Here is a 121,013-nt window from a genome sequence, read left to right on the forward strand (position 1 = left end):
TATTTTGAAATCTGAGATTCTGTAAAAACTACAGAAGTTTTAGGCTCGATTTTTCTCTTTGAATTCTAAGGATACTTATCAAATTATTTTTTAAATACAAAAGCTCTTGGATTTTTTAGAGAATCTTCAAATTGCTTAGATCTTAAGAATCTTCGAATTCTTGAATCTTTAATTTTTTCATTTATTTTTTTAATTTTCTGCCTTTCTTCTTGGTTTCTTGACTTCCGGATTTTTTAATGTATGAAGTTCTTTTTTAATGGATAAAAAATGTAAGGTCTCAATTGGTAAAAGAAACTCATCTTTTACATCTGAAGAGTTTATTTTGAAATTCGAGATTCTGTAAAAACTACAGAAGTTTTAGGATCGATTTTTCTCTTCGAATTCTAGGGATACTTGTCAAATTATTTTTTAAACATACAAAAGCTCTTGGATTTTTTAGAGAATCTTTAAATTGCTTAGATTTTAAGAATCTTCGAATTTTTGGATCTTTAATTTTTTCATTTTTTTTTTAATTTTCTGCCTTTCTTCTTGATTTTTTGGATTCCGGATTTTTTAATGTATGAAGTTCTTTTTTAATGTATGAAGAATGTAAGATCTCAATTGGTAAAAGAAACTCACCTTTTACATCAAAAGAGTTTATTTTGAAATTCGAGATTCTGTAAAAACTACAAAAGTTTTAGGATCGATTTTTCTCTTCGAATTCTAGGGATACTTGTCAAATTATTTTTTAAACACACAAAAGCTCTTGGATTTTTTAGAGAATCTTCAAATTGCTTAGGTTTTAGATTTTAAGAATCTTCGAATTCTTGGATCTTTAATTTTTTCATTTTTTTTTTAATTTTCTGCCTTTCTTCTTGGCTTTTTGGATTCCGGATTTTTTAATGTATGAAGTTCGCAGAGGATCGATGATAAAATAAATCCTCTAATCTTAGAAATTATAATTTTTTAAATTATTAAGAGCTCTTGGCATCCCAATTTTTGAATTTCTTGTTATTTATAATTTTTTCGAATTACATGGATTCGATTCTCGGAGCTGGAGTCGGCCATCGTAAGAAGCATTATTTTCGACCGACATTTTACGAATCGCCTCATCGTCTGCGTGAAGAGTTCAGTGCTCCGTGAACGACTCGGAATAAGAATAAGCCGAATCTCTTTATTGATTTACCTGGAAACCAAATCGATATCCGTACGAGGCACAGGCGCTCACTTCGTTACGAATCGGACAAACTTTCCTCGAATCGCACCATTGAGTTTGTCGCCCGTTTGGCCGACCTGCCAAATTCCTCGGTCTCCCGAGGACGATTTTCGCGAGGGGAGAAAAATTGCGGTTTCGCGAGAGAAGATGTGATCTTACAAGAATTCTCCTATAGTGAAAGAAAAAAAAATTATTAAAAATTGTCCTTGTTAAATCAGTAACATTTATTTTAACGACAAATGAGTCGCTAATGCAATTCTCATCAACTCGAAAACTTTCCGTCAATCTACAAAGTACGCGAAGATACTTTCAAGTGTAATTTTATGTGAATCGACCAAGATATGTGAAATCGATTTTCATCGAATTTAAAAAAGTAAAAGCTTTTGCTAAAAAAATTAACTGTGTCAGATTTCAAGAATGAATAAGGAAGACGATCTGGAAGATGAGAAGTTGGAGGAACTCGGAGGTCCTCGAGATACGAAGGAAAGAAAATTTGCCGCCTATCGCAAGTATCTTATGAAGCATATGAAGCTGTTTCCGGAATTATATCGAAGCGACGTCTCGATCCATCCCAGCTACACCGATTTAAAAGTCTTGCCTTAGTAAGAGTTAATTTATTGAGCCGATTAAAATTCAAATTTATTAAATAAGACACATTACAGAGAATTAAATACAGTTATATCGACATAAAAAATGTGATGACTTTCGTTTTATTAAATCAAGAAGATAAAATTGCAAAATTTTTTACCGAGATCTTAGAAGAGCTGCTTCTTTTTTTATGGAATCTGCTTAATTTTACGACGTGTATAATTGACAATTAATCGTATTTCGTTATTTTTAAAGTCACGTGGTCTGCAGACATCGTGTGCAAAGGATCAGGCGGCAGATTTCTCGGCAACTGAATCGTGAGATCGCGCACTTTGCCATGATCCAGATGTTCGCTCTCGACGGTGTGAGAATCGATCGCGTCTTCAGCGTCGGTATGTCGCCAAAGATGTTGATCGTACCGGATCCGATGACGGAAAAGGAGAGGCGTCGACTAAACGAGCTTGTTCGAAATATCTAACAGACTCCTTTGTATACAATTTCAGCGAAAATAAATTGTCTTATACGTTCTCAAGTATTGTTCTCAATTATTACCTCTTACTGCTTCTTGAAATTTAAAAATAAATATCAATTTATTCGAACTATATCATTATGTCACTAATTCTTTAATTATTTTTGCAATTATGATTGGTGAAAATTTTAACTATCTTTTTAATTTTATATTAATTTTTAATTTATCAAATTATATAAATTCATAAGAAATATATAATTCATAATCTAATCTAATCTATCAATTTATATAAAATTTATGTATGTGTATATATATATATATATATATATACATATATATAAGTAATAATATAAAGTAATATATATAAGTAATATATAATTATAAAATATAAAATTATAAAAATTATATAAGATTTAAAAATCTAAAATTAAATCTAGAATTAAAAAAAGTAATTTTAGTAACTGTTTTTATTTTCTGAGCTTATTGTTAAATGTTAGAAAACCATTAAATAATTTTGTTTTAGTTTGCGGATAAAATAATTGTTTAATTATTGTTTCATTCGCATTAAAAATTTTGAAAGGGACGTTGGCGGTTAATGGAAAAGTTCGAGAAACAAAAGAAAGAACTTAATTTGACATCTGTCAAGTTGAAAAGACTCCAATGATCGAGCAAAGTTTCTTGCAATGTTCCGAAATACTTATCAGGGCGGGCTTTTATCCATCTTGTACAGCTGCGGTTCATCTCCTCTGGAATTATGGGACATGCATGTTAGCTTTTTTATTAATTCGTCTAAAATTTGAACGAAAAATATTATTAAAAAATATATTTACAGCTTTCTAATTATATATATACTGTATATATGCCATAATTTTTAAAATACTCGTGTTACATGTGTGCAAAAAACACTTTATTTTTATAAATAATATACATATATAATTAACATATATTTATAGGTTTGCATTAAATATTTTTTCAGGTGAAAAATGGATACATACGAAGAATCACAGACGAGGAAATAAAATCGTTGGCGTTAGAAATAGCCGGCACTAATGTAGCCACAACCTACATTTATTGTCCACCAGATCCGAAGAAGGCGTTGGGTATCAAGCTGCCTTTCCTTGTCATTATCATCAAGAATATGAAGAAATATTTCACATTCGAGATAACAGTAAAAAAAAGCCCGTGTGAATACATAATTATTAAACAAGGCTTCCAATTTTCTTTCTCAAACAAGAGGTTTCCCATTCTTTTTCGCAAACCTCTCCACAAGCACAAGAACCTTTTCATTCCACGTTTAAATAAGAATTCCCATTTTTTTCAACAAAAATACAACGCTTCTGTGCAATTTTCTTTTTAAATAAAACTTTGTATTTTCTTTCTTAAATAAGATCCTTTCTACTTTGTTTCTACTTTATTTTAGTAATTAATTAAATTTTGTTATTTAATTATTCTTCCTCGAATATGTAAATAATAATTTATGCGTAAATAGATATTGGACGATAAGGATATACACAGGAGATTCCGCGTGAGCAATTTCCAGAGCACAACACGCGTCCGTCCATTTTGCACGTCCATGCCCATCGGGCTTTCAGGAGGATGGAATCAGATTCAATTTAATCTGTGTGACTTCACACGACGAGCCTACGGCACGAATTACATCGAGACCACTAGAATGCAGATCCATGCTAATTGCAGGATCAGACGAGTTTATTTCGCTGATAGGTAAGAAATTAAAACACATATCGTTTGATCTTTTATCAATGATTAACTTTAATACACGATCAATTAATTTTGTAATTAATCAATGATTAAATTTATAGCATAGAAATTTAATGATTAACGAATTGTAATTTAATTTGATTTATCTTTTAATTAATTCAAGATCTCTCAGCGGATACATTTGATCAAACTTGGTATCATAAGAAGTATTTATGTGAAAAATTAAGCTAATAATAAAAAGAAAATTAAAAAATTAACTTAAATTAATATAATTTTGTATAAAATAATTATTAATTAAATATAATTATAAAATTATTAATTAAATTAAAAATAAAATTATTAATTAAATATAATATAAAAAAAATTTTATAAAATAATTATTAATTAAATATATAAAGTAATTTTATCTACAATATACAACTTTCTACAATATACAATTTTCTTTGGCAAGCAATGGTTCTTTTATATTTTTTTCAAAAGAAAAATTAAATGAATCATAAATGTTCCCTTTAGACTTTATTCCGAGGATGAGATAGCGGAGGATTTCAAACTCTTTTTCCCGATACATCGTAAAAAATGTGTTAGAGAAGAAAGAGTACCAGAGAAACCTAGGGTACCACCTATCATCACGAAGGAACCGATTATCGAAACGGAAGTGAAAGTGGAGGAAATGATTGAATCACCAATAATTCCAGAAGAACCTTTAATTAAAGATTTAATCGAGGAAGCAGTACCTGAAAAGATTGAAGAGATAATTACAGAAGAAGTCGAAAAAGTAATGAAAAGAGATAAAGAGGAAGGAGAAGAGGAAGAAGAAATAGAAAAAGAAAAAGAAGAAGAGGTAGAAGAAGAGGAAGCTGAAGTGAAAGAGGAAGCTGAAATTAAAGAAGAAGCTGAAATTAAAAAAGAGGAAGCTGAAATTTTTGATGAAGAGAAACAAACTGAATTAACAGATGCTATTTACGAAGATGAAGATGAGGAAAGAGCTATAGATACATCGAGATTGGAACAAGATTACATGGGAGACGAGATGGAAGATTAAAAGAGAAATATATATACGATTATACAATAAATATTTGTCTTGTATAATTTTATTTTATATTGCTTAGACTTTATAAATTCTTTTCTTTTTATATCGTTTTAACAAGGATTATAACTATTGTAAAGACTTGTATGGTTCACGGATTGTTGCAAAATTTCAAATTATAAAAAAAAAAATAAGTCCGAGAATAAACTAATTGTTAAACGGAAAATTATTTGAAATCGAGAGATTACGGTACGTCGTAGTCATCATCCTCTCGCTTCCTTTTCAACGTTTCGTCAGTTTCCATCTTCACGGTTGGCAACGTTTGAGCGGAGCTGATTTGTATCTTCGGTTTTGTTACTTGTGTCTTCACCGTCGCGGTGCTGGTCGTTGCTGCAGAAATATTTATATTAATGCAAACACAAACATGTCTAAATTAAATTAATTTTAGATGTAATTAAGTTTAATTCCACAAAGATAGAATATATTAAATTTGATTTCTCAAGAATGAACAATATGTGGAGTTTATCGTGTGAATATTCTTATAATTATGCACACATTTCATAAGAAATTTTATTTTGTATTAAAATCTTACTTGCTGGAGTTCTAAAGGATACACGGAACGGTATGGAGGAATGGGACTGTAATAAGCGGAAAGAAGCTTGGATCCCAAAAAGAAAAATGGATATTTTAAAAGATATATTTACATTAAATAAATAAATTAACTATCTAATTGATACATCAATAAAAAATAAAACAAAAGAGAAGAAAAAACAAGGAATAATTATTGTAATTAATAACATTATAATTATTAATCATTATAAATTACATAATATATACATTACCTGTTGAAAATTTCAAAACTGGCTTTGGTATAGAAATACTTTGCGTTCTAGCGACAGTAGCAAGTGTGCCAGGTCTTTTAACGATTGATACCCCAGTTTTGTTTCCCTCCACTTTTGGCCTCGATTGTCCACCAGACTGATTATTGCCAACCAATGAATGCGCAGGTTTTTGAACAACCTTTTTTGTCGCATTTTTGAGTCTGTAATTGGTTCCGTTTAAGCAATATCGATCCGGTGGTAATCTGAGGCCGTTATTTGGCTTGACAAACGGTAACGGAATGTTGTTTTTGGCGCGTGCCACCTCCAGCAATACATCTCTGGGTGGTGGATTCGTAAACGAACGCTCTAGCTGCATCTTAACTGCTAATCTGACATCATCCAAGTCGATAAACTTCTTCTTGGCATGATTCGCATATATTCTGCTATCATCCAATATGCACGTAACATATCCTGTCAAAAAATTATCATTCATTTATTAAATTTAAAGATTCTTAGAATAAAGGAAAAAAAGAAGAAACAATAAAATGAAAAAAATAATAAGATATTCTAGTGCAGTGAGCTTGTATCATATCAAAATAGCGAATCATGTGAAAATAATAAAACTAAAATAATAAGATATTGAAATATAAATATTAAAATAATGGCGAGAAATGAATAAAAATCGTTATCATAGAGTAAAAAAACTTACGATATGTAAATTCCAACAATTGATTGATCACTTTAGGCTCGTAATCCGTTATTCCCATATCCTTCATGATTGACATGATGACTTGAGCATCTTTGGGAATATGTTTAATGTGGCTCATGGTTTTCGCTTTCTCTGACATATTTTTCTTCACCAAGTCGGAATAATTTTTCTTCAAGATCTGTCGTAGATGTCATAAACAGAACATTGCATTTTTTGTATCGGAGAGAAGTTTCAGGGGTTATAAACGCGTTTTACAACCATAAACATAGACACAGAGATGCTTCGCTCAGCTGCCTGAAAGCGCTGCATAACGTGAACATGAACTACGAAGCCAAATCAACAAACGTTTTCAGTGGGTAACACACAATTTCGGGTTGTGTTCCATGCTACGTGCACGAAATGTCTGTGTGGTCTCTCTTTCTCTATCTATTAAGTATAAATAGTTATTACAATATATTACCCGATATTATATATTAATTATATATTAATATTATTATTATTATATATTAATATTATTATATATATTATTATATATTTAATATATTAATATAATTATATATTAATCACACATCATCCATCACTACCATCGCCACCGCCATTACTACGTAATTTAATATAGTTTTTACCACAAAGATTCATCATTGAAAACAAATTATAACAAAAAATATTCTAGTTTATTTTTAAACATTAAATACTATAATAAATATTAAAATTAAAATAAAAACGGCTCAATAATAATAATAATAATTAAAAATTAATTAAAAAATTGACAAGTAAGAGCCAGTAAAAGGCGCGGTAATGGGAGGATAAGAAAAAAATCTTCCTCTTTTTTTTAATCATTAATATATTAATATATTAATATTTCAAATATATATATTAATATGGTAAATATGGAGAAGAGGTACAACCTTCATATTTATCCTTGAGTGAATTCTAAGACGATTTTTCCTTTGGCAAAATTTTGCCCGAAGCTTAATTTTTAAATTATAAGGGAAAATAGTTAATTAATTACGGAACGTGAATCGATATAGGCGATTACGTGAGGCGCTCGCCGGGATCAGCTGATTGCTATACGCCTATACGTGATGAGTATAGCAATCAGTGTGTGTGTGTGTGTGTGTGTGTGTGTGTGTGTGTGTGTGTGAGAAAGAGAATGTGCATGTGTATACACACATGCACGTTAATTCTCTCTCTCTCCCCCCTTTCTCGCTCTCTCTCCCTCCGTCATTTCTCACTCACTTATTCTTATCTTGTAGAAATTCTTCATACTACTGATAAATAATTGTTACACGTTGATAACAATGAGACGTTTCCCTTATACATACACTCTGACACACCGTGTTAGACGAAAGCGAAGTTTTTTCTTTGCTTCGTTTTCTCTTATAATTTAAAAACTAAGCTCCGGGTAAAATTTTGCTAAAGGAAAAATCGTCTTAGAATTCACTCAAAAATTCGATATTTTAAAGATAAATGTTTGTTTAGAATCACCCTACATATACAAGGTGAGTTAAAAGTATGTTAATTTGACCTTTACAATGTTATTGTTCTTTACAAAAGATGTTTTACATATCCTCCATCATTTTTAACACATGTCTGAGCACGACGTGACTGGCGCATTCGTTCGAAAACATCAGGATTTTCACGGGGATTATCTCGAAAGCATTTTGAACACGTGATTCATAGATCCTCTTTATTATTAATTGGTGTTTGATAAATGACATTCTTCAAATAACTCCACAGATAAAAATAGTGAAGTCAGGTCCGATGATCTATGTCCATTCTATAATAAAGCATTTGCGTCCATATGTTCATATTTATTCTTCTTTTTGTATCCAGAAACACGCTCACAAATTTTTAAAATATACTTTTGACTCACCTTGTACGTATATCGTCAATAGTATACTATATCAAGTAAAATATTTCGGCAATAAATTAATAATAACATAGATTGTTCTTTGCAATATAATGTGCTAATGTTTATGTGCTTCGACTCTGTTATCATTTGCGCGATGATGAGGAAAGTAATAGTACGAGACACTACCTTAAATTCTTTTTTTTAACGCAATCGCGACTATAGGAAAATTATTTGCTACGATAATATGAATAATGAGAAATTAATTTTTATAAATAATATGTAACATATACAGGGTGTTCTAAAAAGGTATGTCAAAAATTTAAGGAGATATTTCTCACACCTAAAGGATGAAAAAATGTTATATAGACATAGGTGCGGAAATGCTTATTTCAGAAATTATGTTAAAAATACTGTTAGCTGTATTACTTACACAAGGAAAAATTTAGGATTAATTATTGTAGACGACAATCGTTTAATTAGGCTTATTTACATTTGGTTTTAATGTGACCTTGAGTATGTTACAATAAATGTTGAAAATGTTCACCATTTTCCTGAATACAAGCAGTGACACGTCGATGCATCGATTCACGGACATGTTCAAAAATGCCACCAGTGCGTGATATTCAAGATCTTCGTGACCGTATCACTGCAGGTTGCGAGACAATCCGCTGTACGCCAGGCATTTTTGAACGTGTCCGTGAATCGATGCGTCGACGTGTCACTGCTTGTATTCAGGAAAATGGTGAATATTTTCAAAATTTATTGTAATATACTCAAGGTCACATTAAAACCAAATGTAAATAAAACTGTGTAAAGAAAACACATAATTGTTTCGAAAGAAGAATGTAATTTGCAATTAACGATTACATTTTTTTTCTTAAAAATAACTATGTGTTTTCTTTACACCAATTGATTCCTCTCATTATTTTGTACATAAAAGTATTAAGGTGAGGTAATCGAAAAATGAATATTTTACGGTTTATGTAAAATTAAGACACGATTTCAAGCCTCATAACTCGGAAAGTACTTAATGAAAACTAACTTAATTATAGTTTTTTGGAAGACTCTCGAGATGAGCTACAAGAATATGCAAAAGCATATAGGGTGTCCCGCTTAAAAAGTTGGAGATGACCTTCACGTGACCTTCAGGTAACTCTTCAAGGTCAAACTAATGGCACCATCTTATGTTCTCTTCCCCTCGAAACCGTATCTGGCAATCTGAATATTCCTATTATTATCGATTTATTTATTCGTCGCGAATTTTAAATCGCGATTTATTTTGTAATTTAATTGTTGATTTACATCAAAGTTTGTTCTATTTTTTCACATTTTGAATATTTCCTTTGATGACCTCTACTAATCTCTACTTCAATAAAAAAGAAATAAATAAATACTACTAATCATTTATATATATATATATATATATATATATATATATATATATATATATATATATACATATATATATCGGCATTTTTTATTGATAGAATGATGAAATTATTTGGTGCACGTCCAATATAAGTTTCATTTGATAGATATAAAAATGTTCTAAAAATTTTATATATATTAGGAGTATAACTAACAAGTTCCCGCCCCTCATAATTAGATGGCTCCAGCTGCAAATGTAGTGAAGTTAAGCATTTGTCAATAAAATTGAGTGCGCAAAAATTCATTTTTTGTGAAAGAGATATTTTTTAAATTTGAGTTAATTTTCGATTTAAAATGGAACATGATAAGTTGTTTTTTCGACATGCACTTCTTTACTACTTTAATTTAAATAAAACTTATGTTCATAAACAATACGGACCACAAAATGTTTGTCAAAATATTTTCGCGTATCATCATTTGTGTGATAATAATTATGCCACGCGCGTGTCTATTTATCGTTTCGATTATCATATTATAATGATTACGCGTATCGGGCAATCTGAATATTCCGATTATTATCGATTTATTTATTCATCGCGTTCTCTCGCGAATTTTAAATCGCGATTTATATTGTAAATAAATTATTGATTGACATCAAAGTTTGTACTATTTTTTCGCATTTTGAATATTTTTTTGATAACTTCTACTAATCTCTACTCTAATAATATTACTAATTATTTATATATATATATGTCTATATGTCTATATGTCTATATGTATTTATATACAGGGTAGACCATTTTAATCAATACACGCGAATATCTCAAAAACACTGCATTAAATCGAAAAATGCTTCAGATATAAGTTATATGGCTTGAAGGGGGACATAAGATGATATGATCCCATTGGTTTGACCTTGGGTGGCGTTGTCAAGGTCAGGGCAAGTTCACTTTGGATTTTTTAAATGGAACTCCCTATGTTTTAATACATATTCTTGTAGCTCATCTCGAGAGCTTTCCAAAACACTATAATTAAGTTAGTTTTCATTAAATATTTTCCGAGTCATAAGGCTTGAAATCGTTTCTTAATTTTACATAAACCGTAAAATATCTTGTAAAATATTGTTTCTTCGATTATCTTACCTTAATACTTTTATTTACAAAATAATGAGAGGAATCAATTGGTGTAAAGAAAACACATAATTGTTTCGAAAGAAGAATGTAATTTGCAATTAACGATTACATTTTTTTTCTTAAAAATAACTATGTGTTTTCTTTACACCAATTGATTCCTCTCATTATTTTGTACATAAAAGTATTAAGGTAAGATAATCGAAAAATGAATATTTTACAAGATATTTTACGGTTTATGTAAAATTAAGAAATTATTTCAAGCCTCATAACTCGGAAAGTACTTAATGAAAACTAACTTAATTATAGTGTTTTGGAAAGCTCTCGAGATGAGCTACAAGAATATGTAATAAAAAATAGGGAGTTCCGTTTAAAAAATCCAATGTGACCTTCCCCTGACCTTGACAACGCCACCCAAGGTTAAACCAATGGTACCCTCTTATGTCCTCTTTCGAGCTATATAACTTATGTCTGAAACATTTTTCGATTTAATGCAGTGTTTCTGAGATATTCGCGTGTATTGATTAATATGGTCTACCCTGTATATGTATATATATATATATATATATATATGTTATAACAATATATATATATATTATTAGGGAAATATTTTATTATATTTTTTTTATTTCTTATATAAAAAAAAATAGAAATAAATTAAGATTTTTAATAAGTATTATTGTTTCAGCTTTTCTATATTATATTGGTACAATTAATCCTTTGCTATAATAAAAATCGTTAATATATCAAATTTTAGTAAAGCAGCAAAAAACCTATGTTACTTCGACAAATATACATTATTTGAAATTTAAACCATATTTTGGATTGAATTAATTAAAGAGTCATCTTTGCTATATAATGTTATTTTATTTTCAGTTATAATCATTATTTTATAGAGCTTTGAAACTTGGTTATTGTAACACAGAAGACTAGTTGTCCATGTATCTCGGATGTAGATTTGCTGAGCTATCAAAATTTTTAGCTGTTTTTTTTTCCGTGTATTTTTCTTATATTATATTACATAGTAAAAAAATTTAATGTCGTGCGTTTTATAATATTCTAGTATATATAAAAAAATATATGTAAGACATAAATTTATATTTTATGTTGTTCATTTTTCACGCTAGTTTGAATAAAATTTCTTTCATCCAAATAACGAACACACTTAAAATGTAATAATGTTACAATAATATTAATAAAATAATATTACAATGTAATAAAAATATAAAACAATATTGCAATTGTACTACTGTATTTACTTTGATCTAATTAAATTCACGATTCTCCGAATTTCTTTCATCCAAATAACGAACACACTTAAAATGTAATAATGTTACAATAATATTAATAAAATAATATTACAATGTAATAAAAATATAAAACAATATTGCAATTGTACTACTGTATTTACTTTGATCTAATTAAATTCACGATTCTCCGATAATGTTGCGAGGAACTTTGCATTTACATATGATATATTGATTTAAATATGAAATGTACAATTTATATTGCATAATTCTACCTTGAAAAATGAAAAGGCAAACTTAAGGTCAGTACGTATAATGTATATATGTGGTGTCTGATAATAACCATATCACGTCTGATCTACAGGTAGAGTAGTTTTGGACAGAACAGGAATAATTTCCGTACGATTAAACATTGGGGTTAATAATCAAACAATCAATACTCAATTAATAATTAAATTTAATTATGTATTGTTTAGGAATTCCGTAACATCTCTTGGAATATTTTTTTTCGTCGCGCATCTATTCTCGCATGAGTTTTTGTTAATTAATTTTTTATTAATTATTTTAAAAATCGCATAAAACGGTAAAGAACTTCCTTATTTGATTTAAACCACTCTCTATCTGCATACGAAGGGTGATATGATTATCAGACCTGTATGTGTCCAAATAGATCTATCTTTTACATTAAATGCTTTTAAGTTTTTATATTTTTATTTGAAAATAATAAAAGAATGAATAAATTTAATTTTTCAAATATTTTTCTTAGAAATAATAAAAAAAAATAAAATGTAAAAAATATCCCTTTTAAAACTGTATAGCTACTAGAAATATTAAATATGTAATAAAATTTTTATCAAAAATATTATTTAAATAATAATTCAATATTTAATGTAGAATTCAATATTTAATTCAATATTTAATGTAGAAAATTAATTTTGACTGCTGCGAATTTCAAAAGGGTGTTTTACTTTTTACAATCATTTTTTAAAATTCTAATATTATTTATAGATATGTTTATATATTTTTTGATACTTTATATTTTAAAACTGTACATATGAATTTGAATAAAAAATTTGGTATTTGAATATATTTTCTAAAAATCGCAAATTAGTACATCGCAATAATTGCATTAATATGTTTTCATACCGCGTTTAAAACACTAACGTATTTTAAACCATATGCATATTTCTACTTTGTGCATCCGTTGAACTTTGTGATATAATGCGCATGTGGGGTTCATTTTAATTGCTGATTACAATCTACACGTTTTCCGGTCAAATGATTAGGATTATGAAGCTTATATATAGAATGGTTATCACACAGTGATTCACATCTGATTTAATAGTAAGACACATTTTGCTTTATGATATGAGGTAGCCATTGTGATAGTCAGTTTCATAAAGTTGTGTTTTTATTAGAGCCACCGCGCGTTGCTAGTGTCATAAAAAAATTTTTTAAATTTTTGAATGTGGTGAGTACAAATTCTTCTTGCTCTTTTCTGTATATATATATATATATATATATATATATATATATATATATATATACATATATTCTTTTTCAATTTTTGAGTAAATTATTTCAAAGATTATTTCGTATGCTAATTGTAAATTTCATTCTCCGTCTTTCTAATTATACATATATAATTCTGAAATAAAATTCTAATGTCTTTTATCAGATTTTTATTAAAATTTGTAGAAAATGAATAATGATAAACGGTTCAATCCATATGTCAGTGTTGATGCGGAGGAAGAAATAGTTATCTCTGGTATCGCTGGACAATTTCCTTATTCTGATAATATGAAAGAATTTCAGGACAATCTTTTCAGTAAAAGGGATCTTGGTTCGAAGGATCATCAACGCTGGACCGACTGTAATAATATTTTTTCTCTATCTCGGGAAAACGTCTCCACATAATATATAATAAATAAAATAAATGAAATAAATTAAAGTATATATGAAATATATCGATCTATGTTTTTATTTTCATGTAAATTTCTATTTCTATATACAAAAATAAAGAATAATATAAAAAATAATTAAAATTTTTACATAAAAAATAAGCAAAATTAAAATAATTAAGGAAAAATGATCTATATAATATATATATATATATGTATATGATATTCTTACCCAGGAAAAAAGTTTACATATACATCTAATTATATAAAATGATATATAAAATATACTTATATATATATAAGTATATTTTATGTATCATTTTATATAATTAGATGTATATGTAAACTTTTTTCCTGGGTAAGAATATCATTATTCTTCCCAGCAAACACCAAGTAACAGTTATATAACTCTTATATGTTAAATAACAATTATATTGTTGAGTGGGAAATTATAACTAACAATTATATGACTGTTACTTGGTGTTTGCTGGGTTTATATTTAAAAAGATAATACTTATATCTCTCGTAAAACATATATTAATCATACTAAGGAATTTACAATATCTATATATGCGGTTTACTTATAAATATGAACATTAAAATTGACAATTAATATTCTATGTGCAATTTACTTACATAAATCATTTTTATTATAACATATTGGAAAGTTTCTTGCTGTTTGATGTTAAAATAAAAAATAATTGAAAGATGTCGTCTATTCTTAAAAATATCTGGCTCATGTTTAAGAATGCAGTTATTATCGATTGATTATGATTTAAATATATGTTATTTTCACGTAAATCGTTTTAAATTTTGACAGATATCTATCAAATGCCTCCTCGAATAGGAAAAATAAACAATATAGAAAAATTTGATGCAGAATTTTTTAATATATCGGTCGTAGAAGCTCATACGCTCGATCCTGGAATTAGAATGTTGCTCGAAAACACCTATGCAGCAATTATTGACGCAGGTGTCAATCCCGCAGAACTGCAGGGAACAAGGACGGGAGTTGTCACAGCAGTGACAATTTGTGATTCATATGGCGATGTAGTATACGAAAAGCCTCATGTATGTTAATAATTTTACTATTCCAAACTCATATATGTCAACAATTTAACTTAATTCGATTCAAAATCGATAAGAAAAACATGTATGAACGTATTAATATGTATATACAAGGATATTGTAAAAAAATATTTTTAATATAAAAACTGTATCGTAATTAGGTTGCTGGATTACCCATACTTGGTTACAATAAAAATATGTTGGCAAATAAAATTTCTTACTGGCTCAACGTTACTGGACCATCATATAACATTGATACCGCATGTAGCTCGAGTCATTTCGCTATGGTAGAAGCTTACAATTTGATTCGATCTGGAATTTGCGACGCCGCTATTGTCGCTAGTTTCAATTTGTGCGTTCATCCTTTTATAACTCAACAATTTTATTTCCTGGGTATGTGAAAAATAATATTATTATGTTCAAAGATGTATTCGAGATTGTTAAATGGTATAACTTATTTAATGATGCATAATATAATTAAAACAATATTTGATTTAATAGTTTCTCTTTTCAAAATATACCAATATATCTGATTCGCTTATTTTATATATTTATCGAAGTTTCCAAATATTTGATATATTAATTAAGAAACTGGAAATAAAAGAGTAAATTATATTTTTTATAATCAATCGAAATAAATTATCGATATTATTTTAGGAGTTTTATCTGGCGATGGCTACTGTAAACCTTATGATGAAGAAGGTACCGGTTACATGCGTAGTGATGCGGCTACAGCAATATACTTGCAAAAAGCAAAGGATGCAAGAAGAATCTATGCGACTTTTATTTATGGTAAAACCAACTGCGATGGTTTCAAAGAAGAAGGAATTACTTTTCCATCATTAGATAAACAAAAAATATTAATGAAAGAATTTTACAAAGAATGTAACGTTTCGCCTCTTGAGCTATCTTACTTAGAAGCTCATGCAACTGGCACTGTAGCTGGCGATCCCGTGGAGCTTCAAGCAATCGACGAAGCTTTATGCATCGAAAGAGATTTTCCTCTATTAATGGGTTCAGTAAAATCGAATATTGGACATTCTGAAGCCGCTAGCGGTCATTGCCAAATTGCAAAGGTAAGATTTACAACAAAGGTTTACAAAATAGAGTTAATACATCTATGTTATCTAGTGCTATACAGGGTGTTCCATTTTAACTTTGTCATCGAAATATCTCGTAAAGTCTAAAAGATACGAAAAAATGTTTCAGACAAAAGTTGTATAGTTTCGAGGGAAATATAAGATGGTGCCATTAGTTTGACCTTGAAGAGTTACCTGAAGGTCACGTGAGGGTCACCTCCAACTTTTTAAGTGGGACACCCTATATGCTTTTGCATATTCTTGTAGCTCATCTCGAGAGCTTTCCAAAAAACTATAATTAAGTTAGTTTTCATTAAGTACTTTCCGAGTTATGAGGCTTGAAATTTTACAAGATATTTTACGGTTTATGTAAAATTAAGAAACGATTTCAAGCCTCATAACTCGGAAAGTACTTAATGAAAACTAACTTAATTATAGTTTTTTGGAAAGCTCTCGAGATGAGCTACAAGAATATGCAAAAGCATATAGGGTGTCCCACTTAAAAAGTTGGAGGTGACCCTCACGTGACCTTCAGGTAACTCTTGTACATAAAAGTATTAAGGTAAGATAATCGAAAAATGAATATTTTACAAGATATTTAACGATTTATGTAAAATTAAGAAATGATTTCAAGAGTCATAACTCGGAAAGTACTTAATGAAAACTAACATAATTATAATGTTTTGGAAAGCTCTCGAGATGAGCTACAAGAATATGTAAAAGCATATAGGGTGTTCCATTTAAAAAGTTGGAAGTGACCTTCACGTGACCTTCAGGTGACTCTTCAAGCACAAACTAATGGCACCATCTTATATTTCCATTGAAACCATACATCTTTTGTCTGAATCATTTTTTCGTATCTTTTAGACTTTACGAGATATTTCGATGGCAAAGTTAAAATGGAACACCCTGTATATAAACTTATGTATTTTTTTTATTTATCGGTCATTTTTTATTAATAATTAATATTTTAATTAATTAATATAATATTTTATTATTAATTATTATTTATTAATTACTTATTATAATTATTATTTATTAATTATTAATTATAATTATTATTTATTATAATTGAAGACTAAGATATTTTTATCTATATGCATTATAACAAATATATTTATCTTGTAAAGGTTTTAATTGCGATGGAAACTGGTATAATCCCTCCTACTATACATTTTAAACATCCACGAAAGAATATGACTGCTATCATTGAAGGAAGAGTAAAAATAGTCACTGAACCGACAGAATGGAAGGGTGGCTACGTTGGTATTAATTCCTTCGGATTTGGTGGTGCTAATGGCCATTTATTATTGAAATCAAATCCGAAAATTAAAGTCAATGAAACAAATAATAATTTACCTAAGCTTGTAGTTATATCTGGACGTACTAAAGATGCAGTTAAAATCATGTTAGATGACGTAAGTATATACTACTATTAAATAATTTAACGGGAAGGATAAAAAAATATATTAATACGAAGTAAAAATGATTTAAAAGTTTGTTTATATAAAGAATTTAAAAAATCATTATTATGAAAATTATATTATATCTAATTAAAGTATATTGATCCTATTAAAATATTAATTTTAATAATGACATCTAGATATAAAAGTTATAGAGATAAATTTAAATTGGTTTTAGTCAATAAAAACGAAAAAAAGAGTAGAATATTATATGCACAGGTCTAAGACATATTAAAATTGATTGTTCTCGAAACGTATCTGTTAATATATCTATTTGGATAAAGTGACTAAATAATATCCAACATGGCAACGAAATAAATTATAGAATATTTTAAAAGCATTCAGATTTTTCAAAATCAAATGTATAAAACATTTGCTTATCTAACAATAAATTTCTAATTATAATTAATTTTAAAGAAGAATAATCTATTAAAATGTTATAAGATAATTATACTTTTACAATTATATTAAAGATATATTATAATTAATATATCTTTATAGATACAGAGTCGGTCAGTAGATGCAGAATATGTATCTCTCCTACATCGTATTCATAGCGGCAATATAAAAGATCATCCTTACAGAGGATACATAATTGCTGGATCCAAAATAAATGATAATGCAATAATTAAAAGGAGATGCAATTTATATACGAAAAGACCGATTTGCTTCATATTTTCTGGAATTGGATCTCAGTATTTTAATATGGGCAAGTAAATCAAATATATTGTAATGTAATAATTATTATTAAGATGTTTCTTTACAATTAACGTTTAACGATTTTTAAATTATACATATATATTCTTATATACAATAAAATTAACAATTATAATATTTCCATTTGTAAATTTTTATTAAATGATTGCTTAAGTTAGATTTAGATGTAAAAAGTCTATCCTTTCATACGAACTAAACTAAAATATAATGATACTATAGAAAGCGTGTGCAAAACAAAGATAAGCGATTTCTAGAGATTATGTATGTTTTTTCATTTATGTATGTTTAGATTAATTATGTAAAAATATTACATTACTTAAAATAATTTATCGACAACGAATGTAATATAATTATATCCTTTTAAATATTGATACATATATAGGTCGAGCTTTAATGGAATTTCCAGTATTCGCTAAAGCAATCCAAAAATGCGATACTGTTTTGAAACCTTATGATATATTTGTCACAGATATTCTAATAAATAAAGACAAATATATTTTCGATAACGTAGTCAACTTATTTGTAGGTCTTATTGGATTACAGGTATGAATAAAAATATATCGTCTATACAGGGTGATTCTAAATAGCTTTATGCTTTTGCAAAAACATAATCTTGACCGAATTCTAAGACGATTTTTCCTTTGGCAAAATTTCATCCGAAGCTTAGTTTTTGAATTATTAAAGGAAGTAGTTAACGTATGACGGGTCGAATATAAGAGGCAGGCAAGGGTGGCGCGATTCACCGTCAGACGTGGGTGCTTACGCGGGGCGCCTGCTGCGATCAGCTGGTCGCTATACACATACAGACACACATGCGAACACATACATTCTCTCTCTGTCTGCTGTCTGTCTGTCTGTCTGTCTCTCTCTCTCTCTCTCTCTCTCTCTCTCTCTCTCTCTCTCTCTCTCTCTCTCTCTCTCTCTCTCATTCGCTCACTCACCTGTAATTTTTTTTTTTTTTTTACGAGAGAGGGGAAAATGCATTTTATGCATACCCACCGATCGATCCAGTGAGTTATGTGGGACTCGAGTACCAAGTCGAATTACCAACTCGGTACTCCCTACCCCCTCTCTTTTCATGAATTTCCTTTGACACACTGTCCCTCTGACTTCCCGAGGTCTGTTTTCACATAACGTCAAAAAATAGTTATTATTACCTTGTTCGATGACTTTTGATGTATTGCTGTAATTGCTTGAAGGAGAAATGAATTTTCTGATAGATCGTACGTTCTCAAATTTAACGTAGATATCACGTTGCAAAAGACAAGAAATCCACACTAAATTATTAACTGAAAGTTTTTCTTCTTTCATGAACTGTATTCTTTTATAAACTTTAACGTAATCACATTTATTTACTCACTCGATGAGACGAGAAATTTACTAATGACTCTATCACTAATCACTATTAATCACTGTCGAATAATAACTGTTGGCGATTAAAAATCACTCGATGAAAGAAACACGCGCGGACACGTTACTACACGACGCGACGACGCGACAATGCGACGATAATTAGGGCCTGAGCAGAATGGCTGCCTCATAATTTTAAGACTATGTTTTATGCCTTAGGTCTTTGTCTTAGGTAACGCACAATACTGTGTGTTATGTCTCGAGTCTTATGTATACGTGAACGTTTGTAAGAAATAAACGTTCGCGTATACATAAGACTCGAGACATAACACACAGTATTGTGCGTTACCTAAGACAAAGACTTAAGGCATAAAACATAGTCTTAAAATTATAAGGCAGCCATTCTGCTCAGGCCCTTACTCGGCGACTGCAAGCAGTTTTTTGTCATGGTAGGTTGCGGTAGGTTAAGGTACTACTGGCGCAATCGAACGCGATCATGTGTTCGATTGAAGAATGCGGTAAACATAATAAACATTTAACATATTAATATTATTATTATCATGAATGTGTGTGATATCCATACATCGTATGATATCTATTTAAAAATTAATTAGATTAAATAAGTGTTTTTAAAATATTTATTACTTTTACTATTATCATATAAAATATTAATATTAAATATTTATTTAAGATAATAGTAAAAGTAATAAATATTTTAAAAATACTTATTAATCTAATTAATTTTTAAATAGATATCATACGATGTATGGATATCACACACATTCATGATAATAATAATATTAATATGTTAAATGTTTATTATGTTTACCGCATTCTTCAATCGAACACATGATCGCGTTCGATAGCGCCAGTAGTACTTTAACCTACCGCAACCTACCATGACAAAAAACTGCTTGCAGTCGCCGGGTAATTATCGTCGCATTGTCGCGTCGTCGCGTCGTGTAGTAACGTGTCCGCGCGTGTTTCTTTCATCGAGTGATTTTTAATCGCCAACAGTTATTATTCGACAGTGATTAATAGTGATTAGTGATAGAGTCATTAGTAAATTTCTCGTCTCATCGAGTGAGTAAATAAATGTGATTACGTTAAAGTTTATAAAAGAATACAGTTCATGAAAGAAGAAAAACTTTCAGTTAATAATTTAGTGTGGATTTCTTGTCTTTTGCAACGTGATATCTACGTTAAATTTGAGAACGTATGATCTATCGGAAAATTCATTTCTCCTTCAAGCAATTACAGCAATACATCAAAAGTCATCGAACAAGGTAATAATAACTATTTTTTGACGTTATGTGAAAACAGATCTCGGGAAGTCAGAGGGACAGTGTGTCAAAGGAAATTCGTGAAAAGAGAGGGGGTAGGGAGTACCGAGTTGGTAATTCGACTTGGTACTCGAGTCCCACATAACTCACTGGATCGACCGGTGGGTATGCATAAAATACATTTTTCCCTCTCTCGTAAAAAAAAAAAAAAAATTACAGGTGAGTGAGCGAATAAGAGAGAGAGAGAGAGAGAGAGAGAGAGAGAGAGAGAGAGAGAGAGAGAGAGAGAGAGAGAGAGAGAGAGAGAGAGAGAGAGAGAGAGAGACAGACAGACAGACAGACAGACAGACAGACAGACAGACAGACAGACAGACAGAGAGAGAATGTATGTGTTCGCATGTGTGTCTGTATGTGTATAGTGACCAGCTGATCGCAGCAGGCGCCCCGCGTAAGCACCCGCGTCTGACGGTGAATCGCGCCATCCTTGCCTGCCTCTTGTATTCGACCCGTCATACGTTAACTACTTCCTTTAATAATTCAAAAACTAAGCTTCGGATGAAATTTTGCCAAAGGAAAAATCGTCTTAGAATTCGGTCAAGATTATGTTTTTGCAAAAGCATAAAGTTATTTAGAATCACCCTGTATATTGCGGAATTTTTTTGTATTATCTAATGAAGCATCGTACCTTTAAAGATCAGTATTTTATAAAAAACTCAAAATTCTTGTAAAAAAATTGAAGTTGAAAACAGCCTTTTATATGTTACATAATTGTATGCAGAAAGTTAAATTTGTAATATTTTTTTATAATATTATTTTATTTAAAAGAAAAATAGAAAGTGTTGAAATATATAACAAAAATTACGTATATTACGTATATAGATCGGAATAGTTGATCTCTTAATTAGTATTGGTATCATTCCTGATGTTATAATGGGTCATTCCATTGGCGAATTGGTTTGTGGATATGCCGATGGATGCTTGACGGCCGAAGAAACTATCTTGTTGGCTTATTATGTCGGTTTAGCATTTCTTAAGTCAAAAATAATAAGTGGCTTGATGGCTGAAATTAATTTAGATTTTAAAACTATGAAGAATATGTGTCCATCGGATATCGATGTAGCTTGTTATAATAGTTCGTATAATTATATTGTGAGTGGACCAACAAGGTCTATGAGAGCATTCCTCGCTAAACTACAGGTTTGAAAACACTTAAAAAGTACAAATAATATATCTATGTTTATAATTATGTTGAATTAAATAAATGATTTTATTTAAACAAAATTTCTTTCTGTATAGAATGACAATATTTCTGTACGAGAAATTTCCTGTGGACATGTACCTTTTCATAGTCGTTACGTCGAGCCTGCGAGAGTTAAACTTTTGGAATACTTGAATCAGATATTGCCACAGAAAGTCTCTCCGAGCTCAAAGTGGTTGAACATGTTGAATGAATCTTACGAATGGTTCAGTACATCTCGAAATATCTCGTATCTAGCAAAATATTATACAAATAATCTGTTAGCCCCGGTAGTATTTTCAGAAGCTGTGCGTTTTATTCCAAATGATGCGGTGACGATTGAGATAGCGCCGCACGACATTCTACAATACGTTCTTAATAATTCGTTAAAGGCAACTGTAACAAATGTTGCGTTATACAAATTCTCTCACAAACCTAATGTTGAAATATTTTTACACGGAATTGGAAAACTTTATAATGCAGGATTACAGCTGCAAATCGCAAATTTATATCCGGAAGTTAAATTTCCTGTGAGTCGTAGTACACCTATGATTTCTCATCTTATAAGGTAAATTTTGCTTAATGTAACATAAGATTCTTCAACGTTATGTTTACTACAGCAGAATTTAAAAAAACGGAAAATTAAATTGCATTATTTTTAACGACGTTAAACACTAATAAGGCTAATGTTTTATATATTGTTAAATTAATAACACGTTTTACAGATGGGATCATTCCGAAGATTGGTATATATACCATTATTTCGGACAAAGAAAACTTAACATTGGGGAAATAATTGTTAACATTAATTTATTAGATGAAGAATTTATATATATGACTGGACATGTCATTAATAGAAAATATTTATTACCGGCTACAGGATATCTTTTCCTTATATGGCAAATGATCGGCTCGTTAAGAAAGCAAAATCATCTCGATATACCAATTGTATTTGAAGACGTCAATTTCCTACGTTCTACAGTTCTGTCAAAGCAAAATCCAGTCGATTTAACTTTTATGATCCAAAAAGGTAACTTGTATAATTAAAATAATTTTGTGATCTAGACATATAAAAAGATAAAAGTATTTTAAAACATAAAATATGAATAAACGAAAAAATTCAGTTAAAAAAAATTTAGAAAAGATTTGTATCTAATAAACAAATTATTAACAGTTTACCAATAAAGTAACAGTAGATATGAGCAAAAATTACAGTATATTGGTTAAGCTTGTATTCTGCTGAGAAAGTAAACATAATCAAGAAATCTTAGTGTCAATTTACAGTAACAAATATATTGTTAATTTTGTTGATTTGATTGATTTTCATACATCTTATTTTTATTTTTACTTTTGCTATTTTAATTAATGTATTGCTAAAATCTATGCTCGAAAGATTGCAATTTAAAGATATCATAGCTAAGTTAATTTTCTGTAATTCATTAAAACTATTGATTATCTAAAATATCTAAGTTTCTGACGCAAATGCATATCAGATCTATCGCGTATTTGACCATTAATAATGCTATGGGAACACTTTCGTTAAAATTAAAATTTATTTTCATTTATTTAACTTGCAAATTGCATACAATGATTGGTATTTCCTTTCCACGATTGAAGGCCGGCTGGAATTTAAAAACTTTCGTTAAAAACATCCTCTCGTTATGAAACATAGCTTATAGAATCTCGTTATAAAACATGGAATAGAATTTCCGTTTGTAAATTAAATACTTATACAAGAAATTGATAATTATATTCTTATAGGTAGTTGCAAATTCAAAATAATCGAAGGGGACAGTTCTGTCGTCACTGGAACAGTACGAATTCCAGTTAATATTGAAGACGAGAAAATATGTAGCACATTTGTTGATCGAAATGACAATGATAAAGAGGAGATGAATATAAAAGATATTTACAAAGAGTTGAAACTTCGTGGTTATCAATATACCGGCGAATTTCGTGGATTAAGAAGCGCGTCAATCACAGGAAAGAATGGTCATATTGCCTGGACTGACAATTGGGTAACATTTATGGACAATATGTTGCAGATGATGATTTTAGGGCAGAATTTGAAAAGCCTTTTTGTACCAACAAGAATTCGCAAAGCGGTAATCGATCCAAAATCTCACATAAAATGTATTGAAAAACTTTCAAATAAAGAAAACCGTAAGTTTACAGTATTATAAATGTAATTACATACATATTTAATCGAATATTATCTTTCGAAAAATATATATTTGATATGCTATTGTCTTTATATCCGCAGAAGTCCTTATACAAAATTATAAACACTTAGATGTTTTGATATCTGGAGGAATAGAAATACACGGCCTCGTAGCTACAGCTATATCTCGTCGACAAAATGTAGTCAACTCCGTTTTTGAAGAGTATAAGTTTGTTGCTCATCGAGATCTAAATGTGATACCTTTGCAAGATGCAATAAGAATGTCGGTGCAGGTTGCACTTGAGTGCTACAACATGATAAACGTAAAAATCATCGAATTTATCGAAAATAGCGATCAAGTGATGCCGGAGAATTTAAGTTCTTTACATGTTTATAAAATTTTAGACGACTTACCACAAATTAGTTACAATATCAAAATAGTAGCGATCAACGAAAGATTCAAAGATATCTCCTTGCCCGACAATATTTCTAGGATAGAATTTGATAAACTGACAAAAAATGAAAATTGTTTGATGATCATAGGTTTCGGAATTTTAACAAAAAATAGAAACGATTTATACGAACAATTGTTGTCTGTCATAATGCCAAAGGGATTTCTTCTGACATTGGAAGAGTTAGATACTATTTACGATTACTCATGTCTGGACAAATATGGATTAAAAGTAATTTTGGAAAAACGCACCAACGATAAGACAATTATATTATTAAGAAAAATACAAGATTTTAAGACGAATCAACAGATTGTGCATGTAAACAATTACGAATTTTCGTGGGTAAATAAGATTAAATCATTCATGAACGTGGAAAATGACAACACAAATACGAGGATTATAATCGTCGCAGAAGGGGACTTTGAATGCGGTCTACTCGGCCTTGTCAATTGTTTGCGAAAAGAACCGGGTGGTGAAATAATTAGAAGTGTATTTATTCAAGATGGAGATGCGCCTGCTTTTTCATTGCAAGAATCGTTATACATGAGGCAGCTACAACTGGATTTACCCATCAATGTTATACGTTCCGGCATTTGGGGATCCTACAGACATTTTCCATTACCATTACTAGAACCAAAACTCGTAGAGAGTGCTTACGTTTCTCAAATGGTACGATTTCAAGAAGATTCGGTATTTAGGAAAATTGAAATAATAATAATTTGTGATACTTTCCCTCATAAATTAAGTAATAGTTTTTCTTACTGTAACTTTAAAAGGCTTAAAATAACTTGTTATTTATTTATTTTATTTATATTTAGGTGCGAGGTGATCTGAGTACTCTTTGTTGGATGCAAAGTATGATATCTTTCATCAACAATGATGAAGAAAATCTTGTAAGAGTAGTCTATGCATCTATCAATTTTAGAGATGTCATGATAGCTAGCGGTAGACTCACCATCGAATCTATTACAACCGAACGAAATAATAATTCTTTAATTGGAATGGAATTTGTTGGTTTTAATAAAACTGGGCAAAGAATAATGGGATTGTGTTCAACGGGGTAAGTGAATATTGGGTAGTGATAGAAACTTGATAGAATCTTAATATGTGTGTGAATATATTCTTAGAAAAATGTGTGAATATATTCTTTAAAATAATTCTAATAATAAACCAAAAATAAAGATCTAAAAGTAAACGATATAAAATACATTTCTTATATTTAAATTAGAAACGTTTTTGATGAAAGAAATGAAAAAATTGCTATATTTTATATATAATTTATAATATTTCTAAATGATTTTCTAAGTTATATTATTTTCAGAGGAATGACAAATATTCGCATAATTGATAAATATCTTTATTGGACCATACCCGACAAATGGACGATGGAAGACGCTGCGACGGTTCCTTGTGTATATAGCACGTGTTATTACGCTTTGTATTTAAGCGGCAAAATGAAAAAAGACGATAAAGTGTTGATTCACTCTGGTACGGGAGGTATTGGTCAAGCTGCCATTTATCTTGCCCTTTACGAGGGTTGCGAAGTATTTACGACGGTTGGAAGTATCGAGAAACGAGACTTTATAAGAGAAACGTTTCCCTCTATTCCCGAGGATCACATTGGAAATTCTCGTGATACGAGTTTCGAAAAAATGATTATTCAGGGAACGAGAGGTCGCGGAGTGGATATCGTATTGAATTCTTTAGCTGAAGAGAAACTGCAAGCATCCGTTCGTTGCTTAGCAAAGGGTGGTCGTTTTCTCGAGATTGGAAAGTTTGATATGGTCTCCAATAGTCCTTTAGAAATATTTGCATTTTCAAAAGGCATTAGTTTTCATGGCATATTATTGGATAAGTTATTTTCTGCAGAACCAGAGCGTAAGGCAATAATGTGGAATAAATTAAAAGAAGGCTTAAAGAATGGCGCCATCAAACCGTTATGCAGAAGAGTCTTTGAAAAGGATGAAATAGAAACTGCTTTTAGATATATGGCTGCTGGAAAGCATATTGGAAAGGTATGATCATTTTTAATGCACGTACAATAGAGAAAATATAATTAAAATTGAAATATTAAATTCTCAAAAAAATGCATACAGTCTTTGTTTTCATTGTATTATCTTTAATATTAGAGTTATTTAATATAAATAAAAATCACTCTTGTTTCCTGTTTATATTTTGAAACGCAAACATTTCTATGCTAAGAATATTTCTGTCTATTTTCCTTAATTAAAACTTAATATTGAACGTAAGTTGTGATGCAAACATTTTCACTTTAAATATTTTTATCAAGAGATTTTAAAATTAAACAGCTTTTTTTGGTGTATTCTATCTTCTTAACTATGTTGTAATATGTAAAAGTTATCCATTGTGCTTCTTTCCTTTTTACGTTCATTTGGAAAAACTCTCCTTCTTTTAAAGGTTTTTTTATCGATTCTTTTAAATTTTTTCTATTTTTTTATTGTACAATTACATTTTATTTGACAATTTATTTATTCTCAGGTTTTTATCTGTAATCTTCATTTTTTCTAATAGCTTGTCGTCTTTTATATGTTCTTCTTATTTCCTTTTCCTGATAGTTCAAAATATAATATAATGTTATTTGCAGATAATGATAAAAGTTCAAAAAGAAGATGAACTGGATGCACCTATACTTGCGTATCCCCGGTACTACTGCCTGGAACACAAATGTTATATCGTTATAGGTGGTTTGGGTGGTTTCGGTCTAGAATTAACCGATTGGTTAATCTTACGTGGCGCAAAAAATCTAGTATTGATTTCGCGAAGTGGAATAAAAAACGGTTATCAGCGATCAAAAATAACATTATGGCAATCTTACGGTGTGAATGTTCAAATCGTTACAGCTGCTGATACATCGAAATACGAAGACTGTAAATCTATATTGCAATTTGCCGAAGAACAAGGTCCCGTGGATGCTATATTCAATCTCGCAGTTGTGTTGAAAGATGACATATTTAAGAATCAGTCCCCACAAACATTTGAAGATTCCTTTATATCAAAGGCATGGACGACGAAAAGGATGGACGAATTATCCAGAACAATTTGTCCCCAGCTCCGACATTTTGTCGTTTTTTCTTCCGTTTCATGCGGAAGAGGTAACGCAGGCCAAACAAATTACGGAATGGCAAATTCCGTAATGGAAAGAATTTGTGAAAGAAGAATGAAAGAAGGTTTACATGGTTTGGCTATACAGTGGGGCGCGATTGGTGACGTTGGACTTGTCGCAGATATGCAAGAAGACGACGAAGAACTTGTTATTGGTGGTACATTGCAACAAGAAATATCCTCCTGCTTGGACACATTAGAAGCGTTCTTGCTACAAAATCGATCAATCGTAAGCAGCATGGTTGTTGCTGAGAAAAAAAAAGGTTCTGACGAAGCAACGAATCCATTTGAAGTGGTTGTAAACATTATTGGTAAATTCATTAAGTATATATTATGTAAAAGATTCTTATACAAAATAAATTTTTATTGCAAAAATATAAATTTTAATAATTCTTATATTGCAGTTTCAAGATTAGGTAAGATCTGATTAAGATCATGTAAATATTTAATTCTTTCTCTAATTTTTAAAATAGGATTGAAGAATCCAAACATGGCGGCGCCAAACGTGTCACTGACTGAACTAGGCGTGGATTCAATGATAGTAGTAGAGATTAAACAGACATTGGAGAAGAAATTCGATATTTCATTGACAGCACAAGATATTCGAAATCTCACTTTTGCAAAACTTAGAAAATTGACAAATACACCTGAACAAGAAAAGATGTATCGAAAAGATGACACCGAAGCTAATGCAAATGATTTGGACGGTTTAAACATGTTGACTCGAAAGCTTAACGATTCAGACTTGAGTCCAGACATTTATGTAAAACTCGCTACAGAGAGGAAAGTTGCTGGGAGTGAAATATTCCTTATACCAGGAATCGACGGGTGTGCAAGTGTATATAAACTGATAGGATCGAAAATTAAATCTTCGGCGATATGTTTGCAACATGGTATACTTAATATGCCGGATGTTACTGGTTCAGTAATGAAATCAGCAGCATATTTTCTGCCTGTACGAAATTATACTATAATCTGTTTGAAATCATTATTTAAATTGTTATGCACTTAATTTGATTATATATACGCATACGCGCCATTTTTACGTACAGTTTCCTACTTATTTGCTTATTTTTCTAGCACATATTGGAGAACATACAAAGTCGAAAAGAATTTCTAATTGTTGGTTATTCATTTGGATCTTTAATTGCCATCGAATTAGCGAGATTATTAGAAGCTAAGAATTTCTCCGGACGTTTAATACTAATAGATGGAGCTCCTGATCAAATAAAATTGTTGCTTAACAAATTTCTTTATTATACTACAGAACAAGAGCTACAAAATAGCATTTTACTTAATTTAATAAACATATATCTTGACCCTAATAATAAAATGGTTAGACAATTATTAAAAATATATATGTAGTTAATTATTAAATATATATATATATATATATATATATATATATATATAGTTAATAGGATAGTATATAATTAATATAATGAGAGGAAAAATTATGAAAAAATAATTTGTTAGAATGTATGCTTTAAAATTATAAAATAAGCTAAATGTTTTATTATATTATTTTATTATATTATTTTATATAATCTAAAAGGTTTTTTAACGTAAAAGGTTTTTTAACGTAAAGTTTCTTTAACGTAATTTAGATTATATGAAATAACATTACATAATATATAAGAATATTACTTTACCTCAGTTTAAAATGCAGATTGTCATTTTGTTGTACTGATACAATATTATTATTTACAGCTTGCATTAGAACTAAATAAATGCAATACGTGGGAAGAGAAATTAGAATTAGTTTCTGCTCGCTTTTCCAAGGATATCAGTGGATTAACTGTTGAAAATCAGAAACTTTTATATTCGACGATTTACGATCATATAATCGCTATACAAGATTATAATATAACATCATTGCCACGTCTTAAATCATCTATAACCTTATTAAAACCCACACTTGCGCCTATCATTGATATTGAAGAAGACTTTGGTCTACATAAGGTAAATTTGATTAGAGCGTAATATTTTTTTTCATTTTTAAGATTATTTTTATAAATAAAAAATATTTTTAGATTACCGAAAGTGCAGTACAAATACATTACGTGGAAGGTACTCATATCACAATAATGAACAATGACGAAGTAGTGTCACTTATTAACGAAGCATTGTAAATTATAAAAATATGAATAAGAAGAGAGAACTGTACGCGTTTTCTCTACAATGATTCTATTCCAACAATAAAAGGAAATAAAGATAAACTTGAACCAATAACAAACAATAATATTGCTATTTGAATGTCTCCATTCCATATGTTAAGATTTAGCTAATTTTATTATTTAATTTGCACTTTATTATTTAACCTGTCACTACTCAAAATGCGGTTAAATTACACATGTCATTAATATCTTAGAGCGTCGCCAACGCAATCTTCTGTCGACAGAGAAACTATACGTTTTCTCTTTTTGTGTTGTGTAGATGTGCGTTGATGACGGTGATGATAAGGAAATATGAATATTTCTTAAATGAAAATTTCCATATTTGGTCTTTGCATTATGATATCTTCATTTACAGATCACTCAGAATAAAAATGAAGATACATTTTTCATACGAATCAAACTTGCTCTATCGATTCAGCTTAATAAGATTTCGATCCATTCAGCCGTTGTTAAGATTTGATAATCTGATGACTCTCAATCCGATTCGCGTATAGATACACGGAGTGCCTCGCTAATCCTTCGTATGGCGCGAGACATATAAAAATATAATGATATAAAAATAAGATAAAATAAGATAAATAAAAATGTAAATAAATATACGGAGTGCCTCGCTAATCCTTCGCATGAACTTGACGCGGGGCATATAAAAATATGACGATATAAATCGTTAAAATAAGATAAATAAATATAATTAATAATATAAATTAATAATCTGAATAAATATAATATAAATAAAACTTAAAAAGTTTTATATTTTAATTTTATAACTAACATTTTATAATATAAATTATAAAATTAAAATATAAAACTTTTTAAGTTTTATTTATATTATATTTATTTATATTATTAATTTATATTATTAATTATATTTATTTATCTTATTTTAACGATTTATATCATCATATTTTTATATGCCTCGCGTCAAGTTCATGCGAAGGATTAGCGAGGCACTCCGTATATTTATGCGCGAGTCGGATTGAGAATCATCAGATTATCGAATCTTATAACGGCTGAACGGATCGAATTCTTAAGCTTAATCGATAGAGCGAGTTTGAATTGTATAAAGACAAAAATAAAGAAAGTATCTTTATTTTTGTTCTGCATGATCTATAAACGGAGATATCATGATGCAAAATCGAAATATGGAAATTTTCATTTAAGAAACATCTTTATCATCACTGTCATCAACGCACATCTACACAACACAAAAAGAGAAAGCGTGCAGTTTCTCTCTCGACAGAAGATTGCGTTAGCGACGCTCTGCGATATTAATGACATATGACATTAGTTACATGTGTAATTTAACCAGAGTTGGGAACGTTACTTCAAAAAAGTAACGCGTTACCGTTACTCGTTACTAATTTTGCAAAGTAACTCGTTACCGTTACCGTTACTAAGAAAGTAACGATTCGTTACTTTTTCGTTACTTTTTATAATATAAAATTGAAATTAATTTATTTTAAAATACAATTATTATTTTATAGTATTTATTATAATTGATTTTAAAATATAATTATTACTTTTATATATTCGATAATTATAAATTATTCCATCATTGATGTTCCTCATATTTAATTTTTCATTTATTGTAATTTGGAAATTTTAGATTTATGAATACAGAGAAAAACATCATGCATGTATCAAACGACGCGGTAGCGTCGCGACGCCAAGTACATAAAAAACTGATAAAAAATTGGATCCTAGCATTGAGAGTCACTGTTCTCGATGCGGCGCTACCAAGTAGCTTATCCGGAATTTTACGTTAAATGACGTCACATAAACTTTCGATTGAAATATTTCAGAAACTAAAGCCGTAATTAAAAATCTAACGGCATTTTTCTCATATAATGTGAATACAAGCTTTCGATTGTGACCAGTTTGAATAAAATCGGTGCAGTCAATCCCGAGAAATGATAATCGCATGTCAGAATTGTGACATTTTTCATTTTCCATCATAAGGTTCAGACTCATGAACGATCTTCGCACGCACACATTCAAAGCGATTTTGTCCCTCAAGCTGCGTTCATAACGCCCATATATGATTATTCGCTTTAGTGTGCAAAAATGCTTTAAGAAACAAAACCATTTATGTACATGTGTGTGCATACGTGTGATATGTGTATATGTGTGTGTATACGTGTGAGAGATTAATTTATCGCATAACAATTTTCAAAAACCTCTTGGGGGTAAAATCTAATCCATCTCGAAAACGGTATCACAAAAATATAAAAACTGTGCCGTTAGATAAGACTTCTAAGGAGACTAATTTATCGTATTATAACAATATTCAAAAACCACCCCTTGGAAGTGAACTCTAATATATAGAAAATGAAACCTTGTAAAAATACGCAACTTACCCTTAGTAAAGATTTTTAAAAATGCGTATATATTTTTTGCAGAAATAATATAAATTTTTACAAAAAGGTGGTGATATCCCTCTAGAAACAACCTTATAACGGTAAAATAAAGTACGTCAAGTATATAAAAAAATATATTTAAAAAATCTAACAAATCTATATTTTCTGTAGAAATAAAATAATGAGAGGAATCAATTGGTGTAAAGAAAACACATAGTTGTTTTTAAGAAAAAATATGGAATTGTTAATTGCAAATTACATATTTTTTCTTCAAAACAACTATGTGTTTTCTTTACACCAGTTGATTCGTCTTATTATTTTGTACGTATAAGTATTAAGGTAAGATAATCGAAAAATGAATATTTTACAAGATATTTTACGGTTTATGTAAAATTAAGAAATTATTTCAAGCCTCATAACTCAAAAAGTACTTAACGAAAAGGTACTTAATTATAGTATTTTGGAAAGCTCTTGAGATAAGCTACAAGAATATGCAATGACAAATAGTAGGTTCCATTTAAGAAATTGAAGGTGACCTTCATGTGACCTTCAAATAACTCTTCAAGGTCAAACCAATGATACCATCTTATGGCCCCCTCGAAACCAAACAACTTTTGTCTGAAACATTTTTCTCTCCCGGGCTTGGTTTTCGAGTTATTCTCCATTAAAGGTTAAAATGGTCCACCCTGTATATATAGAAAGAGAGAGAGAGAGAGAGAGAAAGAGAGAGGACGAAAAAACTTATTTATTTTAAAAATTTATTTAATATATACGTACAAGCGTTTTATAGCACTCGTATTATCGGTATTTCGTGCCTATTAGTACGGAACAGAACCAGAAATTGAAATTGTGCATATTACCCTTTGCGAACATTCGTGGATTTTGGCGTTTGTTCAACACTCTTGCCTCACAGATGTCGCTAAGGTCGCTGGAGATCTGTCAAGAGGCTGAACGTATCTACAAGTTCAAACAAATTCGCGGCGCTATCTCTTTGTACTTTGTGTGTCTCCGTTCTCCAGGAAATTCACTGTCTTTACTGTCAATCGTCAATCGTTCGATGAAATTCGGCAAGATGAATATCACCTCAGCAGGTAGGTCGTCAAATAATCTTCCACCGCCTCAAGTACATTCTTTATCGATCGTCCGAGGATTTTATTACGTTCGCGCGTAATTTTCATGCGATGATTTGCAAATCACGCGAGACTTAACCTTGAAGGCATTTTCGGATAACTTCGGAGCATCCATTTCTAAAAGTCAAGGAAACGAAGAGACGAATTTTACAGGATTTTATCAGATAATAAATGAAAATTTATCGTTCATTTTATTTATTACTTTATCACATTTATGTCATTTATATTATTCGTGTAATTTTCGTTGTAATTTTGTCACCTTCTATGACGATATAATGTGACAAAATTTGTCATTTTATTTGTAATTTTGTCACATAATCTAACAATATAATGTGACCAAGGCTGAAAGATCGGGAAAACGCTCTGGATGCTTTGAAGCGTTTGATTGACCAATTAAGACAAAAGGAGTAAAGATTTTTTTAACCTGAGGGGTCAATCAAACGCTTCAATGCATTCAGATTGTAGCCCAAATATATAATTTTCTTTATATGTCACATTATATGTGACGATAATAACTTCAACATAAGTACAATTATAATTTTTGCAGCTGGCATAATTTCCTTGTTGGAGGAGCCGATGCCTGAACTGAAAGTGTTTGCTTTGAAGAAACTGAACATGATAGTAGATGAATTCTGGCCCGAGATTTCTGAGGCTATCGAAAAGATGTACGTAGAAAGCAAACAAATTTATCTTTATGATATATTTATAATATATATTCTCATTTTGATCCTATTATTGCTTGTCTGAATACGATGTTGTTTTATATTGTTTTTATAGTGAAATCCTGCATGAGGATAAATCGTTCCAGCAACATGAATTGGCTGCTCTGGTCGCCAGCAAGGTGTATTATCATCTGGGTAGTTTTGAGGATTCGCTGACTTATGCTCTTGGAGCAGGAGAGCTGTTTGATGTCAATGCTCGAAACGAATATGTTGACACTACTATTGGTATGGCAGAATTATAATTATTGTCAACGTTTAAATCTTAAGTGTTGTTTTTAAATCAATCTTTTTAACTTAATCTTTCAGCCAAGTGTATCGATTATTATACGCAGCAACGTGTCTTGGAAGCAGAAGGAAAACTTCCGCCAGGAAGCAAGGGCATTGATCCTAGACTGGAGGGAATAGTAAATCGAATGTTCCAACGTTGTCTCGATGACAATCAATATCGTCAGGCCTTGGGTCTTGCCCTGGAAACACGCAGGATGGATATATTTGAAGCAGCTATCATGCAATCTGTGAGTATTAGTTTCACTGGTACTTTATAATTATTGTATATATAATTTAATATGAATTATTGATCCATATTGATCTCGTGTACTAAATACTCTTTTAAATAAATTTAAAAATTAAAAAACAAAATTTATATTAATACAAGAACACAAAATTCTCTTTCTTTTTAGGACGACGTGAGTGGGATGCTATCGTACGCTTTCCAAGTAGCCATGAGTCTTATTCAGAACCGTGGATTTCGTAATACTCTACTCCGTTGCTTGGTCAGCCTCTACCGGAACCTAGGCACCCCTGACTATGTCAATATGTGCCAGTGTCTCATTTTTCTGGACGATCCGTTGGCCGTAGCTGAACTTCTGGATCGACTGAGCAAGGGTTCACAAGACTGCGTGCTGATGGCTTATCAGATCGCCTTTGATCTGTACGAATCTGCGACCCAACAGTTTCTTGGTCGTGTCTTGCAAGCTTTGCGAGCTACCGCGCCTATTCCGGGCGCGCTTCTGGTTAAGCCGATAGTTAAACCAGCTGCCGCTACCACTGCCGCTAAGACAACCGAAGACAGCACAGAAACTACAAACATGGAGACCAATGAAGGAACTACAGCTCCCAATACAGAAGAAAAGGCTCAGCGCAGCGTCGAGAGCTTGGTATTATTATATTAATTATTTAATAAAATTATTATTAACTAAATTATTATGTTGTAGATATTAGCTAAGTTATAGAATCTTAATCATAGTGTTAATTATAGATTATGTTGTTTAGTGTACTTTACTTTTTATTTTATAATTATACATATTATATATATTGATAATATTATATGATGTTATTATTGATTATTAATATATATATAATGAGAAAAAAAATATTTTTTAATATCTTATGACATTTTTCTTTAGAATGCAGAGGAGAGGGAGCAGCAGGAGCGCGTGGATGCTTTATCGAGTATTTTGGGCGGTGAAGTATCCATTGATTTGCATCTGCAGTTCCTAATTCGCAGCAATCATACCGATATGCTGATTCTGAAGAATACCAAGGATGCGATACGAGTTTCAATTTGTCATACTGCTACTGTAATCGCGAACGCTTTTATGCATTCTGGGACGACTAGCGATCAATTTTTAAGGTATATATTTATTTTGAAGACTTAAATCTGAAATTTAGAAACTTTTTCTTTTTTAATATTTTAATTTTTTATTTGTCAGATTTTTTTAATTTTAAAACAAAAAATATGAAGAAACTGAAATGTGTTGGAGTTTTTAATTTTCTGAAAATTTTATTTATTTAAATTTTTTAATTTTGAAAAAGTAAAATATAAAAAAATAGTTTTTAATTTTCAAAATATTTTTTATTTTTCAGAGATAACCTAGAGTGGTTAGCACGAGCCACTAATTGGGCGAAACTGACTGCAACGGCTTCTCTGGGAGTGATTCATCGGGGACACGAGCAAGAAGCTTTAGCTCTCATGCAATCTTACTTGCCAAGAGATTCCGGTGCTGCTGGTGCTGGATACTCAGAAGGCGGTGGTTTATACGCTTTGGGACTTATACATGCTAATCATGGGGCTGCAATCACGGACTATCTTTTGGGTCAATTAAAAGATGCTCAAAATGAAGTAAGTTCATATAAAATATTCTTCTCTTAATAATTTTATCTTGAAATAGATTTCTTTAGTTACATGTTAAATTTAAATATGTTTATTATAATTTTTGTTGTTTTATTAAATAATTAAAAAATGTATCTGCATAAAACTTAATATAGCAGTTCGATGTAGCCTTATCTTGTAAAATTTATTTGCTAGATGGTTCGTCACGGTGGCTGCCTCGGCCTTGGATTAGCCGCGATGGGCTCGCATAGACAGGATGTTTATGAGCAACTGAAATTCAATTTGTATCAAGATGATGCTGTGACCGGCGAAGCGGCCGGTATTGCTATGGGCATGGTCATGCTAGGATCCAAATCTACACAGGCTATTGAAGACATGGTCGCAGTAAGTTTAATACATATTTTACATATTTTACATCTCTCGTTTTATTTCAGCTATTAAAAAAATAGTAGATACGAGATATACGCTCTTATGAAAGGCAAAGATGAAAGAAATAAAAGTTGGCGCATTAAAAGATCGAAAATAGATCCTCTTTTTCTTCGGTTTTAGATCGTGTTATCTTATGTAAAGAAAGATTTTAAAGTCCAAAAAAATGTTCTTGCTATTGATAAATTAATTAAATAATTTGGAGAAAATGCAGGGTAAATCATAGTATATTTAGAAAGTATTTTGAAAAACTATATTTAATACGATAGAAATATTTACAAAAAAATATAGAAATTGTGCATAACTATAGCACAACAGTATTAATTATCATCCGAATGCGATTGGCTTACTCTGGCCATTTCTAAAATATATATTCGATGAAAATAAAATAGAACCGATAATGCATCATTAATTATCATCTTTAATCGACGGAAGAAAATCTATGGGGGATGTCTATCAATTTTAAATACTAATAATTTTAATAATAAAAAATAAAATTATATAATTCATTTAAACAAAGTAGAGATAGATAATAATACAGAAATAAGGCAAAAGGAAGAAAAACAACATCTTGTAAAGCATATATCACGTCTTGTAAAACATATATCCTACATATAAAGCATACATCATGTATGTTGAAGAATGAAAAGACTTTGTATTTGCTTCGGATCGAGGGATGGTTTGTCTATGAATATACTTCCGGTGCGGAAATCTTGCTTTATGATAGATTCGACAGTAATATAGGAAAGCTCTCATGTAAAATGTGCATCCAATCACCGTATCGCCTGCAAATTGCAGATTAATTAGTCTATCGAGTAATGAACGAAGCATCTTTTATTGAATAATAAACCGAATTTTCGGGGTCGGCGAATCTTATTAATCGATCCATCTTATCGAAACGTATCCTGTTGTTCTTCACCGTCTTTGGGACAAAATTCGAAAGTGTTGATCGTCGCTTTTATGTTTACAAAACTCGTCGTACAAATGTATATCACTTGCATCAGATTTGCATTTGATTTATTCACCTTTTGCCCTGGTTCTCCAGACTCGAACGCAAGACTTACGCTCTGAAGATCTAAAACTGTGAATTGGAAATATCTACCTTAGCCTCTCTCTAGTTGATTAAGAATTTGGAAAGTAAAAAAAATTTAATTTATAAATTTAAGAGGTTTTTAAAGGCTTGAAAAGAAAACTTGAAAAAAAATAAAAAGAAAAAAGAAAGTATAGTAATATATATATATTATTATATATTATTATATATATTATTACTTCCTTTTTCTTTTTTTTTTCAAGTTTTCAAGCCTTTAAAAAAACTTAAATTTATAAATTAGATTTTTACTTTATATATAGGGTGTCCCAGACTTAACGAATCAGCCGTTAATGGTAGATTCTTGAGATCATTTGGAAATGAAAATCTTAATACCAAAATGTTGAGGAAAATGTAGTTTCGGCGCTACAAAAGATTAAAGATTACCAGTCGGCGCGTTACGTTCTCCTATGCTCAGGGACATAGCCCATCAAGGAGCCCGCGTACAGCGCGATAATATCGATATCGATAGAGGAATGAATATAAAATAAAAAATAGAATTCTGCAGTGAGCGCGATTGTGTTTTCCATGCGACAGTAGTTACTAGTTTGGACATTTTTATGAAGTCTTCCTCAACATTTCGTTAAGTCTGGGACACCCTGTATATAAAGGTTATATAGTATAATCCTTAAAATATATGTTATCGATTCGAGAAATCAAGAATCCTGAAATTCGACTATTATTAACAAAGATTCTACCGTTTTGGATTTGTAAGCAAGAAAAGAAAATGTTAAATGCCTTTTGTGGGATTTACCTCGGCCATTTCGTTGATCGTGAAACGAGCACCCAGATCGTCGTGCGCTCCTAAAGAATATCCGACTATCGTGGTCTTGTCAGGATCCAGGCCTGCTTTATTTTCGAGAAAATCTATCAGGAAAGCCACGTGTTGACACGAATGACACGCTATTCGCGGCTTTACAATACCAGAGAGATCCGACCACGTCCCGTCAGTCGATCAGAATGACATTATAATCTACAACGCTGATATAAGCTAAGGATATTAATGGACATTAATGAACGAGCAGAAATTTAATCGTCGAGATTCAAGGCCCTAAAATAATCCGTGGAAATCAGAAATTTGAAAATTTAAATTAAATTTGAATTATCCAGTTAGAGAATCTAAAAGATCTTTGGAAATTAAAAATAAAAGAAGGAGAAATTATATAAAAATTATACATTAAGGATTTTAGAAAGTAAAAAAATTTAAGAATTTTAAAGGAAAAAAAGGAAGTATAAGGATTATATAATATTGATTCTCGAGAATCCAAAGACTTGACGGTTTATGAAGATTCTATCGTCTCGAATTTGTAAACAAGGATCTCCTTCTCAACCTTTGCAATCTTCTCGCCATCCATGAGTAATCAATCGAGTGGAATGATCAAAATTTCAAGAACTGTTCTTCATACTATCTAAATCGTCGATAAATATAGGCCTATGAGCTTGCCATGATTTGATTTAATTATGTGTCTATAATTAGTTAATTAAATCTATTATCTTTGTATAATATATAGGAAACTTTTCTTTAATTTTACATTTTTATATAAAGTTATAAATGGCTGTGTTGATTGCTCTGATATCTGAATGTTAATTTAAATATATCGACGAGGCATTTCGGGAAGAGCTTGCTTTTTCATGAAGAATTTCATCGAACTATGTATGGTAGATTTAGATCTGTGTTAATCGATTATTTCCGCTAGCAATTAAGTGCTCAGATAAGATTGATTTTTTTTTATTCAATTAAGTAGTTCTTTCAAGAATGCGTTAATTCACTATCTCAATTAGGTTTATCTAAATTATGTATTAATGATTAGCTTTATATATTTTTACATTTGTTTTCACTCTTGTATTCTTTATTTTCTTTTTATTTTTTTTCTCTCTTTATAATATTTATCACTCTTTTCTCGTATTTTCTTTTTTTTTATTATTTTTTTGTAATGTTTTTTATTATTTTATGTAAAGGGATTTTCTCATAAATAAATTTATCTCTATTTATATTATTTATCTATATACATAAATGTACTTTTGGATCATTTTTCGGATTATTTCTAAAAAAAAATATATGTAATTTAATCTTCTTAAAATTATCAATCATACGCGATATTCTTCTTGTGCCAATATTTGGGACATATATGTCGAGGGCACAAATAGAAGCTAGTGTTTTGAACTGATTCGTAAATGTCATCAAATTCTGCCTATGTCAATTCGGGTTTGCTTGTATCGACTACGTACACGACATCTCATCATCGTTGACAGAAGTCGCGTAGTTTGCATTCGCCGCGAGGGATGTCAATAGAGAAAGATACACTGTCACATCGATCACCGAAATTTTCTCGCAAAATGGAATTAAATATGTTGTATGCAGAGACGTACGCGAAATTCAAGAATAATTTTTTTTTATTAAAATTGCGAAAAAATCAAATAATATAAATATATTTTTTTTTTTCACGAAAGAGAACATAATCGAAAAGTAATATTCCTTTTTCATGAATATGCGATTGCCAGCCGAAGAATAATTTTTTCACGAATATGCAACTGCGAAATCCGAGAATAATTGTTTTTTACGTACGTAACGCGATTGTCGGCAAAGCAAACATCTTCGTAATAGATTGCATGTTGAAAATTCTGCTCTTAGTTTCCCGAATCTTTCTTTTATAGTCTGTTGATAGACATAGTTTAATTGTGTGATCGATAAATTTATGATATGACCCAATAAGTCAATCGCACGTGAATCGAAAAGACAGATTAATTTAAAAAAAAGATGAAAGAAAACGATTATGATCGAACATTCTTTTTTTTAGAATTATTACGATTTGTCGACAATCCTGATATAGTATATACAATAATATAAATACACAAAGTTATTGATCTGAAAAGTAATTACAAGTGCTTTAATGATAAAACGATATTTGCTCCTGTCAGAGTGATAGTGATGATGAAATACTGATAATGTAGTTGTGTATGTGAAGAGAACGAAAATATCGGATGAGTCATTTCAGTAACGTGAACAGACTTGAGAATGCTTGTAGGAAAATTTATTTTTTTTTTATCGCAGAATATTTGCAGGAGTGATAGTTATAAGACGATAACGTCTATCCGAGTGCGAACGGTGATGATGTGCGGGTTTTCAGAGTGTACTTTCCTCTCGCGCTGAAAATAATACAAACAATGAAATTAACGTCTCGGTCAATTTGCGTGAAGGAAAACGCGAAAGTTTCCGCGGCATTCGATATTTCTCAGCACAACATTTGAAAAAGAAAATATAAAAATGGGGAGGAAAGAGAAAAGAAAAACCGATGCAATAAGAAACAAATGTTCATTCTATTGAAGGAGAAAAAGAAGAAAAAGAAAACACATTTTTTGCTTAATAAAATAAAATAGGAGAAATTTAAATTAGGACTAGTGATTTACTTCGAAGACTTTGATATTCGAACTTTGAAGTTTCAAAGATTCAAAGTTTCGGTATTAAAATTTTTAAAGATCAAAATTTCACAGTTTCGAAGCTTCGAAGCTTCTTGGAAATTATTTATCTCGTGATAAATACATATTTATAAAATTATATGATAAAATCTGAAATGTCCGAAATTTTAAATTGTAACAACAATTTAAAATGTTGCAATTATGTTACTAAATTGAAAAATGTGTCTAAAAATTTTAATACTTAAATTTTAATTTTTAATAATTTTTTAATAATTTAATTTAATAATTTAATTTAATAATTCAATTCAATTTATTTTTTATATAATTTTTTGTACATTAATATCTTATAATATTTTGTATATTAATATTTTATAATATTTTTTTATTTATTTTAATTTTACATTTTATTGACTTCAATTTAACATTTTCTCATTTATTTTAATTCACTTTTATTTACAATATTTTCAACATTTCTTATGAATTTGTAAAAATATATTTTTTGAACTTTAAAAGTTTGAAGTTAACTTCTAGATTCAAAGCTTCGAAGCTGTCAAAAGTAACAACCCTAATTTGAATAGTAGCTTTTGCCATTGGAATGACACCTTTGTTTTTTATTTCACGAATTTTTTTATCGTACACAAATTATATTTTTTTTTACTAAATTAAATTATACTTACTTTGAATCGAAGTTTGGCCCGCCCATGAATACGTCACCGGCGCGGAAACCTGTTGGGTTCTTGACGGACTCGGCGTAATACAGGTAGGCTCTCGCATGCGCGCACGCGGGTACTGAAAATTAATTTAGCGCGTTAACTAATGAGCCAACAAGCGATATTGACTTGGGCGTCGAGGAGGCTATCGAGCCATATTTACTGAGCTTGCTGCATCCCGGTTGCAGGATACCGCCGTTCGGATAAAAATCGGAGTCACCGAGCGGGTTTTCGAGACCGATCGCACTCGTGTGGATCACCTGCACCAGATCCGCATCCGTGATGTCCACCCTTTCGCCTGGTCCTTTGGAGGTGAACGCGGGTTTCGCGGGATCTAGAGCTGCAAATCGACAATCCCTCTCATCTCTCAAATTAATTTTAAAAGATTAAAAAAAGAGAGTCCCGAGTTTCTTTTTTCCTTCAAAATTTGAGTTTGATCTTGGGAGAAAAATTTCCAACGTATCTTCTTCATTTTTTTTTATTAAAGAAATATGAGAAAATTCTCTTGATCGGTTATTATTTATTCTTCAAGTTCGAGTTTTGATTCTCTTCGTTATATTTTTTCCGCAACAAATACTTGGATTTACCCATCAATTCAGCGACTTTGCTGTTGGCGCCACGAGCTGCGAGACCGACGATGTGCCCACCCAAAGAATGTCCTACCAGTCTGAGTCTGGAGGTATCCAGACCCGCCTCCTTCTCCAGGAAATTTACCAATTTAGTCAGATGTCCCGCCACGAACGGTATGCTTCTCGCGACTTTCCAGTACCAGAGACTGCTAGCCGCTTTTTGCCAGTCAACCAGGATGACGTTGTAATCGTTGGCGCTGAGATAAGCTGGGATATTAAACAGAGAGAATGGTAGCGAAATAGAAATTAGTCTCGCCGAGATTCGGGGCGCTAAAAGAATCCATGGAATTTAGAAATTTAAATTTGAAAACGTTAGAAGAATTCAAAGACTCGGGAAATTAAGATGAAAAGGAGAAGGAGGAGAATAAGAAGTACGTATTAAAGATTCAGAGAGTTAAAAGAAATTAAATTTAAGGAGTTTAGAAATTCAGGAATATTTAAAGATAAAGTAAAGAAAAAAAAGAAAGAGATAAGAATTATATTAAGAAATCAGAGAGGCAAAAAGATCCAGGCAATTAAGATGAATTATGATTCTACCATCTCGAATCAAGGTGCTAGAGGATCCAGACGATATATTTGCCCGCCATCCATGAACGTAGATGCTAGTGGGATGTTCAGGATTCCAAAAACTATTATCCACGCTTTCCTTATCGTTGACAATTAACTGCTGTCCATTTTTCGGGTTGTTTCTAAATAAGAGATAAAGGTGATAATTTTTATTTTACCAGAGAATATTTCGAACAAATTTTTTAATTTTTTTTATATTTACCGTGTGAATAAAAAGAAGAAGGTCTCGAGAGCGGATTCCTCGATCTCGGCGAGTTCCACCGCCGTAGGTACAGGTTCGCTTTCATCGATCATGTACGATGTTCCATGGTCGTCGGCGAAAAGCGTGTAATTCCCATCCGTCGCGAGGGTCGCTAATAAAGTAGGATACACTGCAAGGAAAAGCCTCAATCTCTGTTTAAGATGATTTTTCGACATAAAATTAAACACAGATTTATGATAAAAAAAAATATATATTTTTTTAAAGCAATACATATTTGTGGTGAAAAAAAATTTATCCTTAAATGAAGTTAAAATTTTGTAAATTTTTTATAAAATTTTATATTTAATAGAATTTTTATATTTAATAAAATTTTTAATTTTAAATAATAATTATTAATAATAATTTTATATTTAATAAAATTTTTAATAAGAAATTTTTTTATTTAATAAAATTTTTAATAAAATTTTATATTTGTTAATATTTATTTTATATTTAATAAAATTTATTTTATATTTTATGGAAGTTATAAATTTTTAATAAAAAATTTATAGTTTTATTATATATATTTATAATTTTTATTATAAATTTTTAACAAAAATTATAAATTTTTTTTCCACCACAAATATGCCGTTTTACGAGGTAAGAGATTAACATCTCTTTTTAGTACATAAATATTTAGTAAATAAACAATATATTGGAAGATAAGCTTCTCTTAGAAATACGCTTAAATAAGTGTTGAAAAAAATAATATTTTTTCCTCCTCTACGAATATGCAACCGCGAAATCAGGGAACAATGTTCGTTTTACGCACACAATGCAATCGCCGGGAAAGCCATAATCTTCGCGATAATTTCTTTATAACTTCTTGAAGATTTTAACTTTTAACGTGTTTCCTGACGTTTCTTTTATAGTCTGTTATCGAGAAGAGACAACAAGATCGATACAGACAGAATGCGATCGATAAGCTGTCAATGATATCAATTAAATAGGCGTAATTAATTTGTGTGCCAATCCAATTTAAACAAGATTAATCGATTGTGCCATTTTATCATGACAGTTGAACTTATTTATTTTATTTATCAAATGTTAATTTATGTCGATAAGTCTGATATTACATAATAAAAACTCATTTATCTTTATCTCATATATTTGATTAAGTAATTTTTCAAGTGTTTCAATCCCGCTTTTCAAGGTTTTATTATTATAATGTAGATTAGTTTCGATTAGAGCTGGTAATTTAATTCGAAAATTCAAAGCTTTGAAGATTATATTAATAAATATATATTTATAAAATTATATGACAAAATCTGAATAAAATATTGCAATCACGTTGCTGAATTGAACAATATGTCTAAAATTTTCGATTTTCAAGTTTTTAATTTATTTTTTAAATAAATTATTAATAATTTATTATTATATAAATTATTATAAATTATTAATAATTTATTAATATATTAATTATTATAAATTATTTTTAATAATTTATTTTTTAAATAATTTTTTATGTATATATATTAATTAATTTTCACTTTTATTTACAATACTTTCAACATTTCCTACATGAAAAAATTTCCAAGAATATATTTTTCGAAGCTTGGAATTTTTTCGAAATTTCTTCAAAGTTGTCAAAAGTAACAGCTCTAGTTTCGATATCACGTACACTGAAAATACTTTTCTCTATAATTTTATTGTAGTTTATTGTAGGTAAAATTTTTTACACAGAGTTAGAAAGAGAAAGAGGGAGAAAAAAGTTACTTTTAGAAACTTTCTTCATAGCCACAGTTCTCAAGTGTGTCTGAAAGAAGACTGGTACGATTCGGTTACTTCTTTCTCGCCCTCTATTCATTAATTCGCCAATTTATTTCTCGTCGGATGTCCGGGGAAACAACGGTCGCGTTTTCTTTTTTTTGCGTCGATGTTTCCTCGAGGAAAGCAATTTCGCGCGCGGGCTGGAACAAACTTTCGTCGTCGCAAGCAGCAACCGCATCAGCATCAGCAGCAGGTCGATGCTAAACGAATCATAACTTGCCACTAGTCGGTCGGCTTAATCCAATTACCCATTACGGGTTCTCCATAATGTGTCCCGGCGGCTGCGATTAAGTAACGCACGAGCACATCTCGATCTCACCTGCAAAAAGCGGCATTGAACACGGCCCTGTTAAAAGAGATGATTCGGCGAAACAGAATTTTCTGAAAATCACACTGATTTATTCAGAGATGGAAAAGTTTCCCTCTCGCGAGAGAGAGAGAGAGAGAGAGAGAGAGAGAGAGAGAGAGAGAGAGAGAGAGAGAGAGAGAAATAAAGAAAAGAAAAACATTAATTTATTTTATTACACTGTACTTTACATGTACATCGCGTCGCGGTTCTTTATCCGGGGATTTTTACAGAGCGACGTGTAAGATCTCAATTTGAATAATTGGATAGACGCTTGGTTTAAACGAGGCGCCTTTCGCTCTCCGAGGATTTTTGTCGCGCGCCCGTTAATTAGAAAATTTAATCATTTGTTTAATATTTAAAGCGCGGCGTTAATTTGCAATGTTTATGCATGTAACCGCTCTAATGTTTCGCCTCTATCGCGAAAATGTAAGGTATTTTATTACATCAGCGTCAAAAGGACGGTCTCCTGTTTCGCGCATCGATTTTAGATCCTTTTACGAGGCTTTCTTCTGCTTTCCCCAGTACGCCCAAGAGACGCAGCACGAGAAGATCCTGCGCGGCCTGGCAGTCGGCATCGCCTTCACGATGTACGGTCGCCTGGAGGAAGCCGATCCCCTGGTGACATCCTTGTGCGCCGACAAGGATCCGATCCTGCGCAGGAGCGGCATGTATACCTTGGCGATGGCCTACTGCGGCACAGGAAACAACCAGGCCATCCGCAAACTCTTGCATGTTGCCGTAAGTTGTTGATCCGAAATGTACACCCCCAAATGTAGATACAGTATTCCTATCGATGTCACTTCGAATTGACATTTTATACTCGAGAATCTTTCATTTTTTTTACATACGAGTGTTTGAAAAATCCCGGATCGGTAAAATATCTTGAAAACGAGACATTTTAGAAAAAAATGTTTCGTACAAAAGTTGTTGGGTTTCAATAAATGCATCAATATGAACATATAATATGAATATATAAACGCATCTTATTTGTCCTTGAGCGTAACTATGGAGGAGCTCTCAAGGTCAACTTTAAAATTTTAAATGGAAACCTCCAATTTTTATTCAATATTCTTATAGCTTATCTTGAGAGCTTTCCAAAACACTATAATAAAGTATTTTTTCATTGAGTACTTTTCGAGTTGTTTTTAAGAAAAAATATGTAATTTGCAATTAACAATTACATATTTTTTTATAAAAACAACTATGTTGTTTCTTTACACCAATTGATTCCTCTCATTATTTTGTACATAAAAGTATTAAGGTAAGATAATCGAAAAATGAATATCTTATTAGATATTTTATGGTTTATAAAGTAAAATTAAGAAATTATTTCAAGCCTCATAACTCGAAAAGTACCCAATGAAAAAATACTTTATTATAGTGTTTTGGAAAGCTCTCGAGATAAGCGATAAGAATATTGAATAAAAATTGGAGGTTTCCGTTTAAAATTTTAAAGTTGACCTTGAGAGCTCCTTCATGGTTACGCTCAAGGTCAAGTAAGTTTTGCTATTTGATGCATTTGTTGAAACCCAACAACTTTTGTATAAAACATTTTTTTTCTAAAATGTCTCATTTTCAAGATATTTTACCGATCCGGGACTTTTCTAACATATTGCATAGTTCTTTTCGATTTTTCTTCTATCGTTCTCTTGGTTTTATTTTGTTACGACTTTAGTGTCCTATAAATGGATTTTTTTTCCTTATTTTATACATAAGTGCTAAATAATATTCAAAATAATATTTTAAATTTTAAGATTTAGAAGTAAAACGTGTATTTTTAAAAGCTAAATTAATAAGAAATTAAAATTTGCAGTAGCTTATTTGTATAAAATAAAGGTTTTGATCCTTCTGATCTTTTTTTACGTATCGATTTAATCTGTGCGAGACACGGATGACTTTATATCGGTCTCAGAGAACAAGAGGTAGATTATATAATTTTCTCGCTGGATTATTATAATTTTTATTCCGTTTTATTCCAATAGGTCTCTGATGTTAACGATGACGTTCGTCGAGCCGCGGTTACTGGCTTGGGCTTCCTGCTATTCCGGTGAGTACCTTTGTAATGTTATCCAATTCCACAAAGTGAATTCAACGAAACCGAAGAATGCGGAAATTCCGCGCATTTGTGGACTCGCGGTTTTGGATCCTTTCAAAGCCGCGATTCCGCTAGATTCCGACTGAAATCATATTTAAGTGTATTCCAATCATAACTTGTCCAAAGCTCGAAGGTAATCTACCAAGATTACTACGACCCTCTCTGTGTGTGTGTGTTTTTTTTTTAAATAGAAGGGAAAGAGAGAAACATTAATCTTTCTTTAAATAACACCGATATCGAAGCGGACGATATCGAAAAAATATATTATAAAAAAAAGAATTACTCAATTGGATACGAATTCATCGGCGCGTTTCGTGCGCAAAGAATTAGAAATTTTTTTGCAATGTTGATTGAATATTGAGCAGGGAAAAAAATCAATTTATTGGATTATTAATTTATTACGAGCGCGTTCAACGCGCGAAGAATTCAAAATATTTATCCTACTGTAATAACATGGACTGAATATCAATTTATCGTATATATATTGTATGCGTGCTAATTCATTACCTTAAAATAATATCGAGGGAGTGGCTCTTATCCTTTTTAACAGAAGAGGAAAAAAGACAACATTAATTCTTCTTTAAATAAAATTGAAAAGAAAGGAATTACGAATGTTTAAATATTAATTTATCGGTACGAGAAATCCAAACCATTGATTCTTAATTCTTCTTTTTAATAACATCGATCAAGCATTAATCGGGACAAAAGAACCAGTCGATCGAGTAGTAATTTATCGGCACGTTATTATATTAAAACAAGTAACAATCAAGCTCTCGATGCATTATCGCGAAATACGTGTCAAGTGGACTCGAAAAATTTTTCGGCGAGAATGCAATTTGCACTAATGTACAATGGGTCATTTATTCTCGCCAGTTTATCGCGATAGATCGCAGATATTTTGGGATCGCGCGACGATAAAATGCGATAAACACGCGAGTAAATGAATGAAAAATAAATGAATGAGAATGCCACCTTATTTCGATTAGAAAGAGAGAGAAATTAGATATTATTATTTGCACGCAACTTCTGACAATTAAATTCCGTGATAATGATCTATTAGTAAATTATTTCGTCACCTGACACGTGTCCATAATTGCCGGACACATTTTAAAATTATTAAGCAACTTGGAAACAAATGACACATTCTTTCGATTTATATTTTAGATATTTTTTTGTAAGAAAATTTTTAAATAATTTTTTAAAAATAATTTTGTCAATTTTATATTTATATTTATTTATTAATTATATTTTATATTTATTTATTAGAAAAATATAATATATAATTTTGTTTTTTATTTTATGATTTTATTTTTAGTAGAACTTTTTGAATTATATTTTAGGAAAAAGAAATAATAGATACTTGAACATTTTTGTGGAAAAACAATTGATCTAAAAATATTTATTTTTTTGGAACATTCCATGATTTTCTTGGATATTAATTGTCAATTATATTTCAAGAATGCTCTTTTGAACTTAAAGGAGAATGTGATACAAGAAAATTTTTAAACAATTTTTTTGAATAATTTTGTCAATTTTTTTCGGAAGCATTCTATTTTTAATTTAATTAATTTTATTTTATATTTATTTATTTATTTATATTATTTATATTATTTATATTATTTATATTATTTATTTATATATATTTTATATTTAGTTATTAGAAAAATATAATATATAATTTTATTTTTGATTTTTTGATTTTATTTTCAGTAGAACTTTTTGAATTATATTTTAGGAAAGAAAAACTTAGATACTTGAACATTTTTGTGAAAAAATAATTGATCTAAAAATATTCATTTCATTTTTTTTGGAGCATTCTATGCTTTCCTTGGATATTAGTTGTCAATTATATTTCAAGAATGCTCTTTTGAACTTAACGGAGGACGTGTATATCGTAGCTTGACAAAGTACGAAAATGAGAGATAAACGAACAAGTTTAAACAGTTGTCGGCGGTTGGCGGCTGATTTGCAATTGTTAACATGAGACAATAAATGCGAGGATATCGCGACGCGAGCGTAAATTTGCCTTTTGCATAGCCATTTCCAGCCACAACCCACTCGCAACTGTTTAAACCTGGTTATTCTGCGACTCGAAACGAATTTCGCTTCATCACTTTCGCTCTGCTTTTGTTTTTCTTTCGCGGGAAAATATTTACCCTTCCAAATGTCGAAGTCCCTGCGAAAAGAAGAGTTTTTCGGAAGAATCGAAAATTCATTTTCGAGAGTCGAGCTGGATTCAGTTATTTCTACCAACGAGTTTCGAGAGAACAAAAGGAAGAGAGGTTGTAAACGTATTTGCAAATTTTTAGTCCTTCAGATTTCGCGGGTCAAAGGATAGGTATAAAGGATGCCCCGTATTTCCGTCGACGTAAAATCAAGGGAACAGGAAGCGAGCGAGGGAATCCATGTGCATGAAGGATCGCGAGATGTGCGGGAATCTGGGACACCGTGTATATAGATCATGCTCATTCGACTCTGTTTGCTTTATTCGCGTGCAGCTTTCCATATTAATTTTGAATGACGCGTTGCATTTTTTTTTCTTTCTCTCCCTCGCTTCTCTCTCTCTCCTTTTTTTTCGCTTTATCGCTCTCTTTTTTTTTATTTGCGTTTTTCACTTGTCCTTCTTTTTCAAGATTCTCCCCATTACCCTTTCTGTCGCTTCGTACCGATGAATAGAGGTCGACCTATTGAATAAGTTATGCAATACTGCAAACTGCACCACGCGCCATTTCTTTGCATTCAAATTGCAATTTCAGAATGGCCGAAATTTCGTAAGTAAACACAAACTTGAATGCGAGATTGTAGTTATTCTCTGGCTAACTTGAAACGTTTATAATCTCCTTTGTTCCTTACCATGAATAAGTAAATCTATGTGTGATGTTACTAAATGAAATGTGATGTTACTATAAATATTTGTGTGTCGCGTTACTATTAAAAATATAATCTTACAGAAAAGAGGATTGACGTTGAAATAAAATATGTGAAAAATTTTTAATATAAATTTCATGTAAATTGAATTAAACAATATTTATTAATTATTGTTTGAATTCTTTTGTATAAATTTTTATTTCGAATTTAATTCAATTTTTTGAAATTAAATTTATATTTTATAAGGAATTGATTTTCTCTCAAATTATAAAGCTTATATTTAACTATTAAAAATATAGTTTTACAGAAAAGAGGATTGATATTGATATAAAATATAGTTTTACAGAAAAGAGGATTGATATTGATATAAAATATGTGAAAAATTTAATAAATTTAATGTAAATTGAATTAAGGAATATTTATTAATTATTGTTTGAATTCTTTTGTATACATTTTTATTTCGAATTTAATTCAATTTTTTGAAATTAAATTTATATTTTATAAGGAATTAATTTTCTCTCAAATTATAAAGCTTATATTTAACTATTAAAAATATAGTTTTACAGAAAAGAGGATTGATATTGATATAAAATATGTGAAAAATTTAATAAATTTAATGTAAATTGAATTAAGGAATATTTATTAATTATTGTTTGAATTCTTTTGTATACATTTTTATTTCGAATTTAATTCAATTTTTTGAAATTAAATTTATATTTTATAAGGAATTGATTTTCTCTCAAAGCTTATGATAATCGATAATAATATAGGAAATATTACAAATTTTCTCTGTTTTATATTATTATTATTTCTATTTATTTATTAAAATTTATTCTAATAAATAAATTATTATTTTATAAGTTTTATTAATTATTTTATAAATTATTTTTAATAGTAACGCAAATTTTGAACTATAACTGAGATTAAAATTTATTTAAAAAGTTGTCAAATCTAATCATTTAATAAAAATTATATTTATCGAATTTTTTAAAATTTGATTTAAATTCTGACTTTATGACTTTTATTTTGTATTAAGCTATTTTGAAGTTAATTTAAGCGTCAAATTAATTTTCATTGAGATTTGAAAAGATTCAACGTCACCTTTCGGTCTCGCCACTTTTTTAAATCGATCAGGAATAATCCTTACTCACCTCGTATATCTCTAGACGTCACGTCGCCTCGCGTTACAGGACTTGCAGTTTTATGAAACGAGAAAAATAAAAATTCGGGGTGAAAATATCTCCGTCCCACGAGGGTGCGATATTCCGTCGGCGATAGTCGATGAAAGTCCAAGGAGCATCCCGGGATGCGACAGGTCGTGAAACACAATCGAGTGGCCGAATAAGAGAGAGAGTGAACTATCTTGCGAAAAGTTGTCTTCATGTGTGAAAAATCGACTTTGATAGGAAAGTTTGCACTAAGATATTTTTGTCATTGCAACGTATCGTTTTCTTTTTCTGGTTGATAGAAACCGCCGGGAGGATAATTCAACTCAATTCCTTTTCAATTTTCCGCGGGACCTCACTTCCTTATTGGTCCACTCGGTATATTGTCGGGGAAAAAGAAACCACCCACGTGATATTCTTCGCGCGTATGTCGCTCCTGCTGGTCCTGTTGTTCCACGATAACTATTCCTGGCCTCAGAAAGGACGTAGGATTGTATTTCTACTTTTCTATCTCCCCGCGAACGATTCTTCATTCATTTTGGTCTCATCTCGTGGGTTCTCTCGGAGAGAGACTCGTCGGGGGATATTTTGTAATTTTTAATGCCGAAAGAAATGTACTCTGTGAGACAAGTATATTGTAACGTCTGATCAAAATTCTTTGAAATATTAAACGCCGAGATCTTATTTTATCCCATGTTAGGCAAGAGAAAAGAGAACGAGACAAGCTTTTGTTGGAAAGAAAGACGCGAATTCTTATCTGTTTTTTTTTTATCTGACAAGAAGGAAATGAGATTTCTCTTTAACCGGTGGAGGAACATTTTTACGGATATTTGAGAGTTTGTTTCGAATTATAATGTGACAAGACAATTCGAGAACGGGAGCTCTTTCCTTTTCAAGTGCGATGACCGACATTTCGACAGATATTTGCCAGCGAATTGGGTCGGCCTTATCTTTTATCTATTCAGCCGGGACTCGACTTGGTGATAATCGATCGATAAGAGAGCTGGGGGCCCTTAATTGGAATACCAAGTCGATTCGCGGCTTCTCCTCTGAATAAATCATGAAAGAAGAAATAAAGAAGAAGCATTCTTTCCCGGAAAAAAATTGTTATTTGATCGCGCAATCACAGAGTTTCGCACGATTGCTTTCAGGATCAGAGATTATGCAAATGTGAGAGTGATACAGAGGGAGAAATCATATTTAACGGCGCCAGTCGATATTTATTTGCCGTTTAATAATTTATCGCGAAATCGAGAGAAGTGCTCGATTTTTAATTCACAAAGCTATTCAATTAACTTGGAATAAATGTAGACCCAATTTAGGATTTTAATCAACAAACGAACCTTTATCCGTGAGATTTTGCGTCGCGTAACAAAGAAGAAGGTACAAGACGGGGGGAAGAATCGATAGTTTTCATCTTCCCAGATCAACGAACTGAAAGCTCGACTTTATTTCATGTTGCAACTCTTTGATGAGTCCATTCTGCTCCCTTCAGGGTCGGAAACTCCGATATAAGCGAAGCTTACATCAACTTATTTCTAAATATTACTTTAAGTCGGTGTTCTCCCTGTCTCTTCTCAAGTTGCTCGCAAGAAAAGTTTATAAAGACCTGATACTTTTTTTTTTCTCTACATTTCGCGAGTTTCAAGATGCCATCATACTTTGTGTGATGAGAAGCTTTCTTCGGAGAGAGATCCGTCCCTGCTTCTCGTTTCTTCGCGGGATCCTCATTTCATTCTCGCGGTCCATCCTTTCTAATTAATGTCCGGACAATACGCGGCCTGGCGGTTTTCATTATTCAAATTTCAGGTCACGTGTTTTACTACCTCTCTTTTTTTTCCACGTTCAATCTCTCCAGCCCTTTGAATATCCTGTTCTATTTTCCTCGCCAATTCATCCTGCATGTTTCGTTGACCTTTAAAATGCAGTCACCTTTGATCTCGCAAACGTGACTACCGGACTGTGATTATCTATTCTTTTTTTTGCCAGTAAGTTTGATTTATTTCGGGTCGTATTTTTTTATTGTAAAAAAAAACGCACGAGAGGAATAAATCAAATTAGCCTCTTCATCTGTTAAAATAATTTATATATAAATAATATTCACGCGAATGAAAAAGCAATTTTCATCTCCTCGCACATTCGTCAGAGTTTATTTATATTATTATAATTAGATGTAGGAGGAGAGAAGGGGATTAATATTTTCAGAGAATTTTATTTTTCGCGCGAATCTTTTTATAGATGCACAACCTTTTTTTTTATAACGCTTAAATAAAAGGAGATTAAAAAGAGCGTGTTTAGGGATTACCGTGGAATTTATGACGTGTTTCACGTTCAGAAAAGATACTTTCGAGTGATTCACACAATCGCTTCGAGTCTGGCGATTAATATCGCGAGGGACGAATTTGCCTCGTGCATTTCGCAATTATTGGATTATCCGTAATGCTCCCCCCCTTTTCCCCTTCTTTCCATCGAACATTTGTAATCATCGTCGTTGAATAATGGCCGATTAATCATCGGTTTTATCGCGTTGACCGACGTTTTTCTTCAAGAGGAGGGAACGTGAAATATTACGAAATATCGATTGCGCGATGACGGGAATAACACTGGATCAATTGTGATTGTTATCACGTCTTGTAAACAATATAACGCGATTGCACTCATATATATGTGCAATTACTGGATTAGCAATATACAGGGTGTCCCAGACTTAACGAATCAGCCGTTAATGGTAGATTCCTGAGATCATTTGGAAACGAAAACCTTAATACCAAAATGTTGAGGAAGCTGTAGTTTCGGCGCTACAAAAGATTAAATATTACCAATCGGCGCGTTACGTTCTTCTGTGCTCAGGGACAGAGCGCATCAAGCCCGCATAGAGTGCGATAATATCGATATCGATAGAGGGATCAATATAAAATAAAAAATAAGATTCTGCAGTGAGCGCGATTGTGTCTTCGATGCGACAGTAGTCAGTAGTTTGAACATTTTTATGAAGTCTTCTTCAACATTTTGGTATCAGAATTTTCGTCTCCAAATGATCTCAGAAGTCTGCTATTAACGGCTGATTCATTAAGTCTGGGACACCCTGTATAGAGCTCCGACATTAAAATTACCAACTATTGTAAATAATATCCCAGATGGGAGTTCTCTCTTTCTCTCTTTCGTGTATTTTGTAGCATTTATTTTGTATATTGTATATATTTTAACGCGAAACATATTAATCACAATTGTTAAATTGATTGAGTACAGGTGTTGAAATTATATTAATTATCAAGTAATCTGTTAGTCGTGTCGCGTGTACATTTAATTTAATAATTACAATCGTTAAATAAACAATATCAGGGTATCGTGATTATTAATTATAATGGAATTCTCTATTGGACCGTGTGTGCGTTTCGGCTGATTCTTTTCGGGAACGCGTCGCGTTACCGCCAAAACATTAATTACGACCGTTGAGCAAAGAGTAACGGCGTGTATTATTGTGTAATTAGTAATTACTAATGCATCCTTCGTTTCGCGCATTATTTCAAGTACGGGGATTATATACAACGGTGGCTACGAGCGGGGTAAGCGATGCGCGCATCGATGGGCGGACGCACAACGAGCGATTTCGGACAAAGCAAGTCCGTAATTGAACGTGCAATCGTGGCCAATTAACGCGCGATTCCCGGAATTCGCAATGTAATCGTTAACGCGGTTATGGCAATGGCCGATGTCTGCAATTGATCGCTATTTATCCGTCCGAATGCGTACGCTATTTATTGATCGCGGGACACACAAGTTGTGTGTTGTCGTTGCCCGCACATCAGCTCCAACCTTACGCACCCCATCTCCCTCACCCCCTTTTAAATTCCTCCTCTTCGACGGCCAGATACACACGTCATGTTTCTGCTCTCATGTATCATATGTTGAGCATGACGTTCTAATTTGACGCTCTTCTTACAAATGTATTAAAGTCAAATATAGGAAGTTTAATGGAGAAATTATCGAAACGATTAAATGGCCTCATTTCGCGCGAATTTGATTGTGTAAACGATAATCACTAAATGATTGACCGTAGGAGATAAATTTTGATTTTTGTTCGATTGAGTTGAATCTCCGAGTTGAGTTTGCTTGGAGCAATCGAAGAGATGTGTCGAAGGTCGAGATATACCAGAATGGAATTTAAACTAAATCGAGAGAAATAAATATTGCAGACTTCATATTTCTCGTTTAAAAATTGTCGATAGTGAAATCGCGGGCAAAAAAATTTAATTTCACGACGATTGATGTCTTTTATTACTACGGAAAATTATTGGCTGCACAGAGAGACTAAGCTGGCGAACGTCCCCGGCCGTCTAATAAAACCGGGGAAGCCTGGAAAATATTTTTCTTCGACTTTCCGGGACTCATCGACCGATTAAATTCCAGCATTCAAACAAATGGACTAGGAATCAATTGTCAATAAAGATTTCTGTACAGAGTTCCTTATTAAATCTTAATTAGGAAGCAGATTAAAAAATATAATTTAATACAAAACTGGAAAATTACAAAAATTGTATGAAAAAAAGTTTAAAATATTTATTATTAAATTATAAGAACAATTATCGAAAAGGATAATAATAATAACAACAACAATAATAATAATAATAACAATAATAATAGTAATAATAATAATATAACAATATAATAATAATAATAATAATAATAATAATAATAGTAATAAATAATAAATAATAATACATAATAATAATATAATAAAGCCTAATAAAAAATAAAATCTACAGTATTATGCTAAATATATTTTACATTGTGAGTTAAACAAATAAATAATGTGCAAATTCAGGTCAATTTTATAAAATGATAAGATTTCCCTTGCAAGGATCGTCGTTTTCCCGTGAGGATTACGAAAGGACGTGAGGTCGAGTGGGCAGGATTCGCCGGGAATTAGGGTAATAAGCAGCGACGAGAACCTGAAGGAAAGTGTGTTACCTGTGATCCATTAATCTCGGTTTTAATCAGCGTCCTAATCGCAACTGTATGTAAATTAATTTCGGGAGAACTAGGAATGCGAAGAGGAGATCTAGGAATGCGAAGAGGAGATCTAGGAATACGTGAGTGGATTCGGGAACGAGCTCTTGAAGAGCCTTCGATCTGGACAACGCGAGAATGAAAGAAACAGAAAAATGTATAGAAAGGAGGAACAAGAAAGAGACGTAAGAAATTTCAAGAAAAATTTATGCACGAAAAAAGGAGGGGAAATTAATTGATCGAAAGAGAAAAAAAAGGGGACGATTATTCTGAGGAATTAAGTTTATTGATTACTTGTAGAGACATTAGAACTTTCAGAGACGAAGAGAGGGAGAGAGATTATTATTCAGGAAAATAATGGAAAGAAACGAAATAGGATCGGTCGTTGCATGAATTAATATCTTCGTGCGACATTTAAATCCCACGAAGGAGATTAGCGAATCCGCGAAATCCCCGATAATCCTCGCTTAGAGTCACCGAAGACCCAGTGTCCGATTTTAATATTTCTCAACCGGAATTAATTCGCACGCGCTTCTTCCCTTTACCGCGAATTAATTCGCGGGCAATAATCGGCTAATTAACGGGACATTAGTTTCGTCTAATTACAAATCGATAATCACTCCCGCATCATTACTATTGTATCGTCTAATTTCTTGTATATATTTTATATTTTATAGCCAATTCTTATTTATTTTCTTATTTATTTTATTAATTTCCCTAATTTATTGTTATGCATCTCCTTCTTATTCCTTCCTTCTATATATTTTATTTATACCATAGCCAATTATTATTTATTTTCTTATTTATTTTATTAATTTTCTTTATTTTATTAATTTTATTAATTTATTTTCTCTTATTTATTTTCTTATTTATTTTATTTTATTAATTTTATTAATTTATTTTCTCTTATTTATTTTATTAATTAAGAAATTAATTACTTATATACAGTTTATTTAAATAAAGCATTTTGATAGAACTCTTCCTTAAAACACGAGATTTGACAATATTTATTACTACTGCGTTCATTTTTACTTACAATTTCTGTCCGAGAAGCACAAATTATCAGATGAAAATTCAAGAGAAATTAATGTTTGATTCGAAATTGATAATTAATGAATAATAAAGTAGATTATACACGCAAAACTAAGTCCGTTGGAGAGAATCGATGCTAATGTCGCTCGAATAATGTTTCTTATCCGTTATGTCGCGAAGTTTATTCATGTCTATGCAAGTGCCGCGGTAATGACTTTTTTTATGGAATGCACGCGAGCGAGTTTTATGTCGCGGGGGCGGTTAATAAAAATTGCGCGAGAATCTTGCGAGACAGTTAATGGCTCTCGGCGGAGATGTTACGCGAAAATCGAAACAGGTCCGTAATTAGATCGACGTTTTCGAAAATCAGGCCAGCAAATGTAATCGAGCGAATATTATCGGGAAGACTCCGCGTCGCAGAGAGAGCGCGGTAATGAACGCCGCGTTTCTCATTAACGTTTCATCAATAGTACTTTAAAATTTCACGAAAATTGTGTTTACATCGCAAAATAAATTAGCGTGGGAATAATTATGGATTTAATTAAACACGCGATAATGGAATAATAATTCCCACACGCAACATCTCCCGTTGTATTTTTCGCCTTAAATAAATTAATAACCTATTATTATGTTATTATTATCAATAAATTATTAGCAGTTAATTTAATTCTCAAGTAAATGGCCCTAAAATTTTCTCACAATTGAAAATATACGTCCGTTTTCTTAAATACAGGTGGAAGGAGAAAGAGAGAGAGAGAGAGAGAGAGAGAGAGAGAGAGAGAGAGAGAGAGAGAGAGAAAGAGAGAGATTTATATTTCTTTGATGGGGTGGGAATTCTGGGAGATTTCGAACTTCTCTCTCGAGGAAATTTTTTTTGATTCATATTTCCCTTTAATAGAGACACTCGTGTCCTCGTCTTCGAGAGTTTTACGTCCACTAAACTTGGGATATTCCCATATAGCACAGATTATTGTTGTTACATTGCAGCAATATTGCAGCAATATTGCAGCAACATCACAATATTACCGCAATATTGCTGCAATGTAACAACACAGCAACATTGCAATATTGTTGCAATATTGCAGCAACAGCGCAATATTGCTGCAATGTAACAACACAGCAACATTGCAATATTGCAGCAACATCGCAATATTGTCGCAATATTGCTGCAATGTAACAACACAGCAACATTGCAATATTGCCGCAATATTGCTGCAATGTAACAACAATGGTCCGTGCTGTATGGGTTATTGCGTTTAGAGAATGACTGGCTGAGAAATCTGCAAAATAGGATTTAGTAACTTTTCCCGGGAGACTTCCGGGCGCTGGGGTTTGTTACATTTATTTTCGCCGCCGCTGCACCTCGGCTACCATAAATAATGCGCTTTAATACGTCGTATTTTAACGCGGATCCGCTCGTTAATTAAAATGAGTTTATCGTGCGCGAGAGAGCGTCGGGAAAACATTTTCCGTTCTTCCCTCATCCCTCTCTTTACCTTTCCCTTCGCTTCGCGCATCTCATCCCCTACTTCCTTCCACCTTCGGCTCCCTCTAAGTTTGCCGCCTCATTTTCTTACGGCAGATTAACGAGTACGAAGGCAGTTATGTCACTGTCCGCGATGCTAAGTTATTACAGTTTCTCCCCGCAGCTGCAGTTGCGAGCATCAGTTTGCGTCTCTTACGTGTAATTTCAACTGATTCGAAGGAGGAAAGAGGAATCGCCGCGATTTATGTCTCGAGGCTTTTAACGTTTAATTCGATATCGACTCAATTTCGAAGCCGCTTTGAGAGAAAAGCTCTGCTTTAAATCCCCCGGGGCCTCTTTGACCGTGTTAAAAAGGCCGGCGAATCCAATTTATCCGCTTATCCGTCGATTTTTATGATAAGGGAAACGAGACACTCTCAACAATCAATTGGTCGATTTCATGCAACAAATCGATTCAATCCCTTCAACTCCGCTCGGCGATTATAATTGCCCCATATATCGTGCGTGTCACATGTGTACACATGTGTCTGATGCGTCGCGGTCTGCGAAACGTGTTTCGCAGGCCAGGTGCATCGGGATGCACCGAGATGCGTGCAACCGCAAAACGCAAAACGTCACACTTGCATATCTCTGTGTCTCTCTCTCGAAATTCCGAGATAAAGATCGGCCTTGGTATTCTTTTCGAGAGACTGCTCGGACTCTCTTGTGTCTATCTAGTGTCTATCGAGAATTTAATTAACGTCAAATCGAACGTTCGGCTCTTGCTCTTTGTACTATCTCCCATGTGCTCGACTTGTCTTGTTCGCTGTTTGCGAAACACTCGACGCGTTTCTCTGTTATTCGAACTGGGCTTTTTGATCGGCGTGATATCAGTTCTCTTTCTCTTCGATTCTTCATCTGATGTTGATCTGCGAGAAATTTTATTTATTTATTTATGTTTACTGGAAACGGGAAAAAAATTCCTTTGGTAATAAGATTAGCACAAGCAGGAACAGCGTTTGCAAAAAAAAAAAAAAATTATCAGAAAGAAATAATTTTAATCGACTTTTCCTTATGTTATTAATTATATTTTTTTCGCTTGAATTTTTGTCGATATATTATTTCGCTCATCGATGTTGGAGAGCACTCAATTATGCAATCTTATAACAATTAACTAAATTTCTCGCTCTCGATCCACTATTTCTTCATGATCGATTTCTACCGGAAATAAGTGGGAGCTTCGAGTGCCGTTTAAGGGTTAATGGGGAATTCAGCCCACAGGGGCTTGCGACGATTAGTCTTTCCCGTCGTCGGGAGACGCAGACTAATTGTACAGATTGCCAATTTCGCGGTGGATCTTGCTTCAAGTAAGTGCTCGCTGGAGAAATGGCGGCGATGTAGCAAAGTGTAACGTATGAATAATATCGGAAGGTTACATCTCGCGTACTAAGCACGAGGCGAATGCTAAACGTCGTACTTTTTTCGAGTTTGAATGCAGGGATTATTTATTTATCTCTCCATTTTACATTTACGTGCGAAGTCACTAGGGGTGGATTTTTCCATCTCATTTTTATTTTGCGTCATGTCAAGTTGACTCAGCGAACACCAAATAACAGTTACATAACTGTTATGTAACAGTTACATAACATGTAACAGTTATATTGTTGAGTGGAAAATTACAACTAACAATTATATAAATGTTACTTGATGTTTGCTGGGGAGTCAAGCCGAATTATTATCTTACTTTATTTATTTAAGATTTTTTTTCTCAATTTTATTTAGGTCACCTCGATTTGAATTTTTAACATTAACGAGATCTTGATAATTAAGTTTCTGGAGTTGCATCTTTAGGACGAATGCATCGCGAGTCTTATCGAAGGGCGTAACTTGTGCCGCGCGTTAACGAGTGAGCATAATTAATGTCGTTCCGGCTGCAGACAACATCAGATAGTGAAGATCTCGTCGAGTTTCCAAAGTCCAGATATCGCGAGGTCAATTAATCTCGATCGATTTCGGCTGGGCTCGTTCCCGGCGACAACGATATTCCACATGGCATTAACAAGTGGCTTGACGTTCCGATTTAATAATAATTATCGAGAGATTTAACTCATCCGACAAAAAATTATCTCTCGTGTTGAAAATATTTGACTTCAAAATTATTAATCCAAATTAAAATAAATAAAGAGAGAAGCGAATTTAAAAAAAAAATAAATATTAGGATATTTTACACGCGCTCGTGTTTTATGTTAAAAATTCCCTTCGCGGCGCGAAATATCATTCGACAATATTGTTACAAATCACCAATTTGATTCGAGAACGATCATTGGAATCGTGACGTTGCGTCGGTCTTTTCCGGGGAGGGGGAGGGGGGGAGGGGACAACAATTGACCCGGCGAAATTCAGTCGTCTCGTTGGCGGACTCTCGTTTAAACTGGTCCCGTGTCGGGGTCAACGTCGGGACAGGCCGCGAACAACGGATGGAAAACTAAATAATTAGCGCGACGACGATGAACGGTCGGTCGATCGGACGATTAACGCGGCGGCGATGTACACAATTGATTTTCTGATTGGGCGGCCGGGAGGAGGGGCAGAGGACAGAGGCGGAGGGGGGGAGGGGGTCCGATGAGGGGGGCTCACCCTCGTCATTGTTGTGTATTGGTGTATCCGTCATCCGTATCCGTATTCACTGGTTCACCACCTGTGTCGGTTCGATACGAAACACGTGTTTCGCGTCTGCGCAAATTCGATCCGCGCGATCGGCTTTTTATTTTTGCGAACCAAGATTGTTTCGTTAGGGTAGATTTTCGCTTGACATTTACCTTCCAACGTCGAGAGACGTCGCACGACTAAAAGTAAAGACACCAATTCGTCATTTTTGGATCACCTGTAGTCTTTTAAAAAGCGTCAAATGAAAACCTACACTTAAGATTGCTTGCAGAAACGCCAGATATCGCCTCGAGACATTCAATCGCAAAGATATATTCGGGATTGCGGTGAAACTCCGCATGTCAATACATACATTGCAGTTGAAATCAGAAACTACAATTATAAAAAATGAAATCTAAAATTAATTAAAATATAAAATATAAATATAAAATACAAAATTCCGTAGGAAGGAAGATAATATAAAAAAATATAGTTTAAAAAAAATTGCACATAGTCTAAAATATATTCTCGCTCTAGAAATTCTGGATTTTCTCCTGGAGATTTTTAAGATTTTGTCGCTCAACAAAACAGGAGGTAGTCAGACGCTATAGTCACGTTTCTGTTGAAATAATTGGAGGATGGTGAGAAGAAGCTTGTCGTATCTCTTTAATTATTGCGCGGCGAGTTTACATGCCAGGAACAACAGAAGGATTTTCCTTTCGCCTTTTTATCTCCGGGATATTTTTCACCCTCGTATACATCGATAAACGCTATAATAACGTCATTAACGGGTTCCTTTCCATATATCACTCTTTCTTCTCTTATTTCGATAATCGGAAATATTTCTTCATCTCTTGACACATTATTATTTTCACATGAGCACCATTTCTTTCATTTGTGATAACAGCTTATATATATTTACACACGCACACAGACATACGCACACCCACGCACATATATCCTACGCTTTTAATCGTAATTATTATAATTAAATGCACGCTGTTCCGTTTTTTTTTTCTTTCTTTTTACATACAAACTCCTCGATATTCCGTGCGGGATTTAATTAGGGAAACTCAATCGAGAATTTAATTAGTCGGCGATAGTTTGTCGAGTGATTTTGTGGTTACACGAAGCGTGCTTGGAGGTACTAGGTTACAGGTTTCCTTATTAGACTACTAGTCAGATTGTTCGCTCGCGTTTCGAGTTCTCGCGCGATTAGGCTATCAGATATTCAGATCCCTCTAGATGCACATAAAATGCTCGAAAAATATCGCACTACATTTGTAGGAAAAATCGTTTATGATCAAATCAATTATTGAGAAGAGAATTATTGAAAAGCGAAGAGAAAAAGAATCGAGGTTTCATCAAAATCAAATATTATTTAAAAATTCATCATCGAACGTGGGGAACGAAGACGAAACTCAATAATAATAATTAAATTTTGGATTATTAAAATAGAGAAATTATTATTAGATATGAAATTATGCAAAGCACGTAGAGAGAAATAATTTTCAATATTATAATTCCTATTAAAGATGTAAACTTAATAAAAAAAAATTGAATTACATAATACAAGATATGCTTTAGGATATACGAATTATTTTTAAATATACAACTATTAAAATAGGCATCATATATTACACATTATTGCGTATTGATATGTAATCGATATGAATAGGAGCCGCTAGGAAGATTTAAAAAAATATTCTTAGCTTCGAGAAATTATTATCGAATATACGAAAAACATTAACAGGAGTCGCTAATAGGAAGATTCGCGATAGAGACCTCTTAATTCGTCAACAATATCGGCGACAGTCCGATAGTTCGAGCTATTCGGAGGATGCTCGTCCCAGAAACGAGCCAATCGCGCGAGTAGAATAGCACCATTCGAGTTCAGCTGTATTATTCCGCCGGGTGTCCTTCGTCGACCTCGGACGAGGATCAATCTCATCGATTTCCGGCTTCCCTTATACCTTGCTGATGGCGATCCCCGGTCTCCCGGGGCCCAGGGCCTACCTGGTCGGCCGCCACGCCTGATTGCGATACCTGCAGAGCAGCACCTTCTTGAAGGCCTGGCGGAACACCTTGTTGAAGATGGTGTAGAAGATTGGGTTGACCATGGAGCTGGCGTAGCCGAGCCAGGTGACCAGGTCGAAGATCTTGCGGTTGATCCGGTGCTCGCAGTCCGGACACACGGCCGGCACCAGGTTCAGCACGAAGAACGGCGCCCACAGGATCACGAAGGTGAAGAACACCACGCCCAGCACCTTGGTTGCCTTCTGCTCCAGTCGGATGATCCTGCCGTGACGGGAGCTGTTGCGCGACACGACGCTGCTGTTGCGCGAGTGATGGCTACGCACCTGGCCGCCCGTGTACCTCAGCAGATTCGGCGACGACGGATTGTTCTGCTTCAGGGTGAGGCTCGTCATCCCCGTAGCTCCGTTGTGCGCCCTCATCGTCGCTGCGCGTCGCAATGGCGTCGCTCTCGAGGTAGTGGACAGCAGAGTCCTGGTATTATTGCCTGCAAGGATTGGATTCAAGGAAATAATAAGTCTGTGGGGGAAAGAATTGGAGATTGTTGGGGAGGTCTCGTGCGAAAAGTTGAAGTTTATATAAGTTAGGCGAAAGCCATGAAAATTTAGAGATTCAAGTATTAGGTGTTGAAAATTTGGGAATTATTAGAAACTATAAGTTCACAGAAAGGTTCTAGGGTCGAAGAATCTTACGATCTAAAAGTTACAAGAAAGTATATGTTCGTCTTTTTTTGGATTTAAATTGAATAATTCAAGATTTTTGCAAGTTTCTAGGAAATTTAATTTTAAATTTAAACAATTTAAAAATTTTGAAATTTTATCGTGATTTTTTATCATTTCGTCACCTTTTTAATTCCATATTTTACTAAAAAAGAGACAGAGATACTTTCAGAAATTTTCTAAATATTTAATAAAAAGGAAAATAAATTCAATGAGACCGATTAAAATTTAATAAGAAGGTTTAATTTGATCACAAGATTAAAAGCAATATAATAACTAAAAATAAAAATATCTAATAATTTAGAGATCAAAAACATTATTTAAAAATAATTTTTATGCAATTTTAAATTAGCCAAAAATGATAAGAAAAGACATTAAGCATTGAATTTTGTCTTTGAATTAAAAATCTGTTAATTTAACAATTGAACAAATAATTTAGGAATCTTTGATAATAAAAATTCAAAGAATCAATAATTTTCAGACGAGAAACCTCAAAAGTTCTCTTTAATCTTTGTTTTTTTAAAGACCTTCAAAACCCGCGAAGTCGCCATTTTTTAGAGTCTTTAATCTTCTCAATCAGTCGTAATTCAATAAGAAAGTTTAATTTGATCACAAGATTTCATAGCAACACAATAATAACTAAATAAGAACATCTAATAATTTAGAGATCAAAAACATATCAAAAACATTATTTAAAAATCATTTTTATGCAATTTTAAATTAGTTAGAAATGATAAGAAAAGAAACTAAGCATTGAATTGTCTTTGAATTAAAAAACCTATTAATTTAACAATTGAACAAATAATTTGAAAGAAATCTTAATTTTTGAATATAAAAATTCAAAGAATTCAATAATTTTCAGACGAGAAACTTCAAAGATTCTCTTTAATCTCCGTTTTTTTAAAAGTCCTTTAGGATCCGCGAAGTCGCCATTTTTTAGAGTCTGAAATCTTTTCAATCAGTCGTAATTTAATAAGAAAGTTTAATTTGATCACAAGATTTAATAGCAACATAATAATAATTAAATAAAAACATCTAATAATTTAGATATCAAAAATATTATTTAAAAATAATTTTTATGCAATTTTAAGAATTAGCTAGAAATAATAAGAAAAGAAACTACAATTTTAAATTAGGCAGAAATGATAAGAAAAGAAATTAAGCATTGAATTTTATCTTTGAATTAAAAAACCTATTAATTTAACAACTGAACAAATAATTTAGGAATCTTAATTTTTGGATATAAAAATTCAAAGAATTCAATAATTTTCAGACGAGAAACCTCAAAGGTTCTCTTTAATCTCCGTTTTTTTAAAGACCTTTAAGATCCGCGAAGTCGCCATTTTTTAGAATCTTAAAGCTTCTCAATCAGTCGTGCGAAAATCCTGGGCGATCGTCGCAAGGCAACGATCGCAAGCCTTCCGTGAATGACCATGAATCACGTTCTCCTCGAACGGATCTCTCCATTTTCCCCGGGTCGTAAAAAGCGGAGTGATCGAAACGAGAGATCGGAGAAGTCCGCGCAACCTTTCCACTTGCACCCTCCCGCCCTCTCTCTCTTCCTCTTCCCTTCTTTCTCTCTCGTTTCCGCAATTTTTAGCGGAACGTTGGCGGCACGCGATAGCTGGGAGTGGAGTTTCCCGGAGGCAATTATCGAGGAGCTAATCGAAAGCTCACGTTGTTGTTTACGTCATTGCCATAGCTTATCGGCACGCTTACCTAGGCTGGAGCCTCGCCTTCCGCCTCGCCACGTGACCACGGAATTCGCGAGGGTCAGTTGCTCGTAATTCTTGACACCCTCGGTACATCTGGCGCTGTTGTTTCTACCTAGACCCATCTCCGGATTCCTGTTACTGCCGATAGACCTCTCCTGATCGCTCAGTAAACCCTTGTTGCCCATCTCCAGGTCCCTGTTTCCCATAGGCGTCATCGTGTCGCTGGAGACGATGACGATCTCGCTCGAGGGCAGCAGCTTCTTGGACGACTCCCCGAAATAGGGGCACGTGCAGGGTGGTGGTAGCGTTATCGGCCCGTCCAACGTTTTGTCGTGATACTTTCTGCCGAGTCGAGTCGAGTCGTCCTCGTTCTTGCGACAGGATGATTCCTCGTGGAAACTGAAGGACCTCTTCCTAGGTGCCTTCGGCGAGCCCAGAGCCTGGATCGTCCTCTGTAGATGGGCCTCGTTGTAGGTCGATGCTCGTCTCCGGTGCTTCCAAGGACTCGCCAAGTCCTCCTGCGCCGATAGGCTCGTCCTCGAGCAGGACATGCTGCTCTCGGTGCTTTCCACGCTCCTGGAAACAAATGACAATTATTTTTCATGTAATAATATAGTAATGATTATTATTAATTTTATAACGTAATATATTATTATAAAAAGGGTTATTAACATATTTTAGTATCAAGATTATTAATAATGTTTTAAATATTAAATTATTTATAATAATTCCATCATATAATATTTTAAATTATTATTTATAATATTAGTTATTTATAATAATACACGATAATAATAATTGCTTGTTGCAAGATAAATAACATCGGTTGTAGGATTATAAATAGCATAAGCTTACAATAACAGATATTGTTTTCGGTCTAGAAAATAATACAATTAATATATACGTGTATATATTCAATATTTGATAAAGTATATGAAAAATATATAATATTTTATGCTCGCACGATTTTTTTAGATTTATTGAAATTAAATGTAGAAGCTTGCTAATTAATTAAGTTTGATAATTATTTAATTAATTAAGTTAAATTTGCCTTTTTTCGAAAAGTTATTTATTTACAAACTATTATTATTTCACGCTTGACAGTCTTTCTGTTATTTGCTACGAGATCAGCGAGTTGAAGAGAAAAATATTTAGAAATTTTCACGCGTGACAAAATTTCCGTTATCAATTGTAATCGAGTTTGAAATAATTTATACACAGTTATACAGTCTGATAAAAAAATAAATTGAGAGATTAATACTCGAATTTCGTCATGTTCTCTCTCTCTTTCTCTCTCTCTCCTGCTCTGAATAATTTCTCTGCTGTTATAAATCAAACCAAAAGAGAATACCTGAAGAGCTTCACGCGCGACAAAAGACTTTCCTTATCAATCGCAATCGAGTCGAAAATAATCCTGCATATGGTAAATTGAAACAACTCGAACGTTTCAACGCGAGAGATTAATTCTACGAGTCCTTTATTATTTGGCATGGGATAATCCTCTTATTGCTCGAGCTCGTTTAAAGCCCATCGAGGACTGAAAATATTTGGATATTTCTCTCTCGCAAGCCGACTTCAAAGGGAATCTACAAATATCGCCGTCACAAAACATACTTAGATTCATATACTTGTATTGTTCCACATGAACGCAGTTCCCTTTATCATTCAATACGATCGATGATACAATTTAAGAGAGAAAAAGAGGGAGAGAGAGAGAGAGAGAGAGGGAGGGAGATAAAAAGGGTTGTGGAAAAAAAGGAAAAGAGAAGAAAAATGCGATCGCGTCCCATTTTTCGACGGGGTGAGTAATTGATCGCGAGATTGGATGGAGTTAGTTGTGTGCGAGCCCCGTGGAAAAAAAAATCGCTGCCGTCGCTGCGAATTACAGACAAGTTGCGAGATGTGTGTCCTGCACCCGCGACACTTTTGACGGCTGCAGGATTCGTTACATCACCGTTATCGGCCTGTTATCGATCTTATCCAGGCCACATGTCCGCTATTTTCTCGCGTCGGACACTCAATTCGCGAATAAACCCGTGACTTGAATTGCGATGCGAACGAATGTCGGGTAATAAAACGAGATCTCAGATAGCGAAGAGACAAATTGAAAGTGATGACGGGAATAATATAAAGAACGAATTTCAGGACAAAATTGCAGTAGTAATGTGAAAGAAATCGAAGTAATAAGGTAAAAATGTGAAGATTTTATAAGAAGAATAAGATAATAATGAAGAGAAATTGAATATAATGCAACAGAGATGCAGTTTTTTAAGCGAAAACGAATCAGTATAATGATGTAAAATTTCGGAGAAAAATTTTCTTTTCAGAGAAAACTTGAGCTAAGTCGAAAGCAATAATTTCTGAGAGGCTTGTACGATCAGTCTTTCTTCGAAAATTGAAATAATTGAGTAGTTTTGCTCTTCTATTCTTTCGCCTCTTCGTAGCTTTATCGGTTGCTGAGGATTGACAATTTTATCAGCGCGTCGACGGGATTTTTCGGGGATAATTGAGGATGCTCTTTCCGAAGGAAGAGAAACGGCCCGATTGTCCCTCTTGGAGTGGATTACGACCGCGGTCTTGACGGTAAATTGAGAAAAATATTGACTGAGATAAACTCGGAAGAGTCGAGAAGGAAGGGGTTGATCTGATCTCAAATGGAGAATTTTATTTGATTTATTTACGTTGTCACGATATTATAATATTGGATTATAAGAAATTTTCATTAGAAATATTTTTATTGGAAAAATTCTTATATTTTTATTTTACAATAAATTCTCATTAAAATTTATATTAAGTTATTTTACAATTGGTATATTAATTTATTCAGATTAAAATTTAATTTAAATTAAAATTCAAATTGAAATAATTTCAGATTAAAATTTTTTTACATTTGATTACGTGAATTATTATTTATCTTTTTTTTTTAAATTGATTTCAAGTTAATTTTAAGTTTTATTTATTACAAAGATAAGAATAAAAATCGGAAAGAATTAGAATTAGATAAAAAAATGAAAATCTAATAAAGATTTTGATTTATCGTGATTGTTTTGTTGAAGAAAATTCGATCCCAAATCTGTTAGCTTGCGAGAAAGAAGGGGAGACTCTATTAAAATGTAATAATCTAATTTATAATTATATTTACATAATCTAATTTATAATCTAATAAATAGTTATTATACACAATTGAGAGAAAAAGAGGGAAAGAAACATTCCGAGAGAAGTCTCGGAACGCTTCTCGTTTATTTGATTCGAGAAATCAGCAGGAAGTGACTTGACGCCGCAAAAGGCGAAGTCCTCTGCGCTCAATAAAGAGGTAATCTTCGTTTGATGCGTCCAGAGGCGCACGATTCTAAGTGCATTCCTTTATTAGAGGCGCACGTGGGTGGGGAGTGGATGGCAAGAGCAGTTTGCTTAAGTACACGACCACGACTGAGCGCGACTCACCCCTTCTACCCCCCTTTACCCTCTCCTTTTGCTCGCCCTTTTCGTACTCCTCTACCGAGGAGTTGACTCTGGTTTTGCACTTTGAATGTCGACAGCTAAGTGCAATCCACTTTGAGGCCACTGTGTATAAATGGGTTTTCTCGATGTCGCGGTGACCCTTCTAACGCATCTATTTTTTGTGTTTTCCCTGGTGACTGTGAATGGGGAAAAGAAAATTTTCGGAAGGTCCAATCGTCGTCAAGAGCTTGAAAAATTGCGTGAGAGAGGGAAAATCGAGCGTAATTTCTATTCCCGGTGTAAACAATTTTAGTTTTGTCGTTTTTGTCGAGTAGATCGACAACATTGCAGTGTTTATAAAACAAAGATCACCGCGAAATTAAATAATAAAAAATAAAAAATATAGAAATTATTTAACGTGATTTAAAGTTAAATTTTTCTGCTTCTTCGGAAGAGATTAATTCCGCTATTTAGCGATTTTTCAGGATTTGTTCCGGTCTCTCCCGCCTTGAATCTGTCATTAAGACCAAAGAAATTTCATTCTTTTTCCAGATATCGTTACTAATACGTCGATTAATGGCCGGGAATTACGAAAGGAGCTTCTCAAAGATTGCGATTTAACGATTGCGCCAATTTACTTTGAGATTTTCTTCTCTTTCTACAGTATCCGATCGCACACGATACGCGACTCCGCTTGTCGCGAAATTCTTCCAGCCACTCGCGTTCTTCTCGCATCCAACGTTCTCCGAGTCGCGTTTCTCCCTTGAGGATTTTCACTGCATTCCTTAAACAGGGTGTATATTCCAGGGAAAAGCCTTGAAAACCTGGTATTGTCAGGGATTTTTGATCTGAAAAGTCAGTGAATTTTCGTGGAATTTTATTGGGATTCGGGAAATTTTTTTAAAAAATAATGATAATTTTGATCATTACGTTTTTAATCTAAGCCTTCATTTTGGATCTTTGAAGAATGTGTTTTTAGAAATTTAAGAACGAGAGAAATATTCATTCTTTTGTAATATTCAAATTTTAAAATTTTATCTAGTCTTATATTTTTTTTATCAACATCTCTTATATTATTTTATCTCATGCAGTTTTATCTTTTGTATTATTTTATATTGAGTATTTTTTTTATATTTAAATAACACAACATGTTTTGTATACACACATTCTTTTATATTAAAAAAATACAACATGTATACACACAATATTTCTCGATAATTTAATATTTCTAGATTTTAGATAATATTTAGTTGTGTGCTGTTCAAATTTTTTGCGATTATTTATCAAATGTTAGTATTTTAAAATCTAAATTTTAATTTTATTTAAAATATATGTAAATAATTATTTTAATACATTTATACAAAGTATGAAATTTTTTCGAGATTTAAAACATATTAAAATATATTTCATTTATGATAAAAATCACACACAATAAATAAATTTAAAATTACATCTAAAGATTCTTTAATTTTTGGAATTTCGAATAAAAATATCTGGAAAATCACGGAATCCTCAGGGAATTTATTACAAGATTTGAGTATACACCTTAAAATCTTTGTGTTTTGCTACTCTCTAGAGGGATTTTAGGATCTTTGCCGAAAATATTTCTAGGATTCCAAGGTGTATTCAAGGATTGTTATTCTCGAATTTTATTTTCTTAAGGTTCTTCTATTATCATTTCGGATCTTTCGAAAGATTCGCACTTTTCAAACATACCTCTTAAAGGATATGCAGGATCAGAGAGAACGCGAAAAATCGAAGATGCAAGATCGCGAATCGGTGGATTTTATGATCGAAATGTATTTTACTCGCAGAACGATGGAGTCTTTTAATATTCCTATCCTCGTTTCACTTCCCGTCGATCGACTCAGATGCTGGAAGCTCTAAACGACATCAAATATGATTTCACCCCCTCCCCCTCCCTCGCAACTTATTTTCGATTCCTTCAAGAAGTATGGGCGATGATCCTGTGTAAGAATATTCGGAGGAATATATTTCAGATCTCTCGGATGAATATGAAATTCATCTCGTTCAGTTGATATATAACTCTTATAAAATTGATTATACTTTTAAAAAATTCTTAGAGGAAAAATTAAAGGACCTCTCAAAATCTAGATATCGATCGAACTTATTTTATAAATATTTTTTTGATACAATAATATTGAGAGAAATATTTTAATAAAATAAAGTAATAAATTTACGCTCGTAGTGACAAATATTGGATTTCAAGATTCTCTGAAAGCCGTCCAGCGTGTCTTGGAAATCCTTTTAAAAATACTATCTCCTGGAATGTTATTAATAGAGATATCGAAGAGAAATCCACGAAGCAACGTGTTACGCTTTTAGGGAAGAAACTTGGGGAAGATATTTTTTCAGGATATTTTCAATGGCCACATCGCGAGACTCGGAGTGAAATATTGAGGGACGAATATTGATTTAACGTCGTGGATTTAGACTAGACGAGCAAGAATACGGAGAATATAATGGGGCAATTTTTCGCGTAAATTGTTCGCGTGCGTGAGTCCCGAGTATATAGGGTGACATAAATTCATGGAGAAACACTCCTCGGCTGCCATGTGAGTTGACTTGACGCGAGGCTAACCGCGTCTTGCGATAGTTACCATGTTGTGCGAGTCGGAGTGACAAAATGACGTAAATTCGCGCTGTCGTATTTGCCGCACGGAAACGCGCCGCCGTCAGGCACAATGGCGTGTTTTGAGAGCCCCCGGATTACGACACGATGGATACGTCGTTAATAATTGCGAAAGCTTCCGCCGTGAAAATCCAGACGAGCTCAGGAATTCCCTCTTTGCAAAATTGCGCCGGGATAAATTGTCGCGTTTTGCATAAAATAATATAGTAGTACTACAGTACTATAAAGAAAATAACGATTTGTTAGCACAAAAGATAACAAGGATTCAAAAGAAACGGAGAAAAAAAATACCTTTATTTTTTTAGTAAATTTTCTAAAAGAAAATTTTCTTAAAAAGAAAGAGATATTTTACGAGAGATATTTTTTTCACAAATGAAAATTATAGAAATATAAATCGGAATGTTACATTTTTATTTCTTATTATTGTATAATCTGTTTTTTGCATTTTTTCCCAACTTTTATACTTATAATTCTCTAATTTATATATTTATATTAATACTGACTGTTTGTCCTTAATTTATTCAGAATATTCATTATTCATTATATCTGTATGAAATTATATATATTTTCCATCTTCATATTATATGCAAATCTACAAATGACATATTATGATAAATGACAAAACATCCAGTGATAGGATATGAATGCGACTCGCAAACACATATCATACCCGTTACGAAAGCTGCATCTGCGCGGCGAAGGACCGTGTTGCTGCAACTGCAGTAGCTGTTGCTGCTGCTGCTGCTGCTGCTGCAGCTGCAGTAGCTGTTGTTGTTGCTGTTGCTGATGCTGGGGTGTCAATCTTGAGGGGGTTTGACTGCCGGGGCTGCTGGCCATACCCTCGAGACCCCTAGACAGCTTGAGCATCTCCGCGCCGAAGGCGTGAAGGGCGGACATGGCCGAGGGTGGCGGTTCGCTTTCCGGCAGCCAGAGCTCGTGGGTGTCGAGGGTGGTCAGTTCCGTGTCGGTCGACGTACCGGAAGTGTGCTGCGGCGTGCCGCCACTTCCGCCCGAGCTCTTATTCAGGAGGTACCTCTTCCAGGTGTTCCGTCGATCGAGTCCTGCAAATTGTCCAGGAGAGGGCCAGAAATTTTAGCGATTTATTGGAATTTTTCTCCTTTTTTTTTAAAGAGAAAACAAGGATTCTTATGATTTTTTTTTAATTAAAGTAGGTGCGATTTTATCGATTTCGAGGAAATACGCTCGAATTATTTTTTTTATCAAATATAAATTTTAGTTTCTTCTTTATTTTGAATCTTTTTAAAAAATTCGAAGGAGTTTCTTGTGTCAAGCATTTTGCAATCTCCGAATGAGGGGATTGCCAATGTTCGAGACAAATATTGATCTTGACTCCGAGATCCCCTTTAGAAATATTTACGAATAGCTGCTCGAGCGATTTATCTCTCGCTTTATCATTTTACACAGCTCAGAAACAATCTAATTCCTTGAAAATTTTCCCCTCTGCTTCCTCCTCTCAAATTATTGGAATTCTTAAGCGTTCGTCGATATAAGCCCCGGCTTGTAACGAGACGCTCAAAGAATCTCCGCGTCGTGTCCTGCAATCTTTCAATCCTGCGGAATATTAAGTGCCCGGTAAAAATCGCGCTCTCGCTCACCGTCCGACTATCGATTAATTTTCACATCGGCCGGACGCCAGACTTTCTTGGCATACCGTGTCGCATCCGAGCTCTTTGCATAATGCCCGACATTTGCATACCTTCGTCGTGGACGTCGGATCGAGCTTCCGCTGACGTGCCGGCGAAATTTCTTGTCGGGGAGCACTCCTAGACAGAGGCCCGCTTACCTCGGGATCGATCTTTCGCGGGAGAAAAAAAAGAGAAAAAAAAAATCCAACCGGCGGCGACGCCATTAATCATGGCGACCGACCTCGCATCCTCGATATTGAGCGCCGAATTATTTATGCGATAATGGCTAGTTGCACACGACGGAGATTCGCGAATATGGACGAGAGAAATAATTCAACATAATTAGCAGTTAGTTTCCTTTATCCCAACAGAAGATCGCCTCGAGAGTCGATGAGCCTTTCGGGAAAGGATTTCAAGAGCAATCCGCCCTTATTCATGGCGTTTTTTTTTTAGTTCTCTTCATAATTGTAAGAATATAGATAAAGACTTTTCCTATTTTGAAATTTACAATGGAGAGACCCACCTAATCGAGAACGCGCTTTATAGCGCAATAATTGCGCGATGCGCCGGATAAAATGGCGCGACGCATTCTGGCGTGAAGTTGGTATGCAAATTCCGTTTGTTGCGCGGTAATCGGAGATTTGCCGGGGTAAAATCAAAGCGACAGTAGACGCGATGGCTTCCGGCGAAATTCGCCGAGAGTGGATCGGAGAGAGAGAGAGAGAGAGAGAGAGAGAGAGAGAGAGAGAGAGAGAGAGAGAGAGAGAGAGAGAGAGAGAGAGAGAGAGAGAGAGAGAGAGAGAGAGAGAGAGAGCAAAGGAAGGCTTTCTCCCTCGAGAGCGCTTTGTTAAGGAGGACGAATTTGCGCCGGCATTCCCGGGAACCGTTTATGAGAGCGAAGCCCGTAACGCGCTTCCCTTTGAAGCTGCGGGCTCCCGATAAATCGGAATAAATAATTTTTATCGGACGCGAAAAAAAAGAGAGGGACTAAATCGCGTGCAGCTGTCTCTGCGTCGCTCATTTTCGCATTTTGAGCTATATATATCGCGTGCCCCCGGGGAAAACCGGGAAATATTGTCGCGCGGAAGAATCGCTCGATGAAGAATGCACAAGGAATAAAATAGAAAATTGACAACGAGAAGGATGTATCTCGCTGTGTATTGACATCTTCTATCAAGATCTCTGTTTTATTTTTCAGCTTTATATTTAAATTTTTTTCTTCTGTTGTATTGAATGCAATTTTATGTGTATGTGTGTGTGCGTGCGAGGGAAAAATGGGCGAAAAATTGATAAATTGGTATAAACAACATTTCTAGAGGCGAAACAATTTTTTAATTTTTTATCGTTGCCAAACGGGCGAGAAAAAAAACGGATAAAAGTGGATGCTCATGGAATGATAAGAGTGTGGGTGAAAAGAAAAAATATTTTTTAACCATTTGTTATTTAATTTAAAAATCCCAAGAGATCGCGATTTTTCTCCGCCGAAGCACCAAGAATTCTCCAGCGAGAAAAATACTATAAAAGAATTTGGAGAATTGAAGATTCTTGAGATATATTATTGCGAAGTTTTCAAGTTTTAATGTATTTCCGTATAAATATGTAAGATATTCAAACGTTAATATCTTGAAATATACAATTTTCGATTAAATTTTGATTTTTTTAAATAATGTAGGAAATCGAATTAAATCAAAAAATAAAAAAAAAAAGATTGAATTATATTTTCGAAATAAAAATGGAGTGAAATGCGGGCTCGAAAAACGTAGAATAGATTAGATGTATGAAAGAGCGATTCAGGAGCGATCGATTTTGGAATTTCGGGGATGGAGAAACAGGCTAGTGTACGTGAAAATACACGAACCTGTCGCGGGAGATGCACCTTGAGGTGCACCCTGAGGTGCACCCAACCATCCTGATGACCAACCTGCTCCTTTTCCACCGATGTTCTGCTGTTGCTCCGCTAGTAATCTCACCGTCAATGCATACGTTAACAGCATCACGCCCAGCGGGATGTAGAAGCAGATTATGCTGCCGATTAATTTGTAAAGGGGATCGGGAATCTGACAGGCACCGTCCACCAACACCGAATCGTCCTCCTGAAACAGGACGAGAAAATGTGTTCCATAATTAATATACATTAACTTGTATATGAATTCGCTAAACGTGTATTTTATCTCTCGGATATATTATTAAATTAATTATATATAATATGTAATATGTGTAATAATTAATTATTACATTAATTAACTTTTAAACCTTCTAAACGTAGCATGTCATATTTACAAAAAATTAATAGAGAGCTTCGTGGGTTAAATTTATGATTAATGCTCTTTCCGATAATAACAGAGTTTTCTTTCTAATTTAAAAGAAGTTGAGATTGCTGAACATTTAATAATTAGTTATATTTGATTTATGATTATAAAGTAATTCTATTCATAAATTCTATTAATAATAATCAATTAAATATAAATTTTGATTATTTTTTTTAACATGGGAAAAAATTATTTTATATATATTTTTATATTTTATACAGGGATATCTATAAAGATAAAATAAATAAAAGTGTAAAACTAAGAGAAAGGTAAAGCAGAGTAAAATTGCATGTTGATAATAATTACATATTATAAATAAAAATTCACTATCTGTTTTGATTTCAACTTCGAGATCGAATAATAATATCTTAATAATAAAAAAATAAAGTAAAGAAAATGTAAAACATATCTCGATCGAAATAAAAGTAATTCTTAAAAATATTGTTAATAAATGAAAATAACTCGTTAATAAAAGGGAATGAAAGATCCACTGAGTGCGACAGTATGCAAATGTCAACGTATATGCAAAGCTGTAAACTTTATCAGAACTCAAACACTCGTTCTTCATCCGTGCAGTGACAGTTCACAACCAGTTCGTAATAATAAATTCCAACAATATATTCCTCCAAGAAAATGTTGCAAGTAATGTCCCCCGGTTCATATTATACCATACTATTTTGATGGAGACAAGGAAGTAGTGTCAAAAGTTCACAGCAAGATATCCGAAGCTAGAACAAATTCACTAAAGGGCGAGGAAAATAAATGATCAAAAGTCCTTTATATGTAAAGGATCATTAATTTTCCTCGCCCTTAGTTAGTTCATTTGCTCTATTTTCGAATTCCTAATTATCAAAGGTATTTTTAGGAATTATTTTTACTTTATTAAGGATTATTTTTTATTATATTGAAATGATTTTTTTGTTTTATTGATACCAAACATTTGCATTAATTTACGATTTCATATTATTATATTCTATCGAAGAGGAGATCCCAAAATTGAGCTTGACACATGATATGATGTGAACTTTTATTTATTATACGTAATTATTATCAATATATGTGCATTTATCTCTAGGGATTTGCTTTATTTTGTCTTCTTCTAATTTTTTAAAATTCAAGATAAAATATCATATATAAATTTTAAATTTATTTAGAGTAAAACAAAAAGGGTTAGATAGAATTAAAGAGAATTCATTCTCATTCATTGATCATTTTTACATAAAAAATATACAAAGAAAAATTATTCGATATTTAATATTGATTTAAATCATAATGTAAATAAAATACAAATTAAAAGCACGATTTGCTGGCATATTTCAGGACTCCGGAACAGTGCCCTAGTGTGGTGTCCCTTTTGGCGGAAAGTTACAATCCTCACGTGAGATATGGGGCAGCAATGGCGTTGGGAATCGCCTGCGCGGGTACCGGTCTAAAGGAAGCTATCGCTTTGCTGGACCCGATGACCAATGATCCTGTGAACTTTGTCAGGCAGGGTGCATTGATCGCCTCCGCCATGATCCTGATCCAGCAGACGGAGTCGACGTGTCCTCGCGTCAAGGATTTCAGAGCTTTATATGCTAAGGTCATTGTGGACAAGCACGAGGATGTGATGGCCAAGTTCGGCGCCATTTTGGCGCAAGGAATCATTGATGCCGGTGAGCATCCTTTTTTTGCACATGATATAATCCGTTGTTTTGATTTTAATTATGTATTCTTCGACTAGTTTGAACTTTTTTCTTAGAAAATTAAAATTGCTTTTAGGTCATCCTGAATTTTTTCCTTTGAATGTAATTCTATTAATGCAATGGGACGAAAAATTACAATTTAATACAAGGATTTTAGATGAATTGGAATTAAAGATTTAGAATGAGAATTCTGACTTTATTAAACCTTCGATTCTTTGATTCTTTCGTGTAATTTTAAAATTTTATGTATATAAAATATTTAAAAAATTCTTAAAGTTTATTTACATAAAAATAGGTTTTTTTAGAAGCTTACTTTTTTCAATTTTTGCAAAGCGATTTTGATTTCTTTGAATTTAAATTTTCATGCATTTTTAAATCCTCAAATTTTTCATGTTTTCATAATTTTTTTATATACAATTTTTTTCTATGAGCATATATATATAAATATCTAATCTCTCGTATCTTGAATGTTTTGAAGACAAATTTACGAAATAAAAAAATATTTAAAATGTACTGTTAATATAACGTTAATTATTATATTTATCATTAGTTAAAATTCCGATTCTATAAGAGCAAGTCAGCTGCAAGAAAGCATCTGCGGTTACGAAGAGACTTTTGCTTTTTTTTTTTAGGTGGACGTAACGTGACTGTATCGTTACAGTCACGAACAGGACATACGAATATGCTGGCTGTAGTTGGCGCTTTAGTGTTCACTCAGTATTGGTACTGGTTCCCTCTGGCACATTGTCTGGCCCTGGCATTCACGCCTACATGCTTGATCGCTCTCAATGCTCAGTTGAAGATGCCCAAGCTGAAGATCAAGTCGGACGCTAAGCCGAGCATGTATGCTTATCCCGCACCCCTTGAGGAGAAGAAGAGGGAAGAACGAGAGAAGGTCACCACCGCCGTCCTCAGCATCGCGGCTCGCGCCAAGAGACGCGAGTCCGAGAGAAAGGCCAGAGATTCACACGAGAAGATGGACGTGGTGAGTTAATGAAAATGTCACCGAAATGTCAATGGGATTGCATTTTTAATCGAGGAAAAATAGCGAGAATAATCACGAAGATTTTCTAAAAAGAGTCCTTGGTACGAAGTCCTTTGTGCGGGCGTGAAATAAAATTCTAGGATCTATCGTCAAACGATAGCTTAGCTCTCTTGAAAATCTTTTGTTTATGTTATTATGTTTCGATAATCATTAATCGATATTAGATCAAATATAAAAAATAATGTCTATGAAAATTTCTTAAGAGAGAAAAAAATTATTCCTGCTATTTTTCTGTTTATCGTGACTATTTCTTTTTCTTAAATACTTGATAAAGATCAAATCTTGATACAAATAATAGTGAGTCAATTGCATTTTTGAAATGTGTTAAGATCTATGAATTTCTTAGGCTCTTTATGGATTTCTTATATTCTGAACTTTTCAATTTTGCAAGTTTTAAAGCTATTTTAGATTCTGCGAATTTTTTAAATCTATTTTTAGATTCATAAATTTTCGAATCCTTGATTTCTTGAATTTCACGTTTTTTGATATTTTAAATTTTTACTTGAGTTTTTGTGTCTTAATGTTTACATTATTTTTGATAATTTGAATTCTTGCATTTTTTATCTTGCAAGTTTTCATCTGTTAATTCGTGAATTTTAAAAGACATATATTCTGAAATTTTTTTAAATTCTCGAATGTTGAATCGTACAATTTTCAACGTTTCTTGTTTCGTGCTTGTGAAATTTTTATGCGCAGAATTTTTTTAATCGGATTGCGTTTAATTCATTACGTAGTATTTTTTTTATATATCTTTGGATGTTTGTGTGATCTATATACGTTGAGCATATTTTTATCCCTTAAATATATCGAGCCTCAAGTTAGAAGATCCAACTCCGACAAACAAGAATGAAATCCTTTGCAAGAACGGAATCCTCTTCCTGTTAAAGAACCAATTCCTTTTCGAAACGTCGATAATCCATTACTTCCTATTTTGAAACTCGGCGGTAAACGCGGTGATTTGCATGGCAAATACACGAAAAGGACAGGATAATAGATTGCTGACTAGCGACGAGAGAAAATCTAAAAACATATTGCAGGATCCGCCTTCGGAAACGAAGGAGCTTCACGAGGTGAAAGAAGCCGCGTCGTCTTCGAAGGAGAAGGATGACAAGAAGAGGGACGAGAAGGAAGCTAAGGAGTCCAAGGAGAAGGCCGAGAAGAAAGGAAGTAAAGACGATGAGAAGGAAAAGAAGGAGCCCGAGTCCAACTTCGAAATGGTGGAGATCCTTCAGAATCCCGCGCGGGTCCTGCGTCAGCAGTTGAAGGTCATCCAGTTGTTGGAGGGCAGTCCTTACGTTCCCGTTAAGGATATTCAGATCGGCGGCATTGTTATGGTCAAACATATACAAACCGATACCGAGGAGGAGCTCGTCAAGCCTGTCGCCGGTAAGTAATAAATCTTAAATTTATCAATTAAAATTTATTATTTAAAAATATTTATATCTTTGATTTTTAATTGATAAACTTAAGATTTATTACTTTTATAAATTGATCTCGAAGAAGGCGAAATAGTGTTATTAATTTGTATTTACAATAGATAGGGAAAGAGCAATGAGATAACACTTAAAGAAATATTAAAAAATAGAAAGATTTGAAATAATTTAATTATTAATTTTTATAGACGTTGTTATAAAGAAGAAGAATAAGAAGATTAAAAGAGGAAAGCACAAAAAATTGAAAAGATTAAGGAATAGATAAAGGAAAAGATTTGTTTATTTTTCATATCTCTCTAGATTCACATATAGTATTATTAATTTTAGTATTATTAATTTTTAAATGTTCGAGATCTTGTAAAAGTCTATCTTTTATACGCAATATATATATATTATCAATAACTTTATAATATATTCTTAATATTGTTTAAAGAGGAAACAGAAAGAAGAAAGTAATATTTTTATAAATTTTTATAAATTAATTTTGAAGAAGAAAAAAGAGTTAATAATTTATATTTATAATAGCAGAGAAAAAGATGAGGCAAAAATTTTAAATAAACATCAGAAAAAGGAAAGTTAAATTATATTTTAATTGAACAAAATTTAATTATGGTTCAACTATTTATTTGTAGAGGAAGGAGAGAGAGATTGGAAAAGTAAAGGAAAAGATTTATTAATTTTTTTCATATATATTCACATGTAATTATATATATTAATTTCGAGATTTTCAAGAGCTTGTAAGATCTTATCTTTTACATTTCATCAATAATTTATAACGTTATTAAATTCCTATAGGATATTGCTTGAAGAGAAAACAAAAGGAGAAAAGTAAATGTTCTAATTACTTTTAAATAAAATTATGACAAAAACAAGGGAGACAGGAGCAGTTTAGTCTGGTCTTGCTACTTCAGCACCGAGAGTATGCTGTAAGGGCGTGTGCCTGAGCGCTTTCGGTTTGTTTCAGCTTTCGGGCCGAAGCCAGAGGAGGAGAAGGAGGCCGACCCACCCGAGCCTTTCGAGTATACCGAGGATTAAGGGTCGGAAACACGCATCACCCCTTCCTGCTATCTCGACGTCCGTCATTCGTCATCGCGATAAAATCGCGATATGCTTGTCGTCACTTTTCGTTCGAGCCTGCTTTTTTTTTTTAATATTATCGCAATCTTCTTTCTCTCTCTCTTTCTCTCTTTCTCCCTTGTGCGTGTCTGTCTGGTCAACGAAATACTCTGCGAGCTCCAATAAAAGACGTTGCGTCAGATCTACTCGTGTTATCAGTGTTGTTTACCTTGCAACCTTTAATTAGCAACATATAAAAGAGACAAATTAATCGATCGCTCGCGAATTTGGTTTCTTACGTCGAATTATATAGATAGAGCTTCTTTCTAATCTATTTACGATAGATTAATCTTCATTAGAGGCAATTAAATGAGAAAACGAGAGAATTAGAATGTAATAAATAATTGCTTACAATTATTTTATACTGAGCGCAACGATTGTAAATAAATTGATGCTCGACTTTTTCACGAATTTTGTTATTTTCTACGAATTAATAAATTAGAATCTATAATTAATGTTATAATTAAATTAGATTTTTATTAAAATAATTGCAATCTCTCTTTGTGAGGGATTTTATATTTCTATTTAAATTTTGGCTAATGTTAAGCCATACTTTTTTTATATTTTGCCATTTTTTAGGAATTAATATCGCAAATATGTTGTAAATTCTAATGAAATTATCTCATGGAAAACAATATATGTGTCATTATTCTCCTTTTACATTCTTCTAATTATAATTTTAGAAGAATCGAGTAGAATGAATGATATATAGATATGTAGATAGATAGATAGAAAATATATAGATATATAGATAAGTAGAAATATCTATGGAACAGTATTGTGTGTTTACTTTTGAAAGAAACCTCGTTTTAATTTTTAGAACGTTTAAAAATATCTTATTTTTAAAACGCTTAAAAATATATCTTATTTTTAAAACATTTAAAAATATATCTTATTAATTTTCATTAAAAAATTGTTTCAGGAAACTTGCTTTCTTGCAATTTCACGATATCGTCTCTTGAGTAAATGGGGAGGGGATTGTCTTTTGTGAAAAACTCCTACAAATCGTTTATTAATAATTTATAATACACTCTTGGAAACAATCCTAGTCATTCTCACACGTCCATTTGAGCGCTTTATCTCGAAAGTCAATGTATAGTTTCTGCTAGACAACACACTCCATAATTCATCGCGCTCGTCGTTAAACTTTGACGCGGGGTTCGCGGGTCACCCCCGCATAGACATGAATCTTCCTTGAAATACGCTTCCGCTTTTAGTCTCCGTCGTGTGTAATGGTTAGCTCGTGTTCCGCTTCCGCTGTTGGCGATCGTGATGATCGAGCGTGGGTTATAACGTCCGTCGGTGAGTACATGTAGGGTGAAAGGGGGACGAGGAAAGGGGTTGGGAGGGAGAAATGGACGTTCTCTCGTTGCAAGATTATGGCCCACGCACGTGTACATCCGTCGCACGTGCGAATTCCGCTCGACGTCACGTTGATAATACTCGTGACGTGACGTCTCGAAGGGATCGAGGGAAGCTCGGCGAAGACGTCAACCGCGCTCTTTAATTTTCCACGTTGGGATTTAAGTCGCAGGAAATCGAGGAACCGAGAATTCCCAGGGATTCACCACGCGCCACGAAATCGGGGGATGAAAAAGTTCTGGGATTTAAACACTTTTGTATGTCAGTTTTCTCTGAGATCTTTGAGATTTTCAGATGCCGAAGATTTTCGACGAATGAAGAATCATTATCTATTCCGAGCGGTTAAAATAGAAGTTCGAGGATTCTCCTATCCTTGAAAATTTTCAAATCTCGAAAATGCAAGCATCTGACGTCTGAAAATTTAAAATTCCAAAAAGAAGAGGAAAAACTGAAAGAATAAAAAAATTAGAATTTTTAATTTAATTTTTCTATTGAAATTCAAGATAGAAAAGAAGTCAAAGATTCGATAACTCATTTTTTACAGACATTACAATCGAATAAAATTGCAAGGAGAACTTTAGTTATTTTAGGATTTTGAAAATTTAAACATTCGAGATGTTAAGAAAAAATTTGAAGAATGAAAAATCCTTATTAATCAATTTTGAGAATTTTTAAATTTAAACAAAGCATTTCAATTCTAAAAGTGGAAATTATTTAGAAGCTAAAAATTCTCGTTTATTAAAAAATTTAAAAATTGTAGAGATTTAGAAATTAAAAAGTTTTATCAAATTTACGAGTATTAAAATTTTGATATATATTATGATACGATTATATTAAAATAAATATGGAAATTTTGTTGCATCCTGTTAAAAGTATTTTCATTTAAAGAATTAAGCCATTCACATCGAAAATCAGCAGACTCACAAAAATTTGCGACACTAAAACTCTCGATAAAAAAGTTACTTCAATTTCATGAAAAGTTTGTACGAAATTTTTTTGATATTTAATTTTAAAAAATTCGCGTACTGCTGAAAATATCCAGGTAATAGGAATGAAAGAGCATTTAGACTCTACAAGTTTGAAAATTCACAGATAAAAAAATTTGAAGAATGAAAAGTTTTTATTAATCGCGTGACTCTTGAGAATTTTTAAATTTAAACAAAACATTCAGATTATAAAAGTGAAAATTATTTAAAGGTGAACAATTCTCGAATTATTAAAAAATTTAAAAATTCTAGAGATTCTGAAACTAAAAAATTCTGTTAACTTCACGTGTATTAAAATTTTGATATTTGATATTTTGATATTTTGATATTAAAATAAATATAAAAATTTTCTTGCATTTTATTACAAATATTTTTATTTAAAGAAAATTAAACCGTCGACGTCGAAAATCAGCGGACTCGTAAAAATTTGCGACATTAAAACTCTCAATAAAGTTATTTTAATTTCATGAAAAGTTTGTACGAAATTTTTTTGATATTCAATTTTAAAAAATCCGTTCATTGTTGAAAATATTCAGATAGCGCAGGAATAAAAGAGCATTCGAACTCCACAAGTTTGAGGGAAATTTGCAGATTTATCTATATATTATCTCTCTCTCCCCACGTATCGCGTAGGTGTGAAATTCGGATTAAAGTGCTCAAAGTAATTGATGTTACAATGCAAGAGCGAGGTGCGGAGAAAACGCGAGTGTATAACCGGACGGAATACAATTTTTGTCGCGTTGGGCGACAAATTTCACTCCGGATGTTGGATAGAATTTTGAATGAGTGCACGACGGCTGCGAAATTTGGATCAATACCCAAGTAAGGCAACGCGCTGGTAAATGGTGCTGTAAAGTTGCTGAAACTCGTCCGACAAACTCGTCGATGCGGCGTTCTGCGGCGATGCTCGATCCTCTCTCTCTCTCCCTCTCCCTCTTTTGCTCCCTTACCCTCGCCCTTTCTCTCTCTCTCTCTCTCTCTCTCTCTCTCTCTCTCACGCTCGCGCGCGCCGCGAGAAACGAAAGTAGTTTGCACATTTGCAAGAGCAGTTTGCAAGCCGAAGCAGCTTCTACGACGATGAACACGCTCGAGGTAAGAAAATAACCTGTTAGACGTGCACTAGTCAGGTTCCTGAGGGAGCACCATAACGCCGGTATTTTCCACCGAATCCGCCGCGTCACGCTTTCGTTTCGCGGAAATTAAAGTCGACGAATATAATTACTTCATTGTCGCGTAATTAGTTGGTTTTCTAGCGCGTCGTACTTTTACAGGGGCAGAGAGGACAGAAGGAGGGTTGCCGTCGCAGCCTTTGACATGAAAATGAACGGAGAGTACACATGTGGGCGATAACGAGCGAAGACGAAAGAAAAGTCTCCTTTTTATACCGGAATAAGAGTAAATCGTGCTGTGGAATAATTACTCGGGACAAAACATGAATTACGAGGGTGGTTTGAAAAATCCGTGCAAAGTCAGAGAGATGGCACTGGTGTGTATCGAGATTATTTTCAGTTAGTAGCATCTCTTGGAAGAACACACACCAAGTTTCAGCCAGATCGGTCTATTTCTCTGTGTTTGGCGTTCGTTTGAATCGCGGAAGTCGAGTGATTTCCAAAAAATGGATGAAAAAGAATTTGGCCGCAAAATTGATGGAGTTAAGGTTCCAACTCGTTCCGCATCCCCCCTATTCTCCAGATTTGGCTCCCCGGACTACTACTTGTTCCCCCAATATAAAGAAATGGCTGGCGGGAAGGAGATTTTTTTCAAACGAGGTGATTGCGGAAACGAATGCCTATTTTGTAGAGTTGGACCAATCCTATTATTCGGAAGGGATCAACAAATTGGAGCAGCGTTGGATGAAGTGCATAAGCCTAAAAGGAGATTACGTTGAAAAATAAAAAAGGTTTATCCCAAAAAATTAAGTAGTTTTCATTTTTGCACGGACTTTTCAAACCACCTACATAAAAGTACATAAAAGTGGAAAAAGCGCGAAATGCATGTCGCAAAATGCATTCGCTGCATTTGGCAGCGAAATTTCAGCAGTCGAGCAAGTTTTCGGGGCGATTGCGAAACAAGTGGTCGGGAAATTTATGAGAGGGACGCGAAAAATACACTCCGTTCCTGACGGAACGAGATCGCCGAGCGAAAAACGCACGTCGATGCACAAGTTTCCATATTAAAAATCCGTTCAGTCCTTATGCCGCGTATCGAATGATCGATGGCCAACGTTTCCCGCGCAAGCGGCGATAAACTTTCGGTCACCGTGATTTCACGTCCGCCGTTTCTGAGACGGGGATTTTGTGGCCGCGAAATCCCGCAATTTTTCGATCGTTACGAAAAATTAAAAAAGATTCTCGCCCCGAGCGAAAAAAAATTATTGCAATTACATTTCGGGGTCGCTGGAAATGAGAGGTGTTTAATTTTTCAAGATGCGGAGCGAGCGGAACAAAAAAGAAAGTGTAAGAAAGCAAACAGAAACATGTATAGGGTTCATTTTTAATTATTAATGTATACAGAATGTCTGAGAAAGTCACCTTTTGTTCTTTTAATAATAGATTGTTTGACCAATTTCCTCAGTTGTATCGAAAATATCGAGGCATCCATAAATAAAGAAGTGATTGAAAAAGAAGGCTTTTGCAGAATTAAAGCTACGACGTAATTACATTCTGTAATTAATTTCAGGTGTAGTTTATTTATAATAAAATTTTAATTTGAGGTTTAATTGCAAAGATATGTGATAAGGAAAAAAATTTGGAACTTTTTCAAAAAGTGATGACTCTACTCGATATTTTTGCTCTCTCTCTAAGAAGAAAATTACTTTAAATTGACCAGAGAATCTAATCTAACTATTAAAAGGATATCCGGAAATTTTAGAACACTGTATAAGAAATAAAAGTGAACTAGTAATATAATCTGACCAACAACTGTCTTTATTTATTCGCTTAATAATTAATTAATTAATATTCATATAATATAAAAATTAAAAATATTTTAGAAAATAATTAAAAACTAAATATATATCTTTTTTTAAATAGATTTTTAAAATTATAAATATATCAAAAATTTTGAAAAAATAAAAAGCTCGTAAATATAAATATATTACAAAAAATTTAATAACTTAATAAATTTAATATAATAAAAAATTTAAAACAAGACTATAAATATATTAAGCGAGTAGATGAAGACAGTTATTAATCAGACTACATTTTATCTCGTATATATTTTTATATAAGATGGGAAAATAACAAAAGAAAAATCGAAATCGAGAATGTGATGAGACAGACTGAGCTCACCTTGGAATACATGAGGCTCAAGGGCAGACTGATCGCGATGCTGAGGATCCAGACGAAGCTGATCTTCAGGGTGACCCGCTTCTTGGTCTTGTTGCGTCCAAACTTCATCGGATACCGTAGACTCAGGTAACGGTCCACGCTTATGGTGCACAAGTGCATTATGCTCGCGGTGCAGAAGAGAACGTCGAGGCAGATCCAGGCAAGGCAATAGACCGACGGTAGCGGAAAGTATCCTGCGAAAGCAGCAAAACGACGGGGGGTGAGTCTCGTACCCGCGTGAAGCGCGACTAATTAAATCCCGACTCAATTAGCGGCGTTCTTGGCTCGCCGAGACATAAATTTCAATTATCTTGACATTCGTCGTTCTTGCGCGATGTTTTATTCGCGGAATGTCGTCCGTATCAAACAGATTTTCATACCGAGACGTTGTGGAAATAACGACAGCGAGATTAATCAAGCTCTCGAGAGAAATATTTACATATTTTGTGAAACCTGACTGTATGTCAGGGATATAAAGAGATTAAATGGCTCTATCAAAACACAAATTTAATAAGAATCAGACGTGAATGGTAGCGAACATTAATTTTTCGATAAAACTGATTAATGTGGAGGAGATGCAAATTTTTCTTGGTTCATATATCAAGTAAATAATTGAAGTAATCTCAATTCGAGATTCTTAATAAATCCCTCTTTAGAGATGTATATATTTTGGAAAGTATTTCTCATTTATTTCGCGCGCAAATATTTATTTTTGATATTAAATTAATAAATTAATAATAAAATTTTGATATTGAATTAATGGCTCTATCAAAACACAATTTGAATTTGGCGACAAATAAGAATCAAACGTGAATGGTAGCGAAAATTAATTTTTCGATAAAACTGATTAATGTGGAGGGGATGCAAATTTTTCTTGGCCCATATATCAAGTAAGTAATTGAAGTAATCTCAATTCGAGATTCTTAATAAATCCCTCTTTAGAGATATATATATTTTGGAAAGTATTTCTCATTTATTTCGCGCGCAAATATTTATTTTTGATATTAAATTAATAAATTAATAATAAAATTTTGATATTAAATTAATGGCTCCATCAAAACATAAATTTGAATTTTGCGACAAATAAAAATTAGACGTGAATGGTAGCGAAAATTAATTTTTCGATAAAACTGATTAGTGTGGAGGGGATGCAAATTTTCTTGGTCCATATATCAAGTAAGTAATTGAAGAAATCTCAATTTGAGATTCTTAATAAATCCCTCTTTAGAGATATATATATTTTGGAAATTATTTCTCATTTATTTTGCGCGCAAATATTTTTTTTTATATTAAATCAATAATAAATTAATAATAAAATTTTAAATTAATATTATATTAGATTCTATTGCTTATATATATATATATATATATATATATATATATATATACTTAATTTATTATTATTTAAATTATTATAATCTTATATGTGCGCGAAAGTTGAATTATTATTGATCATATCTATCGAAACTGTCATTACGTCTCTTGGTTTCTTAAGATGACGCAATATCGAGGTGACATCGATACGTCGGTTCGCCGGCATGCACGATAACGATAGACAAGCAATTTGCATGCGTAGTTTGTTATGTAAACTTTGTAAAGGGCGTGGCAATTTTCCTTTAATCTTCGCTAGATTGCATTCGAGTCAATTCGGGGCTATTCGATATTAAATTTTCCGTTCCTCCCCCTTTCTGAGCGACGATACGCGGAAGTGGCGTAATATTATAGCAAATAGAAGGCTGTTATTTCGAGATCGATGTTAACCGTCGCGATTTTATCCTTTCCTCCTCTTTCTCTCTCTCTCTCTCTCTCTCTCTCTCTCTCTCTCTCTCTCTCTCTCTCTCTTCCCCGACCTTTAAACTTTGTTTAATAATTAATTTCCGTGTCGAGTCTCAAAACGCGAGTGCGCTGCGTTTGCAACGCGTTTTTTTTTTCAATTATTTATTTTTGCAAGCTGCCAAAGGCCATAATTGATACGCCCACTCTTCGTTAATAAACGTTTTACATCCGATGGATATATAACTGCGCGTAAAACTTTAATCTATCGAGCAACTTCCGGTTGTAAAACTCTCGCCAAAGGTCAACCGTTGATCTCACTTTACTCGCAAGTAATTAATGAGTAATAAATACACCCGCTTTGCAATTTACTTCGCAGCTGTTCTTCTTGCGATGCGATTTTTCTCATTAGAATTTAACTTCAATAAGAAATTTTTATTTATCCTCGAAAGTAAACACACGATTTTTCATCAGGAAAGATATTGAGAAAATTTAGGAAAAAACCAAAAATAATTTTAAAAATGAAGGTTTATTTCGAAGAAAATTAGTTCAATTATCTCTAATATTTTAATATAAAAATTCTACTTATTTTTCAAGTCAAGCTAAGATTCAATTAAGATTAGGTCTTAATTCATCCTTAAAGTATACTTTAACGGGAGATTAATTTTTAAATGCGCCAGGGCAAGAGCGGGGGGGGGGGGAGGAAAAGAGGAAGGATCGCGTTTTGATGATCAAAGTGTATTTTTAAGGAAACAATGGTTAACCTTTGAATCGTCGAGGCGTTCTCTCTTTGTCGAATCATTTAAATTTCATTCGTCGTGTCGTGCAAATTTCGCGTGGGATGTCCCATTCGTAGGATCGTGCCTCTGGGAGAGTCGAGGCGGGGGCGGGAGAGGGATGAGGGGGGAGGGGGGGAGAGGAACCGAGGGAAGAGCACTCGGCGGATCCCGCAACGAAACGACGGGCGGTTAATGCACGAAGGAGTAGGTGGAATTAACGCAACTCTGCGTGTCGAACAAAATTACCGTCTACGCCGGGGCAACCCCCGAAACTTGCATATTCATGCACCCCACCGGATTATCCAGCGCTCGCGCGCGCGTGTTTGTGCCGGCGATCTTTAATATTTCGCTGCTTTATTAATGCAAAACCGTCACCCGTCCCCCGGAGATTCGCGCGCACGTATGTGCATCGTTTATTACCGAAGAAAGGATCCGCTTATAATTCATACGCCGTTCCCCAAACATTACGTTATTATGTACAAAATTCACATTTACGGTGCACAATATTACGAGCAATGCACATGCGATGCATTGTGTGCGCGCGTTCGTATATGTCGTGTAATTACGATGCAACAGCCCCGAGATATATGCTCCGGTTCACCATGAAAAACTCGAAAAGACAATTATACATGCTATCGATAATAATCTAACAATAATTGAATAATGACTGCAATCCAACAATTTAATTAAATGATCGAATTATGGTCGAATAATTGAATAGTAATGGAAAATATAATTAAATATGTATAATGCGGTATAAAAATTAGAAATTATGCGATGTGTTCTGTTTATTATATATTAATACAGTTGCATATTATTAATTGCAATCATATGCTAACTGAAAGAGAGACTGATCTTTATTTATAAAAAAGGAAATTTTCAAGAGATGTAAAAGACTATAAAGCATCAAAATTATAGAAGAATCTGAGAACTCAAGAACTCGAGATTCTCAGTTTTATAAAATTGTGGAATAAATTAATCGGCGCAGGTCATTTTCGCCATAGTGTGGTTGGGAGATGTATTTATAATTAAGTCTCTTTTTTTGCATTTTTTTACACGAAAATAAACCTCTTTTATCAACGACAAATCAATGGACAACATCCGTCACCGAATTTTTCCCTCGTGAGGTGTTTAATTCGCTGGGCAAGCTCTTCATTTTCAATTACGTAAAATCAAAACTGTCAATCGAACGCGAGAAAAGTCATATCGATTAATTTGGGACAATTAGATTTTGATTTCGCTAGAGATTTTCGCGTTATTTAACATCAAATTTTAATTAATCAAAATTTATTCTCTCGCATATATAATTTATTTTTTACATTATTATTTTTATTGCGTTATGTAAATTAAGAGTCGAGCTGGCAATATTTTTCCAGTATTCATATGAAAAATTTTTCACGAGCAAATGATTTAAATCATTCAAAACTGTGTTTTATCATCAAAAATTCGTGTTTAATTAAACGTAATTTCGACAATAAAAATTAATATTATAAAAATAAAAACTTTATTAAAATATAAAAATTAATTTGTCAATTTAATTGATCTACTTTTTTTACATGATTTAATTAATTTAAGCTGATTTGAATTTTTTATTTGATTTGCTTCCCTTTTTATAAATTGTTTACCTTTGATCGCGTCGTGCAGATATTTTTGTAGAATAATCTCGCTGGAGGAGGAGACAATCGCGAGCTTTTCGCGAGAATCCGTTTTCGCTTCAAATCCTCCGTGTATCTCAGACGAGCTTTCATAAAGTTATGCGAGGCACGCCGGCTGAGTTTCGTCGTTTGACACAGCGGGGGTGAGAAAACGTCGCGCCCCCTTCTTCCCCCCGGTCTTGCTTAACCCGCTGTATTATTAAGACGGGACCTACCCGTAGAAAGTTCTGTTGTGTTATCAGCGATAAGCTAATTACGACAAGTCCGACGCGCTTTTCGTGTCCAATTTACTCGTCGTTTCCGCGCCTCGTTTGTCCTCTCCTGTTTCACTTTGCAACTTTGTTTCTTTAACCGTCGATCTCCTCAGAATGCTATGAATTTTCTACGCGACATTTTATTAAACCACTTTGCCTTTTCATGTGTCATATTTTATAAAAAAAAATTATGCATCGATTTGAAGAAAAAACAGGAAGAATTAAAGAGTATATTATTTTTAGAATCATATAATTATATAATTATATATTTATATAATTTATATAATTTAATTATATAATTTATATTTTATATAATTTATAATTTATATTTTTATATTTTTATATTTGTATCACGCTTTAGTTATATCGAGCATGATTCAGATGAAGTCTTTCTGAGGCAGATTTCTTAATAATGACTTTTTTTTTGCAAAGTTAATGTAAAAAAATTTTGAAATTTTATAGTTAATTTTGGTTTAATTCCAATTAATTTTTTAATCAAAAGAATATTAAAAGAATAATGAGGTAAATATTTGAAACATTAATTACTTTCTATTTGATTTTCTTTTGATCAAGTCGTTAAAAAAATAATCGTGATAAAATGAGAATGGATGTCCTTTCTATATATATATATATATATATATATATATATATATATATATATATATATATATATATATATATATATATTCAGTGTCTGGCCAATTAAAATCATTTTTCGAAACGATTTCAATTTCGGAAAGATTTGATTCAAATATTGACACGTCCTTTGAATTTTGTAACAGGATGATGCGTTAATATCGATATTTCGGTTAATTCTTTCGAATTAATTATTGAATTTTACGAACGTTAAATATTTCGTGGATATAATCTCAATTGCAATATTGACGTTTTTCTAATGGAAGGCCAATTTGAGAATTAAATTTCGATGAAATCCAATAATTGCACAGGCGGCGATCGAAAATCGATATCACTCTTCTGTCGTCGTATCTCCGCTTAATGTCGCTTTGGCTGTCGTGTCAATTTGACACTTTTCAAGCTTCCAATTTACTTCATCTCCTTCCCGCGATCAGATTAATGCGTCGTTTCGAGAATTTTTTTTCCACCTTATACCGCATCCCATATGTATGAAATTTTGGAGCATCCGCAAATTCAACAATGCGGGGATTACGATAAGAGAGATAAGAGAACAGCCGGAAGAGTAATAGGATCTCTGAATGAAAGGAAAAATCCAATCTATACCTGCGTATATTATATATACAGGGTATGCCAAATTGGATTTGGATCTTTCATTTTATTCATTGTAATTGCAAAATGTGTCTCTTTAGAATTTTATACTTGAGTTATATTAATTTCATACAAGTCTTCCCTCTTTTAATTAAAAAAAAAAGAAAGAAAAGGTGCTTCTTTTTTGTTTCTTTCCTTTGAAAATTTCTGGAGTAAAGAGCGAAGCCGTCTGAGGTTTCGCGAGTTGCGAACTCTCCCTAAGAAAGCGAAGATGCGGGAAACACCCAGTACACCCATTCGACCGCATTTTAATTCACACGGCGGGAGATAGAAATCGATTTAAAAGCTCGAAGTGGAGTGAAAGCGGGGATTAATTTGAAGGCACCTCTCTCCGAGAGAGGTGTTGGATTTCGAGGATTCGCGCGAGCTTCGGTCGCTCTGGTCGAGATAATTCGACGATTTGAAAACGAATTCGGGAACTGGTCCCGCTCACAGCACTCTCTGTGTACGCGGATGGGAAAAAAATACAGTCGTTCACTCTGCTATCGATTGCCGACACTACCGGGCGCACTTTATTTTTTTTACAGCCAAACTTCGTGCGGTTATGTGTCTATCCATCTCTCTCTCTCTCTCTCTCTCTGGATGTCTTTACGCGTGTATGTGCGAGCATATTTTGTATCGGTTTAATATTCTGTCGAATATCTACATCCGACAGCCGCGCTCGGCTGCTGACCCGCGGGATATTTGTCCGGGACTCGTTCGGGACGCGTTATTCCCGGTCCGAGGATCCCCGGCTGTCGGCGTCATAAATCACCGACCACTTTGTTTCGTCGAGCGAGCGAATATCGTGCCAGGTGGCACGAGCCACGTGGAGGATATTCCTTTTTTCCCTCTTTTTCACGGCCGCCCGCAATTAACCCTTTCTTCGTGCCTTTATTATTAAGATCGCTCGCGAGATCCCTTGCTCGGCGCCCTATTACTAGTTTGAAATTTCTAACGAGTTTGCGGTTGAGAGAAATGTTAATTACATTGATTATCATAGGCAACTAATTATATAAAATAAAATTATAAAAATTATATAAAATAAAATTATAATAAAAAATATGTAATAAAGTACATAAATGTGTATAAATTATTTAAACTCGTTGAAATCGTCGAGAGGAAAAAAAAGATTGCAAGTTTCGAGAATCCACCCGCGAGAAACAGCGAGAATCTGTTGTTGTTTTTTCTACGACTCGTGTATATTGGATAATAGAATGAAAAAAACAGAGATATTCGGCGAAAGAAAATGGCGGGCTTTCTAAAATCGCGCTCACATTGATCGTTGTGATGCGACGAGGCTCTCAGAATATTCGAAAGTACCTGGAGCGATCAAACTCTAGAGCGATTTGAAACGTGTTTTGACTCACAGATTGAACGCAGAGACAAACGCGCAAAAATCCTCGGTCCCCTTAAATCAATCATCACTTTTGTGAAAACGTTGGGATGATCCCTTGGGTTAGAGAAGGGAAGAAGGCTGGGAAGAGAGCAGAAAGGAATTCAGAGGGAAAGGTCTTCTTCTCTCTTCGCTTGAGAAGAGAAAGTCGGACTTTTCTTTCTTAAAATACTTTAGCGGTCTCTAACTTTTAGGCTTTTATTACAGGATCCTCGAGCTTAGCCTTTCAGGTCGGTTGAATTCGTGGATTTTCGGAATTCTTGAACCTGCCAATCTTGCTGTTGAAATCTTATTTAAAATTTTACAGAATATGAATTTAATTTTACATTTGAACAATTTGCTTGGAAAAAACTACATTATTTAATATATCCCAGCAAACACCAAGTAACATTTATATAATTATTAGTTATAATTTTCCACTCAACAATATAATTATTACATGTTATGTAACTGTTATGTAACTGTTATGTAACAATTATATTGTTGAGTGGAAAATTATAATTAACAGTTATATAACCGTTATTTGATGTTTGCTGGGATGTATCTAGCTTGATATAGCTTAATTATAAGTGCTTTGATTTATTTTAAAAATCTGCTGGTATTTTATATCTTTTTATTTATATTCTTATATTCTTATTATTTATTATATTATTTATATTCTTATTTCACACACACAGACACATAATATAATTTCCGTTAATTTAAATTTATAAAATATTTAAAGTTTCCGTGTATTGTTATTATTTATAAAGTAAACAAAAAATTTGTGTAAAGGTATCTTTTTACGAAGCAGAATTTTTTCGGACAAGTGTAGTACTTACGCACACGTTCTCTCTGTAATTCGCAACAATATCACTATTATTTTGTTTTTCACGCGTCGCTTTCACTTTAACTAATTATGATACGTCGGTCTCGCATTATTTGAAAAAATGGTTTAACAAAAATTTATACAGTTTGTGAAACATCATATTATACATTCCACACACCTATTTTCATTTAAATGTTCGAAGGTTACCCTCAAGGACCCTTCGCGCCAGTTAAGTTTCGACAGATTACCATATGGGAAATAAGAGGGATCCCCTGTTGTTGTGTCGGGTAAAACGCAACAACGATCAAGTTTCTCTTCTCTAGCGCGTTTTAAAAGTATTGACTTGAAAAATCCCCCATTCACATTTCTCGCATGAACTATGCTTTTGTAAAAAAATCTTGCCACTTTAACGTAATATGTGTAAAATCTGATCATGGGAAGATCAGTTTACCTCGAAAGAATATTTCGTAAAAATAAAACTTTTAAAATACGACGTGTGTAATATAATTCAATACTTTCGCTCTTCTAAATTTATCATGGAGGGTTTAACATTATAATGCAATTAATCGTAAAATTTATGACTTATTAGGACATATTAATTTTTCTCTCTCTTGTAATATTTTAGATTAAAATTCTATCCCGAGATTAATTTTTTTGCTTTTGAATCGTTTAGAGAAAACAAAGTTCCGTTCGATCGCAACTTTCTAAGCTTTTTTACATGTAAAAAAAACCGACATCAATACTAAAATAAATTTCAGCGTCGAGGGTGTGTACGGAATTTCGCGCGTAAATCTTATGAAATATGAGATACCTGTATACATGGTGATTTTAAAATAAGGCAAACTTTGTCGGCTTTGTATTTTATCGATTTGAATTTTTCCTTGGTTGTAACAAGAAAAAAATCGTCATCTTTAAAATCTCCATCTTGAAATTGGCTACTTTTGAAGTTAAAAGTCATGCTTGAAAGTATCATATAAATTGAATAAGAAATCTTGTTATATCTAATCTCTTCTGGAGCTTAATTTGAAATATTCTCAATCTTTTATGACATGAAAACTATCCTATCAATTTTCTCTGACGAGGAAAATTGACTTGAAATTAGTCGTAGAGTACGCCGATAAATCGCCAGCCTTTCGAAAATTGCGCGATCCTTCAAATTTGTCGAAATGCAAAGAGAGAGATTCGACATTCTCGCGGATAGAAATTTCATTCGGCGTATTGAAATCTCGCGGAATTGTGTCGGGGATTGTGTGCAAGCTCGAATTCGGGCGCGATGTATTGACACATTCTGGAGACCGTCGCTTCTCCTCCTTTTTCTCTTTCGCCTGATGGATTCCGAAGGGGTAGGTCGCGAGATGCGAATGGAAATGGCTCGCCGCAAGCACGAAAAATACCTATATTCATAGTATCCCCTTTATTTCCCATCCCTGCCATTCTCCTGTCTGCGGAGAAACGAGGAATACGAAGGAACGATAAACTTTCGCGAAGAGTCAAAAGCGGCAGTCGCGTAAAAAATTCAACAAGCTGAGAACTCGCAATGTAAAGTCACATTCGTGCGCTCTGCGCGGATCTTTCAAAAGAATTTGCAAAATCGAGAGTCTTACGAGCTAAATATTTGAGAGGATAAAAGGGCCATCGGTCAAATATTCGCGAATGAAAATTTTATAATATTGTATATTTGAATGTCCCAGAATCGAGAGGAAACTTTTTAAATAATCTAAAAATTTGATTATATTAAAAGCTTGCTTTCAATTAGGCCTTTTTCTGATTTTGATGAATCGTCTTTAATAAATAAATTTGAACTTGCAGAAATTGAGGCTAAAAAGGGGGAGCAAAAGTTGTAAAAATTATGACAGAAAAATTAATTTGAATGGGGAATAAAAATGGCACAATATTTGAGAAAAGAAATACTTTTTTTTCAGGCACGAATGCCTGAAAATTTGTAGGTAAAAATTGAATTTTATAGACTCGTAGCGAGAGCAAAGCTGTTAAAGCGATGCTTTTGCCTCACGTTCAACACTTTCGAGTGCTTAATATGGCTACCATCGTGCCATTAAACACGTCGATGCGGCCTTTGCGTCGCTGGAAATTTTGATTAACGGATGGACTCACTGATGCATAATAACAAATGATTTACTATTCACACGGGTCGGCTTAGCAATATTGACAACGGGGATCGCGTCCGCAATGATTAATCCACCGCAGACTCGCGGAGAATGAATTTCTGGATTTCTAACATTGCGCTGAATTTTATTTACCTTCGATTATATTGACAGCCAAAAGTTAATTTATCGAAAAATAAAGAATTTTAAACGTTACGCATTTAAAATATATAAAACACATTTTTTTAAAATTTTTTATTATGAACGATTTATTCAACAATAAAAATTAAGAATACAGAAATTAAGAAGAACGAAGTAAACACTTTAAAGATATTTTACATATTTTTCAAAAGCATACATTTTCAAGAGCAATCTAAAAATTATCTAAATTTTCAGTTTGATATTTGGTTTCTTACCTTTTCTTTTTCTTTGAATATTAATTTTTCAAAATGATAATCGTTAGATCTAGTCTTTTGAATTTTTTAGATCTTTGAATTTCCTGCTATGTTGAACAATATATTTATGAAAATGACAGCGTCAAGTTATGTTAATTAAAAATTTTATTTTTTATTTTGTATTAATTGTTATAGCAAAATTAAAATAACTATTTTACATAATATTGTGTTTTTAATGTAACAATATTTTAAAAATTAAAATAATACTATTTTATGCGAATTAAAATGACTTTTGTAAAAGAGTTATATACAACTCCAAAAAATATTGAGACATAATTAAATATATATATTTTGAATTATGTATAAAAAAAATAAAATATAAAAATGTGCATATTTCTCGACTTGGAAGAAAAGACGCAGACTCGTCGGAAGGATATTCTGTCGAAGTAAATTATTATCCTCGTAAGATTCGAGGAGACTGCAAGTCACTCGGTCAGATTAATCACTGATGTGAAGAAAAGCTTTGACAATCGCGACGCCGAGGGTCAGTGACACGACGGCATCAAGATATCGAGTCATTAATAATCCCTTTCCTTTAATGGCATCCTACGGCAATCTCACTCGCACAAAAGAACGAGCCTGGTCCATAATCAACTTTTTCACGGCGCGACATAATTTATAGATCCCGCCCTTTCAACTTCTTGCAATTCGCGGCAACAAAATTGCCGATTTTTTTCGCACGAATCTTTCCCTCCAGGAGAATTTTTGTCTCACTTTCATTCAATTTCAATATCCAACCTCCTTGTCGTATCGATATCGAAATTTTATTACCTTTATAAAACTGATGGATTTAGTATTCATAAACATTTCGAGACTTTAATAGCGTATTTCAATTTGACGGCGAAAACGAAGATGATATCTAGAGAATTTTTATTTTACGGGAATTAAAGAATTTTTATCGTTAATGAGATTATCATTAATAATAATTATTATTAAATTATTGCGCGAAAATGCACGTCGTTCAATAGTGGGATTAAAGTGAGAAAAATAATTTAATATTTTATAATTATATAATTATATAATATATTATATAATTTATTTTAAAATTTATTTTATAATTATATAATTTAATACACTCAAATTTGGAAGCATGTTTATTCGATGATATCTATGATAAAATTCCAAAATGATGCCGAAAATTTTCGAATTTTTCCTCGAGAAATTATTTCGTAAGATTTATCTTGAAAGAGTACATTTTTTTAATGAGATGTTGACCTTCGATTGTCGAAGTGTGTTTATTTTGGAAAACGTTCCGCATGAGTAACTTCCGGCACGCAACACGCAGATCGTCCGAAACGAGCTCGATTGTATCGTCGCAGGAACTGGCCGCGTTTATCGCGGAAACGGCTGACGCGCCGCTCCTCCCCTCCCTCGGTAGTTGTGTCCCCTATTGTGTACAATCGCGGGCAAAACAAGCGCCACGGGACCGTAATGCGACGTAATTCCGCGTACGCGGAAACGCTCGGCGAGTGCATTATTGCCACGGTGAAGGAGAAACGGGCAGGGATTAACGATCGGCTGTGCGAATGCATACACACATGCACACATACACATAATTGTCTGGATGACGTATGGCTTGCAATTGGCGGCATGCTATAAGTCGGCCAGAAGTAGCGGAGCAGTAAATGGGGGTTGCATGTCATTTGTCGACGGGGGTGGTGCCGTCGCCGTGACATTATTCACGCGAGAGTTTCTCTCTCCCTCTCTCTCTCTCTCTCGTCGATAAATACTTATTCAAGTGGGGGTTGTATAATCTCGGTTTCAATGCGAGTAGAGACGGCGGAAATCAGTTCCCTAGCGATTATATGCATATCGAGCGACATTTCAACCCTCTCGCGATTTTCTCGTACACATCTCGGGATCTCATCGAATCTTCTCCACTCGGTTTTCCGGCGAAGCGATTCGGCGATTGAAATTCGCCTGTTTCTGTGCATCGCTAAGCGCGATGTATCGTAAAATCCGTGTGGCCTAGATTGCCATGTGAAGTTCCCTCCATAAAATCCGGGGGCGGTTAATGCGAAAGTTCTATCTCGACATTCCCGTCGCTCGTTGGAGGACAAAATTGCAGTATGTTTGATGAATAATCGTAAAAGAGCCCGATCGTAAAATGTATATTTTACGTTTAAATAGTTGTTCGATTGAAAATCCTTCTCGGGATACGTACGTATGAAATGTAAACAGCTTCTATAAGTCAAATTATGTAAGTGGGTACTTGCTCTGATACATGCACGAGTAGAGATGAGTAAAATGAGCCGATAAAAGCTAGATTGCAGGCGAAAAAAAGAAAGAGACGGTGCGGAAAAATTTAAATTATACGTAAAAATAATTGAATTAATATTGAAATAATAAATATGTATATAAACATTTATATATAATGATTCCTTGAGTTTCTCGCTAAATTACGGAAGTGGAGATAAAAATAATTCACACTTCAGCCTGCAATTAATTACGCAATTAATTAATCAAGATAAGTGCAAATGGTAGATCAACATCAAAGAACCGCAAGAAATTCGACGGAAACAGGCAAAGGAAAAAGTAAATATTTAATTGAACGTTTCCCCGGTCTCTCGGTAGGCAACAGGCTATTTTGATTCACGAGGATCTTAATCCTAGCCATTTCAAATTAACTTCAGATTAATTTTGTTTAAAGATGAAAATTATAAATTTGCGCTGCACGCTATTATTTGCAATATAAAGTACACACATGTCATATAGACAGAATGCAAATTGATATTACTTGCACATTCTTTGTTAAAAAATAAACATCTTTTTCCCTTGGCCAAATTTACGAATTTATTTTTCATGTCATTCTTGTTTCACAGAATTAAATGGTGATGTTATAAAAATTATCATCTCTTTTCTCTTTGTTGAACATTTTACAACGAGTATATTGAATAATTTAATAGAATAGAGGAAAAATATCTTTCCGTGGTAAATTTTGTTAATTCTTTGCGAGAAGCAGCACGTTTCAATATCGTAAGAGAATTTGTTTTATATAATTGAAATTTTTTTCATAATATATTTAATTACATAAATGCAGATAATTATTTTATAAATGTAATATTGTTATATAAATGTTATATAAATGTTATATAAATGTAATATATTTTTTATGGAGCATATTTTATTACATAAATGTAGATAATATTATTTTATTAATAAACGTAGATAAATTTATTATAACAGAAATTCTTTGTTATAATAAATTTACCTATACGTTTATTAATAAAATAATATTATCTACATTTATGTAATAAAATATGCTCTATAAAAAATATATTACATTTATATAACATTATATAACAATATTACAAAATTTGTACATAAAGAATCAAGAAACAGCAAGTGTACTGACATTGACATCCTCAAAAATATAATAATCTCGAGAATAATGCGTTTTCAGAAATTTTATAAAACAAAGTTCTGTGTAACTGCAACAATTCAGTTTTTCGTATTTATAGCATCAGGAATTCAGTTTAGCGGGATTATACGCCGGATTTTTCGATAAACACACCGGATTAATCTCCAGTATTGATGTAACACGGTCGAACGCCGCGGTTTACATTGGCTCGATTACGAATCAATGGCGTTCACGCGGAATCAAAACGGAGAGAGATAGATAGGTATAGATAAAGAGAGAGAGAGAGAGTGAGAGTGAGAGAAAACGAGATGTTTTAGCAGTCGAGATAATGAGTCCGCGATAGCTTATCAAGGATTCGTAGAGAAGCGAGTTTCCGTCATCCGCTGCGGAATCCGGGATTCGAGGATGAGGATGAGGAGGAGATTGCAGGCGTTTGGTATTCGAGGCGATAAGCTTCTCGAACGAACTATGCCGTTGTGGAGCAGCGAAAGAGCATCCTCGAATCTCCCTTTTTTTCCCCCTATTCACCGGGATGTCGGAAACGCGTCAAAGTTTGCCGAGAAACGCGAGGATCTAAAATGGTTAATTAAACTCGCGATGCTTACGCTTGTCAGGAAGGAAAGCTCAGTCGTTCGAGAGCCGAGATAAGTGATTATAATACAAATAACAATTGACATTTCTTCCTCTTTTTTCCTCGCAAAGTTCGCGCCGAAGCGCGAGGGATTTTCGCAGCGAAAAGCCGCGGAATCGAGTTCCTGATTACTTTTATTTACCTAGTTTTTTCTAAACTTCTCTTCCACTATTTCGCTTCCTTTTCATTTGACTATTTTCCACCGTTTAATCTTGTTCTTCGTAGAATTTTCTTCGGTTATACGTGTCGCTTTTCCCGCAGCAGATCTAAAAGCGACTAGTAACCGCGAAAAGAGGAACCAAGAGCCAAATTGAATTCGGTCCGGATACACGAGTACTCGATTTAAGTTGGAACCACTTCCATTTATCTTGAGGTATTATCGTGCCTGAAAGAGTTAAATCCCTTAGAGCCGAAAATTCGCACCGGATATGCAAAACGAAGAGGCGGGGGGGGAAGGTAAATTGGCGCTATCGATCTGTCATGGCGCGCGCCAAGTACAAGTGGATAAGCCAAGATATCTCGAGTGGCAGTCTGTACATACACCGGGTGATTCGCAATGATCCGACCTATCACATTCACGCCTCGCGTCGACAAAAGCTGTCGCGACAAAACACGAGTCGATAGGTTCCGCGCGTTTCAAACCTCCCTCTGCGCTATCTCTCTCTTTCCTGCCATCAGCGATCTCTTCTCAAGAGTTCGCGCAAACATTTCGCCTCGTATTCATTCGAGAGATCGATCATTGCATTGTCCCGTTTTCAATACGGTTGCGACACGGAAAAAGTGCGAAATCTCACGGAGAAATTAATGTTGCTGAAACAAAACTTGTATAGTCTTTTTTCCTTTTTACTTATTAGCGAATTCAGACTTTAAAGATTTTAAAATTATGAGAAAAGTAAAAATTTGAGAGAGAGAAAGAATATCTGAGATTTTCCAATTTTTTAAAATTTGAAAATTAAAAGAAAAAGATTAATCAAGATTTTTAAAATTAAGAAATTGAATTAAATTTTTAACTTTGATATTTTTTAAAATTTCTCTTTAATTTTAGAAATTTTCAAATTTTGCGAGAGAGAGAGAGAGTATCTGAGATTTTCCAATTCTTTAAAATTTGAAAATTAAAAGAAAAAGATTAATCCAGACTTTTAAGATTAAGAAATTGACTTAAATTTTTAACTTTGATATTTTTTAAAATTTCTCTTTAATTTTACAAATTTGCAAATTTTGCGAGAGGGAGAATATCTGAGATTTTCCAATTTTTTTAAATTTGAAAATTAAAAGAAAAAGATTAATCCAGACTTTTAAAATTAAGAAATTGAATTAAATTTTTAACTTTGATATTTTTTTAAATTTCTTTTTAATTTTAGAAATTATCAAATTTTGCGAGAGAGAGAGAGAATATCTGAGATTTTCTAATTTTTTAAAATTTGAAAATTAAAAGTAAAAGATTAATCCAGACTTTCAAGATTAAGAAATTGAATTAAATTTTTAACTTTGATATTTTTTAAAATTTCTCTTCAATTTTAGAAATTTTCAAATTTTGCGAGAGAGAGAGAATATCTGAGATTTTCCAATTTTTTAAAATTTGAGAATTAAAAGAAAAAAATTAATCAAGACTTTTAAGATTAAGAAATTGAATTAAATGTTTAACTTCGATATATTTTTAAAATTTCTCTTTAATTTTAGAAATTTTCAAATTTTGCGATGATAATCTTTTTCGAGATTTTTTTACTGTCTTGAAGTCTGAACAATTTCGAGCTTAAGACAACGTTTATTTTATTGCTTCATATTTATGCATTTGACAGTGAGATTAGAGATATGTTTCTCTTCACTGATCAGATTTTTTTATGCATCGGAATTTCCGGTCAGCGAGATTTCGATGCGATATCCTCCACGTGGTTTATTAAAAAGATCCTCTCTGTTTATTGTATTGCGGGGAAATTTTATTCTCCATTTTTTTCATATCACTCGTTTGGTTTTGACATATTTGCCAAATGGAGGAAGTTTCTCCGCAATTGGACCTTTATATAAAAATTCTGCTATCTCTGTTAAACCACTTATTTTTCATAATTTGTTTTGTTTCTATAAAAAAATTCATCGGACATTTATTTCTTATAAACATGAAATGTACGAGCATCTTAAAAAATATCATGCATTTAAAAAATATCAAAATAAACTCAATAGCATTTTCAATATTAATATAAATATATGTATATTTTATATTTTTTAATCATTTTATTCTTAATCTTATTTTTCTGTCAGAAATGTTGATGAGGAATATAATTAACATGTTATAGGAAGAGAGATTCTTCAGTTGTGCAAGTATTGATATTATGAGAGGAATCGCGCGCGCAGAAACACTGATTAAATGCAATCTTCTTAATTCACTATTTGCGAACACTTGGTGGACAATCGGGGCCATGATGACAGTCGTGTATATCCGACAGGACGGTGGAATGTAGGATTGCTGCCATAGGCTGTCCGCAAGAACCGCTCCCTAATTAAACGGCCTATTATCGAGGTGAACCGACTAACAACATCTCGCTGACGTAACGTGTTGATCAACTTTTGCGGCCGTTTACGTTCGCATTGAACATCTTATATATATTTTTTTTAGGTAGTGGAGAGGTAAAGAGAAGAGAGTAGTAAAGAATTAGTGGCCAGATATCATTTAGATGTAAATAAGAGCTGCGCTGGAGATCAGATCCTGCGTAAATTTTCGAGTAGTAAAGATCCTACTTGATCAGACATGCAGATGAAGTAGTAAAGTGGCACGCAATGGCCAGGCATTCATTAAAAATACCATTCCTTTTTCTTTACATTATTTTATTCGGGTTAATTGTCTCTCGTAAAAATAAAATATTATGAAAATTCACGTTTTATGTAAATATGATAATTAAGGAAAATTAATGGAATGTCAATATTGCGATAGTCATTCTGTCTTTACTTATTTTTGCCGTAACATTATAATTATACGCACATTTTTTCAGCAGAAAGAATGCAAATGCGGCTTCAATGGAGAGAGTAAAAGAGGGGGCGGGAGAGGACAAGCTTTCAATTAATCGCGAGCGATCGATACATGTTATTACATTAATTATAGGTATTACGTGTAATTAATTATGCGAATTATCGCGTAATATCGGCCTTTAACGCAAGTTTATTGGCAAAAAGTCGAGAGATTCGAAAGTCGATAGTCTGTTTATTCTCGATTAACTCGCCGACATAAGTAGTTAATTAAAGCTTGCCTATCTCTTTCTCCGAGGGAGAAAGCGGTCTCTCTTTCCCTATTATCGATACTGGTCGCCATTATCGATATTGGTCGTCGCATCGATGTTCCTAGCATCGTGTGTGTAGCTTTATTAAAGAGCCTCTCCCCGCGTGCATAATAAAGTTAAGGACACGTTCGGGTCCTGTCACGTACGTTAGTTGAGCACGTCGATTGAACCTCGACGAAAGTGACGGACGTGTCCTGCCGACAGGACACTTACAATTAAGCGTATTCCCTCGACGTGTTCCCTTCTCTAGGACTAGTTTAACTAGAGTACACACACACACACACACACACACACACACACACACACACACAAGTCCTGTCACTGGAAATCGAGTCTTGTTCTCCATTTTCAAATTTCTCCCCTCGTAGATTTTGAACAATTAATTAATGCCCCTGCTTATTAATTTTCGGCGATTAAATTTGATTTATTACATTTATCGAAGAACATAAATTGGAAGGAAAGAGTTCTCTTCACATTAAGTTTTTTATTTATACCCAAATAATTATATAATTAATTGGTATTTTCATTTTACGTGCTCCTCGAATTATTTATCTCCTTTATTTGCATTTATATCACGTAACATTCAATTATATGTAATCTCAGTAATGAAGTAATTAATCAAAATTTTCCCAGAATTTTCCGATTCCCCTTTTTAGATATTTAATTTTCGAAAATTCTCGAGTCCCTTAAAAAATATTATTATTTATCTATAAATCTTGGGAACATCTTTTGTTGAGATTTTTTTTCACAGGATCTCCTTCCCTTTGCTTTGCATTTCGATCCCTCGGGATCGAATGATACACCGCCTTTTAAAATTATTGCGTTATCCACGCTTAATTGGTCTATCTTTCCCAAAAGTTTCCCGGCGAACGTATAATTATATCTGATGAATATTCCATTTGATCCTTCGTCCTTAGCTCTGCTCATTTAGAAATCCCGCCATCCCGAAATCCTATTTCCTCGCTAATGAATCCTCCGGCTTGTCGCAATATTTTTCACTCTCTTCAAATTTTTATGCTAGAAGCTCTCGGTTTATCGTAGCTTATATCTTAGTTAATACGCGAACTACAACATTTTCTTCGGTTCTCGTAAGAGACTGCCTCGAGTTTATCCTCCTCATATTTCTCGAGAGCCTTGAACTCTTCGTAATTTTTTATTATCAAATTTTTTTCTCATGCAGAAAACCCGAGAAAGAGAAAAGACGTTTTTTCGGAAATTGCTCGAGGGCAAACAAGAAAACCGCCACGTCTCTTACGCAACGACCCGATACAAATTCACATTACCAGGGACACCGAAACTATCTTTAAAGCTGCAACAGGGGTGGAAATAGCGGTCGCGATTGACCGGCGCAGGACACGAATCCTTCTCTCCTCGGGGAGAAATTAAAGCGGCAAATCCCGTGGTGGGTTATTTCTGCGCAATCGATCCTCGGTTTATTTCCTCCGACCCCGTACTCGCTCCTTCTTTTGCGGACAGCCGGGTCTATATTTGACCCCGTCTCGGCTAAATTAAGTCATCGTTTAACGCAACCACGCAAAGTCCTGTCGAGGAGTCGCGCACGATTAGCGATTAAAGATAATTTAATTTGATAGAGATCAGATCCTTAGATCAGATTCGTATGAAAACTTTCTCGACGTTTCATTTCTTGAATACACTTGATTCGTTTTTGCAAAGCTTTTTTATTATTTAACATCATTACTCTCTCCGGTGACGGTGACGAGAATAAATAATGCTCCTAATAACAAATTAATGAAAGCCATGAATAATATAATGGGAATTAATTATTATTATCTACGAAATAATAAATCGCAGATTTATGAGAGATTATTATTAATTATCAAAAGGATCATTAATTAACTCTTAAAATATATTAAAGTCCTCCTGTAAAAGAAAATATATTTAAATTATTAAAATTATCATTAAAAAATTATCATTAAAAAATTTAAATAAACTATAATATAAATTAAATAATAAATTTATAATAATTTAAATAAACTATATAAATTTAAATTATAATAATTTAAATAAACTATATAAATAAACTAATAAATAAATAATAATTTGAATAAACTAAGGAACTCTCGGGAAATTAATAACAATTAAGGAAGAGTAATCTCTCAAGAGATAATAGGCTCATCGTGCAGTTAATTTTGTTTCTTATCTTTTCCAAAGATCGATATCAAGTATTTTGTTGAAAAAAATTATCTCGAAAATCTTGAACTTATATTTATATAGTTTATTTAAATTTACAAAATTTTCCAAAATAATTTCCTCATCGAACTATTTGATATCGCACTCGGTGTTTGCAAAAAAAAAAAAAAGAAGAAGCAAAATCAACTGCATGATAAGCCCACTATCTCGAGAGACCGCCCACCTTGAATCGCCATTAATTTCCCGAGGGTTCTTTTCTCGGTCTCGATTCTATCTCTGTCGCTTAGCATTCTCGCGCTCCTCGTTTTTGTTGTTTGTACAACAAAACGGGTGGCACACCCGGATGATGTCAGTTGCACGGGGGGGGGGGGAGTTTGCGCGGGGGGCCGCGACGCAAGTATCGAGTAAGCATCACTGGAGGTGATCCATTATGCATAAGCGCGCTCGTTTCGGCCGACAAGGAGCCTTGAGCCCCTCCGGAGCTTACGGACTCGTAAAAGCACGAGCCACCTATCACGCGAGAAGACCGATGTGCGCGAATGTTACCCGGGTAATGCGCCCCGGCGATAAATAGCGCGATTTATGCGCCCTTATACGCCAATTCCGCGTCCACCCCATTCTCCTCGAAGCCTCGTCTCTTCCCCAAATAAGCCTCGAAATAGCGGCGGTCCGCGAATAGCGAGTCGGTGGCGAGTCTTCCTCGATTCATCCCCTGGACAGCTAATGCTTCACTCGGCGGGGGGCAAATTTTTAACTCCTTTGTTTCGGACAGGCCGGCGATAACCCCTCGTCGAATCAGAGGTGCTCTGAATAGATCCTCCTCCAGGATTCTCGTTTCCCGGTGATTCATTCGACGTAGACAGGCGAGTATCTCGCGTGTAAATAATACCGGAAAGAGAGAAACGCCAGCGAGTGTCCTTATGACATTTGCCTCTTCCAGGAATCGCTGGAAATAAGCGGGCGGTTTCTGTTTGTGGAACGCGCGTTTCGACCTTTCTTCGCTCTCTCTCTTTTTAATTGTACACTTCGGTAAATATGAGCACGGCATTTTGCGTGTCGACGTTAAATGGTGTCCTTACCCCAGCAAACATCAAGTAACATTTATATAATTGTTAGTTGTAATTTCCCACAACTATATAACTGTTACATGTTATATAACTGTTATATAATTGTTACATAACATGTAACAGTTATATTGCTGAGTAAGAAATTATAACTAACAGTTATATAACAGTTATATAACTGTTAGTTATAATTTCTTATTCAGCAATATAACTGTTACATGTTATGTAACAATTATATAACAGTTATATAACATGTAACAGTTATATAGTTGTGGGAAATTACAACTAACAATTATATAAATGTTATTTGATGTTTGCTGGTGTAAGGACACCATTTTACGTGTATGTTATATAACTGTTACATGTTATGTAACAGTTATATAACATACATATAACAGTTATATTGTTGAGTGGGAAATTACTGTTACATAACATGTAACAGTTATATTGTTGAGTGGGAAATTATAACTAACAGTTATATAACTGTTATTTGGTGTTTGCTGGGTGTGTTCTATTTATCTCCCCCTCGAAATAACGAGTAGTATTCGCGAATAGCGATTCCTCTCCTTCCAGCTGTTATATGTTAAACATATTTTGCGGTAGACCCTTTCGGAAACTATTTAACCCTCTCGATCTTCATCGATATTCATGCATTCTATAAATACAGCACCCTCGCGCGATCCTCGCTTCCTTCATCCCTCGAATAGCTCGAAATAGGAGAGCGACGCTTTATTTCGGAATACTGGAAAACATTAAACTCTCTCTTTCCGGTTTTACTCTAAATACGCACTCGGTAAATAGCGCTCTTCCACGCCTCTCCTCTCTCAAATTGCTCGAAATAGCGACCCGCTCTGTAAATAGTAACCCTTCCACCTTGGCCAGGGTTTTTCATTTCCCACGATCCTCTCTCTCTCTCTCTCCCTCTAAACCGCGCATTTTATTCGAGATGTCGGAAAATTGCAGGTTCTCCCCCATCCCAGATTCGCCAAATACCGTGCAATGCTAGTGATAAATAGCGCCCTTACGCGTCTCTCGTCGTCCATTAAATTGCTGGAAACAAGCGCGCGACACTTTATTCGAAGCATTAGGACATTTTTAAACGGCTCTATTATTCACAATTTTGCGACACGTGGATGTGATAAATTGTATTGGCTACATATTTGAATGTATCTTAAGATTACCCAGCAAACACCAAATAACAGTTATATTATTGAATGGGAAATTACAACTAACAATTATATAAATGTTACTTGGTGTTTGCTGGGTAAGAATCGCGAAATTAAATATATGCGAAATATCGAGTACTAAATATTGAATATTCGTTTCATAAGAATTCGCCTTTACGTCAATCCGGGAGCCCGCAGACTCACCTCGGACGAGCGTGAGGATGCCCAGCGGCATCACCAGGATAGCGACCATGAGATCCGTGATGGCCAGACTCATCAGGAAATAATTAGTGACGTTTTGCAGGCGTCGCTCCCAGGCGATCGCCAGGCACACCAGGATATTTCCCGCGGCTGTACCGAGAACCAGGACCAGCGCCAGCATCGCCCACCAATTGTTAAGTCCGTCTTCGTTGCTCTGGTTTCCGGCGGGACTCGCGCTCGTCGTCGCCAGGTCGGTCTCGCTGCCGTTCGCGGAACTGACATTCCACAGCGGATCGTAGGTATCCGCCAGGACGATTCGCACGGTGGCCGTTGACCTCGTCATCGCTCAGTCAAAACTTCACCCACAAAAACGCGCACTTTCACGGCACGTGAGGACGTCGCATCTGAAAGCGCACTATTCAGAATCGTCGAAGGAACGTCGAGATCCATAGAGGTTCAGAATCAATCATGGGGGATGATATACGATATTTTATATATATATATATATATTTCAAAAGATTAATCGTTGGAAATATATCAGGGGGTTTTGAAGATTTATGAGGAGGAAGGATCGAGGATTTACAAGGGGTACACGAGCGGTGTAATTAAGTAACCTAATTAAGAGACGTCATGCAACGGAGAGAGCGGGAAGAGGATCAAAGCTGACCAACGTGATATATATTTCGAGATGAAATATTTCGGGGAAATTTGAGGAGCGAAAGAGAGCGAGCGGAATATCGATGGCCGGAAAATTCTCAAGCGCCAGGAATTTAGAAAATTGGAATTTAACGTCGCAACAAGAATTCGACGTCGACGAGTTTACGAAGTCGAGAATCTAATAAATTAAAATTTCTTAGGAGGACCTTAAGAATTTGAGCGCAGAGTCCAAGGATTTAATAAAGACAAAGCTCCGAGGGTCTAAAAACGTGAGCGTAAGCGCTCGAGAGAGACTCAAAGGGATCGTTGGAAGAATTCCAGAGTGATAATTTGTCGACCCAAAAATTGCTTTTAGATTACAATATTGTGTGTTTTTATTCTAGATCGTTTGCTTGATCATCGACTGGTTCTTCTTGGCGAGATAGCAAAGATATTTTCCGGAAGAAGACGGATTTTCCTCCTTAAGATGGAAGAGGCCATTCGCTCTGCGTCTTGCGTGGACATCGATAACGATTCAATTGCATCGATGCGACTGATTCGATACGTCGATGGAGGATTATACGCTCAACAGGTTACATCGATGAGCGGTTTGCTCGTACAAGCGATCGCAAATATCATTGCGAGAGCGCTTTTGTCGCAATTAATCTGTCGTAGATTCAATCGGATGAAATCTCGGGAAATCTCGGATCTTGAAGATATTTCACGTGTCTTGAATCGATTTACGAGGAACCTCTAGATGTAGCGAGCCAAGATAAAATATTGAAAGGAGAAAAGTTTTTAAGTGGTCTAAGGATGTAAAAATCGCGCGAAAAGTCGTCAAGTTTCAACATGGTTTCGAGAATTGGAGTTATTAATTTTAGACGAGCGTTCTTTAGGGAATTAAAAATCGATTCGGCAGTTCTTCTGATATCCGCTTATGAGAGATAACTCAGCAAATAGAAAAATTTCAATGACCTTTGAAAAATGCAGGAATTTGAGAAAATAAAATAAGTAGGTAAAACAAAATAAAAAAAAAATAGCTTTAAAAAGAAATTTTTAAGAAGAATTTTAAGTAGAAATTTGGGAAAATAAAATAAGGTGGCAAAGTAAAATAAAATAGACTTTAAAGAGAAAATTTTAAGAATTTAAGTTAATTACAAAATAAATTCTCGAAGAGAGAGCGAACTTCTTAGATAATTTTTCCAGGAGCATGAATTAAATCATAAAAATTAATATATTTTAATTATATTTAATTATGAAATAAATTGGTCTACAAAAAGATAAATTTAAAAAATCAAAAATTCAGGATATCTTGGATTCTTTATAGTTTTAGGAATTCGAAAAGGAGAAATTGATTTAATCGAAAGAAATAATTATTGTAGAATTGTTAAAAAAAAAATGCAACAATTTTCGAAAATGTTCAAAAGTCCACAGTTTCGAAGCCCTGAAATTTCCGTAATTTCAAGAATCCAATTCGGAAGAAACGAGTTAATGAGAAAGTTGAAACTTTTCGGAGAATTTTTCCAAATCTCCAGGGACATAATTTTTAATAAAACGGCTCAAATCGACGGAAGAGGGATAAATTCAGGGGGAGGAAGTTGAAGAATTCGAGGGATTTCCGCGGTTTCAGGAATTCAAATTGAGCAAAGCGAAAGTTGACGGAAACTCGGGGAGCCGTAATTTATCGAATACTTCGTTAAACCGCGGTGGTGATGGTGGTGATGGTGGTGGTGACTCGGCACGCACATTGCTCGGCGAACTCTTCCCCATCGCGTAGAGACACTCCTCGGGAAGGACCTTTGCCGCGCGCGGCAATTTTTTTTTTCTTCAAATCCGCCGAAATCCGCACCAGGGCGCGCGATAACCGCGAGGGGGTGGAGAAAGTTGCGGGGGCGAGGGGGAGGGGTAAGACGATAAATTGGCGGAATCGAGCCACGGATGCGAGCGACGCGATCCACGGGGGTTGCCTCGCCGCGAACTACTGGCCCACTGGCTTTTATCTCGCTCGCCAACCACCCCTAAACCGGTTTCGCCCCCTCTCGCACCCCCTCGACGGGGACGTCGCGACGGGCATGCGTCGCCTGCACGGCCTGCCCACATCGGGACACCTGTTCGTCCTTCGTTGTGTCAGCCCTCGTCTCTCGTATTATTAGGGATGCGCGTTTGCACTCATGCGCGAAATGCAACGTCTTATCAATAAATAAAGACGGAATAAACGCTCTCTTCGCCCTTTCGACGGGGATTTTTAGCGCTCTCTCTCGCTCCAGTTCCCCTCTTTCCAGGAATCAATTTCTGAAAACCATTAGAGATATTGTGTTACCTGAAACGCTGAGACGTTCTCGCGTCGCGAAGCGTGATACGCGTCGTTAAAGGTATATTTTCCGGACGCAACCGGATGGACGGCTCTCCGCGAGAACTCGGCAACGGTAAATTCCAGCGACGGACACAGGTGACAGGTTTCATTAAGGCGTTTTCACTGGAAAGGAAGTTGGGTGGAAAATGGAATTGTATGGAGTACGTTTGTCAAGTTTCCGTAAAGAAGAGAAACGCCTACGAGCAAAATAAATTGTTAAACAGTTATTAAAACAACTTATTTAGACAGTAAATAATTAGATTTAAAGACACAAAAATAAAAGGAAACGTAAAATATATAGGATATAAATTATTCTTATTTTTGCAATGAATTTTAAATTCCTTCCTGATCAATTTTTTAAATTTAGCTAATTTTATTTTTATTTAAAATTTTTTAAACTTTAGCCTATTTTTTGCAAGTTTAAATTCATGAATTTTAAATTCCTTCCTAATCAATTTTTTAAATTTGACTAATTTTATTTCGAAATTAAAGAAAATAATTAACAATCTTTATATTTAGTTGAAACGACTCCTTTTATTGTATATGTACGAGGTGAAATAATAATATAAATGTTTTAAGAAACGCGGCTAATTAAAAATTAAATTGCATTTATGAAGATATATATTATTAAATGTATAAAATTTTTAATTGCATTTAAATGAAATAAATTTCCTTTAATCACGGAAATTAAATGACGCTTATTGAAATATATGCTTTGTCACACTGATACATGTATCAAATTTATAATTGTAATAATTCGACGTACATTTCTCTCTCTGAGATATATCTACACTGAGAAAAAAAATTGTTAACTTGATTAAACCGTTTAACTAAATTATTATTTTTCTAGTTGAAATATTCAAGTATTTAAATTAAATAATACCTATTAAATCTAACATGACATCTATTTAACTCAAGTATTTAAATATTTCGATTAAAAAAATAATAATTTAGTGGAACGGTTTAGTCAAGTTAACAACGTTTTCTTTCTCGGTGTACTTTTCGAACAATTGTTATTTCTATTGCCTTATTTTGATCGTAGTCAGGGAATTTAAAGATGCAAAGGAGGTTGAATATTAAAGAGGGAATTGTGAAAAAAAACCCTATTCGCACTCTCATATCTCGGACGACGCGTTTTGCATACTGATATCCGCGTTCCCCTGGAATTAATACGACTATCTGTTCAAGTATCGAATTTACATTGACGTTATTTCCGCAATGTTCTCCGATTTTCAATTCATAAATTTTATCAGTTTAAATCCTCTCAGCCTTGCTTATTATTTTCATAAATAAATCGATGCAGATTATTCTTGACAGAATATATATCTCTGGAATTAATACGGCCTTTTCAAAATTCAATCTAAATATATATTGTGATTACCTCTGTAATATATATTATTTTTCTATGTAAAAATTATTCTCCATCCATGGCATTTGTCTTTTTATTCTATTTCTAGAATAAAAACAAACAAATGGACAGATTAATGGATTTTTATCAGCGAGAAAAAGGTGAGGGAATCTAATTTTTCTCTTCAAATTGAATATCGATTCGTAATAATGCACATGTTGGTGTCATGAGAGGAGGATACTAATCAGGAGCTTCGCGATAAATTAAACGCGAATAAATCTTCCGCTAAAAAAAACGACTCGTGCAAGAGCATTAGTGAAAAGCGATATGGTATTTCGAGAATTGTGATAAAGAACGATTTATCGCGCCCTCGGGCGAATTTTTTGCGCGCGTGCGATTAAAGGACTCGCGAGAGGACATCCACTCTCGAAAGGGAGTAGATATCCTTCCCTACGAAATAAAGGATATCCACGTATACGAATATAAAAAGAAATACGATATATGTCTTGATATTGTACCCGAGATTTTGTTCGATTTGCACAGTTTATTTCCGATGTCAGAGTCTTACACCCTACTTCCGTAAAACGTGTTTCTCTTTCTCTTTAAACGTGACGAGACGGAAACAGCGACGAAATACCCTCTGTCACTCTCTTCTCTCTACTAATTTAACTCTGAATCCCATTTTAGATGTTTATTAGTAACTATACAAAATATAAAAATATAAAAATATAAAATATAAAATAAAAAAGATAAATTAATAAAAATATAAAAATAAAAATATAAAATAAGAACTATAAATTATCTCTCTACTAATTTAACTGTGAATCCCATTTTAGAGATGTTTATTAGTAACTATAAAAAATATAAAAATATAAAAATAAAAAATATAAAATAAAAAATTTAAATTAATAAAAATATAAAAATAAAAAATATAAAATAAGAAATATAAATTGATAAAAATATAAAATTAATAAGAAATATAATTCACGATTGAACAGACTTTCGTAATTATCTTAATTAGAAACACGAAGTGCTTCTTTTACTAAAGAATCAATTTCGTAAGGAATGGTTTCAGAATTTAATAAGATACTCTCCTGTCATTCATCCTGTGTCGAAAACTCCTTCGAATTGGCATTGTTTCCGACTTGCTGTCGATATATGCAACTTACTTACGATGCATTCTCTCGGACGGACTTTGTCGAAATTCTGTTCTGCAACAATTAAGCAGACCGCAAACCGCAACCTCGTTATTAAACGCACCATCACTTTAGTCGGACAACTTCTTGAGCCAGACTTAAGCTCGCCTTAATCCACTTAGGAATATCCCTGGGATCTCGGAGAGCTAAATTCGCGATCCTGCAGGAACAATTATTTTCGCGGGCCGACTGCCGCATTTGACGATTCGAGACTGACGAGAGAATTTTCACGCGCTTCATTAAATTTCTACATTTATATATTTTCAATATTATTTCCAATCAATCTAGTAAGCATTATTTGTTTTTGATTACTACAATCTTGGATGTCAGATTTTTTTTGAAGTTTTGAATTAGTGCAACAATTATTCAAGACGGATTTCTCTCCGGAAAAGTCAAAATTATTTAATTAAATTAATTATTATTATTAGTTATTATTTTGTTGTTTTTTTATTAAATTATTTTTTTAATTATTATTTTTCATCGCGGAATATCCTTAAAAATATTGATTATTACATATGAATATTATACAAAAAAATTAATGAATAAATTATTTTAATTATAGTTCCGTTGAATTTCATTTAACATATAATATACATTCGATTATTTTTTCATTTTTGTCAATATTTTCAGTGCGATAAAAACGTAACAAATTTCATTACATTTTAAATGAATTTTTATTGCATCCCATTTTTTCGCTAAATTTTATCATTTTATTTATTTATTAAAAAAGAAAACACAAAAGAGAGAAAAAGAAAAAATTTCTTTTTTCTTTATTTTTATATCTCTGTTCCGCGCTACATATTTTATTTCTGCCTTTATAGATTCCTCACCAGAAGAGCACGTGTATTCTGCATTATACGATAGATCGATGTGCCGAGCACGGCCACTTGCCTTCACTCTGCAGCCGCCTATTTATTGGCCTTAAATGTTCATGCTACTTCTTGCACCGAAAATTTCATTTCGCGCTCAAATAAATTTCCCGGTGATGGATTAACGCCATTTAGACGGGAGATTTATGTCGCCGGGATTTTTTCTCCTTTTTTTACACCGATTTCTTATCTTTTCCAGGGATCCGCTCTGAGGAATTGCACGGATTCGAATTCTCGGGGAAGATCGGGCCCCGATTACGAGAATCAAAAATCGTTTAGCGATAGAGAAGAAAAAACAAGGAATAATTAATAAATTGATTAAAAGCGATATTGAAAATATATAAAAACACAAGTTATTATTATAGAGATTAAATTTGAAGATTGAAATTGCGATATCTAATTATAATAAAAACAGAAATTTAATAATAATATGAGAGAGAAAATTTAAAATGTAGACTCTTTGCTGGGAAAATTCGATTTTTGCATAAATTAAAATATAAAATTTAATTAATAAGACTAACAACGGGAGGGTTAAAAGCCTCGCACGATCCCGATTCTAATTTTATCCGGTTTTTGTCGTCGCGTTTTTGAATTTTTCAAAAAAAAAATTCGATCGACAGCGCAACTTTGCCGGGCGGCCGTAAATAATACGGCGCATAGATATTCATTGCGGCACATCCCCCGCAACATCGAATGCTTTCCGCACGTGTCGTGGTGCTCTCATGTACACACGAGACGATGACGTTTAGATCGATCGGCGAGCCAAGTCACGTCAGGGCACTTCATTTCCGCGGTCGGGCCTGCAATAAAGCAAGGAAAAATCCTATTTATCCTCCGTCACACGATATTCGAATCCGGCTGAATTTAATAAGCTCTGATTGCGAACGCGTACCGTTAAAAGTGTCCGTCCGTCCGTTCGTCCGTCCGTCCGTCAAATTTAACTTAGCGCCTGCATTAAGTCCAATTAGCCGAGCGAGCGGAAATGAATCTCATCCTGCGCATTACTCGATATATTAACATTTATATATATATATGAATATATGTGTGTAATCGCGAAATCCGAGGACTAAAACCCACGAAAATTAACAGAGTATCATAATCGAGTGTGACCATGTTGATCATAATATTAATTATATAGATATAATTTATATAATATTATAACATATATGTAACAATATTATAACATATATATAACATATATATAACATATATAACATATAATATAATATAATATAACATATATATAACATAATATTATAACATATATAACATATATATAACATATATAACATATATATAACATATATATATAATTTATTTGAGTTTATCTAATGATCTAAAATTTAATTTCTATAGGGGCTATAAATAATACATACATCTTACAATAATCCAATAATTAAAAATAAGTAATCGAAAAATCGAGAAATAAATAAAAAATGTATTAAAGAGATTTGTGTGACGGACATAAATCGACATGTATATTGGATCTTTAATTTCTTTTTCCATAAAATTCAGATAACTTAGGAACACAATGTAGTATTGTTTTAATCCCCCACTGTGCCAGCTGTCATATTTAAATTGCCCCCCATTTCGTTTTATTAAAGACAGAGCGGAAGGTTACGGAACACTGGCGACGGTAAAGGACGAGCGAAAAAGGACTAAAAAGTAATCGGGATGATGGGGTCATTCCTGGATTGATCGATCATTCCGCGCCTCTTTCCGCGTGACGTGAAACTTGCTCGAAATGAAGCCATTGTTCTCTCTCCACGAGCGGGAATAAAATTCGTATTCGAATTCGACCGTCGGCCGATTAGTCGACTTTGTATGGCCATTTTCGGGGGTTCCCGGAAGAATCCCTAATGAATGGAGGCCGGTATCTTTGTGAGATCCGTCCATTTTAATTAAAGAATTCTATTCGTCTTAATCTCGGTAAATTACTTTCAGAATCCGAAATAGATTCCTTTCCTTTTCCTTTCAATTATTCATTCGGGCGGACGAAAATCCAAAGAGTTGAAGGAGCTCGAAAGAGATTAATATCTTCTAAAATCTGCCGAGTTAAAAGATTCGAGTACGCGATAAAGCACGGTGAGAGGTGTGAAAAAATTTAAGTGTCCAGGAGAAAAATCGAGATAAAATCTGAAGTCTGCTAAGCCGAGAAAATTAGTTTGATTATATTACTATTATTATACAACTATTATATATACGTGTGATTTAATTATTAACGGAAGTAGCTCGAAAATTTCAAAAATAAAAGATACGGGTTTCTAAAGAAAGATGTCCGTGAACTTCTAACTTGTTGAATTTTTCAGAGGTCGCAGTTTCGGGATCGTGAATTTTTAATCCGATGTAGTTGCAGACGGTTAATTTATGTACATCAAAATATTCCAAGTGTATTATAAATAATTTTCAATACGAAGTTGATCAGAAACGCTTAACGATACGCTCGATTTTTAATTTTCCATTACGTTTGATCGAAAGTGCACCTCGCTCTCTTTTTTCCTTGCTCCTCAACCCACTTTGATACGCATTGCTGAAAATGGGAAGCTTCGGGTTAACAAAACTCCGCGCTTTACCTATCACTTTTATCCCGCGCGATTCCCGGTTAATCCACGAGATTTACAGGGTGTGCCGGAATCAGTTCGTTTATGGATCTCTCTTTTGCAAATTTCGATTCAATTTTCATCATCAAAAATATCAAGGCCACATTCATGAAAGATCTCTCGAGAATTAAGATTTATAAAAGTTTCAACAAATAAAGGAATTGTTTCGCTTTATTCTCTCTTCGTTTATTTTAAAATGGATTTTAATCCTTAGAATAGACTTTAATTTTTAGATTCTTGATTCGGGAAGCTAAAAAAAAGTACAAACGAACGATTAGCAAGTCTGATTTCGGATTTATTAAAGAATTCGCGTGCTCGAAGACGGCTCGATGAATCGCGAACACCTTGTACGTAAAAATGGCGGAAATAAATCTATCCATTTCGCGCGAGAACCGCGTAATTAGCGTGTCATCGTTTTTTAAATCCGGAATAATACCTGACAGCGCGCAATATTATCGCATAAATCGCGTTTCTCGGATCACTCGCTACAAAAAAAAAGAAAAAAAACGCGAGAGACGTATTGGCCTTTTAAACGGGAGCAATTTTGCAATTTTGCATTCGCTTAGAGAGATTCCTCTTTTATTACATGCTCTTATTCATGCACGGGGGTTTCTATCGGGATCTTCTGTCGCACGCATTTCCACGTTTACATGTTTACTAGATTTTTATCACCAACAATCGGAGATCATCTCTCGACGTCATCTCGTAGGATCCTTCCGGCGATCTAGGGATCGCGATTTGTAAACTGCGACATCGACGCCGTAATGGAGGTATCGTGTTCGCCGTTATTAAGCGACGCGATGGCGTCGCGACGCCAAGTACAATATGAAAAGCCGATCGCGCGATATACATTATATTTACACACAGCATACGTTCATTCTTTTTCTCGTATATATCGACCTCTTCAACTGCAATTAGTTCGAATAAGATCAGAGCAGTTAAGGGGTTATGCCTAGTCGTAAAAGTAAAAAAATCCAATTTTTATGTTTTCCTTGAAATATATCATATTGAAAATATTTCCTAAAAGTTTCAAATTAATCGGATGCAAATTGACGGAGTTATAAGTGTATGATTCATGAAGCGCCAGAATGTATAACTTCGTTTAAACACGACTATAAAGCTTCAGTTCTGATGTTTTGAGGGCTATCAAGCCAATATATGAAGATTTAAATAAACTAAAATTATATGGGCCCGGAATAGATGATTCTGTGTAAATTAAAAAATCTGCATTTTATTTAAAAGTAAACTTGACACAAATCTTAAACGCGTTTTTCTCGAAATCACTTTTTCAAAGACGATGAGCAAGATATTTCGAAAACCGTTACACCGATTTGCTTGAAACTTTACAGGCTTCTTCTACATATAAAAACCTAGTAGATGAACGAAGGATTTTGTCTTTTAATGAATATTTTTTTTACTTAATAAAAAATGAGCAATTTTTAAGTCGAAAAAGAATATCTTAGTGTCAAATGGCTGCCATTTTGTCCCAAAACAATTTTTTGATTAATCCTTCGTTCATTTACTAGACAATTTCATACATTAACTACAGTTTATCGAATTTTTGATATCAGATGAATCAGCTTCGAATAGCACTGTTCACCGCGCAGCGCTTCTTAAAAAACACTATCCGGAAGAATAATTATAACTTTTACATTTTTTAATATTTTATTAAAAAATATATATATAATAACATCCTTAATATTTGTACTTTTGAGTAAAAATTTATTTATAAAAAAAATTATTATACTTTTCAAAAAAAATTCCCAAACATCATACTTTTTTCGGTCTGCTGACTAGGCATAACTCCTTATACAGGGTGAGCCATTTTAATTAACGCACGCAATTATTTCGGAAACAAAGCATTTCAGAGAAAAATGTTTCAGACAAAAGTTTTATGGTTTCGAGGGGGCCATAAGATGGTATCATTGGTTTGACACTGAAGAGTCATTTGAAGGTCACGTGAAGGTCACTTCAATTTTTTTAAACGGAACACCCTATATATTTTTGCACACTCTTGTAGCTTATCTCGAGAGCTTTCCAAAACACTATAATTAAATTAGTTTTCGTTAAGTACTTTTTGAGTTATGAGGCTTGAAATAATTTCTTAATTTTACATAAACCGTAAAATATCTTGTAAAATATTCATTTTTCGATTATCTTACCTTAATACTTTTACGTACAAAATAATGAGAGGAATCAATTGGTCTAAAGAAAACACATAGTTGTTTTGAAGAAAAAATATGTAATTTGCAATTAACAATTCCATATTTT

General features: G+C 33.3%; 7 protein-coding genes and 1 long non-coding RNA gene across 13 annotated transcripts; 5 read left to right on the forward strand and 3 right to left on the reverse strand.

Annotated features, from left to right (window-relative positions):
- The first annotated feature begins 1,081 nt into the window (after positions 1-1,081).
- Positions 1,082-2,299, forward strand: LOC145968590 (uncharacterized). The gene is made up of 3 exons (XM_083094164.1): positions 1,082-1,488; positions 1,604-1,797; positions 2,039-2,299. Exons 2-3 carry the CDS (start codon positions 1,613-1,615, stop codon positions 2,259-2,261), a joined length of 408 nt encoding a protein of 135 aa, XP_082950290.1. The 5' UTR covers positions 1,082-1,488; positions 1,604-1,612; the 3' UTR covers positions 2,262-2,299.
- A 557-nt stretch (positions 2,300-2,856) lies between these two features.
- On the forward strand, positions 2,857-5,192 carry LOC145968140 (cilia- and flagella-associated protein 20). The gene is made up of 4 exons (XM_083093406.1): positions 2,857-3,019; positions 3,229-3,420; positions 3,742-3,974; positions 4,485-5,192. The coding sequence occupies exons 1-4, from the start codon at positions 2,936-2,938 to the stop codon at positions 5,011-5,013; spliced, it is 1,038 nt and encodes a 345-aa protein (XP_082949532.1). The 5' UTR covers positions 2,857-2,935; the 3' UTR covers positions 5,014-5,192.
- Positions 5,045-6,801, reverse strand: Taf9 (TBP-associated factor 9). Of its 2 annotated transcripts, XM_083093407.1 has the most exons (4): positions 6,529-6,801; positions 5,841-6,290; positions 5,591-5,656; positions 5,045-5,388 (listed from the first exon to the last, which is right to left on the reverse strand). In XM_083093407.1, exons 1-4 carry the CDS (start codon positions 6,665-6,667, stop codon positions 5,243-5,245), a joined length of 801 nt encoding a protein of 266 aa, XP_082949533.1. In that variant the 5' UTR covers positions 6,668-6,801; the 3' UTR covers positions 5,045-5,242. The 2 variants fall into 2 exon arrangements, with proteins under 2 accessions (XP_082949533.1, XP_082949534.1); XM_083093408.1 differs by lacking the exon at positions 5,591-5,656 and having other exon boundaries at positions 6,529-6,796.
- Positions 6,802-13,470: 6,669 nt separating this feature from the next.
- LOC145968319 (fatty acid synthase-like) lies at positions 13,471-30,204 on the forward strand. The gene is made up of 20 exons (XM_083093697.1): positions 13,471-13,599; positions 13,827-14,001; positions 14,850-15,100; positions 15,259-15,490; positions 15,755-16,173; positions 17,307-17,594; positions 18,141-18,348; positions 18,739-18,899; positions 21,869-22,186; positions 22,286-22,794; positions 22,952-23,256; positions 23,988-24,389; positions 24,490-25,508; positions 25,658-25,899; positions 26,161-26,854; positions 27,445-28,273; positions 28,436-28,917; positions 29,043-29,297; positions 29,673-29,924; positions 29,996-30,204. The coding sequence occupies exons 2-20, from the start codon at positions 13,830-13,832 to the stop codon at positions 30,092-30,094; spliced, it is 7,137 nt and encodes a 2,378-aa protein (XP_082949823.1). The 5' UTR covers positions 13,471-13,599; positions 13,827-13,829; the 3' UTR covers positions 30,095-30,204.
- A 3,236-nt stretch (positions 30,205-33,440) lies between these two features.
- Rpn2 (Regulatory particle non-ATPase 2) lies at positions 33,441-81,877 on the forward strand. 2 transcript variants are annotated; one of them, XM_083092930.1, is made up of 14 exons: positions 33,441-33,587; positions 34,174-34,291; positions 34,404-34,573; positions 34,655-34,863; positions 35,029-35,505; positions 35,755-35,981; positions 36,215-36,470; positions 36,657-36,845; positions 46,180-46,395; positions 47,640-47,704; positions 77,777-78,111; positions 78,774-79,126; positions 80,224-80,572; positions 81,584-81,877. In XM_083092930.1, exons 1-14 carry the CDS (start codon positions 33,554-33,556, stop codon positions 81,652-81,654), a joined length of 3,069 nt encoding a protein of 1,022 aa, XP_082949056.1. In that variant the 5' UTR covers positions 33,441-33,553; the 3' UTR covers positions 81,655-81,877. The 2 variants fall into 2 exon arrangements, with proteins under 2 accessions (XP_082949056.1, XP_082949055.1); XM_083092929.1 differs by lacking the exon at positions 81,584-81,877 and adding an exon at positions 80,808-80,978.
- On the reverse strand, positions 40,978-44,364 carry LOC145967932 (pancreatic triacylglycerol lipase). Its single transcript, XM_083093036.1, has 7 exons — positions 44,311-44,364; positions 43,500-43,668; positions 43,268-43,419; positions 42,689-42,937; positions 42,265-42,441; positions 42,069-42,180; positions 40,978-41,121 (listed from the first exon to the last, which is right to left on the reverse strand). Exons 1-7 carry the CDS (start codon positions 44,333-44,335, stop codon positions 41,064-41,066), a joined length of 942 nt encoding a protein of 313 aa, XP_082949162.1. The 5' UTR covers positions 44,336-44,364; the 3' UTR covers positions 40,978-41,063.
- On the forward strand, positions 42,033-42,603 carry LOC145967933 (uncharacterized). The gene is made up of 2 exons (XR_014437616.1): positions 42,033-42,151; positions 42,290-42,603. It is a non-coding gene; the product is annotated as an uncharacterized LOC145967933 (long non-coding RNA).
- Positions 62,349-112,348, reverse strand: 5-ht2b (5-hydroxytryptamine receptor 2B). Of its 4 annotated transcripts, none has more exons than XM_083092932.1 (7): positions 112,123-112,348; positions 109,744-110,144; positions 87,374-87,606; positions 76,006-76,240; positions 73,172-73,562; positions 66,412-66,983; positions 62,349-64,460 (listed from the first exon to the last, which is right to left on the reverse strand). In XM_083092932.1, exons 2-7 carry the CDS (start codon positions 110,081-110,083, stop codon positions 63,952-63,954), a joined length of 2,280 nt encoding a protein of 759 aa, XP_082949058.1. In that variant the 5' UTR covers positions 110,084-110,144; positions 112,123-112,348; the 3' UTR covers positions 62,349-63,951. The 4 variants fall into 4 exon arrangements, with proteins under 4 accessions (XP_082949058.1, XP_082949059.1, XP_082949057.1 ...); XM_083092933.1 differs by having other exon boundaries at positions 76,069-76,240; positions 112,069-112,348; XM_083092931.1 differs by having other exon boundaries at positions 112,069-112,348.
- Between the last annotated feature and the right edge of the window lie 8,665 nt (positions 112,349-121,013).

The sequence above is a fragment of the Camponotus vicinus genome, unplaced genomic scaffold (assembly GCF_025532165.1).
Source record: "Camponotus vicinus isolate PSW18456_S1 unplaced genomic scaffold, iyCamVici1.0 SCAF_3, whole genome shotgun sequence".
Lineage (NCBI taxonomy): Eukaryota > Metazoa > Arthropoda > Insecta > Hymenoptera > Formicidae > Camponotus > Camponotus vicinus.

Coding starts and splice junctions, on each gene's coding strand:
- LOC145968590 (XM_083094164.1), top strand. CDS start 1,613: ATGAATAAGGAAGACGATCTGGAAGATGAGAAGTTGGAGGAACTCGGA. Junction 1,798..2,038: donor GATTTAAAAGTCTTGCCTTA/GTAAGAGTTAAT, acceptor TTATTTTTAAAG/TCACGTGGTCTGCAGACATC.
- LOC145968140 (XM_083093406.1), top strand. CDS start 2,936: ATGTTCCGAAATACTTATCAGGGCGGGCTTTTATCCATCTTGTACAGC. Junction 3,421..3,741: donor ATTTCACATTCGAGATAACA/GTAAAAAAAAGC, acceptor ATGCGTAAATAG/ATATTGGACGATAAGGATAT. Junction 3,975..4,484: donor CGAGTTTATTTCGCTGATAG/GTAAGAAATTAA, acceptor TGTTCCCTTTAG/ACTTTATTCCGAGGATGAGA.
- Taf9 (XM_083093407.1), bottom strand. CDS start 6,667: ATGTCAGAGAAAGCGAAAACCATGAGCCACATTAAACATATTCCCAAA. Junction 6,291..6,528: donor ATTGTTGGAATTTACATATC/GTAAGTTTTTTT, acceptor ATTTTTTGACAG/GATATGTTACGTGCATATTG. Junction 5,657..5,840: donor AGTTTTGAAATTTTCAACAG/GTAATGTATATA, acceptor TTGGGATCCAAG/CTTCTTTCCGCTTATTACAG.
- LOC145968319 (XM_083093697.1), top strand. CDS start 13,830: ATGAATAATGATAAACGGTTCAATCCATATGTCAGTGTTGATGCGGAG. Junction 15,491..15,754: donor TCAACAATTTTATTTCCTGG/GTATGTGAAAAA, acceptor ATATTATTTTAG/GAGTTTTATCTGGCGATGGC. Junction 25,509..25,657: donor GTGCTTACGTTTCTCAAATG/GTACGATTTCAA, acceptor ATTTATATTTAG/GTGCGAGGTGATCTGAGTAC.
- Rpn2 (XM_083092929.1), top strand. CDS start 33,554: ATGAAATTCGGCAAGATGAATATCACCTCAGCAG. Junction 35,506..35,754: donor AGCGCAGCGTCGAGAGCTTG/GTATTATTATAT, acceptor ATTTTTCTTTAG/AATGCAGAGGAGAGGGAGCA. Junction 78,112..78,773: donor GCAAGGAATCATTGATGCCG/GTGAGCATCCTT, acceptor TTTTTTTTTTAG/GTGGACGTAACGTGACTGTA.
- LOC145967932 (XM_083093036.1), bottom strand. CDS start 44,335: ATGGCTTTCCCGGCGATTGCATTGT. Junction 42,938..43,267: donor TAGCACCTTGATTCGAGATG/GTAGAATCATAA, acceptor TTAATATCCCAG/CTTATCTCAGCGCCAACGAT. Junction 42,181..42,264: donor ACCGGGATGCAGCAAGCTCA/GTAAATATGGCT, acceptor ATTAATTTTCAG/TACCCGCGTGCGCGCATGCG.
- 5-ht2b (XM_083092932.1), bottom strand. CDS start 110,083: ATGACGAGGTCAACGGCCACCGTGCGAATCGTCCTGGCGGATACCTAC. Junction 87,607..109,743: donor CATCCTCACGCTCGTCCGAG/GTGAGTCTGCGG, acceptor CTGCTTTCGCAG/GATACTTTCCGCTACCGTCG. Junction 64,461..66,411: donor AAGGCGAGGCTCCAGCCTAG/GTAAGCGTGCCG, acceptor CAATCCTTGCAG/GCAATAATACCAGGACTCTG.